The following is a 107623-nucleotide window of genomic DNA, read 5'->3' on the forward strand; positions in this document are numbered from 1 at the left end:
CTCAAACCAGTGCTTCCCATGTAGAAACACAGGCTCAGGGTTGTCAGATCTTTTAACATATCCGAAAATTCTAGCTATCTTTTTTAAAATCACATCTCTGTTTGAAACTATTTGCAAGTAAGACAACTATTTTAAAATATAGAGGGTATCAAATAAAAACTGTGCATTAGGTGTGACTGTGGGTTGCCACTTGTACACCATGGATAAGGGAGTGAACTAATGAAGGGGTTCCAGGAAAAGATATTCAAATGGGCTGGTCAGAATTGAAGGTAGGGAAAATTTTCTCTGAGGTCAAAGAAAGAATTTCAGGAAGAAAATTGACTTCAGTAACAAAAACCACCAAGACTTTAGAAACCAAAAAATGACTGCAGAGTTCTGTTTTATTGCAGTCTGGTTTCCACTCCCATCACTAGACGTGGCCAGGTCCAGTTTTCCAGCCCAAGGAACCCTCCAGTCCTTTTTTGTTACTAAAAAACTGTTACTAGAAACTTTTTTTGTTGCTAGAAAACTGGACCTGGCCAAATCTAGTGATGGGATCCGAAACCAGACTGCAATAAAACAGGAAGTAACTTGAGGTGAGAAAACAGTCTAATATAAACCAATATTTTACATGCTTATCCAGGAAAGGAAGGAAAGAGTAAACTGAAAAAAAGCCCAAGATCAAACTTGTATTTAAAAAACAAGTTAAATGTATTTGTAATGGAGTTGAAAATTTAATGCACAGTATAATTTCTTTATTTGTTTGATTACTCTGGATAGCATTCCAGGTCCTCACCTGCTAGTTACTCTGTATGTGTGTATGTGTGGGTGGGTGGGTGGCTGGTATGTGTCAAAATCTGTTTAAAAATATTCTAATCCAGTAATTTAAGTAGTTCCTGTGAGCAGTATTTTAACACTTGTATCAAAAGGCTCAGTCTCTTGAATAACCTCTTCTCCCTCTGCACCTATACTGCAAATACTATCTCAGTGTGCTGGAGGAAGACAATTTGCAAAGAACAAAGGTTAGTGGTATAATGTACAACCTGAAGGGGTGCTGGAAGCTTTGAATAAACCCTCTGGGAAAATGAAGAGGAAGTTGACCAAGGAGAGGTCAAAGCAGCTGTTCAGAGGACCCAGCTGAAGCTGGGTGAATTTTAGTGGCAGGGTCCATTGGGCAAGAAGAGGAAGAGAAGTGGCTGGATTGACTTGTGACAAAGAATGTTTAGACAAATGTGAAAAGAAAGGACAGGGAACAAAGAAAACTGTTAAAGATGAAAGGTGTGATGCCTGAAGAATACCAGATGGGATCTCCCTAGTGAAAACTAGAGTTTTCAGAGGGGGAGTCCAGCCTGAATGACCAACTTACTGTTGTTTCGTCTTCTAGGAAGCAAGGTAAATATCTCCAAAATTTACCTGACAGAAAATGCCACTGAGCATGGAAATGTGGACATCCACTGCAGCCTTGAGGGCTCAGGGGACTCAACCTCCCTGTACTCTGTGACATGGTTCTGGAGCAGGGGAGACACCAGGCGTCACATGCTGGTGCACCTGCAGCACGATGGCTTGCTGGAGTATGGGGATGAGGGGCGCAGGAGACATCTGCACTGCTACCGTTCGTCTCCTACGGACTTTGTCCTGAAGCTGCATGAGGTGAAGGAGGAAGAAGCTGGGATGTACTGGTGCAGTGTGGCAGAGTGGCAGCTGCATGGCCATCCGAGCAAGTGGGTCAACCAAGCGTCAGATGAGTCACAGTCGATGGTGCTCAGAGTGCTTTCTTCAGGTAATGAGGGTTACTTTGCCACAGGTTTACGGTCATGAGAACATCTGGTTCTCCTTGTATGCGTTCCTCCCAGCCACAGTTTGCTTTCCTTCAAGGTGAAGATGCTTTCCAGATTCCCTAATGAAGATGGCTTTGCTATCTCTCTCAGGGCAATTCATTTGAACAAGGTCTATCTGAGGTTTAGGCAATAGATATTTAAGTAACAGATGCCTTTGTCTGACCTGTTCTGCCTTTCTGCTTCCAAACAAAAAAGCCATCAACATCATGTCCTTTTAAATAACCAAATAATGTGTGAACCAGACATTCTTAGCTCTTGGTGCATCTTACAGTTTCAGAAAGCTGTTTAGCAGTGGCAGTGAGAATGTGAGACACTGAAATGATGATTTTACATTTTGACCTGACTAAACCAGAATCAGTTACATCTAAATACAGCCCTAGTCAAAAACAAAAAAACAAGCCAGGTGCAGTTGTACATGCTTGTAATCCCAGCACTCGGGAGTCTGAGGCAGGAGGATTGCTGTGAGTTCAAGGCTAGCCTGGGATACAAAGTGAGTTCAAGTCAAGCCTGAACTGGAGAGTGAAACCTTGTCTCAAAAAGACAAAAAAAAAAAAAAAAAAAAAAGAAGAAAGAAAGAAAGAAAAAATAAAGAAAACAAAACCAGGACAACCTTTCTCAATCAATAATACTACTTTCCTTGTCTCTTTTTGTACTCAGAAAAAACCAGGACTTTGATAGTGATGGTGGTGTTAAGCCTTTCCATTATTACAACAAATACCTGACACAATCAACTGATAAAGATGAAAGGTTTACTTGACTCACAGCTGTAGAGATTGAAGTTCATGTTCTTTTGAGCCTGTAGCAGCACATCATGGTGGGAGCATTTAGTAGAGTAAAAGCACTCACTTCATGATTAGGAAGCAGAGGAGAGAAAGAGGAAGGGACTAGAATCCCACCATTGCCTTTAAGGACATGCCTCCAGTGACATAACAACCTTCCAAGGCCGCATCTCCTAAAACCTTCATTGCCTCCTAATAGAGAACAAGCTTAACCATGTGGACCTTTGGCGGACACTTACTACATAAACTATTGGGTGTGCTTCTTCTCACTGTGCCTTGAAAGACGTGAAGGGAGAAAGGGTGCCCTACAGAACGTATTTACATACTCCAGTAAGGACGGCAGCTACTCAAAGACCCTTGGCTAAAGAATGACCCTCCTCCATGTGAGAAGGTTGTCCTTCTCAGCCAGGCATATTATAGGCATTTATTAGGCATGTATTATTAACAAAAGCAAAACTTTCTCCATAGACCAGTAAATTTTCTCTGATGACCAACAGCTGGCTACACCAGCGGGCTCATTTTTTTAACTGCTTTGTTCCAGTGAGGTTGAAGGAAAAGATGAGAGGTGATTATAAAGCTAAACTTACCGTAGGGAAGGGCCATTGGAATAGAGTTGTGGTCTTATGCCTTACACCAAAAAGGGTAAATGAAGGTGATATTTCCAAGATACTAGCTGGCTTCTGTGACATTTCTTAGGAGGGCAGGAGTGTTACTGAGAATGTATGGCAATGCCTCAGAAGTAGGACCAGCTACATCTCAGCCACACACAGGCTTCTAGAGTGGAGGTCAAAGTTGTATAATTTGTTCCCTGGAGTGCTATCATCCTTGCCTATGTCTTTCTTTTTTTCTGAATTGAACCCATGGTCACTCTACAATTGAGATATATCCCCAGTCCTTTTTATTTTTTATTTTGAGGTAGGACTTTGCTGAGTTGTCTAGGTAGGATATGAACTTGCAAGCCTTCTGTCTCAGCCTCCCAAACAGCTAGGACTATAGGCATGTGCCACGGCCTCCTATGTCAGCTCCATGTCATTCCTCAGAAGATATTTTTTTCTCCTAAGTATCCAGGCAGAATTTTTTCTTATCAACTTTTCATTCTAACAGTTATAGGAAGTTCCATACCCCTGAGCACATTCCATATGTGTTTTCCCACTGGAATTCCTAGAGTCTATAGAATCAGCAGTTTTTGCAGTAGAATAAATAGATAACAACTGTGAGAAGTGCACATTGTGTGACTAGAAAGCACATCTCCTCTGAGGCAGTTGTGGTTCTTCATAATATATATGATATAGTTAATCTCTGTGGAATCCTTGTAAAACAGGAGTAAGGTTTTAAAAAGATGAACTCTGGAAAGGAAACATTAAAAATTGAGTGGTCTTTGTATTCTTCACAACCAAGAGAGCTCAAAAGCCTGTGCCATGACCCACTGAGGATTCTTAGTGAGACTCATATCAAGGATACTCAAGGAAATCCTTGTAACATAGAATCTGGCTTCCACCACCTCACTGTTCCTTTCTGAAGCGGGGGCAGTCTGAGGTGACGAAAAGTCCCCAGAGGCTGGAGTCAGATAAACCTCGGCTCACATCACAGCTTTTCCATCCACTAGTCATGAAATCACACCACAGTTACTTGACTTCTCAAAGCTTTGGCTTTCTCAGAAAATGAGGATCATAATACAAATGTTTTTAATATATCTAGGACAGTTCCTGAGATGTTGTAAGTACTAAAAAAGTGTGAATGTCTTTCCCTTATACCTCCAAACATGCTACACACAGGTATCCATCGATGTCACAAAATAATCTGTTGGATAAATATATTAGGTTCTGAGAACACAAAAATGTGTATGGCAGAGCATGTTCCCATGGAGTTTGTAGAGTAGTGGGGGAGTCAAATCCAGCATGATAGGTGTCCTCAAATAAGTGGTCCTAAGATGCTAAGGGAACACCGTGAGCTAGGGTGAAGGCCCAAGTGGGGAGAGTATCTGGAGGGTGCCCTAGGGTATGGAACCTGCAAAAGGAGAAAATATAGTTTAGTGAAAGGAAAAGGAAGGCAGTATGATAAAAACCATGACACTCCATGCTTAGAGAACTTCAGCAGTTGAGAATGGCAAAAACTGCACCCATGTGGTACAACGGCAAGAGAAGAGACTAGTAGAGTGGAAAGGACACAGATCTCAAGTGTGTCTAATGTACAAAGCTAAGGAAGTGCGCTTTATCATGACAGCTATGGAGTGTCCAAGGAAAGCAGTCACACCATCAGATTTGCATTTCAGAAAGTTCCTACAGGGAGTAGGGGAAAAGATGAATAGTTGCGAGGCAGACAGAGCAGGGAGAACTATTCAAAATTGTAGAACCAAGATGAGACAAGGTACAGGCCTGAGCTAAGGCAGTGTCAGTAAGACTGGGAGAACAAAAATTAGGTATTAGGAGGTGTTATCTTCTAGATTTAGTGACTGGTTAGATATATGTGGGCAATGAAAGCACAGAAGGGGGAAAATCAAGAGTGAATATTTGGCTTAGACAGATGATGGGGCCATTTACCCAGCAAAATAATGCAAGAAGAAGGTTTAGAGAGAAATCAGTCCAAGTTTGAATAATCTGAGCTGGAACTGAGCTTGTAGTACCTGTGAGTTGGAGAGAGGAATGTGACACATAGACATTGGGACTTCCAAATAGGATCTGAACCACAATTGTACATTAGGAGCCTTCAATATGTAGCCCGTAATGATCCTCAAGGGTGGACCTTGAGATGTACACCATTTATTAGGGGGATGGAGAAGCAGAGCCTATAATGGGGTCTGAAGGGAGCAGCCAGGAAGTAGGAGGAGAACCTGACTTTGGGCTGGGGATATGGCTCAGAGGCACAAGCACCTGCCTAGCAAGCACAAGGTCCTGAGTTCTATTCCCAGTACAAAAAAAAAAGAGAACCTGACTTTGATGCTATCACAGAAATCAAGCACAGAGGGGATATCAAAGGGGAAGGAGAGAACACAGACTGAACAGTGCAACGAGGCTGATTAAGATAAGAATGAAAAAGCCTCCATTGGTTTTGACAATACAGGACAACTTTAGAGAAGCAATGAGAGAAATCAGACTGAGGTAGGCCGAGCATGTGGACACAGCAAGTACAGACTACACTTTCAAGAGCAGTAGTTAGAGAAGACCATAGCAAATGGCAAGTAGTGTCAGGAAAAGTACCTTGCTTCTGGTTTTTTCAGATTTGGTTTAAAGATATGAAGGACTTGAGAACATTCACATTTTAGAGGGGAAAGAGCCAATAGAAAGGCAGAAGATAAAGTATAGAGTACAGTAGGTACGACTGACAGTCTAACATCTGGCCACCCAGATGTGCCACCCCCATACTGCAGTGCTGCTCCCTGTCTCCCTTTCCTGGTGACCATCTGATTACTCACCTACATAGTGAACTGCCACCATCTCAGTGACTTATCAGCACTCTTAGTCATCGCACCTATAGTTACTTGTTTAATAGTGCTCACCACCACTTGCATACACAAGACAAAAAAAAAAGACTTGGATGGGAAAGTCAATTCTTAAAGAAAACGCACGTGTCTATCACACTGAAATTTCTTGAGAGGCCATGTCATTTATGTTTTTCCACTGCCTTCAACAAGGCTTGGCACGTGGCCTGCAACAGAAACTTGAAAGGGTAGGGGTTCTTCAGTTAGACTGAACCAGGACTGGTTCACTTATACTGGTACACTTGCCATCCGGGAACTGTTATCTCTTGGCAGGAGCCGATCCTCTCCTATGACATGCACAGCCACTTTTCCAAGTTTTGAGTTGGTGGGTGGAGAGAAGTTGGTAGCCCCTTATTATTGATGCCTCTCAAAAGTCAGCATTTCTGAGCTACTGTCCAAAAGGGCTTCTATACTGTGTGTGGAAGCAAGTTATAAACTAACCCCATGATGAAGTATTCTCATTACATTTTGGCTCTGTTTTGAAGGCCTTTATTTGAGCATCAGGCACTTACTCAAATTGATTCCAAATGCCAAACCTTAATGGTTTTGAGTGTCACCAGTTCTAATCCAAATATGGGTGAGAGGCAGATGGTGGGAAATGGTGATTGTGGGATCCAGAGTAAACACTGCCCTCTCGGGAGAGGTAATTTAGAAGCACCAGAGCTGACAGTTGCTAGCTGTCAGCCAATTTAGCGCTCTGAAGAGTGCACTCTGCTGTCCTTTGATGGCAGACTGCTCTAAGTGGAGCAGCCTCCTCCCCATTAAGACAGTCAAGCTCTCTGGCAATCACTTCATGGTAAAGCTTCGTGTCCCAAGACAGAAATCCCATTACCAGATTTCTTCCTGCCTCTTATATGCCAGCCCCATCTCACTCTACCATCCTAGCAAGTGACACTTGGTACCACAGACATTCATAATTCTCTGCCTCCCATGACTAGAAAAGGAAGGTAGAGCCTCCTAAGTCTGTGGCTCTCAGCTGGATGTCACCCGGACCTGGGAACAGAAATATCAGTAATCCAAGAGAGTTAGCTTTCCATTGTTGTGTCAAAACACCTGAGATAATCAACTAAGAAAAGCTTTTTGGGGACTCACAGTTTTGAGCGTTCAATCTATGGTAGTTGAATGGCTTGTTGCTTTGGGTCTGTGATGAGGCAGTACCTCATGGCTGGAATGTGTGGCAGAGGAACCTGGTCATTTCATGACAGCCAGGAAATAGAGGAAAAGAGGAGACAGAGAGGGGAGACAGAAAGTCTCACAATCCCGTTCCCTTTCAAGAGCACCTCAGTGACCTATGACCTCCCATGAGGTCCCACCTCTTAAAGGCTCTAGGACTAAGCCTTTGACATATGGGTCTTTGGAGGACATTTTAGATCCAAACTATAAGCATAGGGCCAGTGGCACAATGGACAATGCGTCTGACTATGGATCAGAAGATTATAGATCCAAGTTATAGCACTTGTGGTCCCTGTGAGGAAGCAGTAGGCTCTCACCCTGCTGTCTGCCCGGTCTTTTGAAAGGTTACTTGTGATTTACTCAGCTTTCCCAGTAGCATTCTAGCTGATATTTATTGCTTGCTGACTAAACAAATGCTCTAGGTACTATGTTAAGTGCTGTATTATGCATGATATCAACACAACCCTAGAGATTATCATTTATGTTTGATTGATGAGGAAACTAATGATTAGAGATGTAACTTATCCAGTGTCAATAACAGTAAATTAAAGAGTGAGGATTTGAACCCAGCTCTCTGAAATGCAGTAAGTGCTCAGTTACTACTCTGGACAAATGTCCATGGCCAGTGCTCTTAACACCTGGACTCTGCTCCCTTCTCTCTCAGTATTGCAGGTTATGCCTTCTTTTGTATTCAAATTCTTTTTTTTTTTGTATTAGGAATCGAACTCAGGACCTTGCACTTGCCAGGCAGGCGCTTGTGCCACTGAGCTGTATCCCCAGCCCTCCTTCCTTTAACTGTACTTTCAAGTGTATTCTGTTGAGAACTGGTAGAAAAACTGTAGTCAAGCCAGATTATTCTGGAGATGAGTCCAGTAGAATGCAGGAAGAGGACTTAAAGAATTAAAATCTAGTTTTGCCATTGCTTCACCTTTCAAAAAGAAAAACCAAACTTAGGATGGAGAATATAAAGGAGACTAGACAAACTCTAAGCCATAAGCCTCAGCCATTCTTTTCCAGCCCCACTTGGAGCTGGCAGCCTGCAGGGAGGATATTTACTTTGCATGACATGAGTCAGCCACCCCCAGGTTCCTGTGTGGTCAGCACTCATGCTGTTGACCCATTCACCAGGCTCCACGGAGGTCCAGTGGGCAAAGTGCTGTACAAGATCTCAGGCACCCCAGGCCCTACCCTACAGCAGCACACAGTGTGGGACTTGAGCAAATGTCTAGATTCTATCTTGATTCCCAAGAAAAGGATGCTCTTCAACATGTAAAATGCATCAGCAATATCAGCAATGGAATTCTGGCAGTGGGAATTTGGTCACAAAGACCTTTAACCCTGTGTTCATCTCTGAGAATCTATAATCCCATGAATCCTATAGCTTAATCTTTGAGGAAGAAATTGCTTATATCTTTACAATTTTCCAAGAAAAGCACAGCTATTATTAGCAGCAGATTTTTTTCAGAACAATCCTGATTTCAAATATGATGTCATAAGTAAGTAACTAGGAAACTACATTTAATGGTTGGTATCTCTTTAAGCATATGACTTTCTGCTTCAGAGTCTGTAAACCTGGTTATCTGACCAGTGGCTCAGGGCACCATTTCCTGGAACCTGTGGTATTTGCAGTCTTCCTGCTTTGCTTCCCTGACCAGGGAGGATGGTACATGCTCTGCATGTCTGTCTGCTGATAGTGCTTCCCAGGGGACTGCAGATGGTGGAGGATCATAGGCTTCAGCAGGCCTTTACATAGTATCTCTGGCCCATGTGTTTGCAGCCAGTTTGATTTAATTCAGATCAGCAAAGCTACTGAGCACCTGTGCTAGGCACTGTAGGGGAAGCAAAAACAAACGACACCAGCAGATATATTCAAGTAACTCTAATGAGCCAAAGGACATAGTGAAACAGAATGGAAGAGTCCAAAACAAAGAGTTTTGTGAGAGGGGACAAGAAGAGGAACTGTGCCCAAGGCAAGGTAGGACACACTGGCAGAGGAAGTGTGATCCAGTTAAACCCAGAGGACCCAGAAGATTATGTGCCAGGAATGACCTTCTAGGAACACAAGGAGGATCCCTAGAGGTGGATGCTTGGGGGCCACCATGGGTCAGGAGAGAAGTGCTTGCTGGGCAGGTGCAGCTGTGTAAAAGGAAGGTGCAGTGGTGTGTGTGTTTCACAAGCAGCTGTGGGAATACTTCACTGAAAAATTCAGGACAGGCAACACAGTGAGAATGAGGGCTGAATTATAGATATCTTTTCTGAAGGAAGAAGATTAAAGGAGAGTTTTCTTCTTTTTTTGTTGTTTTGTTTTTCATTTTGGCTGGTAGTTTTAAGTAGGTCACTGGAAGCAGCTCTGTTGGTTGGCAAATGTTGGGCAAGTGGGAATTGCGCAGCGTGTGCCTGGGGGCCTCTCCTCGCCCCATCCTGTGCTCACACATACAAATTAAGGGGTAGTGCCACTTGGCCCCATTATTTTTACATACATTTGCTTGTAACAATAAATGGAGAAGTGCACGTGATTGATTAGTTCATGTAAGCTATGTACTGATTGTTCTGTGTTTTTTGCTCTTTGGTTGCAGAGCCCACGTTTCCTGCCAGGATCTGTTCCTCAGCACCTTTACTCTATTTCCTAGTTGTCTGCCCCATTGTCATGTTTGGTCTTCTGTTGATTTCCCTCCTCTGCTTATACCAGAAGGCCAGGAAGTTGTCAAGGGAGAGTCTCAGCGCACAGAAAGAAAAGGCTCTTTGGGTAGGCATGAAAGGGGCTGGAGGCTGGACCGCAGACAGAAGAGAGGAGGAAGAGGAAGATGAACACAACTGAATCCTGAGAGGTGCCTGCAGCTGCAGTGTGCTGGGACTTCTGAACTGGACTGGCTGGGGCCTGAAAGAATTCTGATTCTGTCCTTTACCATGTCTGGGGCTCTGTGCATGTCACTCAGGGCTCGCAGGGAACATTTAGGGAGCACTTACGTGCTGCCTGGAACTGTAAGTGCTTCTTTGTGTATTAACCTGCCTACCCAGTGTAGCCTTCAGGAGTAGATAACATCATTATCCTAGAGCCTCCCTCCCACAGCCTGGGCCCTCACACAGCATGGAGGAGCAAATGAGCTGCTAACACAGAGCCCTGGGTGGGCCTTCCCTCTCCTCCCACCTCTTACACCACTGATTCTCCTGGAAACTCTGGCTCCAGGTGATCTTTTTGCTCTAGGTAAGAAACATAGGAATGAATCTGGTGTCAGCAAGGCAAAAGGAATTGAGAACACGCTCTTTTTTACTTCAAATCTGCCTCTGCAACCAGAATGTAACTTCTTTCCAGGGAGAAATCCAATTATCTTCCTCTAGCTCATCTACAAATGCCCACTCGACAGCTTAAAAGTAGGAGAATCAGTATTGATTCTTTGATAAAATGATAAAACATTTTATACACTGATGGGAGGGTGATTGTTTTTGTGCTACAAGACTTAAGTCATCATGAAGGAAAACTCTTCTGTTCTTGGGGGGTGGGGTGTTTGTGCGGCAATGTATCGTCCATGTCTCCCCACCACCAAAAGCCCATGGCTCTTGGTACTTTCTGTGACCTGACAGTCTTGGGTAGTAGGAAAAGACTGTGGTAGATCTGGAGGAGGAGAGGTCACAGGGCCACCACCCCTCCTATTCTAGCAGAGCTAGGGTTCAAGACAAGCAGCAAGGAAAATCTGATGCTTAACGGTCCCCCAATTCACAGGCTGGAAAATTCCAAGGATAGGGCCAACATGCCATGTCTTCAGCAGGTGTCTCTGCAGGGCCTAGGGGCCCTCACCTTTATTTCAAAAGCTATTCAGACGCAGGTTTAGCCATAATTGGAAATCAATCAATGCCACCTAACAGACTTGACAAAACACCTCTATTTATCATCTATGTGACCAACAGGGTTGCTTTAGCATTCAGTAATTTGCATTTCCAAGGAGAGCAATTTATTTTTAATTATTTTATCAAGTACACAGTCCTCTCCAAATGTAATTAGTTCCTTTGCTCCTTTGCAAGCAGATTATTGGTGGCTGTGAGAACTTCCTCCACAGACCTGCGGATTCCTTAAATTCATCTCCCTTTATAGCCTCATCTGAAGTACTCCAAATGTTTTCTTAAACATGTCAACACATTTACTTCTCTCTCAGGTAGGGGAGCATATTTTTTCTGCACACAAAGCTGAAATTAAGACGTCTTAGAGAGTATGATAACCCGTTCTCCCATTTTTTAGAAAACTTTATTTTAATTGGGATTTTGAAGAGAAAGAAAATGGAGCCCCAACCAGAGAATCCTAGAATGGATGGCGTGCTGCCCATTTTCCTGGAGCACCCACACCCCACCGCCTCACCTCTCTGACCTGGGTGTGCTTTCTGCTCTCTACTCAAACAGCACTTCTCACCTTTGAGCCCTGCACTGGGCAGGGGCACGCAGGGCTATCAAAGGCTCCCTCCTACCTCAGTAAAGCAGCGGGAGTGTTTCCCAGGAAGTGCTTCCACCCATCGAGCACCATGGCAAGTGCAGGGCCCAGCAGTGACTCAGACACAGCTTCCTCCCATCTGTTCTAGATGCTCTCTAGACCTAGAGACCTACGGCACATTAGGTTTTCTTAGAAACTTAAGAAAATCTATTGCACTATTTGTCCATTGTGAGTTTTTAGACAACTAAAACCTCAGAGTCATTTTTCAACTTTTGAACTTTTAGAAAAAATTTTGCTGTGATTCAGTTCAACAGATACATTACATGAAACTTCCCTCCAGTTATGCACTTGCTCATTTTAATGTTTGAAACCTAATGGAGAGCTTCACTTTCACTCATTGCTTTCAACTTTTCCATTCTGTATCACCTGGTTTTGCATTCAGCTTTTTTTACATAAATCTTCTTTGGCAACAGGACAAGACTCTATCTCAGGGATTAGCAAACCGTGGCTCAAAGGGCCAAATCCAGCCTACCATGAGTTTTAAAAATATAATTTATTAGAATAGAGTTGCTCCTGTTCGCTTTCTATCTATGGCTGCTTTCATGGTAAAATGGTAGAGCTGAATAACTGCCAAAGAAACCAGATAGGCTACAAAGCCTAAAATGCTTACTTTTTGACCCTTTACAGGAAGTTACCAACCCTACTCTCTTCTGATGTTTAATATTCTGTCTGTCTTGGCTATGTATTATGTTTCTGGGAAACTTGATTTGAGCTATTATATCTCAATCTGTTATGAATCTGATTTGACTTAATAAATAATCTTAGGCCCTCAGGATTGCTGTTTAGTCCAAGCCATTCTGCAGTTTGAATCCTTCCTTTCAGGCTCATGTTAGAGCTCATCACCCCTGCACAATTCCACACCACTGTATTGCAAACTTATTCTGTGCAAGGCAAGTTGACACAGAAATAAATAAGGCATGGTTATTCCCAGAGGAATAGTAATTTATGTGGAAGGTGAATGCAATGATAGAAATTTTATGCCAAGATAATTTCTCACAATTGCACATGATCTGTTCATCATCTCAGTCTTATGGCATCCCTACAGAAAAGAGATTATTATCTCTGTCCTCTGAGTAAGGAATTAAAGCTCAGATAGCTTGGGATTTATCCAGGATCACATAGCCATAAACAGAGCCCCCCACCCCCGCAAGAAAAAACCCATAAGAGTCCAAGTTGAGGTCCTCTGATAAAATCTGGACAAGAAACACCATTCTCAAATTCATTGCTATGGGTAAACCTGCTGGTAATAATACCAACCTCACCTGGTTTTTCTGGTGACCAAATTAGATACTTTCATGGAGACAAGTTTTAACCATTTCAAATAGTAAATGAATGTCAGTGTAAGCCACGTTATCCTAATTCCTGTCTGTCTGTGCACATAGTGAAATGAAATCAATAGTAGTAATTCACATTCTACAGGCCTTCACCACAGGTCACTTACACAGGGTTTTGGGCATCTACAATGTCTTTCAAATACTTCTGGGAATTCCCCAGAATCCTGAGAACTCCTCTGAGCTCACAAGCAAGGATATCCCCACGATTCCTGGCTGCTCTGTTCAGCTCTCAAGCTCTGTGGCAGTTTGGATGCTGGACCACTGGAGGTGCCAGGCTGCATATTTTCTGTGGTAAGCATGGAAAGTGCCTCACCTTCAGTCTGTCTTTGCATTACACTCTGCTATAGGGGGATGGATCCAAGATTGCTTCTACCTTTATGTCTGTAAATACTCTCTTGTACAAACAATTGTATTTGCTTTTGCCAAATTTCTTCTTTCTTTATACAGTCCAGACACCACCTAGTCTGGGACCAGGCTGAGAGAGAGAACATACTATGTGCTCTCCATTTCCCACTTTACTTCCCAAGCACCTATGCTGTACCCTCTTCCCACTGTTCCTTTTTCTTCCTGCAAGTAGCTGATGCAGTTTTGCTTATGGAGAGGTTCAGGGTCAGAGAAGTCTGCATTCCCTGTAGGCTCAAGAAAGAGTTCTGTTACACCAGCTATTAATGTATAACTATAACGTAGTAAAGTGCAACTGGTACTAGAAATAAGAGAAAACTTTACCAAGAAGATATTATTTGATGTGGGCTTACAAGCACTGAAATATATTAATAGGAGAAGTTGGGGTCTAGGCAGGGGGAACATAAAAAGTATAGTCTAGCTTTGGTTTAAGTGTCAGTTCTCTTGAGGAACAGTGAGAGATAAGTGTAGAAAGAAAAACAAGGGCTAGGGATATAGCTCAGTGGCACAGCGCTTGCCTGGCAAATACAATGTCCTGAGTTCAATTCCCAGTGCCAAAAAACGCCCCCCCAAACAAAGACAAAACAAAATTCAATGGATGGGAAGGGGCAAGAGAACAGATCTTGCACAAGAACTTGGACTTTGTATGGATGACAATGGTGAGCAGCTGTGCCTTAGCACAGATGTTGGCTGGGGTTGGGGTGAGGAAGTTGGTGTTACCAAAGAGAGGCACAGCAGCCAGCTGCAATACAATCTTCATTTTTCTAATTTTTATAAATGGAGATAACACCAATTTTGTGAGTGTTTTATGTATAGAGCAAAATTATCAGGAAGTTTTGAGTATCACATCAGACCCATAGAAGTAGCTAAAATATATGTCAAATACAATGAGATATGTTATAAGATTCTTCTTGTGCTTAGTAAGTATTTGTTAACCTAATTTCCTACCAATGAATATAAGGGCCAGTTACATTCGTTCACTATCTCCACCGGTTTCCAATTTAGTTTTCTGATGCTTACTTTTATGCTTAATGTACTTATTAGAAATGTGAAGTTCTAACATGTTACCTCAGAACACAAGGCTCCTTCTACATCAGCTCTGACAACCAAACAGAGATGTTTTGACTAGAAGCATAATTATCACATTAAGCTATTTGCTGAGACAAAATACCACATCAGATGAGGACAGTGATTAAGTGTATTTGCTATAATTAACCAGTAGAGAAAAATCCAAATTTTCTGCTCCTTTAAGGTTATAGTGGCAGGGGTGGAAAGGGTGTGAACTTCCAGTTTAAGTTACCTTTTTCAATAGTAGGAGCCTGGGTCAGTTTATCCTAGTTCTGTTCTGGTACTCTGTGCTCTATCCATGCCAAAGTACTTGCTGGCTCCCAAATGTGTTCCTCATTTTGCATCTGTCACTCTGGAAGACTTTTCCTCTTCTATGACCCTGAACACCCCCACTGAATTGACCTCAGACTTGCCAAGGGTGTTCACACAAGATACTGGGGAAAAACAGTACTGTTTTTCTCTCATTTACATGTTCTGGACTGGATCATGTTCAAGTAGAGAGAGGCACAATACAGACCACAATCTTGGAGAGTCCACTCTCCCCAGTCATTCCTTTGGTAGCTGTAAGGCTATGATCCCCAGCAGCACTCTGTTGGGCTGTTTCTCTGTGACCTGATGGCGTGGACATGGAGAAAGCCAGCCATATAAAACCTGCCCTATATCACTGGTGCAATTTTACAGCCTACTACTTTACTTCATGTACAAGACAAATGGCTCTTCAGTGTGAAGGATTTTCAGCATGTTTTAGTTATAACAAAAATCATTAAGAGTACTGGGCCACACACTATGACATTACTAATGTCTCACACTACGAGAACACACTATGACAATACTAATTCAGGTGCTTTGATAGCACACATGTGCATATGTAGTGAGGTCCTAATTAAAACATGTATCAGTAACAGTTCTTTGGATACATTAATACTATAGACCAAGGATCATCAACTTAGATGTTTCGGGATCTAAGCAGGTAAATGGAAAGAAAAACAATTGGTGGGATGGTCTTCAGGGAGTGATGAAGACTACAGCAATTGGAGCATGCGTTTCTATTTAAAAGCACTCAGATTCCACATAAGATATAAGATATTACACAAGTAATTAAAACACTCTAGAAGATGCAGTTCTTTCCTTTGTAGTTCTGCTTCACATCCTAAAGCCATCAATAGGCACCACATCTCTGCAGTCAAAACAGCATCTGAAGATTATGCTACATCTAATGATCATGACTGTTTGCCCGTGTTTTCATCTAGAAGCTTTATCAGTTTACCACTCAAAAGTAGGTCTATAATACACTTCGGATCAATTTTTGTAAAAATTATATTTTATGTGTAAAATGTACAGGAGAAACCTTAAACACTACTGATAGGAATGTAAAATGGTACAGCTATGAAAAAACAGCGAGCTATTTCCTTTCATTTCTTCGTTTTATCTTACTAAAAAAATAGAAATAGAATTACCATTTGATCCAGCAATTCCACTTTGGGTCTATTCTCAAAATAACAGTAAGCAGGAACATGTGGAGATTTTGTATGCCCATGTTTACGGCAGCATTGTTCTCAATAGTCAAAAGGTAGCAGCAACCCAGTGTCCACTGATGGATGAATGGATAAACAAAATAAACTACATGTGTGTCAGCTTCGCATCACTGTGAAAAAAATACTTGAGATAGACAATTAAAGGAGGAAAAATTTGGCTCCGGATTTCAGTCCACTGTAAGTAAGCTGGCTCCATTGCTTTTAGGCCTATGGAAAGACAGAAACATCATGGCAGAAGCTCACAGCAGGGAAAAGCTGCTCAGCTCATGGCAGCCAGAAAGCAGAAGGACTGAAAGAGCCAGAGGAGAAGGGGCTGGGGACCAGAGATAGTCCCAAGGCCGTATCTCCACACTCCCTGCAGCTAGGTCCCGCCTCCTGTCTCCATCATCTCCTAATAACAAATCCTAACTATAGGCTCATCAATGGGTGAATCCACTTGAAACAGTCACAATCCCCATAATCTAATTATTTTCCAAAAGTCCATCTTCTGAGCGCATGAGTTTTTTTGGGGGGGCACATCTTATTTTTTTATTTATATATATATTTTTTGAGGTAGGGTCTTGCTATGCAGTTCAGGGTGGTCCTGAACCCACAGCAATCCTCCTGCCTCAGCCTCCTGAGTATTGGGATTACAGGCATCACCACCACACCTAGCTACTGGGGGTACATTTTAGATCTAAACTATAACAATATGTTAGGAAATATTGGTCATCTTTAAAAAGGAAGGAAATTCTGACAGATATCACAACATGGATGAACCTTAAAGAATTATGCTAAGTAAAGTAAACTACTCACCAAAGGAAAAATATGCTATGATTATACTTATAGTCAGAGTAGTCAAGTTATAGAGACAGCAAGTTAAATGATGGATACCAGGGTTGGTAGAGCAGGTAATAGGGAATTATTATTTATTGCATTACAGAGTTTTTATTTTAGAAGACAAAAAAGTTCTGGAGATAGTGGTGACAGTTACACAATATATGACTGAATTTAATGCCACTGAAATGGATACTTAAAATGTTTAAAATAATAAACTTAATTTTATGTATATTTATATATTATATATGTACATTTTAGCACATTTAAAAGTAAAATAGCCAGGCATGGTGACACATGCCTGTAATTCCAGCACTTGGGAGGGTGAGGCAGGAGGATCACTGTGAGTTCGAGACCAGCCTCAACTGCATAGTGAGACCCTGTCTCAAAAATATTTTTTAAAAAAAGTAAAATAAACTGGATATCATTATACACACCTGTAATCCCAGCATTTGGAAGTCTAAGTCAGGAAGATTTTGAGTTCAAGTGCAGCCTGGTATTACTTAGCAAGATCATATCTCAAAAAACAGAAAAAAAAAATGAGATAAAGGTCAAAATTCATTTCTGTCCATATGATTCTCTCATTGTTCCAGTATCATATTTTTAAAAAGAGTATCCTTTTTGTAGTACAGAGGCATCTATAGCAAAAATTAGGAGAATATTATATTTTTATGTAATACTTAAGAAATCTTTGCATAACTTTAATAAAATTCAGTGATATATTAAGTAATTACCAATCATGACTTAATAACAATTTGCCACTGAGCATAATTAATTATAGAAATGCAAAGCTAGTTTAACATAAAAATTCAATCTATATAAATTATTTTTATTAACAGAATAAAAAAGAAAAACACTTGATCATTTCAATAGATACCAAAAAGAATTTAATAATGTTTAATATTTACTCTTCATAATAGGTCTCAGTAAATTAGTAATAGAAGGGAACTTTCGAAAGCTGACAAAGAGTATCATATTCAATGGCAGAATATTGAATTCTTCTCCCCCATATTTAGGAACAAGATGAGAATGTCAACTGGCACTGTGTTTCTGGAACATAATATGCAAGGTGCTAGCCAATGCAATAGGCAAGACAAAGAAATAACAGACAAATAGGTTTCAACAGAAGTTAACCTATGTTTAATTGCAGTGACTTGATTTGTTCATAGAAAAATTTAAAATGCCTACAAACAAGGATACTGGATGTCACATCAACATAAAAAAATGAACTATGTTTTATATATTAAAAATAAAGAATTGGAAAATTAATTTGAAAATTATAATAACATATAACATCAGATGTCCTGGACTGAATTTAACAAAAGATGTGCAAAAACTCTATATTCAATAGCATAAGACATTGCTGAGATTTTAAAAGACCTAACTAAAGAGATTCCATTTTCATGAATTGAAAGGTCAATATTATTAAAATGTCCATTTTCTCCAAGTTGAATAGATTTGAATAGATTTGTTAGCAATGGGTGTGTGTGACAATTTTAGTCCCAATATCAGCCCCTAGGCCATGGGCTGATACACTCTGTGTCCTGTTAGAAACTAGGCTGCATAGCAGGAAGTGAACAGTGGATGAGCAAGTGAAGCTTCATCTGTATTTACAGCTGCTCCCATTGCTGCCATTACTGCCTGAACTCTGCCTCCTGTCAGACGAGAGTTGGCGTTTGATTTTCATAGGAACACTTACCCTGCTGAGAACTACAAGGGATCTAGTTGTGTGTTCCTTATGAGAATCCAATGCTTGATGATCTGAGGTGGAGCTGAGGCAGTGATACTAACACTGGAGAGCAGCTGCAAGTACAAATTAACATCAGAAGAGATTGACCCCACAGAGACCATAAAAAAAAATCAATTGCTTACAGACTTGTGTCAAAACCCTGTCAATGAGTGGAGAGTGACAAGCTGCAACTGGTGGTAAGCTTTATAGGGTGGTGGTGGGCTTCAACTGTATAGCTATATCAACAGTGGCGTTAAGTCAGACCCAACACTTATTTTAGTCTGCATGTGGCCTGCTCATTATTTTACTGACTTCTTCCATCCACATCTATGTTCCACAATGCACACCTGTCTCAGTCACAGTTTTGGTAAGCTCACAAGCTAACCCTATCTGAAACTAGTAAAACAAAACTATCATTGGAGAGCTTCTCTGAAAAGGGAGAGAGACCCAAAATGATATAGCAGAAGACTCTTAAGACTGCCAATAAAAATAAAGCTAAAAGAAAATACCAAGACTCCCTACTTAAATTATAGGTTCACTGCAACAGGTGATACATATTCTTCAAACCTGATTTGTGTGATATGTAGTGACTGGCTATCCAACCGAACCACAAAACTTTCAAAAATGTGTTGTCACATGGAGATCAACCACCTTGCATAAAAAGACAAGTCTTTGGAAATTTTCAAAAGAAAAAGTATGAATGTGAATAACAGAAGCAATTATTGAAGGCCAGCACTTTATCAAATGCATCTGCACTGACAGCATCATTCTTAGTGCTTCACCATGTCACTAAAGCTAAGAAGCCCCTTACTACTGGTGAAGAGTGATCCTGCCTGCTGCCGAGGATATTTGTTACGAACTTATAGGAGAGGCTCAAGTTCAAAAGATAGCACATGTTCTTCTTTCAACTAGCACCATAGTTAGATGAACTGATGAAAGAGAAGAAGATATTGAGGCACAATTGTTAGAGAGGATTAATGAGTCACTGTAGTAAGGAATCCAGATTGAGAAATCTACTGTTGTTGACAAGGCAACAATGCTTATTTTTATGCAATATTGTCTTGGTTACTTTCCTCTCGTTGCTGGGACAAAATACCTGACACCCAAAATTTAGGAAGGAAAGGTTTATTTCGCTTACAGTTTGTGGAGGTTTGTTGCAGTCCATACTTGGCAGGTTATAAGGCAGAGTGGCACATGGCAGAGGGCTGCAGCTCATGGCAGCAGAACACAGCCAAAGCAACAAGCACAAAAGGGAGGAATGGCAGCAAGCAGCCTCTTCCTTTCCCTTACATATGCAAATTATCCACCCCAGGGCAGGTGTAGTTCTCATACCCATAATCAATCCAACTCTAAAAGCCGGCCCCATGACTGCATGAGGCTTTGGGGGGGACACCCAGACACAAACCATAACAAATATATTTCTCAGAAGGATGTACATGAGGATATGTTATATGTACTTTTGTTGTCAACTCACACCAAAGCTGCCTATTATTCAAGTCTTTCAGTGATTACATACCAGGAAAACTGAATTGGTCATTCTGTGTCCGTATAGGCACAGAAGAAGAAGTGTCCGTGACTAGATGGCTTCCTAGTTTCTCTACTTGGGTCCAAGAGGTCTCTTCTGTAATATGAGTCTATATACTGTGTCATTCACAGAGAAATGCTGGCTAGTCAAAAAGTGTCACCTGAACTTAACAGCATTTTTCAGGATGTGACTGTAATTATCAATCATGTGTGTTCAGCCAGCTCGATGTGAAGATGGACAGAGAGCACACATGTCATCTACCCAGGGAGATGGCTTTCTAAAGGCAGATCACTGGCCAGAGTTTGTGAGTTAGGAGAGCTACTCCAGAGATTTTTTTTTTTAGAAATATAGTCACCACCCACAGCACATTTCAGTGACACAGAATGGGTCAAAACTTGCTTACTCGTGTAACATATTCAACTTGTTCAACAAACTCAATTTGTTACTTCAGGGGAGAACAACAATTGTGTTCAAGCCAGCAGGTAAAGTGGATACATTCATAGCCAAACTGGAATTATGGAGAACACTGGAGATTTTTACATGACTCAAACATTAGCAGAGATTTTGAAAGAGACTGAGCCACAGCCTTCTTTCTCCCAGTTAGTGTATGATTATCTATCTCAGCTTTCAGTAGAATTTCAATATTTTTCCCCACCACAAAAGATCCCCAAACTGGAAAGGAATGGACCTATGACCAATTTATAAATAAGCCAGGTGAACTGATTTTGATCTTGGTAAAAGAGGATCATCTACTTGAGGTTGCAAGTAATAGTAGCCTAAAAGTATGTTTGAGACAACTTTGAATCTCCATATGTTCTAGATTAGTCAGGGTAGAATATCCTGAGGTTGTCACCAAAAGGACTTACAAGCCTGCTTTGATTTCCAACATCTTGTCTTTGAGAAGCAGGCTTTTCTGCAGTGACAACAACCAAAATGAGATTATGAAGTAGACTGGACATAAGAAACGCATTTTAGATGTCCCTCTCTCCCATCATTTCTAGATGGACCATTTGATTTTGCTTAGGAAAACAAACTCCTGGCTTCCTTGGATCCCTTAATTCTGCATTATAGTGAATTGTATTATTATTCCATTATATATTGCATTGTAGTAATAATAGACATAAAGTATACAGTAAATGTAATGCATTTAAATCATCCCCAAACCATTTCTCTACTGGGTCCATGGAAAAATAATTTTACACAAAACCAGTCCCTGGTGCTAAAAGGTGAGGACTGCTGCCCTAGAAACATTTGGCAATTTATGGAGACTATTTTTCTTCTGGTGGTACTGGGATTGAATGCAGGGCCTTTCCACTGAGCTACATCCTCAGCACTTTTTTTTTTTTGAGACAGGGTCTTGCTAGGTCACTAAGCTGCCCAGGCTGGGGTTGAACTTGTGATTCTTCTCTCTCTGCCTCAAAGAATGCTAGGGTTACAGGCATGCACCAACATACCTGGCTTGCAGACATGTCATTCTGACAATTTGGGAGAGTGTGCTACTGGCATCTAGTGAGTAGAAACCTAAAGGCCTCGAACATCCTGAAATGCATAGCATGTCCTGCCTCCCCAGCAACAAAGAATTATTTGGCCAAAATTGCAAGAGTCAACTTAAGAAACCCTGATTTTATGTTATCCTAATACAAATCCCACGTATTTTTAGAGATTGTCAAGCTCATCTAATAATAAATGTAAACAGTATAAGATCAACAAGACCACATTTAAGAATAAAATGTTGAAGTTATTACATGTTTAGATTCCAGCACATTCTATAAAACTATAATAATTAAGGCTATATGAAATATACCCACATATAAACAAAGAGACTAACCAAGAATGGAGTCCAGAAATACATTCACATGTATACACTGACCTAGTTTCCATTATAGGTTTGACTGTACTAGGGAAATAATTTTCTTTCTCATTAATAGTGCTGAGTAATTGGATGATAATATGGAAAATGAACCTTGGCTCCTTCTTTACATTTTATAAAATAAAAGAAAAATGATACATTAGACATCATTAAAATTAAAAATTTCTGGTCATCAAAAGACATCAAAGTGATGAGTATATGAACTACAGTTTGGAGGAATGAGTCACAAAGCATTAACTAACAAAAATCTGTATCTAGACTGTGTACTGAGCATGTATAAATCAATTTAAAAAGGAGAGAGCACATGACTCAACTTGAAACTGGGCAAAAGATATGAACACAGTTTGGAAAAGGGAAAAAATAGACCATGGATTTCACAAAAGAAAAGGTCAGAATGGTCAATAAGAACATCGGTCTATTTAGTGCTATGAGAAGCATGAACTTGGGGCAATGCCTGTGAAGGAAAAAGGGCGATGGTGCTGGAGAAGATGAGAAGAGCCCCTGACAGTGATGTGGGTCTGAGTCCTGTGAAAGGAAACTGGGCAGAAAATGGACTGTTGAGAAAGACTTTCAGTCTGCAGAGCAGTTCTGAAAAACTCTGGGTGAACCTAACAGATAGTCTCTGAACACAGATTGCCTGTGGTAGGAGTACATCACGGGGTAGAAATGGCTTAGCTCTAAGTATCTCTGCCATGCTTAGACTTTGGCTGGGAGCAGCCCAGGGGAAATGTGGTGTCAGCATGAATATCATGATACATCTGAAGATGTAGATGTTGGAGGTTGTCAATCAGCTGTGCTTTCTGTAGTACCAGTAGGTTATCTGGAAAGGAGCTATGAGTGGTATAGTGCACAGCCACTGCATGTAGAAGAAAAATCCAACATCATTACTCATCAGAAAAAGTACAAATTTAAATAGTAAGATATCTCTATATGTGCACCAAGATGGCTAAAATGTAAAATACTGACAATATCAAATGCTAGTAAAAGAATTTGGAGCAATCAGAACTCTAATATATTGTTGGTAGAAGTATGAATTTAAGTATTTTGTAAAATAATTTGGTAGTTTTAATAAAACTAAACATATACCTACCCTATAACTCCTGACATTTATTCAAGAAATAAACACAAATGTTCATCAAATGACATATGTAAGTACATTCATAGCTTTATTCATCATTGCTAAAGACTAGAGATAATCCATGGTCCATCAATAGTAAACAGATAAATTATGTTTTTAAATACTGTAAAATACTACAGTAATAAAATAAACTATTAACATGCATAACAATATGGATGGCTCTCATAATGTTTTTAAGTGAAAAAATAGACACAAGACAATACTGACTTGTATCTAGATGTTCTTCTAAACCCTTATGTGCTCATAGGTGGGGCTCTTTGGAGTTCCCTGGCTTTAGGATGTGTGATACTGGGATAAGGTCTTAATGTGTGGTATTAAATTAGTCCACTGATTGGAATTAGCATAGTTGTGGGTATGAATAAAGGAATCCCCACCTTGGGTGTTGGTGGCATCAATGAATAGACTTATACCCTGGCTGGAACACAAAAGGAGAGGAAAGGCAGGCTTACTGCTGCTGATGCTTGCTGCTTCCTGCCTGCCTTGCCATGGACTGTTTCTCTTCTGCCAAGTCTCTCTGCCATGCTGCCCTGTTTGGAGTCAGCCAACTATGGACTGAAATCTCTACAAACTGTGACCTGAAATAAACCTTCCCTCCTTTAACTTGTGTGTTGAGTATTTCGTCCCAGCAATGAGAAAAGTAACTAAGAAAGATAAACACAAAAGGATATTAGAAAAACTAATTTATAGTACAAGAAGTGAGAATAGTGATTTCTTCTGGTGAGGGGTATTGACTAGAAGTTGCACAAAGGAACCTTCTGAGACAACTGAAATGTTTTGCATCTTGACCAGGTAGTAGTTTCATGGGTATACATACATGTGAAAACTTCACTAAGCTGTATTTTTGAAATTTATTGTATATAAATAGCTCAATTAAATGTGTGTGTGTATATATATATATATATATATATATATATATATAGTAAAAAACCTACACCTGAGGATTTTTTAAATGCATCTTTCTTTCCAAAAGTATTTGAGAACAAAACAGAGACTAACACAGAGTGAGGAGTTGTAATATAGGAGAAAGATTATAAGATTTATATATTCAACAAGCATCCTCTAGTATTGACTAGGAGCTAGCTAGGCAGAATTCACTGACAAAGTCCCTTCTCTCAGTAAAGAAAGGGAAAAAGGAGTTAAGATTTACTTTGTTCAGCAGTCATCATGTGTTATAAGGATTGATTCTGCTGGGAAGAAGCTGAGATTACTTAGGGTTCTCTAGAGAAACAGAAACATGATGATGTGTAGACATACATAAGAGTAATTTTATTCTTGGAATTGTCTCACACAATTATGGAGGCTGAGAAGTCCCACAGTATGCTAACCGTAAGCTGGAGACCAGGAAAGCTGGTGGTGTAATTTCCTCTGAGTCAAGTGACCTAAGAACCAAGGGATCTGATGATGTAACTAAGTCTGAGGGCAAAGCCTGAGAACTGGAGAGGGGATGAAAGAGTCTACCAGTCCAAGAATCAGAGCTTGTCTTAAGTTGCTTTTCTCTCATTGCGGAGACAAAATACCTGACACCCAAAATTAAGGAAGGAAAGGTTTATTTAGCTCAAAGTCTGGAGGTTTCAGTCCATACTTGGCTGGCTCCAAGTATGAGAGTGGCAGAGTGGCACATGGCGGAGAGCAAACATTCATGGTAGCCGAAGACAGCAAAAACAGCAAAAACAAAAGTGAAGAGTGGTGGCAAGCAGCCTCTTTCTCTCCCTTACAGATGCAAACTACCCACCCCAGAAGCAGGTGTAGCACTCACACCCATAATCCCAGCATTGGACTATGGATCAATCAAAAATGTAGAAGCCCGCCCCATGACTGCTTGAGGGTTTGGGGGGACATCCAGACACAAACCATAATAGAGCTGTAATGTGCACAGGCAGCAGAAGATGGATGTCCTGACTGAAAACAAGGAAGAGGATTTGTCCTTTCTTTGCCTTTTGTTCTATTTGGACCCTGAGCACACTGGGTGATGCCCACCCAAGTCAGTGGAAGAAGATCTTTTTTGCCCTATTCATTGAGTCAAATGCTAATCTCCTTTTGAAACATGTTCACAGACACACCCAGAAATAATATTTTACTAGTCGTCTGGGAAACTCCTAATCCACTTGAGTTGACACATCAAATTCACTATCACAACTATAAGTCAGGAAAAAACCAGTTAAGTATTATGACCATTAAGTGGCATTAAAGATCATGACTCCAAAAGCAGGGCTCCTTTTGTTATAGTGTGCTTTCTCTAGTTTTTTTCTCTGACCATCTTATTCTAAGCAAAGACACACAAGGCAGTGAAAGGACCACTGGAATAGGCAACAATGATAGGTACTTGTTTTGTCACTGGGTCTCTAAGTACCAGCTGGCTCTGAAAGGACAAGACAGATTTGGACTAGAGTGCCAGAGGTCCCCTTTGTATTCTCTGCTCTGGTTCTATAGATTTCTATTCAGCCCAACCCATGTTGATTGAATGGCTACTCAGTACTGCCTTATGAGGCTGTTTAAATAGACACATGAGAGCATGTTTTGTTATGATCTCCCATAACTGAAGGCAGATGCTACAAGATCTTATGTCTGTCTTTAGGGAATCTCTGTATTGTTTAATGGACTGTCTGACAGCAGCTATTTGTACCACCCTGCTGGCAGCAAGAAATTGAGGGTTCTTTTGTTTTCAATGCCCAAGATGCAAACAGCCCAATAAAGGGGTGCTCATATCAGAATGGCCTATATTCCCTAAGCATGGGCCAAATACCTTCCAGCCCTAAAATTGAAAATGGTGATGCTCTGTGTAAAAAGCAACACTGCTGAAGCAAAACATTAAACTATGATAGAAGAATCTGAAGTAGCCTGATAATGCTTCAATACCAAGTAAGGGTTACAAACTCTGCCCAACACCAATTCCTAACACATATATATGTCCAAACACCCCCACTGACACTTTTACAGACTGAGGAAATATAGTCAGAGTAGTATAAAGTATGTGTCACTCAGTCAGTAAACCAAGCAGTTTCTCCCCTGAGAAGGCTGAATGGCAGCTGTAATACATATAGTAGTCCATCCACACAAAAGAAGCAGTAAATATGAGTGCTCACTAAGAAGTAAGCTTCAGTGAGATAAAAGTGAGGCTTACATCCTTCCACTCTTACTGTTTTCTCTGTTAGATGGTGTGGCCAATGACTACATCTGGTAAGTTAATAAGTAGGTGTGCGAGGTTTGGATTCAGCCCACCTTAGTTCAAATCCTGACTACATCACCCAATGGTTGTGTTACTTTCAGCAATTAATCTCTTTGCCTCACATTCATCATCCCTGAAATGGGGATAACAATTCTTATTTTACAGGGTTCATTGTGAGGGTTAAATGCAATCCACATGTGAAGGAGTTAGAACTTATAAATGTTAGGCATCATCGCTGTCATTACAGCCAGCCGTTTTAATCCTTTCAACTCCTGAAAAGGAAACTAGACTCTTGCATTTCACTTGATTTTTAGCACACTAGAGGAAACAGCAAGATGTGGAGATTGAACATAAGCATGGGCTTTGCTGCAAAATGGGATAACTGCCTGGTTCTCAGCCCAAGAGCTTAATTTAGGGATAGTTAAGTGTAAAGGTTCAGGAAAGAGGATAACAAGGCAATGTGGACAGCAGAACATTTGGGTAAAATAGTGTGAGTGCTTTACAGTTAAATGAGAAGCCAGAGTGTTTAATCCAAAAGTTCAAAGTGAGGATATATAAATATATGGGAATTAATGAGAAATGGAGTCACCAGAGACTCCTATCCTGAGGTACTTTCTACCTGTATTAATTAGTTAATTCAATTTACATACAGATTTGAATGCAAATGGCACATTTGGAAAACAAATGTTATGGCAGGATAGCAAATAATTAGCTTGGGAATTTACATTGGTCTGCTTGGGCTGCCATAGCAAAATGCCTAGGCTAGGTGGCCAAAACAATAGAAATATATTTCTAACAGTTTTGGAGGTTAGACGTTGCAGATCAAGGTGCCAGATGATTAGGTATCTCTTTTCAATATACTCTATATGGCAAAGAGGGGTCTGTCTCTACTGTCTCTTCTTGTAAGAGAGAACAGTACCACCATGAAGGTCTCAATCTCTTGACCTCCTCAAAATCCAATTATCTCTTCAAAAACTTCACCTCTAAATACCTACACACTCAGAGTTACAGCTTCGATATATGTACTGTGGGGAACACAACAGAGGCCATAGCAAAACTGACAGCGCAATTAAGCAATTGAACTGTGGCCTTGCCTGTACTTACCCCAGGCTTTATACGGTCTTCCTGTCTGCTAACACGGTTGAGATGGGGTAAGTTTTCCGAGTGATACATGTCTGGTATTTCTTGTTATGTATGCACACACTTGGGTAGCACGCACAACCTAAAAGCAAAACCAGTGGAACGAACTGAGCAAAATTTTCCCACCTGCCACTTAGCCACGCTCCAGCTCTTCCATCAGAAATAGGCAATCACTCAAGTGGCAGGAATGGTGTCATGAAGAAGTTTAAGGATGAAAAGGGAATGCTTAAACATGCACACAGAGCTCTGAGTAGAAACACAAGAACCTGGGTGATTCTTCCTCCACAGCTGATAGTTTAATTGTTTCTTTTTTTTGTTTTGTTTTTTTTTGTCTGCCTTGAACTGAATAAGTATTGAGGGTTAAGAGAAGGGGTTTGGGGAGACAGAAGAAAAAAGAGAAATGGGAGAGAAGAAATGGGGGCAACTAGTATGTAAGAGTGAAAAAGCAGAAATAAAGGGCAACAAACCACAGAAAGAACTATACATTCCCCGACCCACTCGAATTCTGCTCTTGGACTCCAGTTGGTTTTTCTGATCTCTGACCCCAGAAGTGTTGGTGGCTCCTGCAGGCACCACAGAATGTGAGAAGAAAGAAGGCTGTAAGCTTGCAGAAAGAAACCAGATACTCGAAAATCAGCAAGCTCCACGGCACTGAGGCCAGGTCTCTCTGTCTCTCTTGTACAGCAGAGTGTCTATTGTGTATGGAAAGAGGTCTGTTGGCTTCCACTTTTTGTAAGGTGGAAGTTCAGTTCAGGAAATGGAGGCTGAGAAAGTACTGAAGACAAACTGAAGAGCGAGGAGAGCTGGACTTGTATAGGGACGTCCTGGCCTTCTGCACCATACTACCTGAGGCAGGCTGCCTCAGATCTCATCAAAAGGGCAAACTCGTGTGCTTCTCACTACAACACCTCCCTTGCTTATAACTCAGAGCCTTCCTGGTCTCCACTCAAATGCATGTAGAGCTTGACAGGAGACCAAACAAGTGGGTGATGGAGGCAGCAGAACGGATCAGAAATGAGAAGCGTCAGATGCTACGAGGCAAATCCACAAGATAGGAGATGATGTGGCTGAATCAGTCATCAGCCTTAGTAGGAGACAAGAGTCTTTGTCCTAAACAGCCACATCCCTCTGTGGTCTCTATGCTGCTTCCTGTGCTCCCTTCAAGAAAATGTCATGCCAGATCAACCTCACTTCCTTTTCTGCTATATTCTACACACCGGTAAATTGAAGGACAGTGACAGAGCTAGTATACATGAGCTGCCAGATGGCACGGGAACAAAGAGTGACAACATGGACGTTATGTGATCCCATGCCTGACTGATGACTGCACTCAAAGCACAGTGATGGAGGCACCATTTTGCCTGGAGGAGGTCTCTACAGGTAGCGTTAAAGCACTCTGACTGATTCGGCATTTCTACCAACAGCTTAGATGAAGGCAAAGAGAGGAGGCTTGTCAAGTGTTCAGTTGACAAGAGTCAGGAAGTAGTGCTAACAAGTCGGCTGACAGAAACAAGACTCAAAGATATCTAGACAGGCTACAATGATGGATCAAAACCAACAAGATGAAATATAGAATCCATAGTTAAGTTCTAGCAATTAGATGCACTGGGAGGCTTGCATCTATGTGTGACAAATGAAAGCAGTGGTTTTGCTTGACTGCATAGTCAGTATAAATTATTAGCATGATATATTTGTTAACAAAAAAGAAAAAGCAGCTTCATAATGCATAATAAAGTGGTCATAGAAAAAGTAAAGGCAGCAATTATTGCATAGTATTCTTCATATTGAATTCTATTTGCAATGCCTCAAATTAAGCAAATATTCATTGGAAAAACATTGGCAAAGGGGTCTAGAGGGGAGAGAAGTAATTGAAACAGTTGGAACTCTTCCTTGGAGAGGGAGAGTGCATGTGAAATGTGGAAAGGATGAAATAGCCAAATTCAAGTATTTTATAGGGTTAGATGTATCATTTGTTACTCCAGACAGCAAGAAAGTGGATGTTTCAGACAGAAAAATTCCTCAGACAGAAAGGTTTCTACTCAGTATGCATTAGAATTAATGGACATTAGAGAACTTATTATGACCAGAAGCTCGCTTGATTCATTCTTTCTTTCCTTTTTCTTTCTTTTTTTCTTTCTTTTTCCTTTCTTTCTCTCTCCCTCTCTTTTTCTCTCTCTCCCCCTCCCTCCTTCCCTCTCTCTCCTCCTCCCTCCTTCTCTCTCTCTCTCTCTTTTTCTCTTCCCTACACTGGGGATTGAATTTGTGTTAAGCAAGTGCTCTGAACCATTGAGTCATATCCCCAGTTCTCTCTCTCTCTCTCTTTCTCTCTGTCTTTCGAGGATCTTGCTAACTTGCCCAGGCTGGGCTCAAACTTGCAATCTCCTGCTTTAGCCTCTGGAAGACCTAGGCTTATAGGTGTTCACACTACGTCCAGTTTATGGTCACAAGTTTCTAAAATGAATCCATTAAGGATGCTGTGGAAGAGATTAGGAAGACACACCAGGTTTTCCTAGCACCTTTAATCTCACCATTTAAGGAGGCTCAAAGATTTGATGGCAAGAGTCTTCAGAGCCTTGGGCATTCCTTCTCAACGTGACAATCTGGAATGTGCCCTTGTATCATCTGTTGCCTTCCAGAAGAAATACCATTTAGGGCAGCTGCCAGAAAACAAGCACAGAACCACAGGAGGTCTTGAGACTCAGTTATCTAGAGTGGTAACGGTTTTAGGAAACGAGTGAGCAGCATCTTTGCTTTCTGGTAACAGTTGAAAATTAAGCTTGAGGATAAATTAGAATTAAGCAAAATATCTAGTATAGAGTTAAAAGAGGAAAAGACAACTTGGTATAAAAATATGAATTAGTGCTTGAGTGGCAGTACAGGTTTATAATTTCAGCACTGTGGGAGGCTGAGGCAGGAGGATAAAAAGTTCGAGCCCAGTCTGGAAAATTTAATGACTCAGAAAGCAGCTGTCTCAAAATACTGTATAGAAAAGGTCTGGGGATACAGTGCAAGTGAAGACTCTGGATCCAATCCCCAGCATCAAAAAAGAAAGAAAGAAAAACGAGAAAGCAAAAAAATTAGATACTATAAAGGAAGTGGGAAAAAATAAAAAAATAAAAGCAAGAAAGGATTAATTACAGAGAAAAGGTAAGGATTAATAGCTAAGTTGAGAAGGATGTAAACTTAAGAGGTTTATGTTCATGGTGCAGGGATGTGGGGTCTCTGGCTACTTTGTCATGGCATAATAACATTACATGCTATACAAAAAACGGGAATAAATACTCAAAATCCTGCCACGTTATGTAAGTACTATTTTTTTGGAATGTTCTCTTTGTTATTTTTTTCCTGTATGTCTTTCTTTAATATTGTTATTGGATTTTTTGAAATCATAAGATTAATACCTGTTGTAGAAGATAAAGACTACATCAGCTTCCCAAACTTCTGTGACTGGACAACTTAGTGACAACCATGTAATATATAGCTTTAAAAGTTAATAATTTGTTCTGGCTCAAAAAAAGAAAAAATTGAACTCAGGGCCTTTAGCCTGAGCTGCACCCATTTTTTATTTTTATTTTTTTAAATTTTGAAACAGGGTTTCACTAAGTCACTAAGTTGCCCAGTCACTAGCTGGGCTTGAACTTTAAATCTAAATATTTTTGACATGACTCTATAGTATAGAGTACAAAGACATTATACAAACTATTACTATTTCTTTAATCTCTTTAGGTTAAAAACAATTAATGTCATTTTTATTTAGGTTTTAAATTTCATATAAACGTTTCAGGGAAAAAACCTTTCAAGACCATTTAAAAAGAAGCAGATAATGACTAAAAAGCCCATGACAAGAAGTGCAACATCAATTGTCAATAGGGAAACATAGATTAAAACAAACAAGATACCATTTTATGCCTGCCAGATTGACTATAATAAAGAAAGATTGACAATAACGTATTGGTGAGGGTGTGGAAGCCTCACATCTTGCTGGTAGAACTATAACACTGGGAAATAGCTTGGCCATTTCTTTAAAAGTGAGCCATAAACTCACCTGTAATCTAGCAATTTCACACATAGGTATCTATTTAGAAAGAATGAGAACAAAAGTCTATATAACTTCCATGTTAATGTTTGTAACAACACTATTCCTGGTAAACCCAAAGGGAAAAAGATATACCAGCTGGCAAATATATACCAGTTGGCAAATATAGACAATGCAATATGATTCATTAATAAAAAGAAGTGAAATTCTACATGGCACATCATGGATGAATCTCAGGATTATGTACACAAAGCCATAAGCAATAGATAGGTTATACGATTCCATTTATATGAAATGTTCAGGAGACCAAGTTATAAAGATAGAAATCTGATAAGTGTGATACCTTGGGATTGGGGGTGGGAGTGGAGATTTATTACATAAAGGTTTAAGGGAATTGGGGGTGGGTGATAGAAATATTCTAAGACTAAATTGGTGGCGCAGCTTTTACTAAGGAAAATATACATACACACAATAAATTGTACACTTACAAAAAAGAAGAAGGGCTTGCTTTGAACTACTTTTGGTATAATATTTTAAGGACAGTGAAATTTGGAATCTAATACTGCAAAATATTGGTAGAACAAAAGAATTTGTGAAGTCTCTTGGCTTTTCAGATTATAAGCAGATTTGTTCTTACTATATCATTCTTCTGATTATGCCTATGTCAAAGGACATGTTTAAAATAGTAATATATTTGAAAGCCACAAAGTGGAATGAAGTTAAATTACCATTACATATCTTTGAGCCAAAAAAAATGAAACAGCCAAAGAGGATGAGTGGTTGTTTTGTTTTTATGTTAATGTGCTGCTACCTAGTGATCATTTATAAAATGGCAGGGCTTCCCCCACATCTTTAGTCTTGGATTTGTTGAGCCATGTCTGTATACCACAATTTTGGCGATTAATTATTTAAAATTAAGTTAAATATCCAAATGAACCTCTAAATAATTTGTTTTACAAAAATACTCTAGTGGGAAGAACTGTACTGGGAGTATCAAAAAAATAGCTTCCAGTCCCTGATTCGTTTCTGTCAGCCTTATGATTCTGAGCCAGGACATTAACCTACGGGCCCTATCTGGCTCCAAAGTTCTAGGAGAGGCTCTGTAAGGCGGTGACCAGGATGATGGTCTTGCTCTAAATTTTAGCATCATATCCTAAATCTTTAAAATGGGGATGAAAGACAACCTACTGCTCAGGTAGCTGTGTGCACCCAGTGCTGCAATGCAGTGGAAGGGCTTATCTCAGAAAATACCTAAAAAAAAGATCAGATGTAAGAGCCTTCCCTCTCAGAATGTGGCTCATAGGCAAAAAATTCTTTTTCTGCTTGTTAAAACGGGTTACTCCTCTCCACCAATGAGAACTTCTAACTCAGAAAACAAAACATCGGGCTGTAGCTGAAGCCTGCTCAGTGGTGGGACAAGGCCTTGATTTTGATATCCAGCACTGGAGAAAAGGAGAAGAAGAAAAAAAAGATTCTTGCAATTGTCACCTGATTGGAAAAGCACGTTTGAACAACTCAATTTTTAAAATAAAATAATGAATAAAAATTGCATAGCAGCTAGAATTTTACAAGTCACTTGAAAACTGGAATTGGTTATTATTTAAAAATGAAAGTGACAAGGATGTCAAGATATATCTGTTCTAGCTTTCTCTCACTGTTGGTATCTTATGGCTCCCTGGCAAGTTAATATATGCCAGCTAGCACAGTGCTAACCCAATATACTTCTTTCATTTTCCCAAGAACTAAAGTGAGTGCTTGTATCATCTGGGTTTTATTCTATAGGTCAGAGAATCAGATTGCTTAAGAATCAACAGCATCTGAAATTAAAGGATTTCTATTCTGTAGTTTACTTCGTTAACCATTAAAATATTTCTCTGGAATATTAACATATCAAGATGATTAATTTTAGCTTTTACTTTCCATGCAGACCTCTTGGTACTGCTTACATATTTTTAAAAATAGCTTTGACTGAGTTGTAACTGAGATGTGTAGAATTCACCTATTTAAAGTATACAGTTCTATGAGTGTTAGTGTAGCTGTTATCACAATCCAGTTTTAAAATAATTCCAACATATGCTTTGTGTTTCACCAGACAAATTCTGAAAGAATTTATTGGATCACCAACCTGTACATTTAAACCATCGAGAGCCAGGACTTAGTCAAAGCATTCATTTTGAATAAATCAAGCTTCCAGGAAAAAAAAACTCAAACTCTCAAATTTGACTCAAATTAGAAATTGATAAAGCATAGTTTTCAAGATCTTTCCAGGGGTATGTAGACTAATTAAAAATATGAACATGAAATATGTATACAAGACTAAAAATGAATATATAAACTAATATATATATTCTGAAAAGTATATATTTTATAATTCACTATAATTTATACCAGAAGGCATAAAATTTAAAGATGTGTCTGGTTATGATGATCTTTCATCCATGTTATATTTTGAAAGATGATTAGCTGAGATATGCTAAACATTTTGACCCAGCACAGCCAAAATTGAAGAAATACTTTCTCTGTAATTTGTGCACACTTTTGGGGGGTTGACCCTGAGATAACAGCTTTGGTACTTAAAAGGAAAAGATCTTCCTTCATGCAATATTTGAGGCCCCGATTTTGTCTAATGGCATTGTTCAAGAAAGAATTACTGCACTCCTCTTTGTAGAAATATAGTATTTATATTCTACATCTCTCCATACAACATCTATTAAACATGTACATTAACCTGGGTGTGGTGGCACATGCCAATAATCCCAGCACTTGGGATGCCAGGGCAGGAGGATCTCAAGTTCAAAGCCAACCTGTGCTACATAGTGAGTTCAAGAGCAGATTGGGCTACAGACTCTGTCTCAGAAAACCAAAACCAGTAATAGTGATGATGATGATGATGATAATAATAATAATAATAATAATAATAAGTGTACATTAAAATCTCTCAGTTGCAAGAATTGCAATCTGGGAATAATGAAAATGCCTCTACCTATTTATTTTTTAATTTATTTTTGCTTTGTCTTATCTCAATTTACCTGTAGTGTTTCAGAGGGGAAGCTATGTACATATTAATTCCACTTTGGAAATTCCAAACACTCCTTTTCTCTAATCCTACAGAGTTTACTGCTAACTCCATTCATCTTGAGATTTAAATACCATTTTATATTGTTATTTAAGTGTTCCATATGTGCTGGTTCAGCCTCCTCCACTGAATAAATTCCTTGTGGTTAGCAGAGTTGTTTAAACTTTGTGAGAGTGTAAATAAACGAATTTTCCATTTCTCAAGCACCTACTTCACATGGGACACACCAAAAGCCATTCAGTAAGCAGTATTTAAGTAGTAAGTGATACCCCTGCTTTGTCTCTCTGCCTCTGGACCCCGTAACATTTACACTTACCACACAGCCAAGATTTCCTAGACATTACAGATTTTCTGTCCTCCTGTCCTAACGGTCGCATGTGCAACACCATCTGTCTGTGACATATGGTTCTCAACTGCTGAAATATGAAGCCATCTCTCTTGTAACAAACCTCGGTATCTATTTCTCACTTTTCGGGAACAAATGGAAATTATTACAATTTCAAATACAGTCCCTTTTACTTAACTTTATCCTTGATTTTTAAAACTACAAAGGCATGCTAGTAAAAAAGTTTGAAAATACCAAATACACAAAGCAAAATTCGCCTTCAAGGATAACAATCTATTTCTTCCCTGTGATTTGCATTTTGAAACTTATAACTCGGGTCCTCCCCTCAGAGCGCCCAGAGGACACCCGGTGCCCGCGGAAGGCAGCGGCGTGGTCCAAAAGGTGTTGAGCCTGGGCCTGGGACTCGTGTCCGCGTCCACCGACCGCTCACTCGCTGACTTGGCGAGCTGCGGGGAAGCTCGCATACGGGGCTTCCCGTTTCACCAGCTTGAGCGGAGCGACGTGTGCCGGAAGCACAGCGCTACAAATATTTCAAGGCTCTCTGTGGGCCCTACAGCAGCCTCCGTGCTCGCCTAGCGAGCTTTACAATACATCACGGCAGCCCAGGGTCTGCCCGGCACTCCGCAGCTCCCGCACCGCCACTTCCGTGGCTGTGCCCTCGTCGGGCCCGGTTCTGAGACGGCCGCCAAACTCGTGCTCCCTCTAGGGCCGCCTTTTGGTCTCAGTATTTGACGAAGAGTCCCCTCAGTCTCAGTCCGGCCCTTTCTCTTCTCCTACCTTCAAATCTTAACCTCAGCGCCTCCACAGGCCAGGACAGCTCCTAAATTTCTCAGCCTCCTCAGCCACGCCCCCTCACTCTACGTTTGACCTCAGCGCGCGCAAACTTGAGGGCGGCTGTGATTGGTTGGAGATGAGCGAACTACCTATATGACTGGCTGATACTCGACAGGGTGGGGGGGGCCAAGGCCCTGGGTCGGAGGTGAGTGGTGATTGGTTCCCGAACTAGGCGGGGCAGAGTAAAAGGCGGAAGCCAAGGCGAGCTTCCTTGGAAGATCTGAAAGGAGTTATGGAAGTAGTTAAGTGCCCAGAGCATGGTAAGGGCTCAGAGTCTTGGGGTTTCCTGGGGCTTGCCGGACTAGCATGGCATAATTATTATTGATCTTGTTTCCTCAGAGAATTTCTGCTTTTTGAAGACGGGTGTTCGCGATGGCCCGAATAAGGGAAAGAGCTTCTACGTGTGCCGGGAGGACACGTGCGGCTTCGTGCAGGCCACTGAGTAAGTCTCCGGCGGGGCGCGGCTCCCTGTGACCGTGACGCCGAGCCTCCCGAGACGAGGCGGTCCCCTGCTGCCTGCAGTGCCCGGGCCGCGGAGCAGTTGGTAATGCCAGGGCTTCCGGGCGTGCCCGGAAGACGCTCCGTCAATTCTGGCTGTGTGATGCGAGGCTGGTGATTTTCCCTCCCTGGATCGCAGAGCCCTGCACCTGTAAAATGAAGGATCCCGCCACACTGGGATCTTTCCCGACTCTTCCAGCTCTAGGTTTCTAGTCACTCTTCAGGCCTTAGCCGGGTCCCTCTCCTGCTTCGACAGCATCGCCACCAAACTCTTTCAACAAGTGAGACTGCAGGAGGCGGAGTCCAAAATGTTTGTCCTTCTCTTGCACTAGTTTTAGAGCAAACCATTTTTAAGTGATTGATTCTAAAACACTGGTGGCTAAGTTTTTGGGCTTTTCTATTTTTTAAAATAGGATTCTCAGAATCTAAACGTTGAGATTGATTATCCAAAAAGTAAATTTCTTTAAAGATCAGCGCTGAAAGAAACATCAGAGATCTGATTCAGTATTCTGGTTTTACTTGAAAGCTGAGGCCCATAAATGCTATGCATCCTAAGGTGGGGAAAATTAATACTTTTCTCAAGTATACATGTTTTACGATTCTAGGTGTCTACAGTCTTCATTTTTCCTGGGGTCGGCTGAACTTGGCAGAGCAAAGTTATTTTCTTCATATTGTATATAAAGTACATAATGGGTATTGGTAGTAGAAAAAAAAAGCAGCCTTTCAAGTTGCTTATTAATTTCTCATATTTCCCTTACATGAGTTAAGTGATGTGTATCTTTGTTTTGCTTTCAAAACAACATGTCATATCAGGGTTTGCTATTTATTTCTGCCTTCTAAATACACTGAGCCTTTTTGATTCAGTACCCAGCTCAAATTTTGTGAGACATAAACATGTTCAGGTTTACAGGAATTGAACATTGATAGTGACATAAGACATTAAGAGAAACATGCTCTTAAGAATATCATACCAAGGTTCTGGTATACAGATGAGTACAATAATACCTTATTGAGGACAATTTTTTTATAAACATGATATATTTGGAATATGGCTGATAATCAGGATATAGGCCAAAAAAAGTTTCAGAAGTCATGAGAGCATACTTTAGACCTTAACTCAAGCCTGCATACTTTCAGATGCATAAATTATTTATGAGTTGTGGTGTAGATTAAAAACTTATACCAATCAAGTAGCAAATTAATAGGGTTTTATTAGTAGGTATGTGAATAATGCTAAGTGACAGCTGTGGGGCTATTAAATGATAAAGGGTAATGAGGAAAATTGACATAGGTTCTCTCTGCCAGCCTCGGTGAGTGTCACAGTGTTGGTCAAGCAACAGTATAGCTGTAAACTTTTGAGTTACCAAGAAAAAGGCGTTTATTGTCATGCTTTATTTGAGAAAGTGAGGAAAGATGGAATCTGTGGACTCTCCTCCCAGAGGCAGGCACTTGGATGTAACGATGTGTGGGATTTACAAAGCCAAGGGAGGCCATGCATAGATTCTTGGTTTCTTTATTTCTTTATTTTTTGGTATTGGGAATCGAACTCACAACCTCACACTTGCCAGGCAGGCACTGTGCTGCTGAGCTATATCCCCAGCCCAGATTCATGGTTTAAAACCTATAGTTTGTATTTGACTTTAGGATGTTGACCTCTGGCTTTGGCTCCTAAGATGAAATGTTTTCCTTTTTTTTTCCTCCAGCATTCCTGTTTCCCATTGTTTATTTCATGAGGATTTTGTGGTAGAGCTTCAGGGTTTGTATCTACCACAGGACAAGAAAGAATACAGGTAAGGGTTCAAAAGGAATATCAAAATGTATTTCCTTTTCTGTTGTTTTCTTTAAAAGAGTTGCAGCTAGGTATAGTTTTGGAATGTCTTTTAAAAGTTATTTAAAACAGACAGTATTTCTGTATTATTGGGTATCTTTGGGGCTATCATTCTCTAACTGCTGAACAGCTGGTCAATCTGAGGAGCCTGGCCTGTGGCTACAGTTCTACCATTGTTCTTCTGCAACTCTCAGGTAGCCAATAACATCAGCCCACCCACCAATAGCCACTAACTTGTCAGCTTTTAATTCTGGTAGTAGAATGAGATAATATATAACAAGTTGTAGCATATGTTAAATACACCATAAATTATAGTTTCCCTTCCTTTATATGGAACTTGGGAAGGGCAGGGAAGTGCATATAGATGGAAGATGGTATTTGTCTTGAACTTTTTGAAAGATAACTAGGAATTTACTTGGTGTTAGAAAGGGGTCATATTTAATAATTTAATACTTTACATTAGTGTATCACGGCATTAAAAAAATCACATCTTCAGGGAATTTGGTTTGGGAATAATTTAGCAGATATTTATTTATCTGTTGCACTGCTGGAAATTGAACCTAGGACCTCATGCATGCTAAGCACACATTCCACCACTGAGCCCCAGTTTAGTATTTAAGGAGAACTTCAAGAGATAAGGTTGACTAAGAAAACAAGGGCTGGATTTTGGTTGTCTTTGTATGACATTCTGTGCATTTCAGTATTTTTATATTGTAGGTGTCAGTACCCCCACCCCAATGCGTAGGTATTGAAGTACTAACTTCAGAATTGTTAATTGACTAATGCATATAGTTAAGCTGCACAGGTCTTGAGTTCAACTGGTTGAGTTTTGAGAAATATGTACACCCACTCATATGACCAAGACCCAAGTCAAAATACCAGGCCATTAAATCTCATTTTCTACATTTCTTTAATTCCACCAATTTGCACTTAGCAATTAGTTTTGGTTTTTATTGCTTTAGATTTGTTTTGCCTGTTTTTGAACTTCATATAAATTAAATTATTCTTTATGCACTCTTCTATATGATTTTTTTTCTGCTTAATGTCTGATAAATTTATCGTATTGTATATATCAGTAACTCATTCTTTGACTGCTAAATTGAATTCTCTTTAGGAATGTACCGTGTGTTTTATATGCTTGCCATCAGAAAAGTCTTTAGTGAAGTATCTGTTTAAATCTTTTACCTATTTTTAATTAAAATTTTTATTGAGTAATTTTAGATCCACATGAAGTGTTAAGAAATAATGCAGAGAAATCCTTGTAGTCTTTACCCCAGCAGTAATATTTGTAAAACAACTGAGATATTGACGTTCACATAGTCCACTGATCTTACTGGTAAAGATAAGTTTACTGGTACTAATTTTGTATGTGTGTGTTTGGTGAGTTATTTTTATTTGTTTTTTTTGCCTTTTTTTTTTTTTTTTTTTTTGGTGCTATTAGGGATTGGCCTCAGACCTTTTTTTTTTTTAAGAAACTGGCAGACCTTTCATATTGAGCTATATCCCTCACCCTTTCTTATTTTGAATGAATGAATGGCAAGAGTCTCACCAAGTTGTCCAGGTTGGTCTTGAACTCATGTCCTCCTGCCTTTGTCTCCCAAGAAGCTAAAATCACAGCAGAGTGCCACCACCCCGGCTTATATTTAGTTTTATATAGTTTTACACATGTATAGTTCACCTATCTACCACCACAATCACAATTCTAACAGTTCCCATCACCACAGGACTCCTTCTGTTACCCTAATGTAAGTGTATCTACTTCTGTTCCTTTCTTTCCTACTCACACCCAGCTACCATAAGTCTGTTCTTTATTTCTAAAGTTTTGTCTTTTCAAAATTGTTGTATAAATGGAATGATACAGCGTAACTTTCAGAGTTTTGGCCTATTTTAAAAAGTTTGTTACTTGTCATTTTATTATTGAGCTGGAAGAGTTCTTTATGTATTTTCTGTAAAAGTTCGTTGGCAGATAGTTGTATTAAGAATATATTCTAACAGTCTCTGGTTTTCATTTTCTGAACTGTTGAGGAGCAGAAGTTTTTAATTTTTATGGAGTTTGTGCTTTTTGTGAAATCTTTGCCTACCTCAAGGTCATAAATATCTCCAATAGAAGAAATTTCAGATATCTCTTCTAGGAGCTTTACCTGTTTTTCTTGAAATAGTTTTTTTCATTTAGCTGCACAATCTACCTCAAATTAACTACCTCAAATACCATGTGAGGTACAGTAGAAGTTATTTATTTATTTTTGTGTGTTATCTAATTACTTTAGCACTGTATTTTGAAGATTTTCTTTTCTTGTATTGAAATTCTTCACATTTTGTTAAAGATCAATTGATCATAAGTTTTTTTTTTGTTTTGTTTTTTTTTTGTTTTTTTTCTCCGGTACCGGGAACCGAACTCACGACCTTGCGCTTGCCAGGCAGGCGCTTTTGCTGCTGAGCTAAATCCCCAGCCCCTTGATCATAAGTTTTGGTCTATTTGTGGGGTTGCTAATTTGTTCCATTGATCTGTTTACATATTCTTACCTGATTAACAGGTAAAATAGTAGGAGTCTTCTAATTTTATTCATTTTCAAAATTGTGTTGGCTATTCTAGAACCTTTGCATTTCCATATAAAATATAGAATCAAGTTTTTTAATTTCCACAGAAGACATTGAACTTAATATTTTCTGGGGAATAAACTTCAATATTTAGTTTTCCAGTCTATAAACATTCTACTTATCACTTTAACATTTTTTTCTCAGCATGTTTAATAGTTTTAATTATTAAGTTCTTATACTCTTTTTTTATATTTATTCCTTATTTTTTGATGCTGTTGTAAGTAGAACTTTAAATTTTATTTTTGGATTGTTTTCTGCTGGTACAGTGGGGCTGGTAAGCCTCTGTTACATGAAGTCTTGGTGTCCTCCTGACACTTAATCCTAAAGAGGTTATGATAAAAAAAAAAGTCACAGCATAGGATGCAAGTATCAAAGAAACATTCATCACTAGTACTGTATGTGCTGAAATGCAAGTAAAATTTTTAAAACACTGCAAATTTGCAATTATTTTTGTGTAACATTTACAATCTTGACGTTATCAAAGAAATATAAATATTAAAAACCACGCTTCTTTTCAAATAATGGAAATATATAAACAATGTCTTTAGCATTAATTAATCAGGACCTTTAATACTTGGCTTTGCAAAACATTACAGCAGTCATTGCAAACAGTATTCCTCCCATCCAAGTACTAACCAGGCTCGACCCTGCTTAGCTTCCAAGATCAGATGAGATCCGGTGCATTCAGGGTGGTATGGCCAAAGACTGCAAACAATATTCTTATTGTGAAGGCATAAATACTTTTCACAACACTTGCAAAAACATTTTGGTGGGCCAGGGATATAGCTCAGTGGCACAAGTGCCTGCCTAACAAGCACAAGGTCATGAGTTCAATTCCTGGTTCAAAAAAAAAAAAGATTACTAAAAATATTTTGGTAAGTGTCTAGAGTTGGATGTGTAGCACCTAACACATCTTTTTGCTTGCTGAGAAAGCTGTATCCATGATGTCAATTCAATTTCAATTTGTGTTCGAAGTTGAAGTTTCAGGTGTACAGGCTTAGGCACACCTGTAAAAATTTCTGACTGTCTTTTTATTTGTTCTGACAGTAACAACTTTATGAGATTTCTAAATCATTTTCATTTCACAGTTGACTCTTATCTTTTCATCATTGGACTTGAATAGTGTTTGCTAAAGTTTTCCAGCATCTCTTGGACTATGAGACAGATACATTTTCTCCAGCCCTTTCAGATGGTAAATAGTAATAAAACAGACATTAGAGTTAAAGTATCTCTCAGATACAATTTACTATCAAATATCACACACCCTTAGGAACGCGTTATAGCCAAAGTAACGACTTAAACCCTATGGTTTAACATTAGTTATATACAAACAAGCAGCTAGTCATGACCTGGAACATATGCATGCCATATACGCAACAATATTTAAGAAAAAAATTTTTTTGTATCTCTCCAATCCAACCCAGATGTGTGGTGCAAACCTGGAATCCTAGCACCCTGGGAAGTTGAGGCAGGAGGGTCAAAAGTTTGAGCCTATCCTGGACCATTTATCCACTTAGTGAGACCCTCTCACAAAACAAATAATAATGAAATGGTTGGTGATATAGTTCTGTATGAAGGATTAAAAAAAAAATTACATATGTGCTTACTATTGGGGAGCCTCTTTTGTATGTGGTAAGAGACAGCTGCAGGATTTCCAATTTGCATTAAAAGAACTATGAAGATTACAAAGTGAAGATAGTGAAAGCACTATTAAAAAGACAGTTGAAGCATAGCTGCTATCAAATGCCTAGTAAATGACATGCTATTCCTTATCTTCCATAACCATCTGTTTTGATAGTTTCATTAGCTCTATTTTTATAGTTAGATGGGGAGATTGCCACTAGACAGGTTAGAAAAGGTATCTGAGGTCACATATTTATGAAGTGACATTGCGGGAGTCAAACCTATAACTGATTCTAAATGGCGTCTTCCCTAAAAGACATGGATGTGAATGAGGGAGTGGGGAGTGATTTGAGTGCATTTAGGCTAGAGAAAATTTCTTCACAGAGAATTAGAATTCATAAGTGTCTTTCCGCCACTTTCTCTTCTGGAGCAGCAGTGATAGTCATCCTGGCTTCTCCAGGTTGTGAGAACTCAGAATATGTAGGATGTACCCAGTCTGTTGTGCATATTGTCATCGCTCAGGAAATAGTCACTAAGATGGAATTTCTGGGTGATCAGTTTCTACTAAGCAAGACAAGAAGGGAAAGGTAACATCAGTAGAGGATTTGGATATATTGCTAACAAAGAGCAATGGACTAACCATGTCTTATGTATAAGTATACTACACATATTTTTTAGCTCAAATCATCGAGGACACTGTTACTAGGAGGTATTTACTGACACACTGGCACTTTAAAAAGTTTTTTTTAAAACAAATAAAATACAGTTCTCAGCATACAACACATTAAAAGACAGAAACAAACCACACACACACACATACACACACACACCCAAACAGGTACCATGATAGGTAATACAGGCTGAAATTCAGACTGTAACAGAGAGTAAGAGTATTTAGCTGGACATTCTGTACTCTGGAGAATGACTTTGGGGACTTCTTCCTTTCCTTCATGAAAACTGAATTTTCTTTTCAAGAATTTAAGTATTTTATACCCTCTAAGACCATATTTGGCCTAAAGGAGCTAGGATAGATAGGTGCAGTAATGGAAGTAAAGTGTAAACTGAGGCTAAGACACCTATTTTCATGCCTTGCAGTGTAACAGCATTTGTGTGTAGTTCTCCTATTTAAACAGCAGATGGTACCACTCACCAGCATTTGACTGGCCCTCAGTGTATGCACAATAAAGAAAACTAAGATAGTCTCTCAAGAGAACCAAAGGGAACAAATCTTGCTTTGACATTAATAGTGCAGCATACACTGTACTTAAGTGTTGGACATTGTCATCGAGCTCCTGAGTTCAAGTTCTTTCCTCTCTTTGTTATTATTTCAAGGATATGGGAATCAAAATAGATGGACATATTGTATTCCTTTGCCAAACAAGTTTTAGTATTTTTCACGGGTTGTGGTAGGATGTTCAGAGTATTTTATTTTTAACAACACCTGAATCTTTACATGTCTAAAAACCCCTTGACTTGGGTTTTGTATGAAACTGACCTGCAGAGTATCCACCTCGATGTAACCAGGAGGTTGATGATAGAGAGATGTTTGGGCCTGCGCCAGACCCATGCAGAAGGCCCTCAGGCCCCACCAGTCACGAAGAACCCCACTTGATAAAGGCATGACTTATTAGGAATGTAGAGTATCATGCTTTGTACTACACGGTGGAAGGAATTTTTGTATGTAAAGAATATTAGCCCTTTGTAATCTGTGTGACTTACTTTTTCCCGTTTGCCTTTTGTCTTATAATTTTCCCTGGAGTAGTTTTACGATATGGGAATTTAAAACTTTTATGTGGTCAAATTACTAAATGCTTTATCTGTCAGGTTTAGAGTTTTATGTGATGTTTAGAAAAGCCTCTTTCACAGTAGGATTACAGAACTATCTGTTTTTCCCTAGGACACTAGAATTTTGTTTTTTAGATTTTTGTTTCATTTTGAATTTTAGTGTAAACAAATAAGACAGAAACCCAACTTTATGTTTTTGCAATGCTGACCATGTAAGGATGTGGACTTGTACCCCTGAGGACCCTTTGACACACCAGGATGGGGGAGCAGTCTGACCTGCAGTTAGGACACTAAATCAAATGTGTTCAGATGCCAGATGGTTCTATGACTCTCAGGACCCACAGTAAAGGACTAAGGTTAAGAATATGGAGTAGTTGAGACTTAATGCTTGGCCTTGAGTGAACTTTAAAATTTTGACAGAGGAAAGGATAAAAAAAGTGCTCCAGGCAAAGCAGCATGAGCAGAAATGTGGATACAGGAATAAGTATAATGGCTGGCAAGAATGAGCTCATGATTTAGCTTTACATGCATTGATGTATTTAATATTCATACTGACCAACTGGAGTGGTGTAGGTGCTATTATTATGACTTCATTAGTTTACAGAAAAGGAAACTGCCACAGGGGGCAGTCAAGTAGGGTGTCTAATGACTCAGAGCTGATTATGTGCAAGGGCTGGCATTTAAACTTCCAGAGGAGAGCATTTTGGAGCCTGAGCAAATCCCCACCTTGCTGAAGTGAATGTGCCTGACATGCCCTGCTGGACTGACAGTTACCTGTAATAAGAAGCAGGACTTGTTTTCTGGTGAAGAAGTAGGATTGAGGACATCTGGCTTCCTCTAGCGGGATTCATCATCATTATTTTTTAAAACCTTTGTCCTGAGAAACAGTTAATAAATATGTTGCAAAAATTATGTTCTCCTATAAGTAGAACCAATATTTCTGTCTCTTTGAGAATATATTTCCATTATCTCCTTTGTAGATTTAAAATTTAGTAAACATAACAGATAGGAACTTTTTATCCTAAGAAGAATCAATTTAATACTTTGCTAGATCTCTTAGTTAAAAATATAACTGAAGCATTTGAGCACTATGCCTAGCAGATAGTAAATGTTCAATATATGTTGTTTTTTCGTTTTTTTTCTAACTCTTGTCCTGAAAGTCTACTTGGCTTGGATTTTAAAATAGAAATTTATTTGTTTTTGTTTTTTGTCTTTCTAAGACAGGGTCTTGTTATGCAGTTCAAGCTGGCCTTGAGCTCACTTTGTAGCCCAGGCTGGTCTCAAACTCGTAACAATCCTCCTGCCTCAGCCTCTCCCGAGTGCTGGGATTACAGGTGTGCGCCACCACACCCAGCAATAAAAATTTATTTGACCCAGCTATGCCTCTCCTAGAGATCTTCTTGAAACAGTTGAAAGATATCATAGTACAATGACACACACATGTTTATAGTAGTACACGTTTATAGTAGTACAACTCGTAATAGATAAAGCTTGAAAGTGGCCTATTTGTCTGTTAGCAGATGAATGGATAAAGAAAATATGGTATTTCTACACAATGGAGTATTACTCTGGCATAAAGAAGGACAAATTTGAATCATTTGTAGGAAAATGTATATATCTTGAGGCCATAATGTTAACTGAAATAAATCAGACACATAAGCTTAAATATCACATGATTTATCTTGTATGAGAAACCCAAAGTGTAGCAAATAACAACTTAAATAGCAACCCAAATAAAGAGCAAAATAAAAGATGATAGGAAACAGGGCAATAGATCTTTTGCAAATGGGAATGGAGAGGAGGGTAAAGGGACTTAAAAAGAATTAAGATGTGTTATATACATATGCCAGTCCCCACAATGAACATAACGTACTACAAACATGTACTAATAATATATATTTAAAAAAGTAAAACAGATACTATTGTTGAAATCTTCCAGTAAAGAGTTCATTGCCCATAAGGAGGGTTTGGTTAAAAATAATACAAGATCTTTAAGTGGAAAACTATCTGTAAAATATATATTTGAAAAAGTCCTTTATATACATGTTCTTAGAGAAAAATATCCAAAGCATATTAAGTTTTAAAGAATGGCAAAATATAGTTCAGGTTGAGTATTTCTTCTCTAAAGTGCTTGAGACTGGGAATATTTTCAGGTTGCAAAGTTTTTCAGATGTTGGAATATTTGCTTATGCGGCTATCATGGGGTTGGGACCCAAATCTAAACGTGAAATTAGTTTGTTTCATATATACCTTACACATATAGCCCAAAGGTAATTACTACAGTGTTTTAAATAATTTTTTGCATGAAACAAAGTTTTAAAATATAGAATTTTCCACTGTAGCGTCATACTGGTGCTCAAAAGGTTTGGAATTTGAAGTATTTCAGAGTTTTGGATAAGACCTACTCATCTTGTATTATGGTACCCATTTGTGCAGAAGAGGAAAAAAATAAATATATATATTTGTATTGACTTTAATGTGCATTTGAAAATCTCCAGAAAGATAAAAAAAAAAAACAATAAGAATGGTTACATATTGGGAGGAGGGTAAATTGGGCAAATAGGGTATTGGAAGGTGGTTTTCACTACCTTTTTATACTTTTCCATCGAGTACATTACTGTTTAAACAAAGTATGTATTAAAACTCTTAAGTGGCTAAAACTTTTTAGGAACCATTTTAAGCAGTGAAGAAAATCATTCTCTTTTATTCAGTAGTACTTAACCAAAAGGCAAGACACAGTTGTGAATAAAGAGATATATTGTAACTTGTTAAAGATAATAAGGCGTTTGTCCTATAATATTTCCCAGTGTCAAAATTTTGTAGGTTATATTCCCCATGGTCTAGTTTTGCATGTTCTTTCCTTTCTTTGTATTTCCTGTGAATTGGTAATTGGATTTAGAAGTCTGACCAGATTCGGGTTCCTTTTTAGTTTTGAAGGATGTTTTTTCAACATACTTTTATAGGTAGTATTATTGTGGCATCCTTACCAGCTGCACAATGTTTGGTGATCTCTCTTCTTTTGACGGTAGCAGCCATTGCTGATCAATGTCTCCATTTTAGTGTTTTTTACAGAATGAAAACAACAGACCTGTGCATGCTTTGTGGTTATATCATCTTTATTCTTTGATTTCCTAGGCTTTAAAATGTCTTGTGCAGTAAAGGTTTTTTTGTTTGTTTTTTTGGTGCTGGGGATTGAGTGCAGGGCCTTTGCACTGAGCTACATCCCCAGCCCAGCTCTTTTTTCAATTTTTATTTTAATACAGGGTCAAGATCTTGCCAAATCACTAAATTATCCAGGTGGAGCCTCAGTTTACAGTTCTGCTACCTCAGCCTCCCAGAGTGCTGGGATTATAGGTGTGTGCCGCTCACCCTTCAGTAAAACTTCTTATGTATATACAGTGGTGCTTCACTCAGTTCATGAATTTAATTCTTTGCACAGTTCTGGTCACAAACTGAATTGGATGAGAACTGAATCAAATTACTAGTGTAATTGGTTTCAGATGACATCCCAAAGCCAGGATCAGATAGTTGTAAGACATTTCCTTAGATTAAAAATAAGCTCAAATTTTAAAGCCTTTTTGTAGCCTTGATTATTTGTACTTTATACTTCATTAGGTTGTTCTTCCGATGCACTAGAAGTAAGAAAGAGGGGAAACGATGGTGTGGAAGTGTTCCATGGCAGGTAGGAATTGTTCATCTGTTTTCAGATCTGTGTTAAAACTGTTAAGTACAGCACCTACTGAAAAGACATTGCAGTCCATGTAAACCTGTAGTCTTCTTCGAATTGGATCTGAAAGAGTTTTCTTTATGCAGGATAGATCCTAAAGAGACTATAATTCAAAGAACCATTTTTTTTTTTGGACCTTTTTTTTTTTCCCCGGTACCGGGAATTGAACTCATGAACTTGTGTTTCAATGCTTGGTTCCTTCTCTGTCCATGATCAAACTTTTCTAAGCCTGGAGGGAAAGTCAGACTAAACCAAAGTGGTTTTTATGACCCAATAGCCACAATGTATATTCTTTAGGAAAACCAATCTCTCAAGATGAACTTGTCCCCAAACCTAAACACTGACTTACTATACTTACTTTGATGTTTGGCTTTAAGAAGATTTCACTGGAGGAAATACAGCACTGCCGGGCAGTGCTGCTGAGCTAAATCCTCAGCCCCAACCATTTGTTATAGTCAGGATTTTATGTCTCCTATTTCACTCATTCAAATATTTTTCAGGATATTAAGTGTATTCAGTACTGTCCTAGTTAGGAAAAAAATCAGATATTCTTGACTAACTTTTGGAATAAGCTAAATATAACTCATAAGCACCTAGAATGGTAAAACAAAGACAGACCTTACAGATATCCAATACATGGGAAGCTAGACATGGGGAAGTGATAGTACTTACCTGGGCAAAGATATGGCTTAGATCTTGGTTCTGTATTTCCTCCAGTGAAATCTTCTTAAAGCCAAACATCAAAGTAAGTATAGTAAGTCAGTGTTTAGGTTTGGGGACAAGTTCATCTTGAGAGATTGGTTTTCCTAAAGAATATACATTGTGGCTATTGGGTCATAAAAACCACTTTGGTTTAGTCTGACTTTCCCTCCAGGCTTAGAAAAGTTTGATCATGGACAGAGAAGGAACCAAGCATTGAAAGTTAAGAAACCAAGTCTTTGTGAGTTTAACACCTGTTCTTTTTTAGATGGAAAAATGATACCAGAAATGTTCAGAAATAGTAAGCCACTTGTATTGTATTTCCATTTTCTCTGAAAAAAGGAGTACTCTAGATACACAGATTGCGTTGTTTTACATTGCAATTATTTTCATTGTCCCTAGGATCCTAATTCTAAAGAACATCCTGTCACCAGTAAGTGTCACACCTCTGAGCCATTTCCTCATCCTTCCAGCCAGCTGAGAAACCCATTCAAGGTGCTTGACAAGAATCGAGAACCAACTCTTTGGAAACAGTCCATCCAAAGGGAAGGTGAGAAAAAGCCAGATGATAGGAAGCCAAGGGAAAAGGGAGACCAGCTCTTAGATCAAAAGAAGGTGCAGAAGCCTGACTCTAACTGCCAGATGGAGAAAGGCCTCTCATGTAGCCTGGTGATAAAGAAAAAGCAACCTGGAGTTCAAGAGAATGAGCAAGGGGAAAGAATAGAGGCTCAGTGTGGAGAGGAGGAGCCTGAAGGAAATGCCTCCGAACAGCGCAATGGAAATGAACTGAGAGCAGCATCCGTGTCTCCTCAGGAGAAGTCAGATGGTGAATTTCAGGATGTCCAAAACAAATCAGACCTTCTGAGAGGAAAGAAAGCCCAGCTTCTACCTCGAACTGTTCACTGTCAGAACCCAGTAAACCAGCCCCAGAAAGAGGGACACCTCAGCAAGGCTCACCTCAAGAACTGCAAGGCTAAGGAATCAGAGGCAAAGGATGGCCCAACTACACAGAACTTCCAGAAAAGGCTCCCCCGGGAGCATTGCCAGGCCCAGGTGGAAGCCCATGGGCCTGATCAGAAAGGACCAGTGGCACCAGGGCTTTCTCTGGGAGAGGCTGCCTCTAGCAGTGATGATAGTGAGGAAGATGATGTTGCTTTAGCTTCTGGTAGGCCAGAGAGCCCACTACTCTTTGCCTCGACGATGGACAAAGAAAAGAAGGACAATCTTCCCCTCCCTGATCAAAGTGCGCAAAGAAAAATACCTATAGCCACAAGTATTTCCAGCAAGGTAGAACCCTCCAGCTCAGCAGCCCAGCATGTGTACCTTACCACACAGCTCAGACAAAAGAAGGTAACTCATGGCTTGTGCTTTGTTTCTCAGAGCAAAGGATTACTTGCTGTGGGCAGCTAGGAGACACTATCCGAAGAGCTTTATGGCAACCCTGGGAAGGTTGTATAGGTGGATGTTTAAGTTTCTCACTTTTCCTATGTTTATATTTGTAAGGGTTTATAAGCCAGCTGGATTAAAAAAAAAAAGCCCAGTTTTTCCACACATAGTTAAAAGTCCATAATTTTAGTTTTAATCTGAAGCCACCCTCTAACAACTGGGCAGGAACAATCCATTTGATAGGATCTGTTTTTCAGAGCACATTGGCATCAGTGAACATCCAGGCTCTTCCAGATAAGGGTGAGAAGTTATTAAAGCAAATCCAGGTGTTGGAAGAAGCACTTGGTGCCCTGACCCTCTCCCCAGAGCAAGGTAAGTGGGTTATGCCCCAGGACTCAGGGTTTTCTTAAACCTGAAAAGAGACATTTTGATAAAGAATGTGTTGATCCATTCACCTTTCTGTTCTACTGTCTGCTTTTGTTCTTTCTTTTACATTATACCTACAATTTATAAAAAACTATCTCCAATTTTTTGTGACTAAAATTGTCTTTGCCATTGTTTAAGTACTGTTAAAACACTATGTTCTCTATGAGGCCTTCCCCAGCCTATTGGATTGGCAGTAAGCTTACCTCCACACAGACAATTCCTTTACTTGCTCTTATCAACTTTAATCTGTTCTTTCCTTGTTTCTTGAGTAGGAGCTAATGAGAATAGTAATGCTCAAGCATCAAAACAGAGCAACTTCACCAAAGCTGCCACTGACCCTCCCCAAGTGGTGCCTGCCCAACCCCTTCCGGGTCATGATCTTCAGCCTCTGGGATCTCTAGGACTGAAGGCAGCCTGTCAGGGAGCTGCTGGAGGTAGGATCTAAGCTCCTGGGAAGAGCTACCCTGTGAGTTAAATGTTAACTAACAGGTGTCTTTACCCATGAGAAGGGAGAGGCCATTCTAGAATTGAAAGTCACATGCAAATTAAGGTCATAATACTTTGTAGAGCTTTGTACAGTGTTGCTTAGATCCCTGTGGGCCCAGAGACTGTGTCTGCCTTGTACCATTGTATGCTCATCAGTCAGACAAGTGGCCAACATAGAACTCACCTGTCAATGCCTGTGAGTGAAAACTCTAGCAAATACTATTATCAGGTAGGTAGACCGGCATGTGGATGAGTGTGTGCTAAGGCAGAGCAGAAGAGTGATATAACTGAAAACCAGTAACTTACAGACCCACAGAGAAAAGTAACCCCCTGTACAGCTAAGCATCTCCATTGAAAACTTCCCAGACAACTTTGCAGAATGAAGGTCCTAAATAGATTAATTGTGTCATCTTATGAGCTGGTTTGCAGTCTGGAGACAGAAGCTCAGGTTGCCTGGCAGGAACTACATAGAAAAGCCAAATTTCTCCCACTGAAGAACTGCTAGAGATGTAAAAAGTTGAAGGACAGTATTAAGTATTAGCAAAGGGGTGAGAAATAGATGTGGAGCCATTTGAAGGTTAAGGCCACTCTAGAAGGAAATGAGAAAGCCAACTTGTTCAAGTATCATAGAAGACTTGGTTACTCAGGCCCTTTGAAAACATTGCCATGTTACAGTATCGTTTCATAAAATAATGGTGACTGAGTCACCTAGAGAACCATTACATTATGTTAAATTATTATGATAAAATACATGTGATATATCTTGGAAATAATTTCATTAAGATAGTTCTAAAACATTTTAGCGTTTAATTGGTGTTCATTTGTCCAGAACACTTTGTCTTGGAATGCTTTATCCCTAAAATTGCAGACAATCAAGGTCCCTGTTGTTATTAACTAACTTCTTGTAAAAGTCATCTGTATAGAATGAATGGGCTAACAGTAGTGCAGTAGTAGTCAGCCCATGACCTGAACACTGGGGGCCTCCCTCCCTGTATACTCAGACTTCAACAATGACTTCTACCCCGGCCTTTTTTTTTTTTTGCTGGCTTTTTTTTCTTTTCAGCCAGGGATCATTTCTTCCTAAAATACTGGGTGATGTTACTTTTTCTCTGCCAACTTTTCAAAGCTGGAAAATAAACTATCAAAAATATCAAGAATGGGACTGGGTGTAGCTCACTGATAAAGCACTTTCTTTGCGTGTGCGAAGCCCTGGTTTCTATCTCCAGCACTGCAGAAATACAAAAGAAAAAAAGGAAGAAACAGTTAATGATTACTGTTTGATCTGTCTTGCATGTCTCTATTTGTTTTCCTGAGAAACCACTTTGAAGATATCAATAGTAATACAACAGCCATTGTTAATTTCCTACCACTTTGTCTGTAACTCTGTATTGCTTGTATTGTTCCTATGCTATTTTGTAAATGGATGTCTGTTTGTTAATATGTTTTCCTTCTTTTATTTTTAAAATAAATTAAGAAAAAAACAATGGCTGTTATGTTGCATATTGTCTTCAAAGTAGTAGTTGGTCAGATTACCAGATATAAGCATGTAAAATTAGTCCAAATAAAAAAAATTAAGCATTAAAAAAAAAAGGAAGAAAGAAAGAGAGGTGGCTTATCTTTTCATTATACTTTCTATTATTTTGTCCAATGTTACAGTTATTGTTTTTGTGTTTATAAACACAAACAGAGAATGAGAACAGAGAAGTCTGTGAGGGCAGGTGAGCCTGGAGGCAAGAATTTTTAGTCAATAAAGATCCACCACTTGACAAATGAGTAATTGCTGTTTTGCAGCTGTAGCCAAGCCACAGCACTTGTGCCATCTTTGGGTAACACCTATTTGTCTGCAGGCCCTAGAAACCAAGATCACTATTATGCAGTGTGGAAAGTCACAAGTGAGGCCATCGATGAGCTGCATCGATCACTGGAGTCCTGTCCTGGTGAGACAGCGGTGGCAGAAGATCCAGCTGGCTTGAGGGTGAGCCAGGGCAGAGTGACAGTAGTGTTGGAGTCTGTGAAGACAGAGTACTGTGAAACAAAGTTGTAGGTTATAAATTTCTATAGCATAAAAGGATCCATTTAGTAAGTTTTGGTAGGGGCCACAAGGCAGCAAAAGAATCTATTCATGATGAATGAGTTAGAGTGAAAGTACATACAAGACATTACAAACAATTAGAAAATACCTAAAACAAAGATAAAGTTGCCTTGTATTGTAGGACAGCTATATACAAAGTATAAAGGGGATTCAAAATAAAGGAAACATCACTCTAAGTCAGAACTTGCCTGCCTACTTTGTGCCTTAAAGAAAGTGCAGGTCTTTGGTAGAGAGAATGGAAATAAAACAGCAGTCAGAAGGAGTGGTAGCAGAGGGGAGGTTGGTATTGCTAAGTGATAATGAGGTGTCTTTGGTCTCCAAGCTGGGAGGAGCAGGTTGTTTGGGGGGGTTTCGTTGCTGTGGAGCCTGGCATTGATAAAAGAACTTAGATTTGAATAGCTCCAGATAAATTGTGGAATCAGTAGAATTTTGAGCAGGGAATTTTATGAAGTATAATTTTCTCACAGAGTATAAGGTAAACTGGAACACACAAAGGTGAGATGGGGCCTCCAGTTAAATTGAAATCTCTGATTAGCAGCACAGACTGGGATGTCGATTAAACAGAGGAGAGTCAAATTTAAGAGATAATTGGGACAAGCCAACAGCATGGCTAGTGAAAGTGGGCTATGCAGTCAGAAGTCTTGGTTGTAAGAGGCAGACGCTGAGTTCAGCTATTTTTTTTCTTTTTACTGCTTTCACTAAGCAGAAAACTAGGACTCAGGCTCACTCAAGGAGTGAGCCTCCTGATAGAAATACTGAACATTAGACGTAAACCACAACTACAACGTTGATGCATCAGTGACTTAAGCAGCTTATAAAACAACTAGAATGTTAGAGCAACAGCTGATAGAAAATAAGAGTGCAGAGTCCATGTGACCAGCACTTAGTGTAGCTTTTCATTAGGAATTTATGCTTAACATTTGGTTATTACCTTTGTCAGGTCCCTTTGCTACTGCACCAGAAGCAGGCATTAGCCTGGTTACTATGGCGGGAAAGCCAGAAGCCACAGGGAGGGATCCTGGGTAAGTTTGGTACTATAGTTAAAAGCCAAGAATGCTTAGGCATTGTGCTAAATGTATGGTTTTATTCAGTTCTTCCTCATTCTATAAGCAGGTACTATGATTCTGCATTTTACCGTTGAGGAAACAACTGTAGAAGTGTTAAGCAGCTTGCACAAAAATATACAGCTGCAGCAGAAGAGATAAGAGGACTGATTAAGCAAGGAGTAGTTTATTGTGTGGTGTCCCCCAGATACTCTAAAAGAAGTGGAATGCCAGGCTGCAGTCCAGTTCCAGGAGAACTGGCCATAGCCTTGTTATAAACTGATCATGACGTCTTTGCTATAAGCACTGGAGAAAACCAATGCTATGTGATATGTTTGTAGGACTCAGCATATAGCCATACTTATGGGTGTGATTTATTGCAGTCAAAGAATACAGATCACAGTCAGCAAGAGGAAAAGGCACATGGGGCAAAATCCCGGGGAAAGCTGATACAGGCTTTGAGAGTCTTCTAGTGGAGTCACACAGGTTGCTTTCAGTTCCCCACAGTGAGTTACAACAACGCTAGCAAAATGTTCCCAACCAGAGAAGTTTGTTAGAGACTTAGTTCTCAGAGTGTTTACTGGAGACAGGTCACAGGGGCCGCTTCAGCCTGGCAGGTACCAAAATTCCAGACACCCAGAGAGACAGCAGTATTACACTTAAATGATAGTGATTGTGCAGATGATTCAGGCAAAATGAGCCACTCATCAGCTGTGCCATGGTGAGAGCTCTGCCTGAGTATGAGTTCCAGGCAGCTGCCAAGGGCCACCCTTTCAAAGGTCAGCTCAGAGGCCTGCTCTGTTGACTTTTCAGCACATTAGCAGTGCCCGCCGTGAGTCATAGCCCATGCTGTGGTTTTCTTCCATTCTGTCAGAACGATTGTTTCAAGTAAATGCAGCGGCCTGGGGTCTGAGCCTCAGTGTCATGACTGATAAAATTAGGAAGGAGTACTGTGTAGGGTATGAAGAGTACAGTAGGTAAGGTCCACGACTGAACAGTGATGGTACCTAAGAAGTGTTAGGTTACAACCTTCTTTGATGAAGAAAGTAAGGCCATGGAGGACTGCTTAGAGTCTGTGGTAGCAGTAAACTAGGTGGTGGGACATGTCATGGCTGGACTATTTTGCTTTTGGAGGTAACAGATAAAAAGTGTATGTAACATCGTTAAACAAGAATAGATACTATCCAGCACAGTGTTGGATAGGGTAACAGTGTAGTATGGAGACTAGAATAAGATCCAATATTATATGTGCTAAATGCTACAAGAGTCAGTAAATGTCTGGCCTAGATTTCCAAATAAATAATAAAGGTAGGATTGATTTTAACAAGGAAGATAGAGAATCTATTAAGGGAGGCAAAGATAATGATAAGAATAACACTGGCATCAAAGAGAACAGGGGCAGTGGTGTCAGTTCTTTGCCCCCAAGTAATTTGTTCCTTATTGTGTTTTTGTTTTCCAGCGGATGATATGGGCTTAGGAAAAACCTTGACAATGATTGCACTTATCCTGACCCAGAAAAATCAAGAGAAAAGCAAAGAAAAAGACAAGGTGGCTTTGACGTGGATTTCCAAAAATGGTAGATAAAAGTGTCTAATGCCATTTCCCAAATCCTTTGAACCAGCTGACAGGGAACATTTTTAAGCTGCCAAAGGACACCTTTGATTTTATTTAATTAATCTAGAAAACCAGTATTTGACTGCTTTCCTATGGTATCACTTCTGATGCTGAGTATACAGAGTGTAAGTGATCAGTTTTTCCCTTTTAATGTAAATGCAGCTTCATCTGTGATTAGAAAATATTTATGGAATAAGTATAGTAATTATTATTTTTGTTGATATTGAGAATAAACTCCAAGGTAGAGCCAAATGAACATATAATCTTTTTAAGGGAAATTTGTCACAAATTCACATTTTAGCATCTGTATTGGAAACTTCTTTTCCCATGTTTCTGAAATTCCAGACATTTCTAGATGATAAACAGTTATAATCTCATCTTGACTTATATATTTAAAATATAATAACTTTATACATAAAGATCCTGTATATTATGTGAAGATAACACCGCATGTAAGTGGCCATGTACATTTCCTCTTGGTTGTATAGGTAGTTTGAGGCCCCCTGCTCTCAGGGCCTGTGATGACTCCTGTTGCATGACCCTATGCGGGGCAGTATGTGAATGTACACAGATGAGGCGCAGTGGTACCCAGGCTCTGTCACTAGATGGTTCCAGTGTAGTGTTTGCTTATTTTATAAGAGGATGTGTGTGTTTTAATTGACACATAAAAATTTGTGCTTAATATTTTAATATAGAAGTACATTAAATGATACTTTTCAGAAAAGAATAATAATACTGCCCTATTATGAATCAACTTAGGAAGCGTTAAGAAATGATCCAGTGTCTACCCTGGCCACTCTGGAAGAGCATTTCTTTTTCAGACTAAGATCACATATTGCCTACTTTCTTTAGCTTTTCTTTCTGTCTGAATGGCTGGCTGATTTCCTAATTGATTGATTGATTGATTGATTGATGCTGGGAATTGAACCTAGGGCCTTAGCACTAACCTATATCCCCAGACCTTTTTATTTTTTATTTTGACACAGGATTTTGCTATGTTGCTAAATTGCCAAGGCTAGAATTGAACCTGTGATCCCCCTACTTCAGCCTCCCATAGTACTGGGTTGCTATGCAACTAAGTTGCTAACAACTAAGCAGGTTGCTACCATGCCTGGCTCCTAACACTGTTAAAGGGAAAGATAAATAATTAATTTGGTTTATAAGACTATCTCTTCCATTTCCTAGTCAGCTCTGTGTAGAAATAAGAGCAACAGTTAAAAATATTGATTGAAGAAATAAAACCAGCCAAGAGAAAGAGGTAATGCCCTAACGAAGTTACAGGCTATTTAATGAATGTAACTAGATATTGATTTATTTTGTTCCCCTCAAGACTCCTCTGTCTATACTTCCCATGGAACACTAATTGTCTGTCCTGCTTCCCTGATCCATCACTGGAAAAATGAGGTAGAGAAACGTGTGAACAGCAACAAACTAAGAGTCTATCTCTATCATGGGCCAAACCGGAATCAGCATGCAAAAGTGTAAGTGCAAAGTACTGTGGTCTTGGGGGTGCCCAGCACCTGGGCTCAGGGGCCCTGCTGAATTTTCCACTTACTGAGCTTTGTTTCATCAGGACTAGTGACGTGTGTGAAGATCAAGGGAAGATTTTCATTCTCATCACCAAACAGCCTTTGTCTTTTACTAAGAGATACATCTTGAGATCAAATGCTACTCTTTTGCCTTGTCCTTGTCTTTGTCCTCTATAAAGACTGGCATGTGAGAAGCCTGAGATGCCTGAGTTGTCAGCCAGGTGGCAGCAGCGTTCCCTGGCAAATGAGGCTACATCGTAGTATCTTGGTTGCTAAAGTTGTGACTCTAGAACTCTCGCTCCTTTTCTGTCTGTGTGAATGGAACCATCCCATCCCAATCTGAGTGTCTTAATAAAATTCTAATGCTTACTTGCTATAGGCTAGATAGGTAAGTGAATAAAGTGTGTATGTATATATGTACATATGTGTGTTTCCATGTTTTTATGGCAATATTTTTATATACAACTGTCTAAGAAGTTTTAGACTTATGAATTTAGGATGATTTGCAGTGGAATATTAGACCTAACTGTAAATTTTTGAAGTGGGATGCTCAAGAAGGAGGAAAGATTATAGCAGGTGTTAGTCCTACTCTCTTTTTTTTTTTTTTGGTTGCTGGGGATTGCACTCAAGTTCTGCTGCATGCTAACCAATTGCTTTACCACTGAGCTATACCCCCAGCCCTGTTTTCTGTTTTTAAAGGAATTGCTTTATGTTCCTAATTGTGATGTGACTCTCTGAAGTGAATATGTTAGTGTTTTAATCATGCATAAGGTCAAAGTTTTTGCTACCTTTAAATAATCTCTCTTCTTAACCTTTGGTATTAGAGATATCTCATAAAGAACAGGGCAGCAATCTTTCCAAAAAAAATTGCCAGGTTGGTGACCCTCAGTCTTATACCACAACTCTTGTAACTAATAATCATTTCAGCACGCAGAAGGAATCAGGGCACCAACGACAGACCTTCAGACTTTCCCTGCAGAGAGTACTTCGAGTTGTCTGTCTTTTTTCTGAATTTTTTAAATAGGTAAATTGGGCCTCACTTTATTTATGCTTTGAGGATAACTAGTTTGATAGTCAAAATATACTAGTTGATTGGTTGGAATCATTCTCAATTATACTTTATATATCATGCTAAATTAACTTATAAACATTGCTGCCTCTGTGAATTAGGCATATCATATTTATCAAAAGTTTTTACTGACAGTCTATCAGGTACACTATATTAATCTTCTTTGGAATAGTACTTGTATTGTTAATAAGCATCTTTACATGGAAAGAGTGCAGGCAAGGTAAACAGAAAGCTTATAGCATGTATTTTTATACATATAGTTAAATTAGTGGGTTTACACAAATCCATTACAGTAGAGAGAAAGCATCACTGTTGTGAAGTGAGCTATGCTTTGAGGATTTCTTTTCTCTCTGAGATTTTAATTGTTTTCCTATCAAATCACTATTAAACATCAGTTCCCTACTTTCTGTTTTGGCCAGGTTATGTCAAGTTAAATATAACCCCACCCAGAGGTTTTCCTTTCTGGCTTATTGGATGGGAATAGGGAGGTTGTTCTAGCTATGGTGAACAGACTGTAAAAATGATCAGAGGAAAGAAATATGGAAGCCAGGTGGTAAAGTTTACCTCCCTAAAATTGTGTGTGTGTGTGTGTGTGTGTGTGTGTGTGCGTGTGTGCGCACACGCGCACATGCCCACACATGCACATATGCAGGACACAATCAAATCTGTTCTCTCTTCTTGCAGCTAAATAGGTAAAATTTACCTCTAAAAGATGTATGTTTGTGTGTATTAAGGAATATGTTAATCCTGTTGTCTATCCTACCAGCCCTGGGCTATTTTATAAAAATATCAACTCTGTCTCTTGTCAGAGTACTAGAGGGATTGTTTACTGTGTTCTTTGTGTTGTGTCTGTGCAGCCTCTCTATGTATGACATCGTGATTACTACTTACAGCCTTCTGGCCAAAGAGATTCCCACAAAGAAGCAGGAGAAAGAGGTCCCAGGTGAAAACCTCAGTGTGGAGGTGAGACTTGGGGTTTTGGGGAGATAGAACTGGAGCCGCACATCATCTAACAGGCATCTTTTGACAGCCTCAGTGAGAGCAAAGGTGCCTTCTTGTAAGGTCAGGAATATTCTAAATGGTCTACCTGTGGACATTCTTCAGTTATTTCTTGTTTCGTTTCTCTCATTGTAGTGACCTCAGAGAGGAAGGTTGATATTTGGTGCCGGGTTCAGCTGTGTGTTAGGACTAAAGTTAACTACACTGCATTTGTAATGTTAATAACCCCGTGAATATAAGAAAACTATACTTGTTGCTATTTTTAGCTTAACAGTGTGTGGAGTAGATATACTCTCATGTTATTTTGCATATTTAGTGTGCAAAGCAGTATTTTCATACATGTTTTGGTATTAGACCATCATTCCTTGCCTCCTCTCTACTTCCTAAAAAAAAGCATTGCAAATGCAGTAATTCCTCACCTTAGGAACATTTGAGTTGTAAACTTCCCCAGGTGTATTGTATAAGATTCACTTTGTTGGATTATGAATGAATTCAATTTATGAAAGTAATAGGATGACAGGCCAGAAGCTAACTAGTAACCATGAGAAACCCTGAGTGTTTTGGGGCAGATCTGTGAATTAAAGGCTTTATTATATAATTATTATAAGGATTCCCCCCAACTGCTATGAAAATACAGTATTATTCTAAGAACTAAGTTTGTATATATGTTCTTATTTTTAGTCACAGATTTCTTTATTAGGGAGATCTCTAGAATCTGGTCTCAGATTCATGATTAACACTGACTTCTTCTTTTTTTTGAGACAGGGTATCACTATGTAGTTCAGGCTGGCCTTGAACTCACTTTGTAGCCCAGGCTGGTCTCAAACTTGCAATGATCCTGCCTCAGCCTCTCGAGTGCTGGGATTACAGGCATGTGCCACTACTCCCCGCACTGACTTCTTATAAATGATGAACTTCTCCAATTCCTTGATAGTTGCCCATTGCTTTCTAGTTAAAATCCAAATTCCTTCATGTGGTATATTAGGTACACTGTGGTCCCGCTGGACCTGTGTGTCCCTCATCACTCATCAACCTTCACCTCCCTATGGCGCTCATGCTGTGTCATACCGATGGATGTCTAGTCACTGTCATGCTCCCTCAGACATTTTGCCCTCTCTTGCTAAATGCAGTGTTATGCTGCCACTTGTTTTTCCAGGTTATTACTTTCTGTTTTAACCTGCTTCAAGAATCCTTTCTGGGCCACTCCTTTCTCACCATTTGGTTGAATGTCTCTTGTAGCACTTTGTGCTTACTTATTCACAGCAACCCGTGCAGCAAATATGGCACTCCTCTATGTCAGCGGCTGTCTCAGGTGTCATGGGTGCCACAGTGAAAAGAGCAGGTAGCGTCCCTCTGGCATGTGCCGGGTTCTCAAGTATGACTTTCTGTATATATATATCATGTATAATTATGTTTTTCTCCCTTGCTAGAGGTTAAGAATTGTCCTTAGGTCCGGCTTAGTACCTTAGATGTAAAAATAGATTTCTAGTAAATTTTTAGTAAATTTAGTAAATACTTTATTGAGGAAGTAAATGTGCAGGCTTACAGCCATTGCTGAAATGTAGTTTGAAAGAATAAATGAAACCTCAAATCAGAAAAAAATTTTACTGTTAGTTATCTTAAGCTTAAGGACTGAGACTCTCAAGTGACCTGTTTCTTGCACCCAGGTGAGAGGTTTTGCTCTTGAGTTTTCAACTCCGTTGTGTATAATTGATCTAAGCAAGTTGGAGGGTAAAAGTGGGTCCTTAATACTTGTTTGTTACCCTTGTTTATCTCCTTGAAGAAGAAATATATTCCCATACTGTTCTTGGATTTCCCTTATGTTTCTTCCAGGGCTTCTCAACACCTTTGCTCCAAATAGTCTGGGCTCGAATCATACTGGATGAAGCTCACAATGTGAAGAATCCGCAAGTGCAGACGTCAGTTGCTGTGTGCAAGCTGCAAGCCCGTGCCCGTTGGGCTGTCACTGGAACCCCCATTCAAAACAACCTGTTGGATATGTATTCACTGCTGAAGTGAGTAAACTCCTTGGGATTGTGGTACTGAGCCATGTCTGTAACCCTTCATTATTATTTCTTGTCTCGTTATAACGCTCTGATGTGTGCCAAATTATCTTGTGTAGCAGATGACAAGCCTGTCAACCTTTAAAGGGCAAAAGAATTAATATTTATGAGAAAATATCTGTTGATTGACTGGCTGATAGAGGACTTTGATTATATCCAGCCTCTATTTATACAAAAATGTAGGTAGATTGAATTAAGGGAAGCAAAAGTCATTTTTCTTTCATTTAATGAATGTCTTGGGCTATTTCTCCTTTAAAACATCTGGGCTAGGTCAGGACTGCAATTTATTTGAGGCAAACACAAAAGAATGTTGATTTTAAAATATATGCTTTTATTCAAAGTCAGCCCATAAAAGGATATCGAATTTCTTTGCTAGCCTTTGAAGCTTCCAGAATAAATTCTAGCTGTTGGTTATATGTCCTACTGAGACAATGTAGACGTTGTTAATAGGAAAAGTCACATTTTTAAAATGTGGTATCCATTATTGACATAGAGCCTTTTGATCTGTCTTGCAGAGATTTGCTGTGAAATTCACTTTTAAAAATGATTGGATGGCAGATATAACAAAATCTGATTAGTTTTCATCTTATGTCTTGCCTTGAACCTTTTTTCCATTCTCTCTCATATTTCTTCTTCTCTACTCTGTGTCCTTCCCAACAAGAAAGATTTCTCCGCTGTTCTCCATTTGATGAGTTCAATCTGTGGAAAAGTCAGGTCGACAATGGTTCAAAGAAAGGAGGAGAGCGGTTAAGTATTGTAACCAAGAGCCTTTTGCTGAGGAGAACAAAAGACCAACTGGACTCCACTGGCAAACCCTTGGTAATCAAATTTATACCTGTCCCAGGGGAGGCGGGGCAGGGAGATGACCATGTACTTTTAGGTTTGCACAGCCATCTGTTATGTGCTTCGGGAGCCTCTGAGTTTCCCATTTTCCCGTGAAGAGGCCCAGAATTTTGGTCTTGCGCCCCATGTTATTGAGTCCTATTGTGCTGTGTTATTTTTAGGAAAGTGTAAAAGTTGCTTTTGGGTTCACTATATTTGGGGGATTTGCTCTGTGGTATTCAGTTCATTTTTATACCAGCTTCATTTGTCCATATTCTTCCAGGTGGCATTGCCCCAGCGTAAATTTCAGCTACATCATTTAAAGCTTTCCAAAGATGAAGAGACTGTGTACAATGTCCTTTTTGCAAGATCAAGGTATGTGCAATAAAGAAGCACTTTCTCCCATGCACTGTTACTTTATTCCTCTTTTTGACTGGGAGTGAGTCAAGGGTCAGAGTTCCTTAAGCTATATTTGATCTGTCAGGCAGCCTCTCACTGGAGCCTAAAAAAGCTGCTTTATTTTTTTTCCCCTAAATTCTAGATTTGCTTTCTCCTACGTGGAACCTCTCATTTCCAATGTAGATTTTTTCTTTTTGTTTTATTTGTTGATTTGAAAGAACAGTTTTGTTTTATAGTTATTTCTTTTGCATTACCTTTGGCCAGTGCTTGCTATGAGCTTGGAGCCACTGAAGAGGCCCACTTCCACGGTCTGCCCATGCGCCACTGCAAGCACAGTTAAGCAGTAACCTGTGTAAACCTGTTTGGTCTTAGTGACAATTACATGTGGGCTTTCTTTCTTTTTTTTTGTCTTTTTTTTTTGAGACAGGGTCTCGCTATGCAGTTCAGGCTGGCCTTGAGCTTACTTTGTAGCCCAGGCTGGTCTCGAACTTGCAATGATCCTCCTGCCTCAGCCTCCCGAGTGCTGGGATTACAGGCGTGCGCCACCACGCCCTGCTCACATGTGGGCTTTCCTTCTTGATCTGAGGCAGGTCAGCTCTGCAGTCCTATCTAAAAAGACATGAAAATGGAGGAAACCAATCTGAAAGAAGCCCTGATAATCCATTCCATAGAGGTAAGCCAGGCACACTCCTAAGTGCACATCCCTAGTAAAATGTAGATTTGCACTCAGTAAAATGGCAGAAATAGAGGGTTGTGAATCGTAAATATAAGGAGTTAGGCTTTAGCTAAGAACCTCAAACCATAATAAAATAAACACAAGACCTGATGCTGTAAGCTTCTTTTTAATTGTTTCCTAAACCTACTTTTAAAAATACATGTAGTCTATAAGGAAAACCAGTATTTCAGTTGGTTTAGTTATTGTCGAAGTGAATTATAGCTAAATTATTGGATCTCAAACTAGCTTAAAATAGCTTCATTTAGTTTCCGATTCCCCCCCAGATTTCTCTATGTTAAATCCTATACCCATTCCTGGGGTTTATCTTCTCACTTGGAAGTGGCACGAGAGTTTGGGTCCAGTGAGCCCAGGCGCCTGGTGGCAGCAGACTTGCAGAAATCCAGCACTGTCCACATCCTGTCCCAGCTGCTGAGACTCCGCCAGTGCTGCTGTCATCTTTCTTTACTGAAGTCGGTAAGAAGAAACCTTGCTGTTGCACCATAATTTCAGTTTCTTGCCATTGAGGTCCAGTCTGCTGAATCAAGAGAAGTGGTTTTGGGGGGTTTTATTTTTCTCTTTTGGTTTTTGGTAGGATGAACAAGAAGGGGCTTGTTTATTTTACTTTATGTTAATCTCCTTTAATCTTGATGATTTCCATGGCATTGGGAGGAAAATACTTTTATTGTTAATTTTAGACAAACTTCGTTTTAGAATGGGAAATGACATTTTGATAAAAAGGAAACCACTTGTGAATGTTTTGGTTTCAGAATGTAATAAAGCTAATTTAGTTATTGTTGTCTAGTATTGAGGCTATTAGAGGTAGATATGAGAACGCAAGTAGTTTTACAAATTGCAAAGTTGCTATATCCAAAATTAAGAGGCATGTTTATTTCAGGAGCTGGAGTAATGTGTTTTGACTATCAGTAGCTTAATTAACTGAATTGTTCTCGCAGGGAAAAAAAAATAGAATGATCATGTAATCTGTCTAGCAAATCTTTTTAAAATTCTATCATGTGGTTGATCTTTATGATAATGAAAAAACTTGCAGGATCACACGTTAAGCAGAATTGTTTTTGAGTAGTTACTGAAGAGAAATTACAAGACGTTTTGCTCCGTCAAGCGTTAAGCAATCAGAACTTCATCAACAAGTAATAAGGCTCACTGCCATGACTCTCCAATAGCAGCTCCTGTCCCTTTTCTTTGTTGCCCCCAGGCCCTGGATCCCTCGGAACTGAAGAGCGAAGGCCTTGTCTTGTCCCTGGAAGAGCAACTCAGCGCTATGACCTTATCTGAACTCCATGATGCAGAGCCATCTCCCACTATTTCCCTTAATGGGACATGCTTCAAGGTGGAGCTTTTTGAAGACACACGAGGGAGCACCAAGGTACTTTTGTCCCTCTGCTTTTAGTAGAGCACTTTGGTTTCTCATACATTTTCCTGTGTTGGAGCCCTCATTTGTCTAGGTGATTACAGCCTTGATAGCAGAGCTGGAACCCTTAGATTGTAGTTGGTCAGATTCTCCTTCTAGTCTTAAAGCCTCGGCTATACCACAAAGATCACGAAAGCCGTATTACACAGTAGTCTTTCAGAGAGTGATTTTGGAGAGTTTTGCCATCAAGGCAGCCTTTGGGTTACGGATTACTAGTGAAGAAGGCTGCCAGGTTTGTGCTAGTGCTGGTGCCTAAGCAATCAAGCGATTTGTTAAGGGAAAGCTTGAAAGGAAAATCACAAGGACTGGACCCTGGAGACTGTAATACACGTGAGCACCAGTTGTTTCTCCGTATTGAAAGGCTTCATCTGAGAGTATTGTTTCCTGTGCAGCCTTCTATCTTCATTAGTTCTTCTGTTCTGTTTTCATCAGAGCTTTTTAAGGCTGGAGAGTTCTATTAGAGGAAGCTATGCTAAGCGGTAACTTGAGTCCTGCCTTTCCGTTGGCTTGGAATGTGCTCCATTATCCCGCATGCCCTGAAAGTGGGGCTTGTTTCTTTCTATTAGGATCTTAAGCTGCCAGTCCTAGCCTCAACCTCTTTTTTTCAGAGGCTTTTTAAAAAAACGTAAACTAGAAAGGAGGTCACTACCAAGGAAATAGAATTATTTAAAGAAAGAAATGCTTCCTCTTAATTAAAATTTTAAAACATTTCCCTAGGTCTTTCCAACAAGTAGCTGAAGAAAATATAAGAAAAGCCCCACATGTGGACAGAATTCATGTTCTACAGCCTTTGTTAAAATTTATATTCCTAAGACTTTGTGTTACTTGTGTAACACTCAGGCAGTATTCACAAAGCTTCATAACAAATAAACCCATTAATATTAGTTTCAACCATGTAAAGTTGTTTGCTGTGGGGAGAGAATAGTCTAACTGGAATTTGACACCAGCTAATGGACCATGACTCTAGCCCTCCACCTTCAGGCTTCTCAAAGTCTCTTTTGCTAGTGTTCTCATGTGGGAATCATGGTGCCTTCCACGCCTCAGGTGACCAGGACACCAGGCACGTCAGTGTCTTTCCACTGTTAACTAAAAACAGCGAGATCTGCTTTTCTCTTGCTCAGTTCAGAGGTGCTGTCCTTGCCCTGTAGATGTCAGCACGTTTGCTAAGACTGGAAAGCAAACTGATGTTCTGGAGCTCTATAAGTTACTCATAAAAACAGCAGTTCGGAAGGTGGGAGCTTGGTGCATCCTAGAGTTTATCTGGCTTAAGGCCCTCTTTACTGATGAGGAATCTGTGTTCCAAGATGGAGTAGCCATGGGTGGCAGAGCGAGAATTGTAGTCATTCCCTAGTGGATTTCTGGACCAGTATCCTTCTTCCTCCAGCATCCTGGGGTGTGACTTTAGGGCTCACAGATGGTTTTGAAAGGTCTGCTTTCACTTCAGAGGAATGAATCCAGTTACTCCCCGGAGTCATGCCCATGCATTTTTACTGGCTGCAGCCATGTGGACTGGAATGCATTTTCAGGGGTAAATACTCAGTTTGTTTGCAAGCTTTCACAGCCGCTCCTCAGTCTCAATAGGTCCTCTTCAGTGATGTTTGAAGCAGTCCTTAAGTGGGTAAGGATCTTTTACTTCCGCAAATATTAGGGGAGCACTTTGTCCTGGCATGTACGAGACTGGAGTATAGAAATGAACGAGACATGTGCTGCCTTTGACCTCATGGAGTGTCTCCGGTCCCGGAAGCAAGGGATGATATTTAAATGATTAACATCTCGCTCGATTGGGATCCTGATAGTGAAAGCAAAAGGTGCACTAGTAGGATATAGGCAGTGGGCACCTGAAGTATACGTTGAGGGCTGGGGAGATCTTAAAAAGTGACATTAAGCCGACAAGGTGTTCTAAAGTAAAGGGAACAATAGACAGTAATGAGATAGGGCGTGGCTGCTGGAAGAATTTTGGTATGATCAGAGTGCTATTTGAGGAGGTTGTGGTGGAAGATGAGCCAGAAGGAGTAAGTAGCAGTCCGGGCAGCAGTGATCCAGCCTGTTCCTTAAGGAGCTCAGGCTTTGAGTTCAGTGGGAAGCCGTGGAAGGGGTTGCAGCTCAGGGAGGGAAGTGACAAACTTGGATTTTAGAAGCAGGTTTCTTGCTGCAGCAGTGGAGGTGGAAACGAGAAGGGTCAGACTGGAAGCGCAGTGGCACCCAGGAGACAGCTTCAGTAACTTAGGCAGAGAGGATGGAGAAGTGTGGAATCCTTAAACTGCAACATCAGTGTACCCTTTTCTCAGATATCATCTCTGTTGGCAGAACTGGAGGCAATCCGAAGAACCTCAGGGTCCCAAAAGAGGTAAATGCGTTATTTTATTATCCAAGCATTGCTTATAATTAAGCAAGGAAATTTGCTATTGCTCCTACTTGTAAGTCAAGCCTTTTTATATCAGGACCTTGAATCAAACTCTGCAAATTCACTGAGGTTATAGCACAGATTCCCTATGATTTCTAATTACAATATTTCTGCCACAGTTTGAAAAAGACATCTCTAAAGGATCAGGTAAGAGAGGCAGCTGAAACAGTATTTAAAGCAGTGAATCACATGAAAAAAGCAAGAGAGTGACGGAAAAGTCAGGCAGGGAGCTGCAGCAGTGCTGTCAGTGTGCTTGGAGACGGGGTGCATTGCCTCCTGAGTTATACTTTACATAATGTGGTACATCTGCTTTTGTATTTGTGAAGTTCTTTAATCTAGATTTTTAAAACTCTAATTGAAACATGGTTTGATTAATCTTGCATTCTTACATCTGGTAATCTGACCAACTTGGTTGAAGATAAAAATATTTAATATAACAACCACTGTCAATCACTATCATTTTGTTCTGAAACCCTATATCATTCGTATTGTTTTTGCTTTGTTTTGTTTTTGTCTATGTTGTTGGCATTTTGCTATTGTTCTTTTTTTTTTTTAATTCTCTTTAAAATACAAAAAAATAAAACATGACTTAGGGACAGTGTGTTGTTTTGGCTGTCACACAGTGGGTGGCTGGTATCCCCTCTCCCCGTTGTTTTTTTTTGTTGTTGTTGTTTTTTTTTAGTGTTTTGAGACAGCATCTTGCTATGTAGTCCAGGCTGGACTTGAACTCACTAGGCTGGCCTCAAACTCACAGTGATCCTCCTGCCTCAGCCTCCCAAGTGCTGGGATTAGAGGTGTGCACTACCACGCCCAACTATGGGATCCCTTTTTGCAGGACCACAGATATCTGGATGAGTACTGGACCGTCAAATACAATGAGGCTGAAGCTGTTACTTTAGTCTCGCCACAGTTTGTTTTTGATTTTGTTTAGCACAAGATAAAATGGAGTCTAGAAATAATTGGAAGCATTATAAACTTATGATTTGACCTACACATGGGCTTATATTAGCTTCATGGCACTATAACAAAATAACTAATATAATCCAGGAATGGTGGTAAACAGCTATAATTCCAGCACTCAGGGAGCTGGAGGCAAGAGAATTACAAGGTCAAGCCCAGACTAGGCAACTTAGTGAAACTGTATCTCAAAATTTAAAAGAAAATGGCTGGGGATGTATGAGCAGCTCAGTGTGAAGGCCCTGTGTCCAACTCTAGCATGGCGAAAACAAAACAAACCATAACAGGCTCCTGGTAAAGGCAGATTTACTTTGGCACACAATTCTGGAGGCTCAAGTCCAAAGGGTCCATACCACCTGTCACCAGCCTGGGACCGAGCCTTTCCTTTACACATGAGGCTTTGGGGACACTCATCCAAACCGTGGCAGTGAGCTTAGGCCTTTTCTTATCTACATTTTGTAACTGATCTTCAGGTTAACAGGACATGAAAACTGTGCCAGTGAGTTTGTTTAATCCATTTTCGGGGTGGTTTTTATTTTATCCTGCTTTCCAGTGTCATTGTCTCTCAGTGGACCAGCATGCTGAAAGTGGTAGCACTGCACCTTAAGAAGCATGGACTGACTTATGCCACCATCGATGGCTCTGTCAACCCCAAGCAGAGAATGGACTTGGTAGAGGCATTTAACCACTCCAGGGATCCTCAGGTATGAGCTGGTCACAGCAGAGCTTTATAATTGAGGAATAAATTGGTATTAGTTATACAAAGAACATTATTATAATACAGAAACTCAACTCGAGCATATTCGCAGCCTTGATCCCTTCAAATGTTGATAATTTATTAGGCATTTACCAAGGTGCTTATCAAAGAGCAAAGTATGCTAAAGAGAATAAAACATGAGGACTAACAGGAGATTTGGAGCAGAGCTGGTTAGTGTCAGCAGTCTCTGTCTGAAGAAGGCAAGCCTGGAAGGGAAGTTAAGGTTTTGATAAGGCAATGTGGAAGGAAATGGAAGAATAGTCATTTAATTACTGATAATAAGGATTTAAAACCGGGAATATACCTTAGTGGCACAGCATCTACCTGGCAAGTACAAGGTCTTGAGTTTGATTCTCAGTACAAAAACCAAAAAAGATTTAAAAAACATTAGTTGAATGATTGGCAGGACAATTATTATGGCAACAGAGGGGCAGGAACTATCGAATATATAAAATCTGGTTAAAGGAAAATTTATTGAGCTGACCACCCCAGGGCTCTAAAGTTACAGTATTCATATATTTTGGTGGGCAGTCAATTTTCTGAGGTTAACTTATAAAAAACGGAAATGTGAGAAGTTATTAAAAAATGAGGCATGGGAGATGGCATCTTAATGTTTCAGAACATGACAGCAGGAAAAAAATTGATAGGAATATGTTGTTTACCTGTTTTGACATTGGGCTTGATCCTAAAATAAAAGATACTGTCTTAGTCAGCTTTTCATCACTATAACAAATACTTTGAGTAACCAGTTTATAAAAAGTAAAGGCTTATTTTGGCTTGCAGTTTTGAATGTTTCAGGTCATGATTAATGGGCCCTGTTGATTTGGGTTTGTAGCAAGGCAGCACACCATGGCAGGAGTGCATGGCAGAGCAAAACTGCTGAAGTTGTGGCTAGGAAGTAAAACAGGGAAAGAGAAAGGGGCTGGGGTCCTCTTGTTCCCTTCAAGAGCATATTCTTAATGGCCTAAAGACCTCCCAACAGGCCCTACAACTTAAAGGTTCCACAGCCACCAATATACCATGCTGGAGATTAGCCTTTACTACACAGACCTTTGGGAGACACTTAAGATCCAAACTATACCAAATGTATTGTGAGACCAAGTCTGGATAAAGTTAATGGTGTGTTTCCTTTTGAAGGTTATGCTAATCTCTCTCTTGGCTGGAGGTGTTGGTCTAAATCTGACTGGAGGAAACCATCTTTTTCTTTTGGACATGCACTGGTAATGATTCTGGACTTTTCTTGAGTTGTTACAGCATACCAGGGTGCTAGAGGGGGGCAGGGACTGACTTCTTATGTCAAGTGTGTACTTGTTTATGGAGTTGCCTCTGTCTATACATACCTATAAACGCAACTCTAAAGAGGGTATACAGATAGTTGACATTCCTGAATTCCTGAGCAGTCTTCAAATGACTGCTTAAAATAGTTCATTCACTTTATTGTTAATTTAATGTTTCCATAGAAACTGGGAAGGTAGCTTTTCCTCAGGCTGTGAGGTCCGATCCTACAGTTTTACCTGTTCTCTAGAAACCGTATTCTAGACATATTTGTTGAGATCTAAAGAAATTTTAATCTTAGAAGCATTACTCCAAGAAGAAAGGCAAAGGACTTTTCTAATGATGTTAGAAATATATAGCCGTTGGTTTTGTTGTGTGGAGTGCGACTGCCAGGAACATGACAGTATCTGTCCTGGATACAAGATGAGAGAGTTAATGTGTTAGTAGGAGAAAGGCTCATGTAAGTTGTACCAGTTTCTGGTTTTCCATTTATGCCAATCAAGGACTGCTGTACAATGCACTCCTTCCAGGATTGCCTGATTTTTCAGGCAGCCCAGATTGGTACAAATAGACCAACCTGTTATTATCTCCTGGAGAATGGTTAGGTCTTACTTGGGCCTCTGTTATATACATGAGAGTGAGGAAAGCATGATAGGAGTTATGCTGTTTTCTGAGATGGAGAAATGTTATTCACAATTTAGGTAAGATGAGAAAATGAGAGGTAAGATGAGCAAATGAGAATCTATAACGAAGGAAACAAATTAAGTCTCTTAGGTGAATGATAGAATATTAAAGTTGAAAAAGGTAAATACTGAGAACATCAGCCAGCCCTTAAGTTTCTAAATCATGATCTGAAGCCTAAGAGTGTCTTGAGAACTTCTCCAAGGTCATCTAGTTAGCTAAGGACTGTACTTGACTGTTGGTTTTACCTCCCTTACTTCTAGTTATCAACTGATAATAGTGGTGGGAGTTGTTATTAGCAGTCTTACCCCCGTTTTTCACTAGAGGGCGAGACTGTATGGGCACTAACCTTTCCTAGGTCAGTATAGCCTATAACATAGGTTGACAAACCTTTTCTGTAAATGCCTAAGGCTTTGTAGGGCAGAGTTCTTTGTCACTTACTCTTTGAGGGTATGTGTTTGTGTGTGTTGTTTTTCTTAAACCCCTTTGGGGATACAGCAAATATTTTCCGCTGAAGAAGCATACAAAAACAGGCTATGGGCTGGATTTGGCCCAAAGGCTATAGTTTGTCACGACATCTAGGATAGATTTTTTTTTTTTATTTCACCTCTAACAGGAATCCATCCCTTGAAGATCAAGCTTGTGACCGAATTTACAGAGTAGGGCAGCAGAAGGATGTTGTCATACATAGGTAAGTAACATCCTCCTCAAGGCCATTTTCCAACTTCTGCTTTTGTGAAAGCCTTCCCTATGTTGTGTTTTAATAGAATGTAAAGTATTTGGTAATCACTTCAATAGTGATGCTCCTAAGAGATATCCTCAGGCGTATTATTGTCTGGAAGGAAGCAAGCAATTTGAGGTAACCATACAGTTGGTTATGGCCGAGGAACTTTGTTTTGTTTTTTTTTTGCTTTTAATATTTATTATGACGTAATTTCAGACCTACAGAAAAGTTGCAAGAAGAGCACCAGTTCCTGCATACTCGTGTGTGTGTGTGTGTGTGAATAAACTTTTTCTGAGAAAGCTGTAGACACAATGCTCCTTTATCCCTAAGTACTTCAATATACATTTCCTGATATAAGGATTTTCTCTCACATATTGCATAATAAAATTATCAAAATCAGGGTATTAACATCAATATAATACTATTATCAGATCACCAGACCTTATTCAATTTCACAGTGTGCTCCAGTGATACGCTTCACCACAGATGCCATGTTAACATGCCGTTGTCAATGGCTTTGCATCTTTAACCTGGCGCAGTATCCCAGTCCTTCTTTGTTTTCTGACACTGATTTTTTGAAGAGCACAAGCTCACTATTTTGCACACTGTTCCTCTGGTTGGGAGCCTCCCATCTTTAAGAACAACAAAACTTACCATAGTAGTAGACTACCCTGCTGTAGTCTACTCTTGCTGTGGCCCTCGTTTTTTCCTTGCTTTTCATGACCAACTTTCCTGATGGGTTTAGATGTCACAGTATGTGTTTTACTTGCTTATCTCGCGTTCTTCAATCTGTGCAAATTGCCTTTCCCTATTATTGTTCACTTAAGCTTCTTGATAAGGGGTACTCATGACTTCCAAAATTTGCCACATGCAATTGTGATGTTAATTTTCCTCTTTAGGTCTCTTCTTTGCTCATTCTGTATTTTCTTCTTTAAAAATTCTGTTCATTCCAGTAAGTCCAAAATCAGTGTCTTTATTTCCACCGTCTCCTAATCTTGAGACAGGAATACCCAAATCTTGTTAAATATTTGAATCAGAGTACTCACACACTCATCTGTATTCACTCATGTGTGCACTCAGCTCTAAAACAAACACCTACTGAGCACGCTGCATTAGCAAGTGTGATGACGTGTTCCAGGATCAAAATGTCACAAACTGAGATTTTTTCTTCCTACCATTTCAAAATTTTTAATCCTTCTATATTCGTTGTCTTTGCAAAGTGTCTCTGTCTTTCTAATCATGCAGCCAGAAGCTAGACTCTTTCTCTTTCTTACTTTTCACCAAATCCTGTTGTACTTTCTAAGTGTTTCTGATAACCATCTTCTTCCCAGTGCCTCTGCTTTTACTCATTCCTGTCCTCTGTATCACCACCAGAGGGCTCTTCCTAGACAGTCAATCTGGTTGTGACTTTCCCCTCAAATTTTTCAGTGGTTTCACTTTCTAGAGATAATCTCTAAACATCTTAGTCTGCCATGTGCAGCCAGCCACTCATGATCTGGCCCCTCCAGCCTCTTGAGATTTTGCCACTGGTCAAGTAGACTGGATGACTTGATCTTCCTCTGACATACCATGTTCTAAAACAGACAGTAGTTTTATACATTCCCATTCCCTGGGATGCCCTCCCATCAGGCAATGCCTTGCTTATCCTACAAGTCATACATTAGACATTAACCCTTCAGTGGACACTTCCCTGAGTACTCTACAAAGATTTTCTCTATACGAACATACTTCTGTGGCAGCACTTACTAGGTTATATTATTATTATTGCTGGGTTTTCATGTCACTTCGATGTCGGCTTTCAGAACAAAACTGTATTTATTGCACCATCCCAATACCTAACGTACCACATATTATATAGCCAGTGCTTAATCAATACTTGTTGGATTAAAATTAAATCTTTCTATTTTTTAATAGTATGTATTTGTAGTATGTAATGTTTGCATTCCTTACTAGGAGTTGGTATTTGTACAGAACACATCTTTTTTCATCCCCTTCCCCTCCCTTTTGTTTCCCTTCCTTCATCTCTTGATCCCCTTGCCTTTTGAGTAAGATCTATCTTCCTACTCCTATTATCTGTCTTTTATTTTGCTCTTTATTTATATATTGGATTTCTCATATGAGAGAAACTATACAATGCTTAAGCTTATATGTCTGATTTATTTCACTTAATATTATGGTCTCAAGGTATATTCATTTCAAATTAATATTTTAAAAAATACTGTTGAAGAATGAATGCATGACAACAGTACACATGCTTAGTTTGAAAAAGCTGTTATGAGTGTCACCTAGCCAGGAAATTAGATACTCTGTATTTCAACTAGCTCACATATACCCAACAACAACTTCATCTTGGAGACCTTCTGACTATCAAGATAGAGTGTTTGGGAGGAAACCTAGGTCTCTGTAGTTTTTCTAGGTAGGGATATCTTCTGCTTATTTGAGGCTTTCTTAATTACAATAGCTTCAGAATGAAGTAAAAAGTCAATCTGAGTCACATATTTTAAATGGGACATATTTAGTCAAGGTTGTTTGGATCTCCTAAACCTAGAGTTCTTCACTGATTCTGAAAAACTTAAAGGAAGTGATCACATTCATAATCAAAGTATGATAGAAGCTTGAATATGCCACTAGGTAAGCTGCTTTGGGTTTCTGATAGTTTTCTTATTTATTTTTCAGATTTATTTGTGAAGGGACAGTGGAAGAGAAGATCTTGCAGCTTCAAGAAAAAAAGAAAGACTTAGCCAAACAAGTTTTATCAGGATCTGGAGAGTCCTTCACCAAGCTTACCTTGGCTGACCTCAAAGTCCTTTTTGGCATCTAATCTCCTATCTGCAGGGTGCAGAACAGTGCCATTGCTGGTTTGAATTAGGATCTGGGAAAAACACCCCAGCCCTGATCCCTGAGCTCTGTTCTTGCTTTCTATTTCACCTACAAGCCTTATATACTCCTCAAAATGAGGCATAATCTTTATCTCTAGAAGTGAGGATGGGTTATTGTGTTAAACGTTTGGTTAATCAATTATGTTAATCAATCAGCTTGCTTTGAGCCACATAGAAACCAATCAGTTATTTCAGTTAGACATAGACGACTCTGGCAAAGCCGTGCATAAGCTTCTGCAAAGCTCAGAAAGCCCTGCATTGCCTTCCTTAGCTCAGCTGGTACAAGAACCCTTCTTACCATCTCCTCTATTAGAGGCTCCTGTCTTCTTGCTGGTCCTGCCCACCTCATCTTGGGCCTGTAAGCATTTCAATGGGCTGAGAAGAACAGCTCCCTTAGCCAGCCATTCCTCTGCAGTTGTCTCAATCCAGGCAATTTTTCCTTTCAAGCTTAAGGTCAAGGAGATACTTTGCACATAAACAGATGTTGAGTCCTGTATCCTTACTTCAGTGTGTATCAGTGTGTAACATTACTTCATTAGTATCACTGTGTCATTTAGGGTTTGCATCACTGTATCATTTAGTAGTATATCAGTAGTGTATTATGTAGTGTGTCAGTGTGAATATCACTTAATCACTGTATCATTTAATATTTGAACCATGTATCACAGTATTTCTATCATATCAGTATTTGGGACCATGTTAACAGGTGTACCATATTTTAGTTATTAGTAGGATTTAGTATTATGTCATTTAGAATTTATTGAATCATTCAGTATTTGTGTTATCATTCTATAGTGTAATAAATACACATTTGACATTGTTGCAGAGATAATGCTCTGTGTTCACCAAAACCCATTTTCTTTTCCCCTGGCCACCCAGAGGGACTAGATATGCACCCTAGACCTCACGACAGTTAGACACCCATTAACTGAGTTCTGATCAGTGGACTGTTAGAGGTGAAGTCAGGCATTTCTAGACTGCTCTCTACAACTTTTTTGTTGTTGTTGTTGTTGTTTTGTTTTTCGTTTTTCTTCTGGTACCAGGATCTCTACAACTTTTGAAGTGGTTCTTCACACTGCTTCTTCCCTCTTAGCACCGCTGGATCCAAGGAACTCACAGGAAATGACACCACCTTAGAGGAATGGTGAAGCTGCTAGGTCTTGGGTTCACAACCTAAGTTTGGCCATGGATTCTTTCGTCAAACCTGGTCCCTGAATGAGTGAAACAGCCTTTCCCAATGCACTTCTTCCTCACTCAGCTCACCTGCACTGGACTGGGGCATGATCAAGAGATTCAGGGGTGGTTAGGACCCTAATACAGACAATGAGACTTTTATTCTTCAGAAAACTAACAGTTTCCTCCCTGATCAATAATTATCCCAAAACTTACTCTGCTAATTTCCACTAGAAAGAATAGTCCTTCCTGGAAACATTTCTTCCTTTGAGTTGGTAGAGAGACAAAACCCTTTGCTAACCCGGGCACAGTTGAGACTGATTCCCTGAGGTCAGGCCAAGGTTCCCTGCAAGGACAAGATCTAAAGGTTTGCAGAGGTAAAGACAGCGTGGCCTGCTGAGAACTTCAGTGTAGCTCTAATTTATACACTCACCTTACCTGGGTGTGTAACCCAATTACTGATTTTTGGACAAAATCATTAAGTTCTCTGTTTTGGTTTCCTCATTTGTAAGGTGAGCATGTTTTCAGAATTTAACAGCTAAAATGAGGTCCCTGATAAAATCAGGAAATTCAAACAGTAATATTACTCTTTTGGAGTTATCAGATCAACATACCCAAGTATAATCACCAGAGAGCAAATGGCCCCCAGGTCAGCAGGAATGTACAGATCCTGTCTCTGTCACCAGCTAATTATCTTCCATTAGTCTAGTTATAGGTCAAGTAGGCATCTCAGCCTCTTATCTCTAAGATGGCAGAGTAATATATGTTTCATGCGCCTCTGGGAATTTAGTAACAAATACACCTACTCTAACTTGTTCGACTGAATATTAATGTCAGAAGGGTGTGAGATGAATATTGCTGGTGTACAATCCAAGGGCTCTTAGGGGAAAAATTCTTAAAGCCTTAACTTTGACTGTAAGACATGCCTCCTGATATCTTAAACACTTTCTCTAATTTTCCTTGTGATGGTAAGCTAGCAAAGCCACCTGTTTATGTCTAGGTGTTCCTAAAACAGTGAGATGGTGCTGATATGTTAAGGATGTAGAAAAAGAAGGAACCATTGTCCTAATAGGACGGCATATACCAAACATGCATTCTTAAACCTAATCCTCAGATGGAAATGTCTCACAGACTAACATAAGTGGCAGTTTGATGTCAGACTCATGTCTGTTTTAGATGATGCAAATCAGTTTCTTAAGGTCTGCATATAACAACGTGTCTCAGTAACTTCTAGCAGTGGGCAGCAACCCACAATACAGTGATCTAACTGAGGTGCTACATGGCGTCAACCAGCTATGTGATGAGCACTACTGCTGGGTTCTTTTCATATCTGCCTGCCTCACCAGACTTGGGTATAAATAACCTGAGGTAACAAATGCACATAAACAGTGAAATGCCATTCAAGTGCCAGTGACACCACTGTGGAACAAGTTCTGGGAATATGAGAATAAAGAGCATGGGTGCAGTTGACAGAACCAGGTGGTGAATGTCTGTCATCAAAGCACATTTCTGACCATGAGATTTACAAATAATTTATTTCATTTATTTTTTTGAATTTATTTTAAAAATAAGGAAAACACATTAACAAACAGACAACAATTTACAACCTAGCAAAATAATACAAACAATATGGAGTTACAGACAAAGTGGTAGGAAATTAACAATGCTTGTTGTATTACATATTGCTATCTTCAGAGTGGTTTCTCAGGAAAACAAATAGAGACTTGCAAGATTGATCAATCAAGTAATCATTAACTGTTCCTTTCAATAAAGCAATAGAAGACAGTAGTTCAACTATGTTAGCTATACATACATACATAATTTCCCCTTTTGCTTCTCTTTTCCCACACTCCAGTTGCCCTTTTGAGCATTTTCCTTCTGTTTCACAATGTCTATCATGCCTCCTAATTTTTACTCACTCTTTCAGGTCTTACTCTAGTGAGACAATATAGTGCTTACACATGCAGGTCTGATTTATTTCACTTATGAGTATAGTCTCTAGTTGTTACCATTTACCTATAAAAGTCTTGAGTTTATCTTTATAGCTGAGTAACATTCCATTATATAAAAGTTCCACAATTTTTTTATCCAATCCTCAGTGGATGGACATTTGGGTTGCTTCCACAATTTAGTAATTACAAACTGTGCTGCTAGGAACATAGGTGCATGTATATCACTGTGATATGATGCTTTCAGATCTTCTGGGAAAATACCCAGAAGGGGAATAGCTGGGTTGAATGGGACCTCTAGACCTAGTTTGCTGAGGAATCTCCAAACTGATTTCTATAGTGGTTTCACCAGTCTGCATTCCCACCAGTAAGATAATCATGGGACCACTAGTACTTGGTGTGGTTTCTTGGGCTATTTAAAATTTGTATGTCTACCTAGTACCTTGAAAATACTGGGTTTATGAAGTGGGATGTTGTATTGCTATTTGTTACATAGCATGTAGCCCTAGGAGAGTACAGGATAAACCAAAAAGCACACCATAGATCCACCTCTGAAAAGCTCCACCTATGAATGCATGAGGCTGTAGGGGGACATATAGATATAAGCCATAACAAGGAGAATACTTGTGTTGCTTAATCATTAATAAACTAGTTTAAAAATATACACCAAGCACCTACTGTGTGCCAAGCATTGCTGGAAATACAGGGACAAGCAAAGCCAAACAGTCGTGTTTTCCTCAGGCTTATAGTCTTGTAGAGGACGCAGGCACGAATCTAGTAACTACATGTGACTGTACAGCTCCATGAAGACTAGTGCTATGATGAAAAGGCATGTGTAGCTGGCTGGGGTTATACCAGGGATTTGATTGAGGGAATAAGGAATTCCTACATTAATACATAGCAGCTAAAAGTGAAATGCCTTTTCTTATATTCTGCTTCTAATTAGCATTCACTTCATCAAACAGCCTTTTAATTATGCCAATCCTAATGAAGTATACATCCTCTGAAGTACAGTTGAACAACAACTGCATTTGAAAGAATGGATGGGCTGACAGGTATATGTGTACGTTTATTATCTAAGACAACGAAGGTGTTGATCCTGTTACACCATCCCCGAGGAGAGAGGTTCCAATTTGTGGTTCTTGCCAATAACAACAGCGGCACACCTTACATCATAGTGCTGCATCTCATTGATGTTTCCATGCTCACAACTTAGAGACAGTTTCTGAAGGACTTCATTACACTGGGACAGTTCTTAAGTCCTCCAACTCCTTTTTTCTCATCGTGGAGACCTGCGCTCTGTAGGTCAACTTTACCAGATCATTCAGGCACCAGAACATCTGGATTAAATTGGGTTAAGACTCCATTACCGTGCTAGCCAAGGAACAGCTTCTCCCACTGACATGCACATAAAGTTTAAATACTTTCAGCAGAATTGTTGTTACCATTAGTACTGCTTAAATGCTAAGGCATTAGCCAGAGATATTTTCTATTGCATTATCACTTCATCTGCAGTAGTTTCCAGTTACTAAAACCTTTTCTAACTGAAACAAGCAGCTTTTTATACGGTTTTGCAATTTGATTCATAAAAAGACACATGGGGAAAAATGATGTAATACAACAGGTTTCTTCCTGGCAAGCAAGTCCCTAGGTGTCTGAGGTAATTGGAAAATTCAAGACTAGTCCCTCAGGTGCACATAATTTATGCAACACATTTGAGAGGGTTGAGATTTCTTGCCCAAATGATATTTGGTTAAATGAAAAATATTGGGGTTTGTGAGAAAGGCAGTCTTATGAAAATGCATACAACTAGATTCAAGCTAAATATTTGCTAATTAGATCTTTATTCATTCAACATATTAAAGTCTCTACTCTGTGCCAAGAAATGCCCTACATAGGGATAATATAGTAGTTACTAAATGTCAAATTCCTGCCCTCCTGGAGCTTACAGTCTTGAAGGGACAGACACTAAACAGAACATACGCTAGATGGTGCTGAGGCCGAGCAGAGGGATATGGAGTCCTGGAATGGGATGTTGCAGGGCAGCTGGGAACCTCACTAATAGTATGGTAGTTGACACTGGGACAGAAAGGTGAAGAAATCAGGCAGTGACCTGTAAGTATCTGTGAGATGTGCATTTCAAATGGAGGGGCAGTGAAGGTAAAGGCCTCAAGATTGAGTACTCAGAATCTGAGGAGGACTAGGCAAGCCAGTTTGGCTGAAATAGAGTGATGGAGGGGGATGGGCAGGAAATGAGAGAAGAGCAGGTATCCAGATCATGCTGGTCATACATGCTGATGTGAAGCTGATCACTGGCTTTTGTTCTGAGTGTAAGATGGGAGGGTTTTATGTAGAAGACTGGTAAGATCTGACATATTTTTGAAAGGATCTGACTATTGGGTAAAGAATGTAGTGTGAGAAGTAAGGGTAGAGACACTGATGAGTTAGAAGAGGGTTGCAAAACCTCATGTGAGAAATTCTGGTATCCCAGACTATGACGATAGCAATGGAGGTGGACACCAGTGATCAGCAGATATAGTCTGCAAGCAGTGCTGACAGGATGTAGCACTACTTGTACTGCTGATAGGATTTGTCCATGGATTTGGATATGATGTGACAGAAGTTTTAAGCATGTTTCTATGGCTACTGGCTCCTCCCTCTCTAAGACTGTACTTACATCTTCCCTCTAAAGAGAAGATGACTGCAGAAGCATTTGGTGGTTGTGAGGAAATTGAAGTGAGAATTGGAAACTGGAAATTTGTTCTGGACATCTTAAATTTCAGGTGCCTGTCATACATACAAGGGCGGATGTTAAGGTATTGGACATAATACTATAGAGCCTGGACCTAGGGAGTCATCGGTGTATAAGTAGTATTCAAAGTCAGGGTGGGATGAGATCATCTAGAAAGCAGGGAAAAAACAAATGCACAAACTGATCCTTGACTCTGTCTGATATATAGAAAACAGGAAGAAGGAACAGTGAGACAGAATTAAGTAGAGTGATCCCACACAAAACAAGTGAAGACAAGGTTTCATAGAGGAAGAAGTGATCAGCTCTGTTAAATGTTAGTGATACGTGGAAAAGGAGAATGTGAGAAGTAACGCTGGATGGTGACCTTGAAAGAATTTGGTAGAGTCCTGAGGATAACAGACTGCTTGGATTAGATTTCACAGGGAATGGAAGGAGGGCTGTATAGATAGCAAACTACAGTTCTTAAGAGAGCAGACAAATTGGGGCTAAAGGAAGATATAAAATTGTTATGAACAAATTGTATCCCCCAAAGTTGAAGCCCTTATCCCCAATATATCTGAAAAATGGACCTTTAACAAGGTAAACAAAGGTTAAATTGGGTCCAATAAGGTTAAATGGGGCCCTAACCCAATAGGGCTGTAAGTATCCTTAGAAGAGGAACAGGTTCCAGGACCATATGCACACAGGGGAGAGGCTATGTGAGAACACAGTGAGAAGGCTGCCATGTATCATCCACAGAAAGCTATCTCATCAAAACCCAATCCTGCCAGTACCTTTGTAGGGGACGGGGACTCTTAGCATACCATTTTAAGATAGAATAATTCTAGTCGTAGTACAAGCCTCAAAATGTGTCTTGAGAAATATCCCGGAGGGGTTGTAACAAGTTAACTTTGCAGTCCTGACTTTGCCCTGGAATGCTTCTCCAAAGACAGAGAACACCTGGGCCCAGATAACCATCTATGACCTTGCCTGGGTTGTTTCATCCCTTCCCTGGCCCTAGATAAACATTGTAACCATAAAGGAAATGTATGGTTATCTAAAGAGGGACATACAGAACAGAAAGTATGTATCATTGTGGCTCATGACTGGAGCCTAACCTGGTTACGTGGCACAAGTAAAAGAACACAATGTGTGGCCAGGGCTACAACATTCCAGCCTAACCTGGTTACGTGGCACAAGTAAAAGAACACAATGTGTGGCCAGGGCTACAACATTCCAGCCTAACCTGGTTACGTGGCACAAGTAAAAGAACACAATGTGTGGCCAGGGCTACAACATTCCAATCTGTTACTGTGGAAACCAAAATTGTATATAAGGTGGGAACAAAGGCAGGCAGGGGCCCACATTCCTGACCTAAAGTTGGGGATGAGCAGTGACCAGTCTAAATTAATAAACTCTGTTTGTTCTAAATGGAACCCTTTGGTCTCTTGTGGGATACAGCCTCATTTTTGCCATTACACCTTTATCTTGGACTTTAAAAAAAATGACTAAGGGGGACTGTATTCAACTGTGTTTGTGATAGTCTATAGATTTATTTTTTGTTTTGTTTTGTTTTGGGTACTGGGAATCGAACTCAGGACCTTGTGTTTCCAAGTAGGTGCCTGTGCCACTGAGCTATATGCCCAGACCCCCATGATGGTCTATAGAAATTAAGTGAGAAAGATGAAGGAAAGGAAATGGGGGATGAGAGGAACAGTAAGAAGGGTGTAAAGTCACTGCATTATGGGTTCCAAGGAAGTAGATGAATTAGTAGAATCAGGTTATTATACTGGATAAGCTGGAAACAGGAGCCTGTGGTTATCAGATGCCTGAAACAAATCAGAGGGTGAAGATGGAATCAACATCTAGGGTCTGATCATACAGGTTAGGTGGGGAAAAAAGAACACTGGAGAATTGGTCACAGAACTAAGAAGTCCATGTGGGCATGAATTATTTGAAGACTCATGGAAGAGCAGTATTGGAGTGACAGCAAGCTTGATCCTATAATCTTCAAAGAATAAGGAGCAATGATTTGAGCTTTGTAGATGGGCAGACTATGGATGAATCGCCAACTATACCGTTTAAAGGCATGAGTTGCAAAGAGGGTCATGTTTAGAACAGCAGTAGGGATAATGATCTAGAAGGTGTTTTCTTAACTGTGGCACTGCTGACGTCTTTAACTGGATAATTCTTTGTTTAAGAAATGTCCCAAGCCTTGTAAAAAGTTTAGTATACGTCCCTGACCTATACCCACTAGATGCTACTAGCATCCTGCAACTGAAACTGTCTCTAAGACTTTGCTTTGGGAGCTGGAGGTGGGGGAGGGGCAAATCACTCCCCGTTGAGAATCACAGTCTTAAAGCAGCAATGATGAGCTAAAAGGACACGTGACCATGGGCCCAGTAATATAAAGAGAAAGAGAAATAGCTAGAGGGGTATCGGGGGCAGCGATGTTTTCTGGGAGGGTCAGATTTTGGTTACCAAAAGCTACTGAAGGGAATGTCTCCAGAAAAGGATGATAATATAAACAATACCTCAGTGTTTATGGCTGTAATGTAGCCCACATCTGTCAGGCTCAAGAAGGAAACACATTCTGTGATGATCTGACAGCTATCATCTCATTACTTTACTTCTTTTGTCTGACCCAATTCACCACTCAAATGAATTACCCACTACTTAAAGGATCTAACAATGCAAATTTCAGTAATTTTATTTATTTATTTATTTATTTTTTTAGTAATTTTATTTAATACATGCTGAGTTTATTACTATTTAAGAAATTAAGAGTCCCAGAATAACACATAAAATATATACAGAGAGGACCTTGGCAGGACTGAGGTACTAGTTCTGTCTACACCTTCTCCTCAGACTTCCCTAGCAGCTAAGAGGGTACTGTGTAAGTATCAAAGCTGCCAGTTAACTTTCTACACATATAGACATAAGCAAAGATTACCCCCTAAAAATCAAAGAGGAGTGAGAAATTATCCAGATCGTTCAGCATGAGAACTGCAATAGATGTGTGAGATCTACTTCAGTCTCATTCCCCTTCATTAACTTGCTATTTGGATGCCCTCTACCACACAGTGACCAGGGTAGGTGAGTAGGGTTGAGGTGGCGTATAAAGGGAGAAGGGACCACCCATTGAAACATCAAAGTCACATTAACATGGTCACAAAACATGTATCAGTAAATATACTGAAAATGTGCTAGCAAAAAGTAGGTAGGACAAAGGGAAGTTTTCATTCTCTGGGGTAAATAGCTGAATAATATGTAGCTCAGGGATAATTTTTTTCTTTGAGACGGGGTCTTGCTGTGTGGTGCAGGCTGGCCTTGAAATTGCTTATGTAGCCCAAGCTGGCCTTGAACGCATAGCGATCCTCCTACCTCAGCATCCTGAGTGCTGAGATTACAGGTGTGTGCCACCATGCCTGGCAGGGATAAATTGAAAAGGTTAAAATATATCAGAAAGTAAGGAAATAAATGACTACATCTACCATGACTTCTAATTTCCAAAGGCATAGATACTTCTATACCTGTATAAAAAAGAGAGCGCCTCGTAGGTACAGAAAGAACACTGCTAATCTACCTTTAGGAGAAATGTGTGCTCAAGAGTCCACAAGTACAACCAGTGAGTAACTCACAAAAAAGCAACTGAACTCTAAAGTAAGATAAGGCACTTTGTTTTTAATTCTACCAGTCTCTTCAGAATTAATGACGCTCTGGGGTCCTCTGGAAATCTGCAGCTTTACCAGGTTGATCTCATACTCAGGACACCATCACAGTGCCACCGTTCTTAGCAGACTCCTCGGTGTGGTCTGCCCACCTGTGCATGTGCATTCAGACTTCTCAGTAAACTTCCCACAGCAAGACCAGTGGGGCCGACCTGGGTGGCCCTTGTGCCCATGGCCACAGCCTAGGTACCCACCTGCGTAGTACAAAGAGAGAAAAATAATCCAAGGAGTCGATCTAGCTGGTTCCATGGACATTAAGCCTCCTGTCAACATTTGGACTTATGGGAATGAAAATATCCAAGTAAAACACGAGAGGAACAAGCTGACTTCATAATAGTCAGGAAGACTCTCAAGACTGATCACAGTGAATCAACTAGGCTTACCCAAAGCTCTCAGCATTTGAATGTGCTAACTGAAGGAGATGAACTAGTCTGGACTTTCACTTTAAAATGAACTGGTTTGGATTTTAAGTGTAAAATGATTGAAATGAAAGAGAGGCAGATCCTGAAGTGGTTATTTGGAAGGTACAAAAGCCTATGTTGTAGCCTACTGTTAGGGTGAGGACAAGATAGAATAATTTTTAAAAAAATAATTGGATCCCTAGCCTGAGCTTCTGCCTTCCCCCAAAGAGCCAGACCTGGTTCAATCAGTTGAATCATTCCTGCCTCATTTGGAGTTTCTTTGAAGTTTTTAAAGAGGTACAATGGGTCTACATTTTTCACGCTGCTCAGCCTGCTGAAAGCGTAGCCAGCAGAACTGAGCGGCCCACGGAGAAGCACAGTGCTCACAGGATTGGTTAACTGTATCAAAACTAAAAGCCCTCGGAGCTTTTAAGCTTGCCATTTCAATTCAGAATAAAGCAGCTTGCTTTTTTTATCACGTCTCTGTACACAGACAGAGACACTTCGTAGAACAAAGCTCCAGTCCAGACAGCTTAACCTAGTGGCTGTGTGGCAGTGGAGAGGTCTGTCGCTGACTCCTGCTGCTGGCAGGTAGGCCCTAGGGTACTGATGTTCCTCCTTACCTGGCATGGTGCTTCCACAGGCACAGCGTACATTTTTCTGGCCTCCACTGGAGCAGAAAGTGCAGCAGTGAAATACTCCTGGGTGTGGGCGGTGCTTGCTCTTCACGGTCACGGTGAATGGGGAGCCCTTTGTAAGTAAGGAATACCACCTTTGAGTTGACAGGGTATGCTGAGCGTTGCTACATGTTACAGTCTAAGTCATGGGGGCTGCCTTTGGAGGGACAAGGGCAGCAGGGGAAAACTCTCTGCTGGGTGGGAGCAGACAACATTGCAGAGAGATTGGAACCAAGGAGGCTGTGCAGCCCTTCCGCTACCCCATGTAAAACCACACCACTTGAAAAGCAGAAAGTGGAGATCCTGGTATCTTAGGCACCTTTCCCTGTGTTAAATTCCTCCTTTTAAAGAATAACTATTAAACTGAAACCTTTGAAACCATTAGCCAAAATAAACCAACCTTCCTTCCTTCATATCCCAGGTATTTTGTCACAGAAATAAAAAGCTGACTGCCACATAATTCATTTAAGAAACAACTTGGAGTTCAAAGAAAGAGATTCAAATTCTAATTCTGCTACAGAGCTACTAGGTATGCTAGTCTCCATTTAACTGGAAAATGATCCCTGTGCTTGAATGTTTTGAAGAACACTGAACTAACTGGTCATGATGATGCACGCCTATAATCCCCAAACTCGGGAAGCTGAGGCAGGAGGACTGCCACAAGTTTGAGGCCAGCCTGGGCTACACAGTGAGTTCAAGGCCAGCCTGAACTATGAAAGAAGACCCTGTCTCAAACAAAAAACAAAAAGAAAACTGAACTAAGGTATACAAAAATACCTAATGTGCCTGATATACTATGCAGTCAAATGCTTTACCACTGAGCTATACCCTCGATGCCTGATATACTATAATTAGGTAAGCAATGAATAGATACTGAATAAGTCTTCCTAGTACTTAGACCTGAGACCACAAGCCTAACATACCATGATGCTCCATGGTAATATTACTCCCATCAGGGTTGACATCTGCTTAAAGGAAACCTCTGATTATTTCAGTGTCAACAGATTTCAGCAGAAAGACTCTGCTAGACATATAGTACCCAGCTTTTAAAGCTTCATAAACCAGAAAGTGTTACACATATCTTTGGAGGTAGTATAGTGACCATGGTAACAGACAAGCCCATATGTAAAACAGACATGAGAATTACACGGGTGGACAGTAGGCAGACAGTTGAGAGGAGGGGGCATAGCCCTAACCCTGCCCATTATGAAGTCCATGTCCAGTTAGTCTGAAGAAAGCTGGATATTCCTGAGTTTCTTTTTTTTTTTTTTTGGTTTTTCTCCGGTACCGGGAACCGAACTCATGACCTTGCGGTTGCCAGGCAGGCGCTTTGCCGCTGAGCTAAATCCCCAGCTCCTACATTGAGTTTCTTGAGTGTGCATGCTTGTCTGCTGGTAGACTGTTCCCTGTGATCAAGGCATCTTCTCTAAGTTAAGAATTCTAACAGCCTGATTGGGAGAATGACAAAATACAAGTATAACTGCCAGCAGATAAAGTAGGGAGAGAGTTCTTATGATCACTAGTATCCTCTAGTAAAAATAAGACTGAAAAAATCTGAGCTGTTCCTACAGTGAAGAGAAGAGAAAAGAAAATCCCGTTCAATCTCTATGCAGCTAGGGCTGAAACAAATGTCTCTGAATCCTAGGACAGAAACAGTGGGGCTGGGGTGAGGACCTCGGACTACATATGGATTGGTCTTACCTGCACATGCTGCTCTTTGATGCAGACCCACACGGTATAGATCCCAGGCTCCTTTGGGGTGTAGGAAACACAGTATGTCCCATCCTTGTTATCCTGGACCACTGTTCTGACTGGACTGAATGGAAGTAAGGGTTCAAAAACCATTCCTCTTATAAGCCTACTGCAGCTGCCTGCCACTTCAGGATGCATACTCCACACCATTCCCTTCAATATTACTTTTAAAGGTCTCTCAGATGGGATGTTTCTTCCACTTACCTCAGAAGTTAATTTTACAGCAAAAGGTAAGCAGCATAAATCCTACTTTAGTTTGATATTCAGGCAAATTCCGTGAAAATGTTTTTGTATTTTTTTCAACAAGTTTCTCTTATATCTTTGTGCTGTCATTCCTTCACCATTCTCCAATAGAGAAATATAAATATGTCCCTGACACTATTGAGTAGCAAAAGTGGGCTACATTTTAGGAGGGACACCAATCCGTCTAACATAGTGGATCCTTCAGTCTACTCCAAAGCTTGGAATACAGACAACTTGAAAAGCAGACTCTATCTCTGAGAAAGAACTGAATATAGAAATAAAACTCACTCAAGAAAACACATTCAAGTCAAGTGTGGTGGTGCACACCTGTAACTGCAGTACTTTAGGAGGTCAAGGCAGGAGGACTGCAAGTTTAAATCCAGCCTGGGCAACTCAAGGATTTAGAGAGACCCTGTCTAACAATTAAAAGTAGAAAAGGGATTGGGATGTAGCTCAGTGTGAAAGCCCTGGTTCAATCCTCAGCACTGCAAAAACAAAATATTTGTCCAATTAGCCATACTGTTTTTTCATAGCATTATGGCAAGCTAAGATAATGACCACAGTTACATCTCCAATTACTCAAAGGGCCTATTTCCAGTTTCCTTACTGCTTATTACCCAAGATGCCTAACTGCATTAACACAGACCTGTCCTTCTTATCTTTACGGACTACTGCAACATGGATGTTGTCTCCTCCCCTGCCCATGCTTGCTCCCGTAGCATCCTTACAGAACACGGTGAAAGAGGCTGTCTGTTTCTCCCGCGCTCTGTGGAGATCTGCAAAAAACAAACACTCTGTGTTTACCTCCAAGACAAACTGCATGACCACATGCCCAGATCAGACACCATCTTACTTGTTCTCTTCAGAACAAACGTGATTCCTGTTTATTGTAACTATCCTGCTCCTGCTTTTCTCTTCCCCTCCAGCCTCCCAGTGTAGCCCTTCTGAAGTCCCTAACAGCCTGGTTAGCTCTCAGGAAGCAACTGCATTTGAATCACACAGGATCCTGGACCTTAACCTCAGCCTTAAGGAAACTTTGAAAACACTCAAGACTGATGTAGGTATTCAGAGAAGAAAACTTGTAGAACTGTCAGAGAATAATAACCCCAAACTACCCTCTGCACACTCTGGTTGCTGCTGGAATAGGCAGGGAATGGCTGACCAGCTTGGATCCTTCATGGTGGGAGGTTCTCTGCAATTCAGCAGTTCCTGCCAAGGCACTGGAGAAATATCCAATAGTTACAGCCCCTAAGGCAGCATGCAGATGAAATCAAGTTTTTTAACCCAGTGTTCATGAACTAGTAATAGGTCTGTGCAGAGGCTTATGAAGTGTATAAGAATCTTCTCAAACTGTATGCCATAGTTAGTGGGTATTTCTAGGTCAAGATTTTCAACGGGATCTGTAACTTCCAAAGAGTTAAGAATTCACTGCTAGTCAGGATGACTCTGAAACAGTCTTTCCATCCAGACTGCTCTATGATATGTATGTTCAAAAGATATGCTTTCTTAGGAAAAAGAACACTGGTCAAAAGAAACCATTTTCTTCCCTAATGAACAAAACTCCTAAACATATCTAAGGACCCTTGATCCTTGTTTCTTGGTTGTTACTACTTTTTACAGCAGAAAAGGGTTAAGTCTCACCTCTGTATTAAATATTAACTGTACTCTGACTAGAAAAAATCAGAAATGAAAGGGTGAGGAGTGTGTGTGGGAGTACTCTCTCTTGATCAGTATGTCTTACAGTAAACTGGTCAGTGAGGGAGCTCTTCCAGTGGAACTAGGCACAGTTCTTTCAGTATCATGTTCCTGTGCACTGCCCTCTCAATGCCATTGGGAAATGCCTTCCTACCTTCTCCTTGAAGGACACATTTGGCTGGATCAACCTCTTTGGTATTAATGGTCCCATAAACTTCATAGCCATGGCACTGGCCTGCTTTCTCTTGAGGAGAGAAGCATATTTTATCGTTTACTCCAGGACGGGTGCTATACTCGACTTTGTTAAGCTTCCTGAGCCGTTCTACTACCACTTGCTTGGTGATGAGGATCTCCAAGTCTGAGCCACTGGTCAGCAAGTGCTCAGTGAACTCTACACCAGTCCGCATGTCTGCCAGCAGTTGTTCCATCTGAGCTTTCTGCAGCTGCAGGGAGTTTTCCTTCTGGACCCGTATGTCCTCCAACTGCTTCAGCAGCTTGTCCCGATGCTCCTCGACGGCCTTGATATAGCCCTCAGAGAAAGTGCGGATATCTGCTGCCACTGCCTCCACTTGCATCTGGAGGGCACTATTCATCTCTTCAGTCTGAGCCAGAGCTTCCTCCAGAGCCTCCATGTGGGGCTGGGTACCTCTGAGGAGCTCTCGCACAAAGTCGCCGTACTTGTGAATGACGTTGCTGGTGAAGTCACAGGGGTGCTCCCGGTGTTCCCCCACCACGCAATCCCGGCATACCGGACGGTCACAGAGCTCACAGAACAGGCTCAGCTCCTCTGTAGGGTGAGAAGGACACAAGATGGGCTTTCCAACCTGGCTGTAGCCTTTCAGATCTTTTAGGTCCACCATGGTATGGTAGGTTGTTTTCTTCTGCCGCCTAGCAACAAACAGAAAGAGGAAATTAGGGACTAACTCCAGGTGGGAGACAATTTGGCAGAAAGGTTTTAGGAAAATGGGCTCTGAAGTTCAATCTGAGTTTCATCCCTAGGAACTTCAAGCTTCAGGATCTTCTCTGGTTCTAGTTATTCATCTGTACCCTGTGGAGAATACCTATATAAGGGCTGTTGTTTAAAACAAAATGGGAGTACCCTTGGGCTTTGGCTTGGGGACATGTCATTGCTAAAGGTTGTAGTGCTAAGATCGTATCTTGAAACCTCCCCAGAGTTAATTTGGCAAGTTAAGACCAGCCCCATACCTGGCTTCTTATAGCAAGCTAGAGATAAGAGCACAGTGGAAAATCAGCACTAAGAGACACAAACTGTGCCAGATGCCACTGCAATTAAAAAGCGTTAGCTGGCCCTGATTCACTCCTCTTTTCTATAGCCTTCTAGAGAGTAAGGGAATGTCTAGGAAACTGAAGTGACTAGTAAGAGTTCCCCATTAGCACTGTACCCACTAGGCACTTATATGCTAATTCTGGCACCATGACAGTGGCTGCAAAAAACCCAGGGTCAGCTGTTTAGCTGGCAGCAAGACAGACATAGGTACTATCACACGTAATTACAAGTTAAAAACAGAAAGAAGACCACTAACTTGTTCCCTTGGTGAGGTCAGAAAACAAACGGAAGCCAGAAATTTAAAGCAGTTTTAGGCTACTCTCAAAACTTGCACTTTATATTCAAATGTCCTAGCGGGAGAGTAAGAAGAAACAGGGTGATCCACCTCACCAGAGTCAACAAGTGTAATAAAAGGCATAAATGACACCCCATCAACATCTACCAGCCTTCTCACCAGCTACAGAGCAACTCTAGGGTGTAAGGCAAAAGCTGAGGTGAGACCCAGCCAATCAGTATCTACACTGAGAAGGCAGACACATTATAAAAGAACACAGAATACAGCCAGATCTGGATTTAAGACTCAGTTCTGTTACACACTTATCAAGCTGGGACTTTCGAAAACTCACAAACTATCTTGAGCTATACAGTTTCCTCGATTAATAAATGGGGATGAATAGTGCCTGCCTTTCCACAGGAGCTGCAGGGATCAAATGAGATCAAGACCTTTGGGACCTTTAGGTCATATTCTTCCTATGTTTCAGCACCTAGTACAATTATTCACTATATAAATGATTGATGACTGAAGGAAACTGTAAATATGTTTTGAAACTTGAAGAGGACCGTGCAAACCTTTATTGCTATTATTGCTACAGTTATTATGTTACGCTAATGGGTATAACCACTGTTCTACAGTATATGTTACTGTACTGTATACTGTCTTTACATTTGATGGTATTTGAGAAAGCTTTCCTTTCGATCTGACCAAGGAATTTGTCTTGTGTTGCACTCTTAAGCCACAACAGGTGGGGTACCCCGTCTTTACCTATGAGCCTGGCAGCAAAAGTGGCAGAGATTGGCTTTGCAGGTCTGACACCTCTTCTCCACTTCCCTGTCGCTGCACAGGTCACACACCAGGCCCTGGCCTTCCCCGCGCAGACTCTCCAGCATCACATCATTCAAGGCCAGGTGGTCTATGGTTAAAGCCTTCACTCCACCCATGGGCAGGTCCACCTGAGCATCACATACCGGACACAGGATGCCGATCTGCCGCTGCAGACTCTCAGGCTTGTGTTCCTGGAATACTGACCCTTCAGAACTTGTGTCAGAGTCTGCCCCTCGGTTGTCCACTACTGAGAAGGGTTCCAGCTTCTCCAGACAGGTGGTGCAAACCGTGTGCAAACAAGGCAAGAGTCTGGGGGCTTTGAAAAGCCCCATGCACAGAGGGCAGTGAGTCTTACCAGGGTTCCCAGGTGCAGACCCATTGGGGAGTTTCTGCATCAAGCCCAGAAGCGGCTTCTTGTTTTCTGACATTCCCCCACTCTTGTGCCCACTGCCAGAAAAGGCCTAGACAGTTCTGCAGCGCAGTTGCTGATTAACCTCACCCAAAGACAAAGTTTCCAGAACTTGAGTAGACGGCATGAGAACGCTGTTGTTGGTAAGCAAAAGGGCAACTGGGAAAAAGAAGACGCCTCCAAGGAACCACCCACAGATCTACTCAGCATCTGTGGTCCCCTTCCTTTCCACGGCATCCCATACCAGACACGCTCACCCCTCCTCTGTCCCCCAAACCCAACTTCCCGGATGCGCCGCCTTAGCTAGTCTTCGCAACTCCTTGACCCCTGCATCTCACGCCCTCTATGGCTTCCCCTCCCAACGGATCTCGCTACAGGCACGCGACAGGCGCCACCACCGCCCCTGTGCGATGAAGTAAGAGGTCCTCAGGCTCCTTCCCTTTCGGAGGGCGTGCGGTGGGCAACGGAGCTGCGCAGCCCCGCCGGCGGCCCGGGGGACACAACCTCTGTGGTCCTCTGCTCAGCTGTCGCTCTTCCTCGCACCAATCCCAGCCCGGCTCGGCTCCTGAGAGCCCAATCACCGTTCGAGAGGGGCGGTCCTCGCTGCTCCCTTCGGAGTGACGCCATCACTATCCAATAAGATTGGGAAATTCCACAGCCTCTCACACTATTGGAGAAGGTGAAGGACCACACTAAGTGTCGAAGGAGGGGCGAGGAAAAGAGGAAGGTTGAAAGTGAGCGGCACAGTATAGCCACCGGTACCATTTTACAATGACTGTCCCTCTATCTCCGACGACTAGAGAAACCTTAGGACAAAAATCCGCTCTACTGTGTTGAGGGAAGGGCCTCCATTCCCCCTCGGATTGGTCCATGGTCTCAGACCGGACTCTCCCATTGGTGTTTGTCGCTGTCAGTCCTCTCCTGCGCTCCGAGCCCCGGAGCTTGCTGGGATTGCAGTCAGTGTTTTCCTGGCTGCGGAGACCTCTGCCGGTTGGTGGAAGTTTTCTCCTCTGCAGCTCTGAGAAGGGGAGGATGTCCCTCTTGGCCCCTGGCGCTTATTTTAGTCCCGGAATCCCGTAGGTCTATTGTGTCCGTTTCCATAATCCCGTGGCTCTCTACCTTACGACATTTCCCGAGGGTAAGGGTCAGGTCTGGTTCTAGGGACCATGAGGTGGCCCGAGCTCTGGAATTGGGAACTGGTGTCTTGATTCCTGGCGCCCGAGAAGTCTGTTTCATCCGTTCGGACGAGAGTGTACACGACCAAAGGAGTTAAATATTAGTCACCTGGAATTGTACAGTTATCGCTAACGGAAATTAATAGAGCAAGTTTGGCCACTGGGTAGGGTGTTTGGACCCGGGGGATCGAACTCCGGGCCCCTTGGAGTGCGAAGCAAACTCTTAACACTGAGCTAAGCCCCTGCCCTGGCCTCAGTTTTATCTGTCAATCAAGCGGGCTCCTGACTGGTCACAATGGGTGAGTGGAGGCTGTCACTGAAAGTCAAGCCTTTGGGTTCACCGACTAGTTAGGAAGAGGGACACACCTGGAACCCTTAGCGTTAGCACTTCCTTGTCTTCTTGTACTGTCCTTACCAGGAGTCTCCGATTCAGTTATATGAGGCTTTGCTACACCTACTATCTGGGACCTTGATCTCCAAAATACCCAAAAGGGTAATACGCTGCCTCCCTACCCTTCATCTGTTCTTATTATTTCCATTCGCTTAAGCCTGTCTCCCAAGACAGTCTGTCTCACTATTTTCTGTGTCTGTGAGCTTGCCTACTTGATTTGGACCCATAGACAGCTGTTTCACTGGTGTCTTCATTATACTATATCATTCACACTAGAGGCATAGTGCCTGAGCATAAGTTTTAAAAACATGGAATTGGAGGGCTCTACAGTATGAAAAGATAGCTATAAAATAAGACGGGAGAAAAGTCTGGGTATTTCTGAAATATTACCTGTTACGTTGGGGATACAGCTCAGTGGTAGAGCAATTGCCTAGCATGTGTGAAGCTCTGGGCTCAGCCTCAGCACTGCAAAGGAGAAAGATCCGGTCTGATTGGCCTTCTTTGTGAGGAACTAAACCTAGTTCTAGTTGCAGCATAAGTAAAATATAGCATATCAATGAGTGAAAGCCACTTTTATATTAAAATAAATCACATGTAATTTCTAAATGTAAGTATGTGTACAAAGGTCTTAAAATAGACTTTACCTAGATTTCTTCAGCGTCTTGTCCTGCAGGTTTACCCTGGCTTTGTATCTGCTTTCTCTGCTCCTCTGTGCTAGAATAACTCACCAAAAGCTATATGAACTTGGGTTTGGGATGTATATTCTTGCTCTGAGCTTCACCTCTAACTTCCCTGCTTCATAGCTGTGCTTTACTTCATCTCTTATTCATGCTGTATCACATTACCTAAGGCAAGTGTATCAGACTTCTTTTGTTTAAGAAATGCTTTATAATTAATGTGTGCATTATCTCATTTAATCTTCTAACAACTTTTATGAGCCTCACAGAGGTTTGGTGGCCAGCTCAAGGTAATGTATCTGGATTTAAACACAGTCAAATGATATCATGTCTAAGACTCTACCCCTGCCACTTTTTCTGTCTTGAATTCTCAAGCATTAAATCTCTCACACAACTCCTAACTACCTAATTGAGTGAGAAGATGGGGCTATCAAGGGAATTCTTTTGACCTAAAAAATCTGATTCTTCACATTTCTCTCATAGCTCTTATGATTGACTTGTATTCTCAAGTTAGCCCCTCAAGATCTTTGTTCTTTATCCCAACCCCCTCTGCTTCCAGAAAACCTTGCTTCACCTATGTTTTCAATCTGTCATTTATTAATGTGTTCTTTCTGCCATGAATTATCATTAAATCCTAAAGGGAGAAACAAATCCTTCCTTAACCCAGCTTCAGTTCAATTTAATTAACTTTTGCAGTGCTAGTCTGGGTGTGGTAGCGCACGCCTGTAATACCAGCACTCGGGAGGCTGCGGCAGGAGGACTGCTGTGAGTTCAAGGCCAGCCTGGGCTACAAAGTGAGTTTAAGGTCAGCCTGAACTGCATAGTGAAACCCTGTCTCAAAAAGGCAAAAAAAAAAACAAAAAAAAAAACCCCAAAAGACAAAAAACCCTTTTGCAGCTCTAACCACTACATTTCTCAAGAGTAATCTCACTCTCTGCTTTTATCAATAGCTTCTCATTATCATCATCTTCACCCATTTATTGCTCCGCTCTTTCCTGCTGAAATTTTTCTTTTGTAAGTCACAGGTGACCATGTTGCTGGAATAGTCTCAATATACAATTTCTTTAGTGTTTACTGTTATGTACTTCATCATCCTTAAAACTTACTTCCTTTTTGCTTCTGTAATATTCTGCTGTCCTGGCCTGATAATCTCTTTCACACTCGCCTTCATTAGTTCCCTTTCTCCATTTTGTCCTCCTCTTGCCCCACCCCCCATATTGCCTTTTGTGCAGTCCCAGTTCTGTTTTATAAATCTCTATCATAAATCTGCTCCCAAATATATCCCCATCATCTTAACTGCCAACATATATTAAACTTTAATAAACTTCTTTGCCTATTAAACTATGCTGTCTGACTTTTCCTGTTCTGTTGTCTCCAGAGTATCATCATTGTCCGTTCTCTCCAGTTTGAAACTTTATAGTATTCCTGGCCTCATTTCTCTTTTTCCATATCTAGGGATATACCAGTTTCTTTCCATTCTCATTGCCAACACCTTGCTGCATATTTTTAAGATGATGCAGGTCTTCACCACCTTCACCTCAAGTGTCACAATAGTCTATAAATTATCCTTGACCTCTGTTTTTAAATTGCTGGAATTCAACTTTCCAAATTAATTATAAAAACATGCTAAAATATAGTATGTCAGTCCTTCTAAAGTCTTCAGTAGTTCCTCATCTCTGCACAATAATATCTGGATTCTTTTATAAATTCATGAAGCCACCTTTTAGGTGTTCCCTAAACATTGCCGAACACATTTGGTCTTTGACAATTTGTCTACAACATTCTTTGTTATTTCAGTGTGCTCTTTTATGTCAGATCTGCTTTACACTATCTCCTTGAAGCTTTCTCTACATTATTTCAGGGCTCCAGATTTGAGCTTGAATAGCTCTTTTACCTATATTATTTATTTCACAGTTTGTGCTACCTTGTAGTACTGTTGTGTGTATATGTCCCTATGTGTATATTTACATATATAAAAATGCATATGTATTATATATTATGTATAGACATTTATATATATAGTTCATATATATATGTGTGTGTGTATTCTCTGCTCTCCAGTGCTTTCACAGTAAGCATTTGTCTTAGTTACTTTTTTCTCATTGCTGAGACAAAATACCTGACACCCAAAATTAAGGGAGGAAAGGATTATTTAGCTCACTGTTTGTAGAGGTTTCAGTCCATACTCTGCTGGCTCCAAGGCAGAGTGGCACATGGCACAGGGCAACAGTTCGTGGCAGTAGAAGACAGCAAAAGCAACAAGAGCAAAAAGGAAGGCATGGCAGCAAGCAGCCTCTTTCCCTCCCTTACACTTTATGCAAACTATCCACCCCAGGACAGGTGTAGCACTCATAGCCATAATCCCAGCATTGGACCACAAATCAATCATAAACCCTAGAAGCCCACCCAAAGACTGCAAGGGGCTTTGAGGGGACATCCAGACCCAATAACAGCATTTGATAAGGACTTGATATTGATGAGGCAGAAAATGGTATTCTCAACAATGACAGAACTCTCAGGCTCACGTTCAATCAAGAGTGTGGGGGATACTGCAGACCATAAATAATATGGGTTGAGATCGAAGAATGAGAGAGAATTTGTTAAGGATGCTCCTTTCTCAGAATTAGTTCAGTGTCTTGCTCCTTGCTCACACTTTGCTTGTCTATCTGGGAACCCCAGATAGCAAATACTTACAGGGAAGTTCCACAGCCATGGGCTTGTGGAACATAGCCATGCTGAAGTCTGTCCTTTGACCCTGTGCCCATCTATAGTTCCCAGTCTCCTTCTTCCTCTTTATCGTCAGCTCATGAGAATAGTCTATACTTGTTTCTCTGATTCTTTTCTTTGCATTTTACTCCTTAACGTGGTACAGTCTGTCATTTGCTGTCATCATTCCTCTGAAATTTCTTTTGCCAAGGTCACTATCGCTTCTATTTGCCAATTTCAATGGATATTTTTTAATTCTCACCTAACTGAACTTTTTGGACACAACTTTCTTCTTGAAATTTTCTCCTTTCTTGATTGCCATACACTATGCCTGGTTTTCCTTCCCTTTCATTCTCTCAGACCACTCCTCGTTGGCCCTGTGTGTACTATTTCCACTTGACTTTATGTTTTTGTGTTTTCAGTCCTGTGGACCAAACCCAAGACTTATATATGCTAGACAGATGCTGTGCTATTGAGCTGTGTCTCCAACCCTCCACTAGACTTTAATTTATTGCTATTTTCCAGGGTCTTCAAACCCTGTTTTTCTTTTAATGTCTTCATCTTCCCGTGTTGGTGTGGGGTTTAGAGGTGACGTATATAAAGCACCAGTCTCTTGTTACGTCAGAGCTCATTTAACTGTTAACATTGTTACCTTCATCGTATCTCTGAATTCATGCCCTCCTTTCCATTTCTGCACCCTGTTTTGGTTCAAGTTTTCATATTTTGTCTGGATTCTGGTTGATGTCCCTATATCTAAGCCATTCTTTATAATCCTGATAGTGATCTTTGTAAAATTTCAGTTTGACATGCTCCTCAATAGCTTTATTACCTTTATTTACTCATTAAATATCCTTTGAGCACCCAGAATGTTTCCCCCAGTGTCTTTATGGCTTGTTCCTCATTACAGTAGCACATTCCAAGAAGGTAGGACTTTTGACTCTAAGACTGGCACCAAAGGCATGTTATTGTTAGAATAATATAATTCTGTTCCATCCTGTTCTCATGGAACTTACCTTTTCATAAGGGACAACAGTCAATATACACCAATATACAACTAACATTATAACTACATTATATAGTAGTTATATTTGTTATATAATCATTGTATTATGCAAACATTTATTATATAATAATGCATAGTAAACATTGTAACTACATTGTTTAGAATGTGAGAAGTGCCATAGTGAAAAATGAAGCACAGTGAACATTATCCATGGGGCAAGGTGGGGGTGTTGCAATTTAAATTGAGTGATCAGTACAAGTCTAGTTGAGAAGATGATATTTGAGCAAAGAATTGAAGGTGAAGGGGGGCTGGGGATTTAGCTCAGCGGCAAAAGCGCCTGCCTGGCAAGCGCAAGGTCGTGAGTTCGGTTCCTGGTACCGGAGAAAAACCAAAAAAAAAAAAAAAAAAAAAAGAAGGTGAAGGAGTGACTTATGCAGCTGATTTGAAGGGGGAAAAGTAATTCAGGTAGGAGCCTACACTTTCTGAGAGAAGAGCAGGTCTAGTGTGTGTGAGCAATGGCTAGGAGGCCAGTGTGATGAGCAGTGCGAGTGAGGGGGAAGGAGTCAGAGTCGCATTCAGGATAAAATTCCATGTCTTAAGTGACATGACCTTACTTCGGAAGTCCAGGCAACCTCGTTTGTGCACTGCCCCATGCCAACCCCAATATGCACCCTGAGCTCAGAGCTCTCTTGTACAAACGTCTTGCTGTGCTCAGGACACCCCTGCCCCTTCTTTTTTGCCAAATTAGTTCTTACCCATTCTTCAGAGATCATTTCAGGCATCAACTTCTCTAGGAATTCTCCGTTCACCAACTTTTCATTAGTGCTACATATACTACCCTGGTACTTGATGATGACCTCAATCAAGCCTTTGACATTCTGTTTCAGTTTTCTTTTTTCTTGTCTGTATCTGCCTCTCTGTCTTCCCTACATGTCTCTCCTCCCACATTGGGAATTCTTAATGACATGAGATCATGTCTTATTTCTGTACCCCTAATGTAAGGCACTGTGTCTGAAATATAATATGGTCTAATAAATGTTTGGTGAGTGAATAAATGGCTGAGTTTCATTTTCCATGTCTAAGAAACTGATCACAATGACTAGGCAAATGACCAGAGAAATTTATTGTTTATTTAAAAAAGGTCATTTTTGCTTTCAGACTTTTTAAAAAAAGATCTGATTCCTAAAACACAGAATCTTCTGTGCCATCTAATGGAAATAGCTATAATAAAAGTACACAGATAAAGCTAGGTCTGTGTTTTTGTTCTCAAAAAAGTTTGAGTTGAGAAAGAGGAGAAAGGGCTTGTAAAGGCTCCAGGACACAGTGCATTACACATGTTTTGATTTTTGTTTAGAAATTCACTGTACCCTGAGATGATTCTAATTAGCTCTAACAAGTGTAAATAGACACTTATAACTATTTTGTGATAAATGGGAAACTCCTCAACTTTGAGCAAATGAAAATGAAATAATGTAAGCTTTGGAGCTATCCTTTTCTACCTACTTTAGGTCACACTGCCACTGACCTAAAAGATATCAGTTGCATTACTGTATTATGTAAGTATCTTTTAGAAAAAAGCTTCCATTATTTGCTCTGTCTTTCACCTCATGTGACACTGTGTTACCTGATAAGTGATCTGCCATGCTCCACAAACATTCAGTAGGTGATATAGTGAGGAAATGGCAATCTTAGCTGGTTTAATATACATATAGGTGGTTTTTTAAGCTATTTACATTTATTGCATACATTATTCATTTCTTTCTGCAAACTTCCTTTTCTTTGGTTAACCTTTTTTGAAATGTTTTTTTTTAACCTGCTGCATAATGTTTTATATTTAAAATGTGGATATATGTTTTATGATTATATTATTGTTTACATAAATTTATCTTCCATATAAAACATTCATAACCATCTAAAATGAAAATAATATAAAGAAACTAGGACATTTAGAGATTGGATTTTATCCTGCATATTGCAATGATGCTTGTGATTAAGATTAGAGAAGCAGTGTGACATGTCATGCTCTTATTTTAGAGAATTAGTCATAAAAGTTATGTTTTGTGTTCTTGGTAATATTACATTGTAATTAATCAAACACTATTTTTTTCTCTTAGTATTCCTTTATTGTATTTTATAAACATGTCATCTTTCAAGATTAATCATGAAAATTTTGGCTTAAAACAGACCTTTTGTCTAGAATGTTTGTACTTGATATCTTCATGGCTTGTTCTCTGCTAGAATAGTAAAACAGCGAGGGTAAGGGCTATTATCTGGTGATATCTCCTTGTCTTTAGTTGGCCTTGCTTTTAGATTCAGGCACCTGTGGCTCCCAACCCTGTGCCCTTTGCTTTGAAGGAAACTATCCTGGCTCTTTTGCAGCAAAATTCCTTCCAAAGGTCAAGGAATTCCAAGAGTAATCTCTTCTAACCCATCCCACTTCAACACATAATTTTAAAAAGATAATAGATAAAATAACATGCAAGTAATTTCAGAGTATGCATAAATAGTAAATTTCTCATGCGGGGCTCCATCTTAGAGATAACTAGAGAGCAACATTTTTGTTAAAAACACCCATACCTATACATTTAAAAACTTATCATGAAATATTTTGAAACATTTTTGTTGGGGAGGGGAGGGTGAGCTTTAACTGTGTGATATATACAAGCAGATGGAAAAGTACAATGAACTTGCAAGTACCTATGACTCAGTGGCATCAGACAGCAGTATCCTGTCGTTCTGGTTTAGTATACTTCCCAACTTTTGCAATTATTTTTCTTCACTAACGCATTTTAAAGCAAATCCTAGATATATCATTTCATTAAATTGTATTTAAGGAAGTTGTTAATATTCCGATACCTATTTGTAAATGTTTAAATATGAAGATGGAAAATACTTTGAATTTTCTATGAGGACTTCTTAACAAATACCACATACCAATTTTATTTAAGTTTCAGAATGTTCTCCTTCATTTCAAAAAAGATGCAGGCAGGAGTTTAGGCATTTAATGACTTTTGTGACAGTAAGTACAATTTACATGTTGCATACATGTACATATTTTTGTCATGCCATTTTCTTACAGGATACCATGAGATCACATCTTTTTATTTTACACTTGGACTGCTTTCTGTTTTTTTTCTTTTCTTTCTTTTAGAAGGCTGTTTGAAAATGGCAAGCAAATAAATACCTTTTCTCCTTCACTTCTCTGAGATAAAACCTGAGGATGCTCACTGGTAAAGGGGAGGCTATGATTTAATATACTGCCTTTTCTAATTCAAATGAGAGCTAACTTTTCTGAACAAAAGTGCACCTCATCTTGGTAACAGCACTTAAAGCATGAGTAGATTATAATATATCATGGCCTATGAAGAAGTCTATGCATTAGTTCCAGGAATATTGCTAAGAAATATAAATAACTAACGTTCTTAGTTGCAAGGAAATATAAATAATCCCCACTCATTGAGGCAAAGCATAGTTATGTGTTTTTTTTAAATTGACAGCAATGATATTTTCTTAATTACCTGTTTTCTAGGTAGAATTTAAATCTGTACTGCATATAAATACATTTTTCTTTTATTTGCACAGTGTAAAGGGCCTGAAAGCTCTTTCTCCTGCTATTAATCTGTAGTACATGATGTTGATATTTTCAGGAAATTTGGTATGATAAAACCTTTTTATTCATCCACATTCCATGCCCCTCAGTTAGACAGAGTACTGTCTGGAGCGTTTCACCACGGAGGTGGGGTACAGGGACAAGGATCCTGACGATCTACATTTGAGGCACCAAGAGGAAACAACCTGGTTAGAAAGGTTTAGAGACTTATTTGGAGAATGTCTTTTCAGAAAAAAAGCAGTTTCTTATCATATATGTAACTAGTGTGGGCTGGAACAGTTCATTAGAGACTGTAAGATGGGAAGAGTGGAGGATGGCTAATGTCCCTTCTACACCACCTTGCATACGCCTGCTGCTCCAGACCTGTGCTGTCCCATATGGGAGCCATTAGCCACATGTGACATTTGAACACTTTAAATGTCCAAATTAAGATAATACTGCAAATGTAAAATAAATGCTAATTTTCAAAGATTTATTATGGAAGAAAGGATGTAAAGTATCTAATGAGATACTTTAGATCTAGATACTTACTTTCTGGTTTAGATCTGGAATCTCTCCCCAGAGTCTTGTGTGGTGACATAGCGGCTGTTAGGAGGTGTGCTCTGGTCAAAGGGGGCCGATCCCTGGAGGTATGACTGGAAGAGTATAGTTCCCTTTCTGGCTCTTTCTTTTACTCTCTGCTTCCTGATGCCATGACTTGAGTAGGTCTCCCACCATGCCACTCTATCATAATGTTTCTGGTGGGCTGCTGGCCATGGGCTGTAATCAGAGCCCAAAGTAAATCAGGGCCCTCTCCTCCTTTAAGTTGTGGGTGTCAGGTATCGTCTCTCAGGGACAAGAAAATGACTAATCCACTCATTAATGTTTATATTGATTGCATATTGAAGTGATAATATATTAACTTATTTTTATAAGTTTTAAATATAAATTTATTTTTAGAGCAGTTTTGGGTTCACAGCAATATTGAGCAGGAAGTGTAGATTTCTCATATACCTCTTCTCCCCACATATTATAGCCAGCCACCATCAATATTCAGTAGCAAGGTGGTACATTTGTTACAGCTGTTGAATCAAAACTGACATATTATCACTCAGCTTTCATAGTTTGCAGTAGGGTTCACATGTGATAATGTGTGCTGTATGAGTTTTGACACATGCATGACATATATCAACCATTATAGTGTTATACAAAATATATTGACTGCCCTAAAAATCCCTTGTGCTGCACCTCTTTATTCATTTCTCCCTCCTTTCATACTGTTGGCAACTACTTATCTTTCTAACTGTCTCTATAGATTTGCCTTTTCCCAGAAAGTCATATAGTTGGAATTGTATAGTATGTAGCCTTTTCAGTTTGCCTTCTTTCACTTAGCAATATACATTCAAGTTTCCTTTATGTAATTTCTGGTTTGATAAGTCATTTATTTTTAGTTCTGAATACTATTTCATTGTATGGATATACTACATTTTATCCAATCATGGTAATATTCTAATAAAAATAAAATCTTTTAAAGTCCATTATTCAACTTATTTTCACATTTCCTTTTTTTTTCTTTTTTACAGTGCTGGTAATTGAACCCAGTGCCTTCACACTGAGCTACATCCCTAGCCCTCCTTTAATATTTTTTGAGACAAGAAATTGCTAAATTGTTGTGCTTGTCGGCTTTCCTATTACTGAGACACAATACCTAACACCTGCAATTTAAAGGAAGCACTTTAATGTAGCTCATGGTTTCAGAGGATTGAGACCATGGTTGGTGGGCTCCAAGGCAAGAACACCATGGCAGAGAGGTATGGCAGAACAGGGGTGCTTAGTTCTTAGTGGCAAGAAACCAAGTAGGGGAGCAGCACCAGAGCGGATGGGGAGACGGACCAGCTAGAGACCCCATAGTCACACCTCTGTGAAAACCATGCACACTGAGAAATGTGCTCCACCAATCCCCAGGACAGATTATGCAGCCAACTAAGTTGATATTCAACCATAACCCTTCATTTCCACCCCTTGCCAACTTCCTATGCAAACATTTCTCTTTAAATTGTACTGAATCTCCAAATAAAGACAATAGCAAGTTCATAATTCCACTTAATATAACTATTCTATATACAATCATAAATGCAGCAATCACTCCTCCAAAGTCTCAGTAGCTCTAGCATTTTTCAAAAGTTCAAGTCAAAGTCTCTACAATTCAATGTAAGCCTCTGTTAAAAAAAAGTTAGTTTATCCCAAGGAATAGTAGTACAGGGTAAAGTTTCCCCTTCCAAAATGGAGCAATAGAAAGGTAAAAAGAATTGAACCAAGGTAAAACCAAAACCTAGCAGGACAAACATTAAGTCCTATAGCTCCATATCCAGCATCTTGGGCACATTGTGGCAAAAAATATGAGTTCTGAAGGGCTTGGGCAGCCCTACTCCTATGGCCTTGCTGGTGGCAGGCCTGCCTCTCTCTTGGGAAGGCTCACAGACTATAGCTTCCCTCAACAGATATTTCATGCTCTTGGCATCTCTGATTTCCTGGGATCTCTACTGCAACTTCAGCTCCGTACCCACAGCTTCATTCACTGCCCTCTTAGCAGCTCCCCCTCCAACCTCCCAGCCTTTCCTTTGAAATCTAATTGGAAGCCTCCATGATCTCACAGCTCTTGCATTCTGCTCACCAATAAAACCAGCAGCATGAGGATGCCAAGGTCTACTCTCAGCATGAGAAGTAACCAGGCCACCTTGGATCATGGCTGCAATAGCCTCTCAGTGCCTGGATGGGTGAACACATGAAATGAATCTTGGAAAACCAGTTCCTTAGCAGTTCCTTCTTGAGCAGGGTTCTCTCCAGGTCTCCCTAGGGATTCTCTTCTCAAATGAAAAGTTGACACTTTTGTACCCTGTGATTGGTAGGATCTTGTTGATTCCTGAGATGCCTTTGAGGCATCTTTCTTTTGGTGTCTGTACAAAGTACTTGGTTTATTATTAACATGGCTAATCTCTTCAGCAGTCACACCTCCCTTGGCCTTAATTTTTTATTTGGCTCTTTCTGGACCAAAATTTAAGTTTTTCAAATATTTATGTTTTGCCTTTTGTCCCTAATTCTCACTAGAAAGCTAGCTAAAAGCAACCAGGAGTACCTAAGCCCAGATGTTGGGCTGCTTTGAAATTTCATCTGGTAGATCAGTTAATCCACCACCCTTAAACTCAGTCTCCTGCAAAGTCTCAGGACACGGGTAAAATGTAGATACATTTTCTACCAGACTGTAACACATATGGCCTCTAATCCAACTGTCAATACAGTCTTTTTTTTCCAACTGAAACCTCCTGAATCTGACCTTTACTATCTGTGTCCCTGTCAGCAATGGCTTGGCTTACAGCTGCTCTAGCCCACTTCTTCAAACTTTCTAAATGCCTCCTGCAAATGAATTCTAAAGGCTTCTAGACCACATCATCATGCATAGACAGCATGTATAATCCATTCCAAGTACCAGTTTTCTGTATTAGTTAACTTTCCTATTGTTAGGACACAATACCTGACATCCACAGTTTAAAGAAGGAGAGGTTCGATTTCAGTCATGATCTCAGGGGATTCAAAGCATGGTCTGCAGGCTCCAAGGCAGGAACATCATGGTGAAAGGGTGTGGCAGAGCAAAGTTGATTAGTTCATGGTGGCCAGGAAGTAGAGCTGGGGAATAGCACCAAAGATCAGCTGAGGGACCAAACGTAGACCTCAAGGTCACCTCTCTGTGACCCACTGAGACATACTCAGAAATGTGCTCCGCCAATCCCCAGGGCAGATAGCAGAGCTAGTTGAGTTCACATGTCATCCTAACCAGTCCTAACCAGTTGCTAAGATGATCTTCCTGCCTCAGCCTCACAGAGTGTTGGGATTATAAGCATATGCCACTATGCCTGGATGTCTTTGTACCTTTTTGGTTTTTACTATTGCTGCTAGAATAAAATTACATGTTTACTAAGAATAATTTCTATTGGACAGCTCTGGTTTGGACCTTGGAAAAATAATGTTATCAGTAGAGTTTATCTTTAAAACAACTTTTCCATTCTAACAACTGCCCAGATTTTGTGGCCTGCTTTGGGTTTGCCTGCTTTGGTTTGTGACCTCTGCTGCCCAAGATTACTTGGGAGTGCCATGCTTTCCTATCCTTGGCCCCTACTTCCCAACTGAGACGTAAGTCATTTAAGTTGTTTTGTCAGGAATAAGTCACAGTTGACTAATTCAATCTTTTAACACTATACTGTGTTCTCTGGAGCATATAAAAATGTTCCCATGTGGATTTCTTGCAATAAAAATTTTACTTAGAATAAATAAAACAGCATTACAAGTTAAAAAAAATTTGTTAGTATACTTAGAATTTATATGACTTTGCATTTATATGAGCAAAGAATGTGTTAATAATGTTTCTGAAAACTGGAGTAAGAATTCATTCAAATATAATCTGATTTATTCCTCCTTTTGTATTAGATCTGTTTATCTTACACATTCTCAATGGGAGCAGTGTTGCTCATAAATGGCAAAACTAGTTCTTTTTTTTTCAAAACTAGTTCTTAAATGTGAAAAATTCTCTTTGAATGTCTGTCAAGTACAAGTATATATATAGTATATTTGTGGATTAAAGTCTCTGATTGTGGGGGTGGACCTAGAAATGTTCTTTGAGGGTTTGTCATAAAAGGTTGTAACCACTGGTTTAGGTACACTGGACATTTTTAGAGTGTGTACAAAAGAATTGAACTTTTTAATTTAGATCAGTTAATCTTCAAAGTTTCCCAAGGAAGTAAAGGAGTACAGAACAAAGATGTAGAAGGGTTCACTACAGGTTAGGGTAGAGAGAGCAGCTGGGGAATGGTAAAAATACACCTAACTACTTAACAACCAGTTATTAACATTTTGCCAAATTCACTCATTTTTCTCCTCTCCTTCCCCTTCTCTTTCCCTCTCTTTCTCTCCGTCTGTCCCTCCCTTTCTCCTTTGTCCTCTTCTCCTTCTCTACTTTCTCTCCCTCCCTTTATTCCTTCTCTCTTCCTCTCCTTTTCTCCCTTTTCCCGTGTGTATGTGTGTGTTTGTGTGTGTTGTAGTGTGTGTATATTGTCTTTTTGAAGAATATATAGATGTTCATTGCATTATTTGTTCAAATGTTTTCTAGAGTAAAAGTTTTCAAAATAAAACATGGGGCAAAAGGCCATCCATCATTCTTCTCCACACCCTTGTATACCCCAGTTTTACTCTAGGGCCCCACTGAATCACAGTTTCTCTCACCTCTACCCTTTTACATTACTAACTCTTTGCCTGGAACATATCTTGTCTTGCCTTTCAAACATAGCTGTTGCTGTATAAATCTCAGAAGTCCTTTAGTTTCACTTCCTCTAGGAAGTCCTCTATGATCACTCAACCCACACATCTAAGTTAATATTCCCAAATATATTCCCTTTATTGTAATTATCCTCACTATTGTCCTTGCCATATAATGTTATGCCTGAACATTAAACTAATCTGTCTTCACTGGACTGTGAATATTTTTTCTTTTCCTTCAGATTTTATTACCCTGCAACACAATACTTTATTAGGAACTATGATGTCTTTCACATACATTAATCCACTTAATCCAGCAATGACAGTAGAGTACACTTCATCAATCTACTCTTGAAGTGAGGAAACATCCAACAGAGGCCAAGCAACTTGCCCAAGGTTATCAGCTCAAAATAAAAATACTTCCATCAGCCTGAGTCTAGATCAATAAAGCCAATATTTCCTATATAGGTGTTCCTTGACTCATGAGGGGCTTATGTCCCAATAAACCCATCCTAAGTTGAAAATGTCCAAAGTGGAAATGCATCTGTTGTACCTAACCTATGAATAATCCTACTTCAGCAGCTCAGTCCACTATAGGGTGTCAATGTTTTTCTTGGGGCTGACTGGAAACTGAGGTTCCCCCTACTGCCCTGTATCATGGGATGCAATGGAACTATAACCATGGATCCAGGAAAAGAACAAAATTCAAACTTCCAAGTATGGTTTCTACTGATGTATATTGCTTTTGCATCATTGTAAAGTCTAACAATTAAATTGAACTCTCCTAGATCAGGGATAGTCTCTCTTATGCACCAGTGGGTTTCTGCTGATAGAGGCACATGGGCCTTCTCATCTTTTATTTATTAAGTAATAATAAATTCCTCTAATTAGATTTCTTAGTGACTTCATTTTAGTTAGAAAACCAGGGATACTGCCTTAGAGTGACCTGTGACATTAGATTATGGTTTTTATAGTTTTTATAATTGTTGTTTGTTCTTACAGAATTATATATATTACACAAAGCTTTGTGTTAGCATTAAGTCTACTTCCTGGGCTAGGAAATTTTATTTTATTTTTATTTGGCAGTAATATTGAGTGAGTGAATAATTTTGCTATTGGTTTTTTAGGAAAATATAGAAAAATGGTGGAATGTATTTGACACATATTTGTCTTTACAGAAATTCAGCAAATGAATTTAGAAAATGTTTTAAAATTTTCCCCCTAAAATTTCTTAATTACACCTTCAATTTCATTGACTGATATTGATTTATTTAGACTTCTTTTTTTATTTTAAAGAATAAAAGAAGGATAACATAATAATATGGGGGACTTAGCAAATTACAGACAAAATGGTAGGAAATTATCAATGGTTATT

At 40.0% G+C, this 107623-nt stretch overlaps 3 protein-coding genes across 4 annotated transcripts in view; 2 read left to right on the plus strand and 1 right to left on the minus strand.

The window, feature by feature from the left end:
* Positions 1-12522, plus strand: part of Cd101 (CD101 molecule) — a 41050-nt gene extending 28528 nt beyond the window's left edge. For both annotated transcript variants that reach the window (XM_005389048.2, XM_013516564.1), the window contains 2 exons: positions 1364-1759; positions 9824-12522. In XM_005389048.2, coding sequence (XP_005389105.1) covers positions 1364-1759; positions 9824-10065 — 638 coding nt within the window. In that variant the 3' untranslated portion in view covers positions 10066-12522. The remainder of the gene's footprint in view (positions 1-1363; positions 1760-9823) is intronic.
* Positions 12523-35923: 23401 nt separating this feature from the next.
* Ttf2 (transcription termination factor, RNA polymerase II) lies at positions 35924-75081 on the plus strand. The gene is made up of 23 exons (XM_005389052.2): positions 35924-36002; positions 36082-36184; positions 37944-38030; positions 47690-47756; positions 48903-49850; positions 50144-50258; positions 50585-50746; positions 52646-52773; positions 53831-53912; positions 55393-55509; positions 56878-57028; positions 59003-59108; positions 60978-61159; positions 61873-62026; positions 62313-62404; positions 63019-63101; positions 63484-63617; positions 64357-64527; positions 66861-66919; positions 68487-68637; positions 69828-69910; positions 71263-71337; positions 74047-75081. The coding sequence occupies exons 1-23, from the start codon at positions 35975-35977 to the stop codon at positions 74189-74191; spliced, it is 3423 nt and encodes a 1140-aa protein (XP_005389109.1). The 5' UTR covers positions 35924-35974; the 3' UTR covers positions 74192-75081.
* An 8685-nt stretch (positions 75082-83766) lies between these two features.
* On the minus strand, positions 83767-92143 carry Trim45 (tripartite motif containing 45). Its single transcript, XM_005389053.2, has 6 exons — positions 90932-92143; positions 88756-89489; positions 87553-87682; positions 86613-86727; positions 84858-84984; positions 83767-84027 (listed from the first exon to the last, which is right to left on the minus strand). Exons 1-6 carry the CDS (start codon positions 91417-91419, stop codon positions 83879-83881), a joined length of 1743 nt encoding a protein of 580 aa, XP_005389110.1. The 5' UTR covers positions 91420-92143; the 3' UTR covers positions 83767-83878.
* Between the last annotated feature and the right edge of the window lie 15480 nt (positions 92144-107623).

The sequence above is a fragment of the Chinchilla lanigera genome, unplaced genomic scaffold (assembly GCF_000276665.1).
Source record: "Chinchilla lanigera isolate Chin_1 unplaced genomic scaffold, ChiLan1.0 scaffold00034, whole genome shotgun sequence".
NCBI lineage: Eukaryota > Metazoa > Chordata > Mammalia > Rodentia > Chinchillidae > Chinchilla > Chinchilla lanigera.

Bases quoted from the DNA above. Each gene is read 5' to 3' on its own strand.
- Ttf2 (XM_005389052.2), top strand. From the start codon at position 35,975: ATGGAAGTAGTTAAGTGCCCAGAGCATG. The intron at 61,160-61,872 runs GTGAGTAAACTC...CCAACAAGAAAG, and splicing joins GATATGTATTCACTGCTGAA to ATTTCTCCGCTGTTCTCCAT. The intron at 62,405-63,018 runs GTATGTGCAATA...GATCTGAGGCAG, and splicing joins GTCCTTTTTGCAAGATCAAG to GTCAGCTCTGCAGTCCTATC.
- Trim45 (XM_005389053.2), bottom strand. From the start codon at position 91,419: ATGTCAGAAAACAAGAAGCCGCTTCTGGGCTTGATGCAGAAACTCCCC. The intron at 89,490-90,931 runs GTAAAGACGGGG...GTTTGTTGCTAG, and splicing joins TTTTGCTGCCAGGCTCATAG to GCGGCAGAAGAAAACAACCT. The intron at 86,728-87,552 runs GTCTGTGTTAAT...ACTTCCATTCAG, and splicing joins CGTAAAGATAAGAAGGACAG to TCCAGTCAGAACAGTGGTCC.